This window comes from Xiphophorus hellerii, chromosome 6 (genome assembly GCF_003331165.1).
Source record: "Xiphophorus hellerii strain 12219 chromosome 6, Xiphophorus_hellerii-4.1, whole genome shotgun sequence".
Lineage (NCBI taxonomy): Eukaryota > Metazoa > Chordata > Actinopteri > Cyprinodontiformes > Poeciliidae > Xiphophorus > Xiphophorus hellerii.
In genome coordinates this window covers 21,792,207-21,936,385 of record NC_045677.1, presented here as the reverse complement: position 1 = coordinate 21,936,385, position 144,179 = coordinate 21,792,207, and the positions used below count along the sequence as shown (strand labels likewise).

General features: G+C 37.7%; 1 long non-coding RNA gene across 1 annotated transcript; it reads left to right on the top strand.

Moving 5' to 3' along the window:
* Positions 1–99,527: 99,527 nt before the first annotated feature.
* LOC116722021 (uncharacterized) lies at positions 99,528–143,896 on the top strand. Its single transcript, XR_004339706.1, has 3 exons — positions 99,528–100,337; positions 139,362–139,504; positions 143,573–143,896. It is a non-coding gene; the product is annotated as an uncharacterized LOC116722021 (long non-coding RNA).
* Positions 143,897–144,179: the final 283 nt, after the last annotated feature.

Here is a 144,179-nt window from a genome sequence, read left to right as displayed (position 1 = left end):
AGGAATTTAAGAAAGTGTGGGGAAATTGTTCTTACCTATTTAAAACGTATAAATAACTATGTAACAGTTCTTTTTCTGCCTCCTAAACAGAGTTTTTCAACCATGGAGTTACAGGAGGAAAGAAAGCACAGCTCATGCTTTAAAGACTCCAGCTGAGTCACAGTTTCGGTTGCCTTAATGAGGCCCAAACCAGGTCCATTTCTCTTGTCGCCTTTATCTAGCGAAATGTAAACATTACATCTCTGTTGATCACAACTGCTTTTTCCTCCCCCTTTTAATCTCCCACTAAACAACAACAGACCCTTCGAGGCTTTCCTCTGTTTGGAGGATTCAGATTTTTGTCTTGTCATCTAAAATGGAGATGTATGGGCTTGTGCCGCCAGCCTCGATTGAGGCTTGACGTGTTGCAGGGTCTCAGGTGTCAGAAGCCATTTCCCGGCCAGGGTCCCGACCAGAACAAGATTAGGTCCATTTATCTGATTTCAGATAGCTCTAAACCTATTTCAGCTGTCATTTACTCTGTGAGTGGGTCATTAGTCCTACATCTGTTTTGTTTTGTGCCACGCCTGTGGGCTGTGTGTGAGTGTTGGCCTGTTGTCTGCGATGGTCTGAACAGACTGAAAACGGCAGCACTGCACAAACACGTACAACAGAGCTAATTTGTCTGTCGTACTCTCACCAAGATGACGCAAATAAAAGAGACATTAAATGCAGTAAGGGTTTTCTGTTTAACATCGTCAAACTGTGCTTGAAAAACCTTTCCAAAATATCAGAAGCGTGAATTTACAATAATTTTGAATAGAGTAGTAAAAATGTTAGATTTATAGCCTTAAAGAAGTACTCCTGTTCCTTGAACTTTTTCGCACTTTCTCACATTACGACCACAAACTCTAGCGTAAGTATATAAACCCACATCATGATGCTGCCACCACCAAACTACACAATTTACTTAGAATTTACTTAAACTAAAACTTAATTAACATTATGTGTGTTTATATTTCAATACTGTGTTTGATACAAGTTGAAAATGAACAAGGATTTCAAGTCCAGGCCCCCAGAGCTATGATCCAGCATCTCCAACACACCTGAATCAAATTAATGGTTCGTTAGCAATCCTCTGCAGGCCTGAATCACTTCCTGATGAGGTTATTTAGCTGTTTGATTCAGGTGCACTTTGGGAAGAGATGCATATAAAAGCTGAACAATGGTACTCTTGAGGACTGGATGTTTGCATCCCTGGTCTAAGGTTTAGTATTGAATTAATTCCTGTAATATAAACACCAGCACTAAAAGAAAAAAATATATATATTTGAAGTAAAAATCTAAAGTTGTAGGTCTTGGGAATGAGTTGCACTGGAAAGCCATGAATTAAAGCACCCAAGGCCCTGTCCACAGTACTATAATCCTTGTGGTTAATTATAGCTACATGTAGTCAGTGGTACACATTTTTAAGATTTGTTTGTAAACAAAAGGTTGAAAACCATATATTTTCCTCCCTATTGATAATAGAGAGCTACTTTGTGCTATTGTGTCACTTAAAATCCCAATGAAGTGCACTGAAGTTTGTTGCTGTGATTTGTCGAAATGGGATAAGTTCTAGAGGTATTGAGGCTGTCAGATTTACATTACTTTTCCTAAACAGAGATTAAAGAGTCGTGCACTCTTGGATAACAATGCCCTAATAAAACCTTCCTCCCTTGTTTTTCACTTTTTGGTGATCAAAAACAAAGTGTTGAGGAAAATCTCTTCTAATAGATCTCAGAAGGAACAGAAACCAACAATATTCTACTCACTATTCTACCTCAGACTCTCTCAGAAACACAGCAAACTGAAATGAGACCCCCGCACAACATAACAATATAATGCCTCACTTGCCACCTAAATGAAATGGTCTACGTTGAAAATCACATTGATTCTTTTTTCCTCTCGCTGTACTTGATTGTGCTGCAGTAAAATAAAATTTTCTGAGAAATGAAAGTGACGTGCCGTTAGATTTTCTTGTAAAAGAACAATGACTGAGGCTTCAACAAATGACTTTTTATGGGTTCCTTTTCCCCAAAGTGATATTGAACTCTTTGTTTTGTTTTTGTTGTTGTTTAATTCAGTCGCATTTTGTCAGGCTGGATTAGCCCTAAACTTGACGATGGGTTTCAATCCGGATCTAACTCAAAAGCAGCTGGTTAGCAGCTTTTGTTTTCAGGCTGTTCGCCTCTCATACACCCACAGCTGATGGGCGACGTTTTGATTAATCCGACAAGACTTTCTTGGTAGGATCATAGCAGGGATTCTCTGAGAAGATTATAAAATTATCAGCAAGTACCTTACGTTGTGATTTTCTTTGAAAAATGACCCCTGATAGTCTCAACAGTTGAATATTCTGCCAACAGGAGTCAGAGCAGAAACTAAAATATATCTGAAAAGGTGTTGAGTTGATAAATATGGGCCACAGGCCATACTTATTGAAATGATTAAACATGGCTGCAACTAAAAAAAAGTTGTCAGTTTTACAAGGTAATTAGTCATTTTGGCTTTAACAGCTACACAGGATCCTGTCAGATATAAAGAACTTGCTTTTAATGGAAGAGCTAAAGCATCCACCATGATTATTAGCACTCCTGTCAAAGATGTGTACCAAAGCCTCAAGGTGAATTTTTGTTGTGGAGACTTGACCCCAAGAGGTCACTGATTGCTGCAGTTCTCTTATTTGAGATTTGAATAATTTCTAACCTCTGTACATGGTAGCTGCATAAACTTGTTCAGCCCCAACAGTCACTGTTCCAGCCATTATAAGCATGCAGTTATTGTTCTGTCTGTTGGGTTATTTGCTTTTTTTTCTAGTCAACTAAATTATTAACAGCTTATATCAAAGTAGATTAAACATTCTAGCCCTGAAGCTGTAGTTCTCTTGCAGGGTTTCCCTGTCTTTTGCTACATTCAGTCTTCTACATTTAACGTGCCTCACAGTGGAAATGTTGTGTTTGTGGTGATATGCAGTGTTTGATTTCCATTAAACTTGTCTAATGGCCAAAAATGCTTAATGTCAGCTTCATCAGAACAAATAACTTTTTCTTTCGGTCATAGAGTCTCCCAGTCTCCCCCTTTTGTCAAAATCTAGGCAAGTTTTTTATGATTTTTTTTTCAACAGTGGCTTTCTTAGTCCCACTGTCCAATAAACATAAACTGAAGAATCCGGGCAACAGTTGGTGGCTTCTCTCACTAGTCTCCTTCTTGCTTAGTCATTCAGTTTGTGAGGACGGCCTGATCTGGTCAGATTTACACATTTTTCTATTTCTTCATGATGGATTTAACTGAACTCCAGGGGATGTTCATTGCCTTAGAGATGTTTTTTGTATCCATCCCCTGACATATACATTTCAATAGCCTTTTCTCTGATTTGTCTTCATGCTGTAATGGTAGCAAGGACTACTGAATAACCGGTGAATGAATATCCTCATTCCACTCATTGTGAGAGTATTAGCACCAGTTTGCTGGACCTCTGTTGAATTAGGTCACTCACTTTAAAGGGGTTGAATATTTCTGCACTTATTTTGTGTTACATTTTTATTTGTGCTTTTGTAGAAATCAGTTTTCACTGAGACAATAATTATTTTTAATATGTTGATAAGGATTGATTTGTAACGGCTGCAAAAACAATAAAGCATCCAAGTGGGTGAATACTTTTTATAGGCACCATAAAATTTAAGTTTACTTTGTTGTCTGACTAATTTCCAATATACACATGTAATCAACGTCAAATATCAGATGGTTATCAGCAAATGTCTAATCTCGACTTGGATCAGCTATGAATACACAGAATCCTGATTGGATCCCATGTCTAAACTGGTTTTGATCCATAATAAGGAAATTATGTATGGTTTTTGGACTGTGAGTAGATGGAAAGTTCCATGTTATTATTTTTAACTGACTGGCAATACCGGTTCCTGTCAATTAGTGCCATGGTTGATTGTTTTGTTTGTTGTATTAAATGTAAGATGAAAAGTAATAATTTAGTGAAGTAGTTATCACCCTGATTTAAGTTGAGAAATCAGACTAGACTGTAGTGAAATCCGAACATGTGGCACATGATGCTGAAAAAGTCAGTTTTGGGGGTTTTTTTCACTGTAAACTTGGTCATTTAAAGTCGTGTCTAACTGTCTTTGAGATTCATATTGTTCTCCTCTCCTGTTCATCCCCTAGTTTAGGAATCACTGTGACAGAATAAGAGTTTGTTGTTAGAGAATTGTATGTGTGCCAGTCTGATTTCATGCTGATTCTGCTTACTGTCCTGCTGTGAGTAGATGTCATTTCCTTATATAGAAGCAGCTCATTTGGGGGAGAAGGAAGTCCCTGAGCTTGCCAAAAGCCTTAGGGGTGCATTTCTCATTTTCATTTTTGATGATCCTTCAAAGGACAACTCTGTTATGACTTTTTAAACTAAACTTTTATAGCTGTAAGAAAACTATCTTCTTTGTTCCTTTTCATAGTGCTTTGCAAATATATTTATGAAACTTTACATTTTGTCCACAACCATAAACCTATATGTGTTTTATTGGGAATATGTGATATGCCAACACAAAGTAATGTAAACATTTTTTTTAAATGCCTAGATTTAAGACATTTTTCAGCCACATTTACTCTGTGACCTCTAAATAAACTCTCTTGCAAAAATGTACCTGCAGCGGTCACCCAGTTAGTAAGAGCCAGCCTACCCTTGTGTCATTTAATCTCAGTACAAATTCAGCTGTTCTGTAAAGTTCTCAGAGGTTTGTTGGAGAACATTAGCGAACAAACATGAAGACCAAGAAACTCAACAGTTAGGTCAGGACTAAAGCTGCAGAGAAGCTTAAAGCAGAGTTAGATTAATAAACGGCACCAGAAATGTTGAACCTTCCACATGCTGCTCAGTTTCCAACCAGCTGAACTTGGAGAGCTTGGTGGCTCCCCCAGAGTCAAGTCCCCTCCCTCCATCAGCCTGATGGATTCCTCCACTTCCTGGTGTTGCATCATTAAAAATCCTCTCCCCAAACCAGTTCTTTAAATCTCAGTAAATAAAAAAGACAGTTAATGATTTAAACAAACTGTTTACCAAGTGTGTGCATTCACGTCAGCAAAAATCTTCAACCAATAATTCAGAAAAAGTGAAATTATAAGTAAATGTGCCGGTGTGAATGAAAAGATTTAAATAAATACCAACACTGAGAAATGGCTGGAAGGAACTCCAAAATGCAAAACCCTGTGTGTGGAGGAAACTTACCACTGTGATGATCGAAAGTTGGTAGGAGCAAAACACAGGACAATCTTAAAGGAAAACCTGTTGGATACAAACACTTTGGCAGGGCTGCAACTACCAATTAATTTAGTAATCAATTATTATATTGATTATTCATACATTTTGCAGATTTTCATTTAACCACTTAAGCTTTTTTATACATTATTAAAAATCCTCTAACCATGCAAATAAAACCATCTATTCAATTTTAAAAAGGAAACTACACATTTTATTTCATCATTAGTGCACGCTGGATTATTTCTAACACAGGATGCATCTGCAGCTAAACAAATATCTTTCTAACATCACCATGAATGATATATTGCCTTCTCTGCTCGACTTAACATGAATACAATGTAAAACAGATCTGTTGATGATTTTTTTTAATCAACTGATTAATTGGAAAGCAATTAGTGCTTGATAGATTTTTTTTTTTTTTTTTACAGAATTTGAACCAGGTGAAGTTAAAGCTATGGCACTTGAGATGTTTGGGTAGAACATATTTATAAACTTTTTTTTATCAAAAATGCAAAATGTATGTTTTTTTGTACAGTTTTTACTCAGTTGCTGCTCTGAGTGTGTTATTCATTTAGCAAATGGCCTTTTGTGGGGTCTGTATACTCCAATTAACGATTAATCAATTACTAAATAACTAAATCATCTTGATTTTTTTTGGCAAAGAAGAAAAGACAGAAGTTTCAGAGATGTACCTGAAAACTGTGTACTTTTAAAGATGGTTCCACACTCTTGTCTCATTTTCCTATGTCTTCAATAAGTTGGTGCTTCTTCTTTGAGGACATATTGTGCACAACGTCTCTCCCTCTTTTTTCTCATCTGCATACCGCTCCTTTGTTTCAGTGTCCAGCTCTGTGTACGCCCCCTCCAGGAGCCCTTGATGCTTCCTTGTAATGAGGACATTCTTACTATTGGAAGGTTAATGGTAGACAGAGAGGTACCTGACAAATCCAAAACCTCGTGACTCCTCAGGCAATTTCACATAGAATGGGTCTCTCTTTTTTTCTGCACTGGAAGGAGAGTCCATTCACTGTGTGAATGAGTCAGGTAAATCCAATTCCAAAAGGCAATGGGATTTGAGATGGAGAGCAAATTGCACCAAGGTGATGCCGGACTGGTCAAGAGACCCTTGAGGAAAGAGAAGGGGAAAAAAAGTCAGCTCGTTCTGACACAATAGAGGACATTGGTGTTATCTTTGCTGTTAGTCGTGTTTTTATAATTGATTTCCCCCTCTAGCACAATAGCTGGGCAATAATGAAAAGTCTGTCATTCCTGTTCTTTTGTGTTGTGCGTTGATGAGGTCATTGGCTCAAGGTGGCCAAAGCTGCGAACTGTGTGGTCCGCGCATAGGGTCGTCAAAAGGTTGAGGACCGATAAGGAATCTAAATTCTGTGAATCAAGCCATACAGTAAGTTTAGAAGAGGCAATCACCTTCATTAGATTATAGTCTAATCCACATCCCTGTAGGATAAGATTCTGCTTTGGCTCATCTAAGAGGTCTATCAAGAATCCTTTAAAGGTCCTTGAAGAAAGCAGTTAAATGTGTGTGTAAAAATGAGACTTAAGAGGATCTGTTCACCATAATAGTCAGGATTGTGGTCATGATCTTTGCACATTCATATTTGCTGGACGCCAATATTTGGGTTTATCTGCAAAGTTGGTTTAATTGCGCTCCAATCCACTCAAGCTGACTCGAATAAAAACATCAGCTAAACGTCTGAAGCCTATTAGGTGACACCTGGTGTCATTAGTTAGGTTAAAAATGAAGCCGCTGCATCGCTGCAGTATCATCACTCTAACACCTGAATCAGGGGAATAATGATAAACTGCAGCTTGAGTCAGGAAGCAACGGGTCGTTAAAGATTTCATTGTTAACCGCATCGCAGTTTATCTTAGAGAAAACATTATAAACCGCCTACTTAAAATGTTGATGAATTTAAACAGAATATATTAATAATAAAACATGCTCTTCTATAGACAACAAATAGTGAATGTTTCATTTTCAGCTTCTTAATGGACTTCTGCTGATTTTCATCTGTAATCACTATATAAAGACATATGATCTTAGCAGTCATTTTGACAGTCTGCCATATAAAACACCCAATTTTATCACGTGTCAAAACACTTCAGGTTTTCTATACATTCTATGAATTTGACAAACTAAGCATGAAAATGATTTTGACTATAAAAGGGGGTTTTAAGATGATTTTATGGCTTTTAAGACTTGTTTTATTTGACAGAAAACGTATATGAATATGCTTATTTTGCTTTTAGATTAAAATTATGCATCTGGTGGGAATTTAGGGCTTTGTTTTGACAGTTTTGTGCTGTTTTTCTTGTTAAACCCTTACTTCCTTGGATTATTACGCTGTTGAGGCATCTATTTCTGAGGCAGCTCCAGACTGATAACCTTTTATTATCTTTATTATTATCTTTTACCTGAATGTAAAACATTTTGGATTTTGGTGAAAACCTGTAGTTTTGCTCAGATTTGAAACCATTTTAATCCTTCATGCATTGAAATTTCTGTTCAATAAATGTTTAAAACTAACACATGCATAATTAGCTTTGAAGAGAAAACGTCCTACCCTATCGTACTGTTTATGTGCCTTGCATTTCAAGGGCATAGTAAGCTAACACTGTCTGTCACTGATTTATTTTTCGTACATATGCTGTTATTGCTAAATGTTCTTGAACTTGAGTAAAAAATGTATATACTTACAGATTTCTTCAGTTTTTGCTTTTTTGTCACACTTATGTGTGACATCCCAATATTTTCAAACTAGGATGTCACAGATAACCTGCATAACTACAAAAAGCAGATTTTAGATCATTTTTGTTCAGGGGAAAGCTATCCCAACCAACCTGAGCCAATATTAAAAACTAATTACTCCCTGAACCTAAAACCCAGTTGTCACCTTCAGTGACAACAAGAGTCAATTATGCACTAACCAGCAGTGAGTCTTTGTACAGCATTGAACCAGCGTTTGGTACCTTTTGGGCAATGTCGACAGGAGATAAATCCTCTTGTAAAATGACATTTTGTTTGATTCATATTTTTGGGCTACTGTCCCACACTCTTTATTCTTCTATAATGCTGAAATGTATTTCGCAATTTTGAATATGTTGCCTCATATAACCCGCTTAGCATTACATTGTGCTCATCCACAGATTGTTTTGTGGCAACTTCCAAACTAAGGACAGACAAAAAGTAACTTTAAAACTCTGTTATAAAATGAGGGATTTTTCTGCAACTAAAGTAATGATTTCAAGATCATTTAACTAAACTGGTATTAAAACATATGTGATACTCCAAGCCACCAATTAGTGACCCAAACTTTTTAAAAATGTCAGTGAGATATTTTGTGCTTAAACATACCGAAATATGATACGACCTTACTGATTTGCAATTATATTAGCAAAAACATTTCTCATTCAATTGTGGAAAACAAAATCCTGGCACAACGTCTCCTTTAAAAAGTGCTTGCATCTGCAGTGTTGTAGCAACTACAGTCGATTCCTGGATTTGTGAGTGATTAAAACATCCTGCATAGTTGCAGTTTACAGAGATTTTGTTTAAACCTGGGCGAAAACAATGACTAAGCAACATATTATGCCATTTGTTTTGAGTCAGAGGGAAATATCAATGCCAAAGTTGCTAAAGGCAGAAAAACACAGTGGCATTGCTTTGCACCTGTGTTATCTCACTTCATGTTCACCTCTGCAGCCTCAAATCTGTGACATGTCACTGTGATTATCAGTGGAGCGCAATGATTGTGGCAGAACCAATACAGCATGACACATTTGTGCTGCACACTTTTCCATCAGATGAACTGAGCCAATCTATGAATATCTACAGAACTTGTAGATGAAAAACTTTCCCTTCTGCCTTGCTGGATCCACTCATGACATAAAATCACCACAAGGATAAAAAACGACCGAGTCTAGATTTGATGAAAATGTCTACTGTTGGAGATTTTTAATCAGCAGTCAGGCCTGTGCTTTGTATGAGGAAGCTTAGGATGCAGGGAAAAGACAAGCTTTCCTTGAGGTCTATATCTCTTTCTTGCCCTAATCTCTGCACGTAATCACTCTACCCGCTGCGCAACAGCACATCCAACAACACTGTACATGAAAAACGAGGAGGTAAAATCATCATGACAGCTTGCAGCTCACTTGTGTGCACAGACGCCCTGTACACCCGGGTAGGCATGAACATTCACATATTCATCTCTTTCTCAGTGTGGCTCGCATCCTTCTTTTAAACCAATACAAACTCACAGAGCACAAATGTTGCTGAAGCAAAAGAGCAAATGGCTCTTTGTTGACTGGCTGGTGAAGCTCATTTGAATTCTGTTACACATGTAGCATAATGACACAGTTGAATTTAGCTGACGAGTGCTGTTTTGGCTCAGCGTTCAGGAACACTTCTCTTCCTTCAGCTTTACACCCACTTCCTTAAGGAGGTCAATTCTTTGCTTCTTATTTTTGATTTTAATGGAGGGATTGGATGCAAACTGCTGTGCTGCACTTTTGATTGATTTGTCAAAAGCATTTCATGCTGCAGATCATGATATCTTATGTCAGGTTTTCAGAAATGGGCCTTTCAGACTAAGCAATCCACTGGTTTTCAAATCATCTGTTTGGACGGATGCTTTTTCCTTCCATCATATGACTGTATTTGGACACTGTAGGTCTCCCTCGAGGCTGTGTATTGAGTCCAACAAATTTATAATTTTGGATTAATTATTCCATCTGTTTTGGACACCTATTTAATCCTCTCATTTTAGCTGCCTCCTGTATCCAGGATTCAATAGCCAAAGGAAAGGATACAACCCTCTGATATTTCCAGCATAATTACTACTACACGATTACTAATTTTGAGAGACGGGTTATAGGCCGATGTTTGCATTTGAAACCGATCTTATATAAAATGTAAAGATAGCTTAGATATATAGTTGTTCCTGATTTTAATGTTTTAATATCGACTTCTGCTGCTTTTGTTTAAAACATTTGGTTCATTTTCTATATGTATTTTATTGCCTGCAGTCAGTTTCAGCAGTTGTATCTTGTTTGTTTGTTTGTTTAGAACAGGTTTCTTTTCAAATGTAGTGAAATAAAACAAAATTCTTTGTTTTTAAGCTAATAGGTGGTGGGCTGGTGTTCCTATGCAGCATGTCTTCGTTTATAACTGCCTTGATTAATTGTGGTAGGGTATTAGTCTTGTAGAAACAGAGCTTGTGTAATTAACTATCCACTCAGGCTCTGCCTAGAAATTAATAACTGTGATGTTTAATCAAGATTTACATCAAACAGCATGAATGCTGCATGAATATTTGCTCGTACTGTGCCCTATCGGTTCGATTATAGACTGCCCTATCTACTATTTGTCCTAAGTCCCCACAGTGATGTTACTATAAATTATGGAAATAAGCCAAACTTGATCAGTTATATGTGCTATCAGCACCTGCCTCTGAGGTTACCAGTTCTTAAATTAATTGAACAGTAATTAACAGTAAAGTTGAGATCCTGAGAGAAAGTGAACTTGAAAGGCAAATCTAAACTAATGAGGTTCTGCTTTGAAGTAATGAACTCTCTGGGTTTAGGGTAATCAGAGGCCTCTGGGCTTTATTCACTTTATCTAGGAGAAAGACAGAACTGTAAAGTATGTGGAGGAACGCAATCTAGTTTTTCTCTGTTTCTTGACAACCTTAATTTGAAAGCTCAATCTTTCACCTAGACGTTGTAAGAACACTCAGTACTGCAGAGGGATGTTCTATTCTAAAAGCCCTTTTTAAAAGTAAACAAAAGCTAAGATTTTAAACTTTTTTTCTATTTTTCCCAGGCATCTCTGAGTAGAAACGTGTGAAAAATCATTAGCAGCCTTTATTTTGCCTGTTTACTGCCAATGTTGCAGGCTCAAGATGTTTTTTTGTCCTCATAGCTTGAATAATTTTTAATTTAGGTCCATTTCATTCAGATAACGTCTGAGAACTCTTTTTGTTTTCTTACAGATAAATCTTATCTTTATAAATATAAAGTAATTAGCTAGCAATCCGCCATGGCTTTCTCCTTTTGCCTAATCCTGTTTATGGTTTTCATGGGCAGCATCTCAAAGCATTAGGGTCCTGTAGCTGTAATTCACAAATGAGCAGTTTGAGGTTGAAGCCATGGAAAAAGGTGTATTTTTGTTGACGAGTAATTTCAGAAAATAGGGCAGAAGATGGAATAGCAGATTGGGGCTTCATTTGGATTAATGCTGGTGTTACTCTGGTCTGTCTTGGTGAAGAAAGAAATCCATGTTTTGGCAGCAGGTCTGTAGGGGATGGTAAGGCGCTGCCCTCTCAGATGTGGAGGGGAGGTCAACATCTAAATATTCTATGTACAAATGCTTGCATGCCTCCTAAACAACTGGCTGATGTATACATATAGTTGGAATAGAGAACAATTATTTACCACTTTGGTATTACTTGTCCAGTCATGCACTCCTGTAATCTCCTAGTTCAACACTTGTCTTTCATTTAATTCTTTAATTAAACTATAAGTGAAGGTGAAATTGGAAGCAGTATATAAAACTTAAATGGACAAACAAAACTGTTTTTCAGAGACCTCCCTAAACTCTAATCAAAGGCTTTAAGCAAATGAAACAGCTTTTACCTGTATGTAAAGCAAGATGTTGACTCTTATTAATGAGAAAAGTTGATTTTTTATTTATTTATTTTTTAAAGCTTTTATGCAGGCTGATATCTCAGTTGGTGAGCGACCTCCTGTTATTCCACCTTGGGCAACATCATCTTTCAAACAATTTTAAACAGTCAAATGTGCTTTATATGTCTATTTCACTAAATAGTCTCAGTATTATCCTGTTTTGCAAGAGATAAATACAGCTGCATTAGAATTGCACTTAAAACAATTATATGTAGGTGTGTAGAAAATCAAAAATAAACAATTTAATAAACATCTGTTAATTTGATGTGGCCAGATCCATTGGTAATGCTAAACCAGTGTTAAACTTTTTTTAAGCTATCCCTCCTACTAGAGGTAAAATTTTGAATATAAATAATTGCGTGGCAGAAATGCATGTGTTGTTGCCGGCATACATTTCTACAAATCCTTACTCCCACCAGCAGCCCGTCCAGCTGACTTTTTCTGCACCACAGAGGAGAGTGAGGCAGCCGTGGTTATTATAGCTATGCTGTCATTAATATCAGGTTTACTTTCTCAGCCATCCAGAGCTGCTGCTGCTTAGTCATTGATGGTGGGGGTCATTACATCTAGCTGTCTCTTGTCTACCTGTCTCTGCCTCCACAGGACACTAACAAACCCAGCTGCCTCCTGTGAACCAACCAGCACAGGAGCATCCAAATAGAAAATTGGTGTGTTGCCAGTCAATTCTTTTACTAACACGGGTCCAGAGACCCATGTTAGTAGAAGAAAATAGTTCCCTCACCACTATAGCACATAAATAATAATTAAGACTTTCCCAGTGGGGGTGTAGACATTTTAGGTTATTAGTTCTTGTTACAATAACATAAACAATGTCAGCGTGTTACTGGGATAAATACTGATTCCAGTTTCTAATTACATATTTATTGAAAATTATATATCAAATTTTATACATTTTTCACAAATTGAAAATCAAGTATCTATCATTGCATGTTTAACCAACATCCAGAAGCTTCTGCCTCGTCTGAGTCATAGCTTACTGAAAATGACAGGGATAAAAAACAGTAGAAAAACCAGTAGTCTGATTAATCCAAATTTGAAATTCAAATGGTAAGAGCATTTTCTGAATGAAAAAGGACCTGGAATATCCAGCTTGTTAGCTTGTTTCTACACAGATAAATGTGTAGAAACATAGCGGTAATACCAGTGTATTAGTGCAAATGGCAATGGGATTTTGTACAGTGGTTAAGTCAACATGACTGTTGAATAATTATGTAAAAATGTTAGAATTTTTTTCTGTCAAATGCTCCTGTACTACCTTTTGCGATGATTCATTTTATAATACAGGTCGTTTAGCCAAATTCAGATGTTTCACTTCTAGTGTATTGCTTACTATAAAGTTGCTGAGCAACTTAGTTTCTGCTGCTTGTTATTCCCTCTGCTGTTGCATTCATTCCAATATATATGTGTTTTCTTCTGATCTTACTTTAGCAAACAATCAGTCTTAGTTATTCTTTTGATATGGTGTTTGAAGGAGTCAATTTAAATGCCAAGATAGTGGATGAGTAGTGATGGAAAGAGGGCGGTAGTGTCTCTGGACAAAGAGAAATCTTCAGTGGACTTAATGATGTTTTTGGAACATCACCTGATGATGTCAGGTTTGTCATACATCAGCTTAAAGTTTTGCTTCATCCAGGTTTTTATTACAGTGCGACAGTGGGTGTGTGTGGGGTGATTTGCATGTTGACGGGTTTGGTGGAAATGTAAAGTTGAATGTCATCAGTTTGGCAATGACAATGGAGAATCTGCTGGTGCCTTGGGGGATTCCTTTTGACGAGGCTGGGGGTAGTTATGGAGAAGCACTTATTGATGCAGATGAACTTCAACCAGGCTACAACAGAGTCAGTGTTGTAGAGTGAGTTCTGGAGGCAGGAGATGATGTCGGAGTGGCTGATAGTCTCAAATGCTGCAGTGAGGTCCAGGAAGATGAGGATACTGGATTGGCTAGAGACCGAGGAAAAGAGATCATTGGTGACTTAGAGGAGAGTTTTTGTGCAGTGGTGAGTGTGGACGCTGGATTGAAATGGTTTGAACAAACTGTTAAAGATGGGTTTTGTGTTGGACAGGCACAACACATTCGAGGATGTTGGACAGAAAGGGAAGGGTAGATATGGACCTGAATATGAGATTCTCAAGATCAAGACTGGATTTCTTTAGAATGGGGCTGGTGACAGTCTCCTTGAGAGACTGTGGGACAGAACCAGAGGTGAGTTGGAAGATGGCGTGTAATGAAAGCAGACATACTGGACATACTGTGCCTGTGAAAAGTATTTTTCGCAATCCCCGTTAGAGATTTCTTCTTTGTTGCTTTTTGGACATAGGTAAAAGTTTCAAGTTATCAGACAGGTCAACTGAAGAAGTTGAGGTAAGGGTGGAGTTGGCGAGTGGGCTGAGTAGAGCTAGGGGAAAATTATTCAATTGGGGTTCCTGTTAGGTCTGTGGAGGAAGAGAAAGAGCTGTATTTGGTGTTGACTTTGAAATAAAAAGGTTTCACATTTGTCAAGGTTAAAGGATAATAAAGTATTGTCAGGGGGTTTGAGGAGCTTGTTTATTGCTGGAACCTGCTGTTGTTGAAGGGATTCTGTGTAGGCTTGCAGATGTAAAGCTAAACCAGACTTTTGTGCAGTCTCTCAAACTGAAGTTTTTAGAATTTCATTTACAAAGTTCTGGAGTGTACCAAGGAATTGTGGGAGTGAATAAAACTGTTTTATTTTGAGCAGGCAGTAGTGTGTCAAGAAAGAAGGAAAGAATGTTGTTGTAATGATCATGTTGACATTTTCAACCATAATAATAATAATCATATACACAAACTCCCAGTGGGCTAGGTGAAGCAGCTCCTACAGTAAATCAGTGCAGGTGTAGCATCTTTATGACCTGGAGACAGATTGCATAGACTTGTGGTTTGCTGAGGAAGGCAGGGAGCAATATTAGTCTCTATCCCCTTACGTCACCAGTCATAACATTCGCCATTACTTTCCTTGCAAAATTCAATCAAGAGTACACAAAGCCATGCTTCGCGCGCAAATGAAAGGCAAGTGCTCTTTGCCAGGCATTCTGCAGAGTGAATTGCATATAGAGTGACTCTGAGATAGCGTTGTTTCTGGCTGCCATAAAAAAAATCTATTTAGGGCAAATCTAATCTTCATAATCTTTCCCCTCAGAGGTGGTGAACGGTGATGGGGAAAGATTTCCATCCAGGTCCTGGGTGACTGGTTGGAAACATGAAGGCCTTGAGGATGTAGGAAATTGCCAGGAGCAGAGGATATTAAACTTCAATTTAGGAACACTGACAAGCAACGAACTGTTGACTTATTTAGGCATGCTGTCAACTAAATCATCCTTAACCACTGGACATACTGTGCCTGTGAAAAGTATTTTTCACAATCCCCGTTAGAGATTTCTTCTGTGTTGCTTTTTGGACATAGGTAAAAGTTTCAAGTTATTAAAGAAATGATAACTAAAGTTAATTCAATAAATAGTTTTCAAATTAGGATTTCATTTAATATTGGAAAATAGCTCTCAAAACGCTTGATCCTAAATGAAAAAGTAAGCGCCCTCTCAAACTAATAACTCATTGTGCCATCTGTATGGTGTTGTTACAAACATGAGGAATATGTCTTACTTATCCCTATGGAGGAATTTTGGTCAGCTCTTCTTTGCAGAATTGTTTTCATTCACTTACATTTGAGGATTTTTCAACATGAGCAGCCTCAGTAATTTATGGAGTCTATTCTGACACAGAGTTGCTGGTGTGTTTCAGATCATTGTCCTGCTGCAAAACCAAAGTGTGCTTTAGCTTTTCATCACTATGTGACATTCAGGCCTTCTTTCTCAGGATTTTCGGCAGGAGAGCAGAATCTATGGTTCCATCAGTTTATTGTACAAATACAAAGGTGGAGAAGCAACGCCGCCTCATACTTTGACACTACCACCACCACTGTGGATAAAAAGTTATTTTACTGAAATGCTGTGTTAGTTGGAGCTGGATATAACAGGATACACACTGTCTCATTAGCCCACAAAATATTTTCCCAAAAGTCTTGGGGATAATCACAATGTTTTTGTTTTTAGAAAATCTACGACTTTCTGATCAGCAGTGTTTTTCACTTGGAACTCTCTTTCTTGTTGAACACAGATCATGGACACTGAACCAAGTGTTTTGTTCTTTTGTCACCTGCTTGATGAGTCCTCTATGGACTCTTGGATTAATTTCCAACTGGTCTCTTTTGGGAAGGTTTGCTACTGTTCCTCGTTTTCTCCATTTGTGGATAAAAGTTCTTACCGTGGTTCACTGGAGTTCCAGAACCTTTAGCACTTTCCAGACTCAAATAAAGTCACTGACATTTATGCATTTGCTGCTTGTTGAGAGTTTTTAGCTCACTTTGAGCTGTAAAACAGGTTCTGTTTAAAGGAGACGTATTTGAAAGAGGAATTTTAAACTAATATAGAGTGAAAGAAAATCATACAATATGCTCATAACTTATATATTTTTTAGTATAATAATATATTTTCTCATATTGATTCTTCTTCTTCAATACTCATTACCAAAAAAAAAAAGTCACAGTGCAAGTCATGAACCAAAGGTGATAGAGAACGGTAACTCCGCCCCAAAGAAATCACCTAATTTCACCATTTATTGACAAATGTCCAAAAAACAAGATGTTTAAGTTTTAGGTAAGAGAAACTGGTTTCTGGAATGCTTTGTGGGAGCTTTTCACTAAATAATTTTCATTAAAAATGTTCATATTTTGATATGTGACTTTAGTTCTCCTTTAAGAGATTTCTTCATTCTACAAGTTTAACTATAATTAAATCTGAATGTGGCTTGTGAAACTGAATTGGAAAAATGTGGTAACAGTTAACCACCATTAATTTGTTGCTTAATAGAAGGAGTATTTACATTTCCATATTGAGTCAGGCTGGTTTAGATAGTGTTATTCCCTTTATAAATAAGTGAAATATTTATCTGAAAACTGCTATTTGTATTTACTCAAATATTAAAATGTGTTCGTCGAGCTGACATTTAAATATGAGGGGAACAAAGCAAAAACAGGATGAATCTGTATTTCTAAGTGCAACTGTGCTTGTTTTTTTCAGTAATATCTTTAATTAGAAGGGCAGAATACAGTATGTCCTCACACAGGCTGGAGATATGGTTTTGAATAAGGATGATTTTCTTGGTGATTAGTTGTGGTGTAGCTTAGCAACCGTGTTTAAGAGAGAAACAGAGAATAGAGAGTGAGTAAAAATGGAGCTTTCTGTCACGGTCTTTCTTTTTGTCCTGCCTCTCTTTCAGCATTAATGCAGGGGCCACTAAAGCGGCTCTGCACATTACTCCACCATGCGTCACTTTGGAGCATATAAAAGGGGCCAGCGTGATGCAGTAGGGAGAAACAGGGCCTCCTAAGTCAGCAGCAGAGAATGAATTATTAATGGGTATAAATCTCAAACAGAGGGATGCAGCCGATACTAACGTCCACTGGCATAAGAGGCCACAGAGACCTGCACTGTCTCGATGTAAACTGGTGGCTTCACACAGCTGTCATCTGAGGACGTTAGAGATCACTCCAGAGACAAAAGAGAGCTCAACAGAGATCATCATCACGTCTACGCCATCGCAGTAAACATTAACACTGCAGTGTGTAGCCGTTCCATAGGCGTCTTGTAATAACTGTAAAGAAAGCGAGTTGCATTTAGGAAAGTAGTTCTCAAGCCAAGGAGCGAGCCTACCAATTAGACTTTACAAGTAAACAGGAATGCTCCTGGAAGTGAGTTTTGCTGCATCTGGTGCGTCTCATTTTGTGTTTGCCTAAGCAATGGGGAAAGAATAGTTGGGACAGCTTTTTTGAAATAAGACATTTTGCTACACTTGCTGTTTCAGTTAGAAGGGAAAAAAATCTCTCAATCCCCATGCATTGTTTTAGCACCTCAGGCTGCCAGAATCAACCTTCCTCATGACTCATCATAATAAAAAAAAATCCTCACAGTGGAAAATCTGTGGTATTGAAAAGAGAGAAGTTTTATGAGTAAAACTCCATTTAGAGGACTGACACTCTTCTACAAAATGACTACAAAAGTAAAAGTTGCAGCATACACTAGTTCCCATTAAAGAAGTATTCCTCAGGCTTTGAATGTGAGAACACCACTACCTATAGCTATAATACAGATAATTGTCCTATATTTATGCTCAGATTAAACTTTTAATACTGAATAATGTCATCAAAGGGTAAGGCTAGTAACAGATTGCTCTGAGTTATGACCATAAGTAAAGTATGCAACAGTAAAGTTACAGTAGAGTTGAGAAACTACAGTACAACACAGAAATAAAATTTTGAATCGATTTTGAATTGATGCCCACCTTTAGCTGCAGCAGCAGAAGGCCACTTGTCATTGAAGAACAGAAAACTAATGCTGCAATTTACACAGCTTGCCAAACCGTCTCCTGGTCTGACGAGACACATTCTTAGCGTAGTGTAAACAACCTGAATGCATGAATCCATCCTACCTCATGGTTCAGATTGGCTGTGGGGGAAGATTTTCTTGGAACTCTTAAGCCCCTCAGTACAAATTGAGAATTGTTTCAATACAACGTCATTATGGAATACCTAAATAATTCTGACTGGCAATGTCCATCCCTTTTATGACCGCAGTGTACCCATCTTGCCTATTTTGGTGTCTTAGACACGTAGAAACGTGAAATGCAAGATGTACTGCACATAGGTATCAGCACCACATATTTCATTTACATATGTGGCAGGAATGTCCTATTAACTATGCCACTTAATCTCACTCTGTTCTATGCAGACATTTTGTATGTCCTGCTGAAGATTCTCTCAGCTCAGCATGTCACATCCTTAATAGCACACATAGTTGGAGATTTGGAATGTATTTCTTCTTAACTAACCAAACAATTTCACTAATTGGGTCACCCCACGCATCCATATAGAGCATCGAACTTTCAACCCAAGATGGTTAAATGATTAAAATGACAACAAAAAAATACGGGACAGCGACATCATGGTAGGAGTACCTTACTATTTTCTTATGTAGTGGCACACTTTAGATTCTACACCCTTCGTTTCATTAAATGCACTATGTAAAGTAGTGACACATAAATAATACACACAATATACATACACATGACCGGAATTGATGTGTTATTTCCTTCCTTTATTTCCTTCTACTTAATTGTGATTTTACACATTCCAGCATACATGACAACAAAAGACATGTGATTTCTTCTTTTGAGTTAAATAAGGCAAGCAATGAAAATCACTTACGTTTAGGTGTCTGTATAACAAATATCATCAAAATTGAACACAAATCTCATTTTGAAGTTACATATTTCTCAAGCTCAGGTTTATGGTGAAAGTACTCAATTTGTCTTTTTTTTTTGGAATTTGTGTGAGCCAATTTTTCAGTGAGACGTACAAATGATTGAATTATTCTGAATAAATGCTGAATGAAAAATAATAAGACTAGAAAGTAATAAAATTCTGCATTTTGCAGTTAAGGTCATCTAGTAAAGTACTGTCTTTGTAAATCAAAGTCATCTTTACTGCACATTGTAGGCATATTGTAACATTAATGACGTTTCATAAAACTTAAAATTAGATAATTTTACAGTTTCCTAACATTCAGAAAACTGTACAATTTAATCTCGAAATGAAACTGGATGTTTAACTGTACTTTCAACAAATGCCAGAAATGAGGCCGTTGTCAGTTCTGCCTTATTGAGGGACCTGAAAGCAAATTTAAATGCAACAGGCAACAAAAGAGCAGGTGTGCTGGACTGACGGGAACAAACAAGGATGCAGACTAAGAAAGTGAAGAAGAAGAAAGGCAACAGAGCACCAAAGTGATCTTGTCAACAACAAACTACAAAATACAAAAGAAAAAAAAAAACATAGACAGAAAAATAAACAAAAAGCATGATAGAACCACACCAAACAAAGCACATTCAGTATGAAAAAGTATTCACCAACATCCAGTTTTTTCTGGTAATTATCCTTGTCACATTTGTTTCAAATTATTAAAAAAGGGAATACAATATGTGAATATTATATCACGTATCAAATTTCTTTAAAGAAAAACTTGTTTGACAAAAAGAAGTAGGCTAGAAATTCTTATCAAAAAAAAATTTCAAGACCAGTGTTGCAGAGCCATGTGTAAGGCTTTGGGACTCTAGGGAACCACAGTGAGTCATTATCAAAAAATGGAAAAAATATGGAACAGTGTTGAACTCGAAAGAATGAGCGTGAAGAATTTCCATGATCCTAAACATTGTATTCTCTCTGTACAACTGTTGTCTGTACATAAAAAAAAAGGCAGACCAAAACTCATTGCCAATTAGTATTCGTTGCTGCAAGGGTGGCGTGACGAATTATTAAAATTAGACAAACTGGACTCTATTTGAAAAACCAGCTTGTTTTTCACACAGACTGGACAGGAATTTACGTCCAAATTGACATGATTATATGTCAGTAGGTAGTTTTTCATGTAGAGGCTGCTTGATTTGGAGCATTTCTTTCACTTGCATAAATTGAAATGATTTAAAAACTGCATTTTACTCTGTTAGTTAAACTTGTCTTGAGACATTTATGCACAAAAAAAAACGAAAGAAATGTTTTAGAGAACACAAACTTAGAGAACTGTAAATCTGCTCTCCATCTGAATACATCTTAAGATAAAGTTTGCACAACTCAGTTGGGTGGCACATATGAAATACAGTAAATCAAGAATATTATGTAAGACAAACACTTCATTTTAATTAATTTTCCAGCTCTGGGCCTTTTGTTGTGTTTTTGTTTCTTTTTTTTCCTTACCACAGAGAGCTCATCAGATATGATGTTTTATTTCTTGATTTCCCAGCTTTCGACAACATTACATGCTGAGAGGCTGTTTCTTTATTCCTGTTTCATTTGCACATTTCTTTAACAAAGATAACAGCAAATGCTTGCTGAGGAATTTAACAAGACCCAGAGGTTTAACTGTGCAAGCTGGACACTTTTAAGAACTAACAGACCACAAAAGCAAGAAACTGTGGACACATGAGATAGACGCTGTAGAAACAAAAAGGAAGTTTTTGAAAGAAAAAAAGTTGCTTTCAACTAAAATGCCTGGAGTTACTTTATTCCCTCCTTTTGACACAATTCATTGGATCCCACTGGTAGACAATTTACCACAGCAACCAGAACTGCTACATAATACACATTTTCCCCTTTGTCACAGGCTGACAATTTCTTCAGATCGTAATAACGTTTGATATGTTATTGTCAAAATGCAAGGATACAAGTACAACTGCTGTCTTTACAGCTCAATTCTCCCTCTGTATTTTTCTAACATATTTGGACATGTGAATATTTAATATCAGTGTCAACAGCAGGGAGAAATAAAACACAATTGAAGAAAGTATTTCTTCAATATATTTTCACTGTATTTTCAACATTATGAAATGATGATGAATACAAACAGCAAGTAACTTTGACAGAGAAACAGCAAACATATGAAGATGGTTCAGTTCTGCAACCCTTAAATTGAACACCATTCTTATAAATTAAAATATTTTATCCTATTAACCATTTTCAAACCCTTTCCTTGACAAAAATCAGTTCAGTTTCTACATGAGACCATCCTAAAACATCAGTAAATCCACCAAGGACTGCCTGAAAATTAGAAATACCAGCACTGAGTCAAGGCCCAGATCTTGATTACATTGAGATGCTGTGGGGTGACTGACAGTGACTCAAAGCATACCAGTAGATCCATCCAAACTTACCCGAAAATTAGGAGATGGAAAATACTGGGCAGAGTGAAATCGAGATGCTGAGCATACCTTGAAACGAGGTTTTCATCCAAGAACCTCTCAAACATCTCACAGCTAAAAGGGAAAGTTGGAGCTGGAAAACATAGTTTTTGTCTTTTGTTCAATTAAATCAATATTGGACAGTGAAATGTGAACAATTCTTAAAAAATAACTTGGATATCCTAATTTTTTTCACTACTATAACTAATTTAAGCACTCAATTCACTGCTGCAAAGCATTAACTACTTAAAAAAAATTCTGGTTAAAAAGTCTTGCTTTTTAAGGAATCCAGTGAAGTAAAAACGAGATGCTGCTAAAAAAAACTGCATTAAAAAAACAGCCCCCAAACAGGAAGGAAGGTGAGGATCACAATATCAGAGAAAATCCTCTCACTCAATCCACTGGTTTATCTCACAATGTGTTATGGGTATTTACGTCAACTGACTTGAATGTCCCAATTTCTTAACCATACTGTGAAAAAAATAAATAAATATTACTTTCACCTGAGTTTGAACCTGTACTCCAGGTAGTGAAGGCAACTGGAGATCTAATTCAAAGCATTTGAAGAGGAAGAAGAGCACAGAAGTCAGCAGGCAGGAGTGTGTTGTAGCTCTGCACCATAAATTGAGAACTTTTTTATTTATATTTGGGAACACACACCAGCAGTCCTGAAGGTTAACATTGTTTAATAAACAGCTTCAGCTGAAAGTTGAGCTCATTTCCCCCTTGCTGACAATGACCAATTTTTACTAAAATGTACACAATGTTTTAGTCAAGAAATTCAAATGGAAAGCCTTTCTACTAATGACAGCTTTCGGTGTTACTTGGGATTTACTCTGGCTTTTTGATGTCCTTTTCACGGCTGTTGGAACATTTTCTTGGTTTCATGTCACTGTCAACAAATAAAACTAAAAATAGCTTGATCTAAATGTCACACTTATATTGCCATGTGGTCTAAATCCCATCATCTAAAGGGAAATAAAGTCAATTGACAACTTATTGGTATTGTGAAGACTAAATTTCTCCTGGACTCATTTGTTTTGCATGCGTGTGTGGTGACTTCCATACAGGAGGAAGGAATTCTTTTTTTTTTATTTATAACTGAGCAGCTGCACATTCCTGATAGTGCATAAAATGGACATTTTGCACAGCTGGTATCTTCATACTTAGCAGGAAACTTACAAGGTAGATTAATAATGGCTAACATTTCTTTCAGGGGAGACCCCCGCTGCTATGTAAGTTGATAGCGACCACATTGTCATGGTTTCCTAGCAAAGTCGAAGAGAACTTAACTGTCATGGTTATTAGTTTGGGTAAAAAATGTTGGTACTCAATCAGCTCTTTGGAAGAAATTGCAGAAATTACTCAAGCAGAGATGTAATACAAAGAGATGCTAATGCACTGAAATATGACGCTGTTGCACAAACCTCAAGTTATAATTTAACTGAGGTACACAAATAATGACGAAAATTAATTTGATATCCTTCATAAACAGTGGGGGGTTGTGTGAGTTGCCTTCTCAGTAGACTTGTCATAGCTTCCATAGAAGTTTGATGGATGAATCATTCTGACTTAAGTACTGCATCCATTTTTTATTCTAATGCATTTTACATATATACAGCCAGTTTGTGAAAGTGTTAGGTTCTTAAGCTGAGAGAAAACTACACTGGAACAGAACATTAAAAACTAAGTAAACAAAGGACAGGAACATATATATAAATCAGACTAAAAACACAGATTAGAAATCTTTTGCTTCATAAATGAAGCAAAGAGATATTCATGAAGGTTTAAAATGTTTCGGATTTCACCTAATGAGAGAACATAAATTTTGAGTAAATCTTAGCACGTCTACAGTAGCACTATGTTAGCTGACTACCGTAAGTATTTGGTCAAAGCAAGCATCGCTGTGTTCCTACCTACTGTTGTGGATTTGTGGAAATACAACACAAATCCAAGGAACAACAAACAACCAAAACATTACATTGCAATGGCAATATAGTGCTACGACTGTTTCCACTGTCCTTTTCAATGCACAGTGGAATTTCAAATATAAGAAATGGTATATTTTATGTTAGCGCTATTAAAATTGGCCAATATAAGCATTTGTATTGCAGCTCTCTTTGGTCCACTGTATGTATATGCAAACCCATTCATCAGAATATTGTCCAAATTGTCAGAATTTATTTTAGGGACTTTATTATTACATAAATACACATTGTTTAGATCAATTACACAAAGATGGATGTTTGAAAGTATTTATTTCTGTTAATCATGATATTTTCCGCTTACAGTTAATAAAAACATGCTGTTTATAATTAGAATATTACATCATAAAAATGAAAAACTATTGTCAAAAGCAGAAATCGGGACTTGATGGAAAGTATATTTAATAGCTGCCTTCTGGTTGTTGAAAAGGTACTTTTAGTTTGAGATTAATCATGATGTATATGTCACTTTATTGAATATGACTCTTCATCTATTGGCACACCTTGTAAGAAGGACTGAAAATGTCAAAACAAGGTCAAGTTTTATTGCAAAACCAAAATCTCACAATTTAAAAAAAACAACAAAATACATATTTAATTACTCAGGTGTAAGAAAACTAAGAAAAAAAAAAGTGACCAAAATATCAGATGCCTCAAGTAATTGCACGCCTAATAGTTTCAATAAAAATAAATGTGACTTTTAATTTGTACTTTTTCATGTAATCATTGTCTAGAAACTTTTAATTAACCTGGAGTATAATGTGTGAAACAGAGGTCCTTTTCTATTTGCCAGTCTCTGAAATACATAAGTTTACCTTGTATTAATCTAGCCACTGTGAGGAGGATGGCAGGGGAGGTGTAAAAAATCTCAAAAGCTCACTGTTGGAGAGCGGCAACAAAGAGTGGCATCCTGGGGAGTCCAAGCTTCTATGGCAAGCAGTAGACTTTATCTAGAAGCCAAAAGCCTTTCATGTTTTACATATAGTGTAGAGTACAGAGCCCAAAAGTACTTGTACCACTGGTAGAATTCGATTTTAAATGTTTTTTTTTTTTCATTCAACCTTGCATCTTTAAAGAACAAAAATAATGTAAAAGAACAATTCTGAAATAAAAAAACAAAATTATTGTGCTGAAATAATAAAAAAAAATATTTAGACCCCTCTAAATGACTATTGGACAAGAAAAATCTTTATTAGCTTTACAACAATCAGCCATCCGTCCAGCTGTTTCATATTTCCACTGGTATTATGTCTGTTTATTCCTGGTGATGAGCCATCACCCTAACTTTTGCCTTCCTTCATAGATTTCCTATCAGATCCAAGTCTGGACTCTGGAGAAATATTAATCTCTTAAAGTGACCCAGTCAATCAGAAGAAATGTAAAATGAGTTAATTTCAACTTAAATCTACCAGCTGGATGATTAATTATAACCAATTTTACCCAGTTAGGACCACATTTGACTGTGGCCTGGGTCTGGTAGAAAAAATTATGACTATGCTCTACATAGACTGTCAGAAAAATCTAAATAGGTCACATGGCTGGGCAATATGATCCTAAAATCAATATCACTGTATATTTGGATTTATTGTGATACACATTTAAGTTCTTTTTTCATTACTGTAATGTTGTCTCTTGCATAGTAAAACTCGGACCCTCTTTTGAGCAGGACGAAAACAACATATTTTGCCATTGTATGTATCATCCTACAGTAAAAGCTGATTTTTAAACATTAAACTTGCAGACCGTAGATTGGCTGCTCGGTTTGAAAAAACGGATAGATGAACATTTCTGCTATAACTAGTCATAAATTTTGATTTAAGAGGAATACAAAAAAAGGAAATGGACCATATTATGGCTAAACCAGTTCATAAACCAATTTGCCAAATTCACATAGATTCATTTGATTTTTTGTATTTTTTCAATGCAAGATTATATTCTTGCAATAAAAGGTAATTTATTTTAAGGCTTTTCGTCCATGACCACCACTGGTCTCAATAAATCAATAAATAGAGGATAGTGCATTTCCCAGGTATTGAATGTTTAAGTAGCTCTGTGTTTTTTATCATGGCCGCTGTATTGAATTTAAGATTAATAAGGCAGGCCTTGGCTACAGGGCTAACAGAACAACCAGCTGTGCCTTTAGTGAACTTTGCTTATTAAGAGGCAGGGAGTCAAAACACACACTGAGATGCAGAGACGAGGTGTCCGTCACCAGGGACACTTCTCCTGTCCATGTACTATAAATAATGTTATATTGTAGTCCTTTTCAGTAGTTGGCTTACATATCTCATAAATAGTTTAAAAAGAAATCCACCTGTGTCACCTGTCAACTGGGAACACCAGTTTCTGTTTAAAGGAATAGAAGCATTTATTTTTAAGCCATCTGTTTGTTACACAAAATAACTTGAGCGCAATTGAACTGAATCTCACCTATTTTAAGGTGAATTAAATGTTAGTTTATACAGCTTTAGCAGATTTTTTTTTTATTAGTCTAACCTGAAGAGGGAGAAAAAAGTACTGTGTTTTAAATGCTCCAGCTCTTAACACCTGCTAATTACATTTTATCACTTTTAACTTTAAACATCTTCAAACAGATTGGTACACTCCAAACCAAGACTACTTTGCAGTTTGAAATAAAAACGAGCAAATCGAGATAGGAGTTAATTAGTGTTTTCATCACCTTCTTTGATCTCCTTTCGCAGCACTTCTGAGTCGTCCACGTGACTGAAGTTCATGCAGCACTGAATGTGTTTTATTTTTCGGCAGGCAGTCGTCACACTGGACAAACGCAGCCTCTGCAGGAGGAGAATAATGAAGCACATTGTTTACTCCGAGAGGACTGAGCAGATCTGTCACAGCAGGTGAGACCCTTCCTATCCAGCTGGCGCTAATGAAGCCTGCAAGTGCTCTCTCTGGTTTCTCGTTTCAGCTGTCAGAGCAGGCTTTAGAGATTAAGTCACATAGAGATCCAGTTCTCATTCTGAAGCAAGCTTACGTAAGACAGAGAGAGAAGAAGCACTCATCCAACCGTTCTACTCACAGGCTGTTTCAGGTTTACAGGCTTTTATCGGAAAACCTTCAGAAGTGGACTCTAGCTTGACAAGTCTTGTTCTTGATGAGTTGCAGTAAAGGTAATGAAAGAATTTGAAGTTTGGAAGCTCAGCATATTCCTACTTTTTAAAACATCTAAGCTAAACAAACATTGTTTGACTCAGTAAATATTATCACCTTAAGAAAGCCACCACTGGTTATGTCTTTCTTCCAAAAATGGAGTTCTTCTCGTTATTTTTCAATACATCTTATATTTGTAGTGCCCCTCACTAACAGCTGCTCCATCCAGAAATTCTCCCACCTGAGCAGTAAATCTCTGCAGTTCATCCAGAGTTACCATACGCATCTTGCCTCCTTCTTTGATAAATGCTCTCCTTAACCTGCCTGTCAGATTAGGTGGATAGAAATGTCTTAAGTTTGCAGTTGTGTACTCTTTTTTTTTGTGATGGATTTGAACAGAGCTTTGTGAGATTTTCAAAGCTTAGGATATAATTTTATAATTTAACTCTGTTCCTTGGTTGTCATGGCACTGTCTTTTCTCTGCTTCTTCACCATCTCTGATACAGCGACAACTGCAGAGTATTTCTGCAGATGACAGGAGTTCATTTTGAACTGGAAGTTGCAGACCACCTGGTAAGACCCATGAACCTTAGCTTTAGGTGACTTCTGATGACATGTAATTGTAGTTTTAGTTAGGTTTATTAAAAGAAATGGTACAAATGTGCTCTTTTTAGTTTATTATTTTTAAAATATTTTGAATCATTATCCTTCCACTTCACAATTATGTATTGCTATTTTAAAAATCCCACAGAAATATGATAAAAGATCACAGAATGGGTAGTGAAGGATTTTGCAGCAGAGGACATGCAGTGCCTTGCAAGAGTAGTGGGTAGAGTTTTTTAAAATAATGTTGCATTTGGGTCTCTAGTTTTTCTAAAAATTTAGTAAAATATGAGTTGTTGCTTTCTAACAACCTAGAAATAAAAACTGTGTAAGGCTGTGCAACATTTTGTGACTATATCGTCATAATGTCAGTTTGCTATGAAATTGCCTTTTACATAGTAATGTAATATTTAGTCGAGTGGAGCTGCAGATCTTCACAGCACACACAAATGGCATAACACAAAATGCTAAAGGTTACAGACTGATGGAAGCTCAGATGAGAAAGAGAAAAACATAATATCTGCATACATGAACTTACTAATATTACCACACGATTTGCAAATATCCTGCAGCCCTGAAACTGTTAGATTTTTAATAAATGAAGTACTTTCCTTTATGTTTAGTTTTCCTTCTCAATCTTCTAAATCAAATTCAATTGATCCTGCTTTAATAAATAATATATGACAGTGATTAAATTTATATAGTACCTGAAAAGTAATTTAATTTCACACTGACTGTTTTTAGTGTACTTAGCATCAAATGACATTGTTTCACAAAGTGTTCTGATATGCTGGAAATAACCAAGTTGATTACTCTGGATAACGGTTTTTGTTAATCAGCTTCTTGCTTCAGCTCTGCAGAATGACTGTGTTCTCTCTGAACTCAGCTGCCTAGAATAAGGTCATTGGATCCTGCGTTAATTTGTGTTTTATCAAGAACATTTTCTCACTCGTGGGATCCATGTATTGTATCGACTAATAGAGATGTTAATATGGGGAGCTCGGAATATAATATGACTTTCATCTACTGAAGGTTTAGATTAGTGACATCTCAGCGCCTGGGAAACTGGGATAATGTCTACAAAGGTTAACATATTTATATAGGCTTGGGTTCCAGCCCGAGCAAAATGAGTCCCAGTTTTGTCACTCTCATGGTTTTATCTGCTCCCAGTGAAGCCGAAAGGTGCTGGCTGAAATGAATCTTGGGTAAAGGCTCAATTAAAAAGGCGGGATCCCTCGGCAGGCTGCGGGCGCGCTGCCTCGTCTGAATAGAAAATGTCAGGAGGCGCTAAGGCACTGAGCGGTGACCGTCAACTCAGACTGACAGCATGTCATCTCTCCTCTTTCAGCTTCACCGAGCAGTGGCCTTCTCTCACCCTTCTAATACACAAACACACACACGCCAGCACACACATAACACACAGGCCACAACCATACCCTCATCTCCACATACTGTACATACCAAACACACACAAGCAAAGCCTTCCTCACTTTAGCTGTGAGGCTTTTACTAACTCTGGTGACTCAGTCATTGACTCAGACAAATATTAGCACATTTTCTCTTTTGCTCACTCTCCTTTGCTGCTTTTGCACATGTCCGTGCAGCCAACCAGCATAAAAGCATGCACACAATGAGCTGTGCAGTCAAACATTAACAGGTAGAGGTTTAGTATGTGGATTTGTGGTTTGGTCAGAATTACAAAAAAACCTCCAGTGAACCCCATTAATCTTCTGGACTGTGAACGTCAAGCTGGAAGAAAAGCACCAAAGCAGCATTTAGTGCTCAAACTAATGTCGTTATCCTTGTATTGTAACTATCCTGCATACTAAAGCATTCAAACGGCCTTGGGAGATTTTTTAGAAGGGGGGTTTGGTAAGAAGTTGCACTTACTGCTTCCCTGGATTCAGTGCTGGAACAAACAGATGCTTTGTTAATAAGCTCATTCACAGAGGGGGTGCACTTAAACGGCTGACCCAAATGTGCCTGACTGAAGCATTATTTGAAAGGGAACAAAGTGGATCTTGTGATGGAAAGTGATTTCCAGCACATGAATGCTGAAGGTTGTAGCACTGGACCACTTCTGTTCAAAGAGAATATAACCGACATGTTTCAGGCTGTTTACACTAGACTTTGAATTGGATCATCACTACAGGACCCCCAATTAGAATCCTGTAGCAGATCAGCAGGTGATTTGCTTCATTATAGCTCCAACATTAAGTTTTTGGACCTTTCAAACCAGTGAGCTCAATGCTCAGTACTTTGTCCAAATATGCAAATTTTAAACAACAAAGTTGATATAGCTCAAAATCTTTGAGGAAATGATCCAATAAATCAGTCCTAATGTCCTAATGTGCGTAGAGAGAAGAAATTCAGGGTAAAATATCAGACGGGAACTATTGAATATTGTTAGACATTCCCCGCTCAACTGCCTTTTCTAACTTATAGCATGCTCTTGTTACCGGCCCCAGACCTAGGGGGAATCTGGGCCGGCACAAGCTATGCACAGGCAGGATGCGCTGTGGATCTGTGAATGATGAGGAACAGACACGTTAATACGTAGTGCCTTGCTCTGCTGGCAGCGATTTATTATTGACTCCAACAGTCTTAAACATTCAGTCATTCCATTTAAACACAAATATCAAACTATCCTTGCTTTGACAATATCACAAAACATCATAACATTGGGATAGTATTCATGTCAAAATACACTGTCATAGTCTTTCACTTCAAAACAGCTCAAAATACAATTGACCTCTTGGTTTGCAATATTGTTAATAACCTGAGTAATACAAACAAATACTCTTTCGTAAAATAAAATAAAGTGCAACATAATAACCCATTACGTATGTCTGTCTCTGAGTGTATATGTCATTCATTGCAAAATAAACTTAATGTTCATCAAAATAATAACTTCCCATCACCAAAGACAGTAATAACTCTAATGCCCATTCATACCTTCAGCCATTGGCTCAGATACAAAAAGTAAACGTAAAATGAATACGATGTTCTCTTTCACACGCACATCTGTACATCCCATGTGCTCTCAGTAATCAAGCCGTTAAAGAACTACTAACGGTAGCCATTATTCGACTCGACAAAACAAAACAAATACTTATCAGAACCCGGATCAAGTTCTCTCAAAATGTTACTATAATGTCACAGACAGTTCACATTACTTTCAACATCTTTAAGAATGTTTAGGAATAGTTATAAATAGTACCTGTGAATGATGAGGAACAGACACGTTAATACGTTGTGCCTTGCTCTGCTGGCAGCGATTTATTATTGACTGCGCATGCGCGGCAGAGACTATAGAAGTTTCCTCGTTTGTTCATTCACTCACAGTAGCGCCCTCTACTGACTAGGTAGTCATTGACATGAGTCAATTAATGTTAGACAGTTGTTCTAATCATCTTAAAATAATCTTTTCAAAAATGGGGGTGTCTGTTTTAGTAACACATTAATTTCTAGATCCACTACACTCTCATGCATCTGGATATATCAGTTGACTGTTTCAAATGGGCCTACTTTTGTAGAATGCTCTATTAGGAAAATTATTTCAAATTATACTTAAATGATCACATAATGGTAAATGGCTTGCATTTGTATAGCACTTTATCAAGTCTGAGGGTTCAAAAGCACTTTACAGTACAATCAGTCATTGAACCATTCATACACACGTTCACACACAGAGGGTGGTGAGCTACATTGTTTCTACAGCTGCCGTGGGACAGACGGACAGAAACAAGGTTGCCATACATTTGCCGCCACCAAGCCGTCTGACCAGTAAGCCATGCGGGTTAAGTGTCTGACCCAGGTGGTGGTTGAAAGCAGCAATCCACTGGTTACAGGACTAACCCCTTCCTACTGAGGCTGCATTCTTTCCTGTAATGTTCTTTCCTCATTGTGCCATCTAGTTTGCAAAGTGAAACAACAGTCCCTCCTGTAGTAAAACATCTACACGTTATACCCTCATGCTTCACAATTTGCATAAGATTCTTATGCTTGCAAGCTTCCTCCCTCTCACTGTCAACCAGCTTCTTCTCAAGGTGTGTGTGTTTCTGTCAGAGTCTGTCTCCTGAACATTATGATGGCTGGACATGCCCATACTGTTTGGGCTTGCATTTAATTGTCTGAAGAGATTAACTTAGCAGCATTTTACAACATCTGAAAATTGTTGAAACAGTAACAATTCTCTACATTTCTCTTTTTGATATCTTGGCTGATTTCCTTTGACTGTCTCATGTTGTCACACAAGGGAGCTATGTGTTTGAGATGTTTGCTTAAAATGCATCCACATTTGTTCCTCTATTTAACTCAAATTGAGCTATTAATCTATTGGAAGGACAAAATAGTTTTTATCAAGCATCTGTTTTCCACTGTTTAGTTCATGTCTATGCTTTCATGAACACTGACTTTGTCTAAACTGTACCAATGAGCCAGATAACACTAGGGATGTCTTAAATGATTCAGCCTTTTATTACCAGTAAAAGATACAGCAACCATTATGGACACTAATGGTACATCCTCTGTACTCATTGTGAGACTCTGGAAGTTTTAACAGTGTACAGCCTTAACTTTGCAGCTTTAAATTGTCCTAATTGGCTTTGTGAGTAAACAGTAAAAATGGGTTGTGATTAAATAACATTTATGTACTTGTGCTGACTTTATAAACTTCTCCAGGTTGTATTTTTTTAATTCAAGAAAGAGAGAAAGGTGAAATCCCAGAAGAAACTGTATATTTATAGGGACTAAGAAGATTTTACTGACTCTCTTTATTAGCTTTGGTATCGATTCAGTGTATGCTGAGTTGGCCAAAAGTTCCTTCCAAGGGAAGTACTTAACCGAGGCTGGACTCAATCTAGTTAAGTTTTGCGAGAAAGAAAAAATCAAGAATTTGTATGAAATAATCAACTGAATTTGCAGAGCATCGCTTGAATATAGGTGCAGATCATGGCCTAAATCTTTTTTTTTTTTTTTAGCCCAGTGAGCTGAGAGGCAGTACAAGAAATGTCAAAACTCAGAGCTGTGAAATGTACATCCACTTCTGTTTTGTCAGTCATTTCCAGTTCAGGCCTATAATAACTAGCATTCATTCATGTGATCATGACCCATCCACAAAAGATGGCTCATCAATAATTGATACCTTTAGGCACAGCTAGAATTAAAATACTCACCGACACAGAAGGATGTGCTATCCAAATTTATCTATTTACAGTATTAATTTTTGATTTCCCTCTCTGAAATAGTGCAACATGTGTTAACCAGCTCGCACATGGATCCCTGCCAAGGTTGCTTCAAATCTCAGCTGAATAGTGCTGATTGGAAACTGGTTCACTGCTGCTGTGCTGATGTTTGTAAACTTAAATGAAACACATAATTATTCTAATTTCAGAATCAGAAAGGCCGCTGATTATTTTCTTTTCGTTGGCTATGTAAAACATACAGGTCAATCTCAGTAAATTAGGAGACAGCTAAGAAGCTCTTTTTTTAAATTTAATTAAAGAAAATGATACATGCAATAGAGATTTATTACAAATGAAATGGTACATCCACAGTTTTTTCCAAATAATTGTGATTATACATTCTACAAATAATAAAACACAAAATTCTGTTTTTTAGAATATGAAAGTATTTCCTAAGACCATCAAAAGGGATTTTGAATAAACACGTGAAAAGTTAGCACATGATCTACAATCCTATGGGCAGACAACAATTCTAAACCAGCACAGAAAATCAACATCAGTCGTTCACAACTTCTCTTTCTGCTTGCTGACGGCCCGGTTGAAATTGAACCAGATAGATCTGAATGTGAGAAATCCCAGAAGGAGCACAGAAGAAGATGAAAATTGAGTGTAATGACCAGGTTAAGTAAGACCTTTCTGATGTTATCTCTATGAAGGAGAAGCTTAGGAAAAGGAACGCCTTATCTGTACTTAGGGGTGCACTAATAAATCAGACCCAATTTCCTTAATTTTGGGAGATTGTATGATACTTGCATGAGAAACCGATCTTATCCATCGATCTTATCTCCTTTGCAGAGGTCTGAAAATCAACCACTTTCCGCTTTTCACTCTGCATGTGAGAGGGCTGACTGATAGACCTGCCCACCAGGTCACATCTACTCATGCACATTTAACAGTCTCCCAAATTTAGTAGCATTCTTGCTATCTTTAGCAACTTTTAAGATACAAAAAATAATCAGCAAAACTTTTTCCTTCCACTCGCCTTTCCATTAATACACTTGCTTGCAGCTTTCTGTAAAAACCCAGCTTCTGAAGCAATGTCCACTTGTGTCCCACTGTCCTTGTGAAGAGTATCAGTGAATGTCTTCTGGACATAAAGTGAGCAGTCTTTACTGTGATTTTGTACAGAATTGAACTCTGTGTTTTCAGTAGTTAAGCAATATTGAGCAAACTAAATGCTTGAAATGTATCCATCAACCACACAATGTTTTGTATGACACTCTTCTTTATCAAGATATGTCTATGTTCGTGGTGTTGCTTCGTTCTTTATTTACTCAATAACGTTCAGTTTTGTATCATAGATATAATAGAAAATGTTTTTTTCAGCTGAAAAATAGTCTGGAAATAATTTTTTTTTAAAAAAGAAAACGCAGGTGTATACCAAACTGTGTCATAAGGACTTAAAATTATTTGCTCCAAAGACAGAGGAGGAGTTGTTGATATTCAGCCAATAATTTCGCTGACCCACAATTCTGTTTGGTTACCCAGCAACTGCCTGACTCTGTCCCCCAGGAGGGTGATTTGGTTTAGGAAGGAAAGAAACCAGGGGGAGGCCGACCCATGGGCAGCACACTGAGAGAAAGATGTTATCGCCTATCAAGCATGTCTATATGAGCCAACCAGCTGCTTCTGTTATTCCAACTTTATCAAGCACAGGTGCCGTAGGATGTCTACCGGTCACACAGAAAGGAAATAAAAAAGAAAACACAAGAAGATTTTCTGAGAAAACAGCAGAGATGTTGGCAAGGGGGGCTGCGCATGGCCTTCGGCAACAAGCGCAAACAGCCACAGCTCGATATTCTTTGTTTAAGAATTTTATAATGTTAAGAAAAAAAACAACTTTTTTATCCACAAGAAATTCTTCTTTACTCTCAAGACAATTTTCTAAGTAAATCCAACACCAGAAAATAAATCTGAAAACACAGGAAGGTCGTCTGCTTCCTACATACTTGTGAACAACATGCCACCGCACCGCTAAATTCAGTCCTATGAGAACAGCGCAGCATCAAATCGATTGGAGGAGTTTGTTAGTCTGGCTCTCATTGTGGGTGTCTCAGCAGAAAAAAAAAAGCCTGTCATGTTACGGGGCTACGCACGCAGAGGGACACTCTTTTGTGTTGTGTCTGATTCAGAAAAGCAGCAAGCAGTGATGGAAGATAAGAAATGTCAAGTCTATTATTCACAACTTTTTCCCCAAATCAAATATTGAATATAGTTTAAACTTTGAATGGAGAAATGGAATGGATTCTTTCCTTCATCTAAAATGCTGGTGTTTCCTCAATAATTGTGATGCTGGTCTTGCTGCACTTGCATCTTATTTTAGGAGTATAAAAACAATGTAGAAATCAGATTGCATTGCAGCCTAATGAAGATTAGATGTTTTCAGCAGATTGTCGACTCTTTTGTGATATTGTCATGTTTTTAAGCCTTTATACAAATGAGTATGTAATGACAAACATCACAGGAATGATGCCAGTGTTATATGGCCATTGTATCCCTTTTTTCTTCAGTCACTAATGTTTCCATTTTCTCCACTTGCCAATTGCTTGGTGATGAATCATTGTTTATTTTTAATTATGTCTTTGTTTATTTCTGCGTAGTCCACTGCTGTCAAAAATATTTGCCTCCTTACAGATTTCTTTTTTGTTGTATTTTGTCATTCGTAAATGTTTCATATCATCACACAAACATTGATATCAAATATTAAGGGGAGTAAGTACAAAAAACAATAATGCAAAGACTGCTTCAGCTGTTCATATTAATGCATTTTAAGGTGTCTTTATTGTTTGCACTATTAATATGGGTAATTTGTGGCTTTCTTATTTATTCAGGAGTTCTCACCATTCACTGGCGGCTGGGTTCTGTAAACCCCGTGAATAACAGCAGTCTTTTCTATTCAGAAATACTCAAAGTGTCATAATCTGACCAGTGAGGGGGCTAGGAAAAATTTAAAATAGAATAAATTTTGGGATTTTTTATATGATGAAGTATTTTATGAATTTCTACTGTGATTGTATTTAACCTAAATGCAAAAAGAATCCAAAATCGACATTCAAATATGGATATGGTTATGAATTAATAGATAACAACAACGGGAAATAGAGCTGGACTTCTTGATAATAGCATACAGGTAGAAAGACCAATTCTGCAAAATATCCATCATATTTTTATGAGGCTCAACAGAGAAGTTTCAGAAAAAGTTATTGAAAATAGCATTATGCTTATGTTGCATCACTATGGAGTCAGCGAAGAGAACTAGGAGGGAGATCCAGCAAGTAGGCAAGATGGTGCAAAGCAAATAAGGGCACGGATATACTATTAACGACACTCAGGAGTTCCTATATATTATGCAACATTACAAAGAGGACTGTTTAAGTTGATATCTGTCTTTGACATCAACTTAGAGAACATTTTCAGTTTATCAGTGAGCTGTGAACACAGTTTAACCTGTTTGACATGTTTGAAAAAACTACATGAGGTACAGAAACAGGGACCGTTGAACCACTCACCTTTCTAAAATCTGCAGGACAAGACAGAATATTATAAAACCATCTGACATATGGTCAAGTGAGTTTGAATAGCTTTATAGCTTTATGGTAAAATAAATCATCTTAAAAATTGCACTGTGTGTTGAATTAGGTTATTTTTGTCTGACATTAGTTTGTGGATCTGAAACATTTAAGTGTGACAGGAAACAGAAGAAATATCTAGTTGTTGAATTGTCCCATCTTTTATTGTCTTTAAAAAATCTGATTTACCAATTTAAATAATTGGTAAATCAGCTGTAATCAGTTCTATTTGAAGGGTTGTGTACCATTTAAATTGTATTTAGGCTAAAAACCACATCCGCCTGTTCATATTCACAAAACATTAGCACGGGGCAAAATAGAGCACATTGAAAAAGCTGTAATTGAAATGCAACCTGTAGCCTGGTTTAACTGGTTTTCTGTTTGCCTTTTACAAAATAAGATTGTTAAACTCCTGAACTTTCTGACATATGGATTTGTCTGTAGACTATGGCAGTTGATCCATGATCCATGTCTGTAGGCTTGTTTTTTAGATGTATTATTTTTGTTGGCTTGTGCTGGTTTAGTAAAACTTTGTGACTTTTCTTTGCATTCCCCAACTAAAGTTGAGGACACATAGTAACGCATTCAGTTTTTAATATATTTTCAATTAAGTAACAGGTTTTTGCAGTCATTATGGTAAAGACCTGCTTTATCCCCTCTTGATCTGAACAATTCTGTCACATACAGAATATTCATAATAAATTGCATGTTTGTTTTGGGTTTTTTTTTAAATGAGTTATTTTTTAAATTTAGTGTAATTGATGGAAGACTCCTTATAATTAAGTCTGCTCACATAATACAGCTGTGCAGAGTTAGAACTAATTTTAATAAATGATTTCCTGCAGCTGTTCTTTTCACCAGACTTCTCCTTAGGAGCCTGGATGTCTCCTTTTAGGTTAGGTCATAACCAGTGCAAATATGAACAAATAACATTTGCTTGTATTTTACTTAAAACTGTTTTCAGTTCTCCATGAACAAAAAAGTCATCAAAAGCTTATTTACTTTAGTAATACAATCAAAAAGATGAAACGTTTTGAAAATTATAAGTAATAAATAAAAGAGTTTTTAGATGGATATGTATGGTTATATTGAAATTAACTCCATGTATTGTACTTAGTCTGGAATTGCGCATGGATTGCACCGTTGTATGCAGGATATAAGCCTGTAGTTCCAGTTAGGTGTTGAGTAAGTCCAAATTGCTTAAATATCAGGCTTTAGCTTGTCTAAATTGTGGCTCTAAGGTTCAGGTTAAGTCATAGGGCTCTACATTTTCTTGGTAGACAGCTGTTCACCAAGAAAATGGACTTGAGAAAAACATAATGGGCAAAAACCAGTTGACGAAATGTCTTCTAAATCATCACTAACTGAAATTTCACACTGGACCTTCTGCAATTGCTTCCACCAAACTTATTTCTTTCCACTAAACCTTCTGGTAAGATGACTGGATTTAGTGCTGAACAGCCAACTTCTTTAGTACTGAACTTTTGGGGGTCACTGACTGTCCGCTAAACAACTGTCAACAGTTTCTTCCCCATGACCGCTTAGACTGTAACAGCACTTTATATATATTATTAAGTAGTATTCAGTGTTCTCAAACAGACTAAACTATAATGTTCAACATTTGTAAATTGGATTTGTATTTAATCAGATTGAAATCAGTAAAATAACATGTAGGCTGGATTTTAAAGGCTTTCATTAAATCAGGGTATCACAGAAATGCCCAGAGGAACCTACCTGCTTATATTGCACCTCTACTTGATTGCACATGTTTTAGCTGTGACTTTCAGAGTATCTTTACAGTGTCGACACAGTCCCAATCAATATCAAGTCATTTTTCACACATTAAGACAACTTTAAAAAAATTGATGGGGGCTGAATTCAAAGGAATCCACAAGCAGACATCTTTATTGATGTGCGCAACTTTTCAATTGTTGCATCTGCCCCTGAACAGGCATTGATTGTAAATTCACCCTCCAGACGACTGAGTATTGATCCCTCTTTGTGTCGCCCAGATCTTCTGCCAACTACAAACCTGGCAAATGTCTCCCTTTCAGCTAAGAGAAAACGCCTTTTGTGTCCTGAGATAAAAAAACACAGCAACACTAAGGGGGATGTTTTCACCCTTCAACCCATTCACCTCCCATTCTGCCTATGGTTCAGCACTCTAATTGATTTTCCTAATAACACTCACCAAAGCAAAAGCAAACTCCCCGTAAACTCATCCTGACTTGTAGATTTACAAGGCATTAACATTCTGGAGAGAAATGGCCTGCTCTCCTTTGAGAGGAAGAAAGAAAAACATTGTCAGGAAGCAATTGTCTGTAAATGAATTGCAGGGTCACCCACCACAGTGAAATGTTAATGAGGAACAGTACTCCGGCTCAGAACGCAGGGGGGTTTGAGCGGGAAAGGCTCGGGTGCTGCGCGCACCGCAGTAGTCAGATGCGTACTATCCCTTCCTCTGCAGCTGAAACCAAACTGACAGAAACATGCGTCAGTGTGGTCACAGTTTGCAACTGTTTTCCTTCAGAAGCCGCTTCTATAAGCAAGCTCACATGTCAGTAAAACAAACATTTATAGTTGCAAATTATACTTTCACTCTCATCTGGAGGACATTTCAGAAGGTTTTCACTGAAAAACCTAAAAAGGCATATAGTTTTAGTGTTTTTGTTTTGTTTTTACAACTTAATTTTCAGGCTTGAAAGTTGCAGAAGAATGATGTTACATTCAGAAAGAAGGGAACGTTTAATACCACACTGGCAAACAATAACAATGATTAAAGTAAAAAGCAAAGTTACCAGCTTATTAATGATAATTTATTAGAAGGTTTTGTCTTAAGCACAGTAGCTTTAAAAGAAGAATGGCTAGTAGCTTTAAGAAGTAGTCCAATTTTAGTCTCTACGAAATATTTTTTATTCAAATTTCTGCTGTCTGCCTATGACTTGGCAATTGAGTAGGTTTTGAGTTTGAGTAGGTTAGTAAGATTTCTAGTGTTTGTCTTTAGGCCTTAGTAATTATGTGAGCACATGGCTGAAAAACGTATCGCATTATAAGCGTTTCATATCAATCGATATTGATAATTGTCAATATTGACGATTATTGATTAGTTTTTTTGTTCTAAATTTCTGAAATACTGACAAACTGGTGGCATGACTTTCCTGTTTTTTCCACATTTTTTACTCAATGTCATCGTTTATTTTTAAGCAGTTATGAGGCACAGTGGCAAAACCTGAAACTGCTGCTTTTCCTTACAGGTTGTTGCTAGGTAACCAAAGAGAGAGAGAGTTGCTAAGTAACCAAAGAGTGAGTTTGTTATTTGACACAAACTCACTCACACCCATCTTGCAGGTAAAGCCTTCCCTCTGCCTACATCTCCCAGATTGCTGTGCGTTTCTTGCTTGGTGTTCAGTGAATTTTCTATTTATTGAATATTCTATCAGATTAATCAACTATTGATATTGATTTTGTGGCTATTGCAATATATATTATTAATTTATTGTCCAACCCTATGTGAGCAAATAAGTTTTGATCATTTAGCATGTAATTCAACACAAAAAAACTTATGAACTTCTGTAAAACTATTTGATAAAATCAAATATTTTACAGATATTTAGGCTGTTATAAATACAAATATGCATTTATGTTCAAATAACAATATAAGCAGTTTAAAACCTGCCAATGTCTATTCTCAAGCGTTTAGAGAGCAGTTGTTAATTTACTGTAATTTCACCTCGATAGAATAGAAAAGAAATATAATCATAATTTATAGTTCTAAATTATGGTATTTTCCCTTTAAATGCAAGATGACTTTATGCAACAGGGCTCAAAAGTAAAATGTCCCTGTAAAAGACACAAAATGACATTCTGGGGTATATAGCCACAGCATTCACATGTTGGAGGGATGGGACACTGTGGGGGTAACAATCAGGTGGGAATCCCTCTGTGGAAATAAGACTTAGATTCGATCATTTGATATGTCTTCGGTGAAATTGCACTTGCCAACTCTACACGATATAAAGTTTTCATGCGGCAGTTGTTGATTCTGAAGGACAAATTCACTAAAATGTCATGTCACATCTACCTCAAAGCGCCGTACAGGTAAGAAAGTGTCAGTGCGAGTCGTTTGATCTGCAGTTGACGGACACGTTTTAGGAGCAGCGTGACCTTTCTGCAGGTTTTGCTTCTATCAGCAGTTTGTGGATGTGGTACACAGCAGAGATGCACGAATTCACACAGTCGGTGTTGACGTCATGTAATTCTGAAGCCTTCTTGCCTTTAGATGTTTTACATTTCAGGTTCAATCATTTAGTGTTCTACTTAGTTGCTCTTTTGTGACAGTTGTTAGGAAAAAGGATGTTTAAAGAATCAACATCAGTCATAAAAACGAAGAAAAATAATTGAGCAATTATAATGACACACTTCTGAAAAACCTTTTTCAACTCCTGGTACTCATGTAATTTTCCTTTTAATCCATCAGAGATCACCTGCCAACAAAAAACTTTAACATTAGAGACACATTTTATTGTTCCATGTGAAAGTTTTTTTCCCCCCACATTAGTAAGTTATAAGTATATGTCAGTAAATCACAATGTCAGCAAAACATGCATTTTACCACATGCATTTGTACATCATTTTGTAGCAGACTTGAATCTTAATTTGTTTTTTATATGTCTATTTTGCTGGCAGATAAACAGATGCTTATACCATGCATACAGTTTATATAATAACATTCAAAACATATTTGTAAAAAGTAATTTGGCTTGAAAAGCAATCACTCTTCATGATTATCAACAGTTTTATCGTGTGGCTCTTTGGCTCAATATGCATAAATAATGGCACAGTAATATAACAGTCTTTTTCCCCAGTGTGTTTGGTGTTACTGTAAACGCACATTCATTAATTTTACACCGTCACTAACCGCAGTGTCGAGCCAAAATACAGAAAGTCTCAAATGTTCTGCTTAAGAAGTCACTATTAAAAAAAGAAGAAACGCTTTATTGGAGAGATTTAGTCTGGTAAGAGAATTTCTTAATGAACGATTAAAAGTAATGCTGATCTTTTGAATTTTAAATCACTGGTAACAAAGTCCCTGACTACACTAAACTCTTGATACCATTTGATTGTGTGCTGTCTGTGATTTTATGAGCTGCTCTTTCAGTGAGCTGTTGCAATTTGCCCTGCAAATTATTTTAAATCACTCCCCATTTTTCTGAGGACACATTTCAAAACTACATTATAGGCCATGGACATTATTTTGTTAACCTAACAAATCGACCTTTTTTCTAAAACAAAGTATTAGTAGTTGTATCCTGCAGCTCCCTTTCTGTGTGGAGTAACATGCTCTATGCAGTTCTTAGTGAGGACAAGACAAATTGAAATTCACAATGTTCCAATCAAAGGCCAGGTGTAGCATGAACAGAACTGTTTTTGTTAAGATTAGTCTGCAGACTAGTTATTGGAATGAAATTGAAATGTATCCAGATTATCAACAAGTCCTATCAAAACAAACACATGCTAGCGTCAGCTCCAATAATCTGCTTTCTATTGTGAGGTTATATAATCTTTGCACATTGATTTATGTAAAGAAGATGCGAGCCAACTTATTCTCTACGTAATTTATTAGAAGAATGACAACAGGTCAAAATACGATCACTCAAGGGGAGAAAATGCATTAATTTCACACTGAGGATATGATTTATACCATACAATGATATGTCAACAAGATCACAGTGGTTGGTTAGTCCATCAGATGAAATAAGAGGTTCCTGTCCTAGTTACTACATTGATGCATCACATTATCAATGAGGATTGTCTGGATACATACACTGAGATAATAATACTCTATGTCTGTGTCCACATGAGATGTTTAAGCTTCGGCTGTGTGTGTTATCAGCCAAATGACCTTGCTATCTTACCATCATCTTCCAGTGCATATCCATCCGTCCATTGTCTTACATGCTTATCTCTTGTGAGGTTGTGAGGGGTGCTGGTGCCTATCTCCAGCGGTCAACAGGTGAGAGGCGGGTGACACCCTGCAAAGTCCATCACATGGTAACACAGAGACATACAGGACAAACGACCATGCACGCACGCCAACATCCAAGGAGAATTTAGAGATATAAATCAACCTGACACTCATGTTTTTGGACTGTGGGAGGAAGCCGAGTACCCAGAAAGAACCCAAGCATGCACAGGGAGAACATGTAAACTTTATCTAGAAAGTAGAAAAGTAGAAAGGGCCGGGATTCAACAACAGGACCGTCTTGTTGCAAGGCAATAGTGCTACCACCTGTGCCACTGTGCCCTGTTCTGACCTGTACTGTAGAATCTCCCAGATAAAAGTATTCATGCTGTTTGTCTGGGCCCCTTCTTCTAATGTAGAGTTAATTTTCTAACTCTACGAAAGTACTGTCAAAAAGAGAAAGACACAAATTTATGTTGCTATGTGTTAAAGTATATCTTTTTAACTCCAGATGGGATAAAACAGTTGTCGCCTTCAATAAAAACTAAAACTTAAGCCTTTGGATTGTCAGTGGCAAGTGAGTTAATACAGACACAAATGTACTGCCCTTTTTTACAACCTTTTATAGGTACTGAATTTCCAAGCTTATTTAAGACATGGCAAAGAAATTTTAGAGTCAGACTCTGTAGAAAGGAAAAAAGAAAGAGACAAAGGAGAGTTGCCTCATCGATGTACCGACATTTTTCTTCTTTAGATTTTCAATAGATGATTGATCCAGTAAAAACTTTAACTCACAAAATTGTTGAATTCATCTCCAGATTACTCACACTCACACAAAAGGGCAGTTTAAAGTCACCAGTAAAACTGTAATGCACGCTTTTACACTTTCAGAAGAAAGCATGGCATGAACTTGCCATCACTAAACAGATTCTCTTAGCTGTTTCACTACAAAAGGTATTTGCAAGGATGTAAGAGAAAGTTTTCTGGGTGAAAATAACAGCCTTCAGAAGAGTTTCTAAATGTTTTATAAAAAGCCTTTTGGGTGATCTTTTAGATTGAAATCAAGCTGTTTTAATGGGACTGAGAATGCAACTACTAAATTGTTGAACTACATCACACATTCATTTGATTTACTTGAAAGACAATTAGAAGAATCATTGTTATAGCAATAGTTATTTTTGACTACAACATACAATTTATTGTTTGTGGGTTTATTCCGCACACGTTGCAAATAAATCAAATGAGCTGAATTAGCAACAAATCATATCAAAGCAGAGAGAAATCAAGCTAAATTATGAATTAACCATGACAGATGCAAGATTTTCCATTTCATGTTTTGTCATTTATGGCAAGTTGGATGACTTGCCATCTAGGTCCGGAAGCAGCAGAGTAGCAACAGACCATCCCACTACCGTCAGCATGTTTGACTCAGTATGATGGTTGGAACATTCCACCTTTTGTCATGTCATAGAGTATTTTTCTAAAACTCTTGGGGAACATTATGATGTTTTTTGATCAGATATCAATCTAACCTCTGTGTTATTATTGGACAGAGAGTTTGACCTTGAGACTTATCCTTGGAGGCCGTTTTTGCCTGTTCTCTTTGTGAGCTGAATCATAAACACCCGCCTTTATTGAAGTGAAGTCTGCCGAGCTTTAGGTGTTGTTCTGGGATTTTATGACTTCTTAGATGAGTCGTCCTTGTCTCCCTGAAGTAAATTTGCTTGGCCATCTACTCATGGTAGGATTCACCACTGTTTCACAATTTCTGTTTAGATCTTTTTCCCTACTTCATATTAACACACAGTTTCTTTCCTTGAATCTACAGATCAGACAGTGATCTGGCCTTAGCATGACCTGTGAAATTGAATTCAGTTCTCCAAAAAATGTGGCCATTACCATTATTTTATAATTTTAGAGAGGAGATCATTTCTTAGCAGTGATTTTGATTGAGGGTTTTTTTCTCTCCAATAAATAAAGTGATCTTTTTCTTTTTACAAAGGTTATCTTACAATGTTCTTTAGATTTTATTTATTGAGCTGAAACATTTAATGGTGAAGAAAACCAATAAACAGAAGAAATATATAGAAGGGGTCATTTTTTCTCATTTCTCATATCACCTTTTATTTTCATTGTGTTGCATTCATGTTCAAAAAATGCATCTTCACCATTACATTAACCAGAATGACAATGCATTTCTGCATTCTTCTGTAGACTCCCAGCTTGGCTGATATTCTGTCCGTTTTCTGAAGAGGCTGCTGAACTTCAAACTAAAACCTTGCTGCACTTAACCCACAGGTGGTTGCCTTGGTAACCTGAGGTTAGAGCACCTGAAAAGCTGATGCATTAATGTAACACTATGCAGGCCTGTGAGGTGTGTGGGGAAATAAGCCACTAAAAGAAGCAAAACTACCTTATTAATCCCAAAAAGATGAGTCAAAAGCATCAGGTATTAGGTTTGGCGGAAATTGAATCAGTAAAATAACAAATATGTGTCCTAATGTCAACGTTTTGGCACAATTCCTGTTGGGAAAATTACACTCCGTTTCAAACTTTGCTGGCAAAGTTTCACTGAAAGTCACAATCAATGGTGAAATGTTCCCCAAAATAACACAACATGTTAACAGTAAAACCTTAAGGTGGAGGTTCTCAGAGCAAAATCAATCATTTTCCTAAAGTGAGTTATTCCGACGTGCTTGTTCGTAATGAACGTGATATCTATCATCTGTGGCTCATTAGGTTCCACATAAGCACAGTCCATCATGCACTTGTATTGGGATGATTCACATCCTCCTGAAATGGGGAGTGCATCATTATCTCTGCTGTATAGTTTTTTATACATTGGAGCACAAATGATATTACGAGCCCTAATTATATAAAAGTGTTTGGACGCCCCGCTTAACATCTCAGTATATCCTATTTTCTGCCACAGCAAAAGGACTAAAACATTTATCAAAAAGGAACACAGCGATGATGATAAAACCCCACGAACAATCTTTGTCTTTTTTTTAGAGGAGAAAGCAAATTTAATCACTTGTAGTTGTTATCATGATCTATTGATAAGAAAATACATTTAGTGCTTTTCTAACTATTTTAGCAGAACTTTTCAGCTTTTGCTTTTGTATGTATATTTTGAAAAAGGATACTGTTACAGTGAGAAGTTCATTAAAATGCTCAACTACTTTTGAAAGTAGGAGAATGGGGCACAAGTTTGAATATTTAGCAGATTAGTATCTAAAACTGGTTGAAATGATATATTTAGTCTCCAATAAATACAGAAAAGTCCTTTTTAGAATTTGGAAAAGTACACATGAACACGTTGCATCTCAGAATGTTGTCTTTTGTTGCCATCAACAAGCTTTCAACAGTATTCTGGCTGAATATTTGACTGCTCTCATATTGCTATGCTATCCACTGCTGTGCTTCATCTAAATTGGTTGACTTTCCTGCACAAACCTGGGACTTCAGCATAATCCATGCATTTTCAGTAGGGCTGAGGTAAGACTTAAGGTCAGACTACTTTCTTTTAGTCCCTATCTAGTTTTAGTGTTTGATGCTCTGTCTTCCACGTTGACCACCATTGTTAGGGTTCTAGAAAATCGTCCACCAGTGGGAACAAAAGTTTTCCACTTAACTCTCAACGAATCTTGGGATAATCTTCACGATAAACATTCTTCACATCTAAAAAAACAGACATATTTGTTGGCCGCATCTAGAGGATCCTTTGAATACAGACAGCTTTTGTTGCATCACTGTGACATAATCGACCTTCAAATGCACCCTACAAAGGATGCAGCCCCTGAATTTGGACCTACCCATTGTCTTGTTGAAACACGCAATAATATCCAAGTTTTAACAATCAAGCTGTTGATTTTGGGTGAAGTAGGAAAGAATTTGGAGCTACACTATGCACATTGTGAACTCTACAGTCCTACTGACTTTAAAACAGACACTACAAAAAGTGGGCTAACATTATGCTTAAACTGCATTCCCCTTAAAAGCTAGATTCATACCAGGAAATCAAACTATTCAAATGACATGAGATAAGCAGTAAAATATCCAGCATCCTTTATAACAAAGGTTTTTGATAGCAAAGTAAAGTGGGTGGTTGAGGCACTGTTTGCTAAGAAATACTGACCCCAATATTATATGGAGTGTATGAATGCATTTGCCTCTGGTACAGTACAATTTTTTGAAAATTTGGGATTTTACTTGTCCATTTAGTTTTTGTAGTTATAATTCTTTGAAGTTATTTATTGTAAAACAATTTCAAGGTCTAACAATGTTGTAAATATATGTCCATAATGATGTGATGTAAACATGTAACTAATATGCTCCAACTTTGCAAGTTATCAAACTTTTTTCAATTTACATTTTTAGTTGTGCACTGCATAATTCCTCTCCGGTTATTAACTTCACATTATTTTTGTGTTTTCTTTGAAGCCTTCATGCTCTGATAAACTCACCACCTGTTCAACAGCTGTAAGCCTCGTTGCTAACTTTGCTAAGCAACTATTTCTAACATCTACACAGCAGAACCATTTGATAAGGATGGTTTTTCCTGAGGGGGGGAAGCAAGGCAAATAAACTGTTTCTATTGATAAATCATGTTTTATCAACTTCAAGAGGTTCATAAACTTTATTTTGTAGTTTTAAAGGTGGGTCAGACAACCATTCTCTAGGTTCACGTCCCCATTACAACAGCATTCCTCCTGCTGTGTGACACAGTGTGTATTGGAGGAGACACCGGAAAGGCAGTCGGGTTGTAAGTGCTTTGGTGTGCGCGTCGCGCCATGACCCCTGGCAGGGCCTATTAGAAGAAATGTCTCAGTGGTCTACATGCCTTCAACCTCACTGGCAGCCACCAAACAACATCAATTACACCCACTGCAGCTCCAGCCTATAGCTACTCTAGTATATTGCCATCACCGCAGGGGTAATTGGGCCACTATATACTTCCAATTCCGAGCAAGTCCCAGCCTGTTTTTTCAGTCAGTCGACATTGGTCATGTTAAAATCGCTGTAATGGCCTGTAGCTTCTCTGTGGGATCCTGAGATTGGACAAGAAGGTCGGGAGGGGTAAAATAAGATGGCAGCAGTGACAGCACTAATAAGCCATTAGTAATATATGCATTCAGGTTTTGGCACACCTACCACCTTTCATTGGCAGTGTCACAGCAGAGGACTGAGAAGGTTTCTCAGAATATTTCTCAGAAACAGCCACCCATGCATGATGCTCCCTGCGCCCCTGCAGCGAGAATGACTTAAATGTCCTCCTCTCCAGTGAGGCACACGTAAACTGTTGTTAGAATTGGACCTGTGACCTTTTCATTTAGTTTTCCCTCACCACCAGCTCATGGTTCCCTCTTAAGGTCACCGACCAGTTTTGGGACAGTGAGGATGACAACAATAATTAACTCCATTTGTGAGCGTCCAAGATAATGTAAATGTCTCAAGTCGCTTCCGTTTATTGTCTTGTAGGTCATGACAACAATGGGTCATGAAAGCATCGTTTACAATGCAGCCAACTGTGTTTTTTCAAAACCTTAATCCAGTCGAACTTTACTCGTATGACAAGCATTAGATAAAAATGTGATGAAGATGGGCTAATACAACCACATGCCTTGTATTATTTACCAAGTTACTGCTTTCAGTGAAGCCTCAATGGGATATAAACACAAACTTACAGTGAAAGTGTTACTTAGGAAACCAACATGAAGTGTTGCATGACTGTAATGTGAAAGAAAAAGAAAAAAATCTGAAAACAAATCTAAAAAAATGAAAGTATGTTTGCTTTATTCTCCTTTGCTCAAGTGCTCCATAATAAAATTCAGTGCAACAGATTTTCTTTGATTAACTAGTAACAAGAGTCCACTTATGTGTAATTTAATCTCAGTATTAATGCAATTGTTCTATGAAGATTTTTTTATATAAAACAGACAGACAGGGGTGATTCAATAAGACAATGAAGAAAACTTGAAAGCAAGTGAGAAACATAATAGTAACAAAATACATTTTTGCAAGTTTCTTCGGAGTCGTTGTAGATGATGATGGCTATGGGCAGACGCTGTTGCAGTGTTTCTGGAACTCTGAACAAACCTCTGAAGACAAAAGCCTCTGTTGTTTATATTCATATGTTAGAATGACCCAGTCAAAGTATAGATCTAACCACTATTGAGAATGTGTGGCAAGATTTTGACCACTAAGTGGACTGAACTGGGCTGTTTAGAAAGTAATACTTTGTCAAATAAATAAATAAATAGTGTCTCTATATAAAATGCTGTTAGAGACATAATCTAAAAGACTGAAAGTTGTAATTGCAACTTTAGGTGATTTTAAAAAGCATCGACTCAGGGAGGTAAACATAAATGTGCATCATGTATATTTTTCAGTCTATTTCTTTATTATATGTGAATTTGTGATGTTTTGTAGTAAAATTTAAAAAATATCTAAGTATTTATACTTTACCAAGCTACTACTTTCAGTGAAGCCTCAATGGGATATAAACACAATTGATAGTAAATGAAGATAGCAAAGCAGTTCCTGCACAACTACTTGCTTTTACAGAAAAACACAACCGGGTCCTCAACACAAAGACTTCACCATTGCTGCGGATGTGAATTTGATTCCAATGTGGGAGATAAAAGGTCACTGGAAAGTTCATCCGAGTCTGTATGTGGTTTACATTCGAAAAGGAAGACCACACACACACACGCACAGACGTCTTCATAAACAAAACAGTTATTGGATGTGGATGTGCACAAGAGAGGTTCTGGAGAATATAATCAGCGCTGTATGCTGGATGCCACATAGGGACAGGCAGGCACATGCAGAAAGCACACATGGAGCAGACACACTGAGAAACACCACATCCCCCTGGCTGAGGCACTAGGGCCAATTAGGATGCCAAGGCCAATGCATCATCTGAGGGAGCCAGCTGTCTGTGGGCTGCCCTGATGTGGCTGTCCTCACCGCGCTCTGAACGCCCTCTGCTCCTGAGGGCCTGGACCAGATCAAACACACGGACTCGGGCTCTCCTTCACCTCTGTACACCGTGGGGGAAAAAGGAGTATGTGTAACGAGCAACAGGTTGCTGTTGAGCCTATGCAACAATTTAATTTCCCTGCTCGGATTGTCGATGAGCGAATAAAGGTCGCCCTCCCCGCCGCAGACGCTGGTGTTGTCAGCTCTGATATTTCCCAGAACCCTAATTTGCGATGAATGATGCTGCTGTTTCTTCAAGAAAAATCTATTTGTGTGTGTGGATGGAAAATGATAAGTACGTTGACGAGTTAGGGTTTTTTTCTTCTTGTTTTTCGCTGCTTTTCTTTCTCCACACTTTACTTTTTGTCTGATCCCACCATCTGCTGTTGGGAAATCTTGAAAGTTTTAGATTTTGTTTGTGGTGAATAAACATGAGCAGCAAAACAAAAAACAAGAAAGACAGAAATAAAAGTAAGTAGAACCCGAGTTTCCTTGTTTTTAATAATATGCTGCCTTACAATATTGTTTGTCAGAAAATGTTAAAGAAAAATAAATTCATACTTACCCCAAAGCATTGCAAACAAGCAGCGATAAAGATTAAAATACAAGTTTAGAGCACCAGACAGGAAATCTTGAAGGAGATCTATATTTTAGAGTGTTTCATGTTTAAAAAACATGGAGAGTTTTATGTGCAGCTGAATCTTGTTAAGTTCTCAACCCTGACCATCTGCTAGGTGGGAGAGCGGGTGAAGTGTCCCTGAGGAGAGACATGGAGCTGCTGAGGGTGAAGGAGAAATTGACACTGATCTGACTGACAAGGAGAACGAAAAAAGTCATTGATTTTTTTCCCTTCATGTTTTATGAAATGTAATGTCATCTGAAATGTGTCATCTTCTGTAGGCTTTTTTATGCTTTTTTTTTTTTTTTGTTTATTGGGTTCAGACACCCCATATTTCCATTAGTTTTTCATCCATTGTGGAGAGACGGTCCTATGGGAGGTCTACACTAACAAAGGAGTTTTGGAAAATATGTTTCCTATGTTGAATGTGCTCCTGTCATTTACACACACGTGGTGTTCATTGGGGAAAAAGGAAAATGCTAACATCTCTCCAAAGGGAGCATTTATGAAATCTCAGTTTTTAGTGCATTTATCTTAGTTTGACAAAAGGGGGATTTAGTGCTGCTGCAGCCTACTTGGCACAAGGTGTTTCTGTGTTGAATATGTTCCAGAAAAATAACAAAAATAGCTGGGTTTCTACACAGTATGGGCAAGTGTAGAACTTGATGGTTTTTCAAACTGATACATAGAAAAAAATTAAGATTTCAAGAGATTACTACTCCATTGTCTAAATGGAATAGGAAATGTTTGTCCATTTATCTATACTTTTATCTTCAATGCAGTCTTTGGGTTTTGAAGATTCCATACTGTATTTAAAGTCAGAAATATTCTCATTTTGAATTATGTGTTTCTGTTATCGACATTGGCCAATGAGGACTGAAAATTTGAGTGTGGAGAAGTAAACAGAATTTTGACATAATAGAGTGGAGAGACTCTACAACAGTGACACTGTTTTTACAATCTTCTTTTGTCCAACAATCTTTATCCAGATTATCAGCATTTATCTTCTATGAAATGGTATAGAAATTAATATCTGGAAATGGTTATACTCTCAGTCTTATACCATTCTTTTAGGAGAATCAAGCTTACTTTACAATCTGACATTTTATCCTGCACTATTGCCACCTGCTGAACTGGCAAGGGTATATTATTTATTTTTGTCAGTTTCGCATCGTAGTCTTAAGTTAAGACATTTTTAAACGTAAATTTTTTAAAAATTAATTTGTGAAAAAACAGCAATATTGGCCATAGTATGTATCATTTTTTTTATCTGTCCACTTTTCTCTTATTTGAGAAGGTTGTTGGTCTACAGATCCAAAGAGTAGAGTTAACCATAACAAATGCTAAAATTTGTGTGTTGTGATTCTCCACTGACATTTTGTAATCTTTATTTCCATAACAGAAACTACTCCACTTGGAAGCTTTATTGTCTCCACAAAGCTGTTGGACACTGAAAGTATGGAATAGTTCTTGGTTTCAGACCTCATGAATGCGGTGTTGTAAAAAATAAAAAATGTACACATTTACGAACTTGACAGAGAGATTCATAAGGTGGGAGCAGTTCCAGCACTGCTGTCACCACAAGTAATAAAGTGCAAATGAAATGTGTGCAGCATTTGGAACCAAACAGCTAGCACGCATCTTAATAAACATCCTTATATATACAGGCTGACATTTAGAGTTGTTTTATGATTTTAGAGAAACTGTAAAATCTCTAACCATTAATGGCACCATGGGGAGCTATTTAATGTCAAAAGACATTTCTGTTCTTTATTTTGTTGTTTAGATGCTGAGGCTGGCAGTAATGCCTCACATTTGACGAGCCCATAAATACATTACTGAGGGTACTACAGAAGATCGGGATGAACTGAGCCAACTTGTGTTTTGGTTAACTGCTTCATATCAATTAGCATCATCATAAGGCCTATTAAAGTTATGCTACTCATATCAATCACAAGTGAGTGTTTCAATAATGGAGTTACAATATTGGCATGTCTGATAGAGCTGATATTTGCTTTTAAATTGGGAAAAAAGTGAAAATATACAGTTTGTTCCACATTGGATCTGTATTGGATCCTTATCAAAGATGTGGAAAAGCCCTTCAAATAAATAAATCTTCTATTGCAATTAAGTAACCCAGCACAGAACACTATACAAGTAGATATATTTTAAAATATATAATTTATTATAAAAATAATTAAAACATCCATCTAAACTCCATAAAACCCTTTAGTTATAAGTTAAAACTGATGGTTTAAAAAATGTTTAGCATTCTGAACAAAGTTGTAATGCTGTATATCCCAACCCAGGTATGAAAGTGTTGCAGAACTGGAGAACTGCTTCAGTGATGACTTATGCATATCAAATACACATATATCATCTATATATGTGTATGCAATTATTGTCTCCATTGATTAGTCTATTATTTATTCTGCTGATTAATCATATATAAAACTGGCAGTTTTTTGAGCTGTTACCTTAAGATACCACTCAGGTTTGTCTCCATCTAATTCAAATGTTGAGATTGAACCTATTATCGTCTGCTTTGTTACTTTCTGCAGAAACAACAAACTTTTCTCTCATTCTGGCATTTAGCCGACAAAAAACAATTTAACTTTAGTGCACTTATCTTCATTTGATAAAACGTGATTTAGTGCTGCTAAAGCAAGAACTATTTGTCGAGATTTAATATTTCAAACAAGCAGGCAGAATGTATTGATGAGAAAGAGAGAGGGTTTCTAACATTGTTACTGTGTTTAAAAATGAATGGAAATTGGTTAGGAAAGGTGTTCAAATAGGAACTATAGGTGTAGCATAAGATCCTCTTGAGGGCAAACAACACAGGAGCCTGTTTCAGGAGATAATAATTGAATGAAATAGAGATTGGATGGGAAGCTCCTGTCAGTGCCAGACATGGCGGCAGGTTGATGATTCGACGCCCCGGGGTCTCAGGTACTGGCTGGTGAAAAGGAGACGGCCCGTTTGGATGACTTGCTGATGTGATTCTTCCTTCAAAGTGCCCGGCTCACATCAAGTGGTTTATAAAAGACGACCACAGTTCCACTCTGTGCATTCCTGCCTTCTCAGTGCAAAACATGCTAATATTCAAAACATGATTTTGAGCTAAATACATGTACATACACAATCAAACCTCCACACTGAGCAAGAACAAAGCAGGGAGAGAGAACCTTTCAGTTTTAATTAGTCACCACTGCTCCGTTTGGAGGCGGTGCAGGGGTCATCAGTAATTGGGTTGTTGTTGTTGTTTTGTTGTTATTGAAACGTTCAGAGCAGAATGGAGGGATGTGGGTCACAGTGAATTTATCCCAGAATCCAGCGCTTACTTTCCACTCTTTCTTCCTTTTCCCTGTCCTACAGTCCTCCGGCCTGGCACCGGTGTGTTCACTGGAAGGACTTGTAGATCCTGGCAGGCCCGGCGACTGGAGACAGGCCACAGCGCCGCCTTCTCAAGCGCAGCTCCAAGTTTGTTCTCACTAAGACCAAATGGAGGAATGTGGGAAGCCTCAGCTGTGCCATGAAAGGAACAGGCTTCTGGGAAAATGGAAAGGGGGGCAAGGACTCTGAGTGAGGCGGAGAAATTGCAGGAGTGATGCCAGGACTTTCTTCACCACGAGAACCAGGAGCGCCGAAGTGCAGGATGCCAAGCTCAACTCCGGGACACGGAGAAGAAGCTGATGGTGACGGTAGGACGACTGAAATAATTCAGTGAAAGAGCCAGGGAAGAGGATAGAGACCATCCAGATGGTCAGCGCAGAGTTTCTCACTAAATTATTCATACATTTGTTTTTATCTCATGATAAGTGAAGCGTGAAATTCTTTTCTTTATTTGGTGTTTGTTCCATCAAATTTGAGGAATGAGTATTCAAATGAACACTTGTTTAGTCACAAATGCAGCTCATTAACACACAGAGTTAGCATAAATTAGAGGTAACTACATAATGAATCCACATATGCTCTGAAAGCAGAGGGATTGTGTACTGTAATGCAGGTTGACAATGACAGTGGGCTTCTCTGTGCTGATTGGAGTGCTGCTGGAAGATAATTATGTGATGGATGCATATGACTAGCAAATGGCCTTGAATATTGCAAGGGTTGTCATGAGAAGTTGGAAAGTTGACGTTCTGCATAACGACTTCAATTTAGGCCACAGAAGTTTCTTTCAATAATTATTAACTAGTTACTGTAGGTTTGCTTTTCATCATCTGTGTGCTTTTTCTTATTGCAAACTTATCGCAAACTTTTTTTCTTTTTCTTTGTTTTCTTGTAAAAAGGCTTTTTTCAAACAATTCAATTTTCTATTCTCAACCAAGAGGGCATATTCATTATATTTCCAGGAAGAACCGATTTCAGATAAAAATGGATTAGTAAATAGCATCCAAAGTTCACTTCTAAAACTAGTTATGTTTGTTTCTTACACTAAACATACAGCTTCTGACAGCACTGTTTGAAGCTAAAAAAATGTTGGGGGTAAATATCAGGAACCTTTGAACGTTACAAAATTGCAGCAAATTTGGAGACCCTAATTTCAGGGTAAAGCTTAGCATTGGTTTACTGCACTTTTAATACTTGCCTCCCCACTGCTTTCTGCTGGCGCTTGTCAAAATCAAACAGAAACAGATATCCCATCTACATTAGGATGTTTCTTCAGTCCATAAAATTTGCCATTAAATTTGGGAGGTTTCTGCACCTCTTCAGGGACCAACATCAATAGTGTAAATGGAAGGAATCATTCACACAAAATAAAAAAGTAGATCTAACCACCTTCTAAATACAAAGGTCATGATGCGCTTTTTTTAAAACGTTTTTTTTAAAAAAGTGTGATTCTTTTCGTTTTGGTTTGTTGTGTGATCTTCATCAAAGTCATGCAGGGAGCTTTTTTCTTTTTTTTACTAGAAATGCTGGAGGACTACTCTGAACATGCATAAACATGAAATATTCTTGAGTGGAGAATATTGTTAGGGTGGCCATGGAGATTCTTTCTCAAAACTGATAAAAATAAGAAAGACTTTAACACTTGGCTGACATGGTTCATTTAGCTGAATAGCATTCTTTCTGGTTGCCCCCATTGGCAGAAGGTGTTGTTTTTTTTTGGCTCTTCCTACTAGGACTACACCTTGGAGTAGAACCAGAATGTACTGGAGGGATTATGCATCGCTCTCTGGAAAGAAAACCCTAGAGAATCCCCATGGGAGGCTTGAATGTGGCACAGATCAGCACCAATCTTGTGAAGAAAAAGGGTCAATAGAATAATGATCTGCACCTACATTATACATCATTTCTTCATTTTTCACATAGATGTTTTTGTGCTGAAATACTTTTTAGCAATCACCAGGTGTGGGCATGAATTGTTTGTTGCTTTGGAATAAAGCCAGTACAGCCGCTCCTCCAAATTTTCTGAAAAATCCACACTGATTCATAAGCTGCTAATAGAGCTACAACGCTCCTCCATGCTGCCACCACCAACTCAGTACCTTCTGCTCCAAACATCTGGGGATCTTTGACATTTCATCACACACTGTGGTACAGCAAAGTGTGGGCAGATGTTTTGGGGTGGTTCGCCTTAATATTTGATTCTTGAACAGTAGCATCACTGCCTTCTTGTATTAAGCTACTGGGGTGGTGGTTGTTGCAAAAGGGGCTTCAGAAGCAGTTCTGCCCGATCAATATTTTTCAGTTGCCACTTTTCATCTGTTAATATTCTTCTGGCACCAAAAAGTAATTACCCATTTCAGACTTAGCGATGCACAACACTCAACACATGCTCCATCTAGTTCCAGAGGCATGAAAACATGCTTTGCCACAGCACAGCAGTCGTCCTTGCTGCTTTGCAGCTGGAAGACACGCATCAGTCAATGCCAGGAATTTAACATCTTAACATCCCTTTGCTTTCCGGTTTTTCTCTCTAATTCAAAGCCAGACGACTACCACAATGCTCTAACTGCTGGCATCCCCTCGTCTGCCGGCTGTATTTCTCTTTTGGATGATTCTGCCTGCAAAGAGCCACTTGAAGAAAAAAAAGAAGAAAACCCTGTTGCTCTGCCAGTTTTCAGTTTGAAGGGGGAGAACCGAAGAACTGCGGGAGCGGAATCAACTTTCAGATTCTGCCCAAGCCCATTGTTTGAATCGTCATTAGTGATTAATTCCCCCTCCAGTAATACAACCTCGTTTGTGATTCCCCTCCGAGCCTTTGGCCGTGCTCCGGAGAAGTGACAAATGTGTTCCCATGGAAACAGACCTGTCATGCCACTCTCACCACTGGCCTGTAAAATGAAATCCAGCTTTGCCAGAGAGGAACCAGCTGGTGACCTGACTGATCTTACATCAGAACAACAGTGGGACTTTTGACAACCTAGTTGCCATCAGAAATGCTCTCGTTGTCATTGTCAGAGACCTGATCCCTGCGCCTTTTTGTCTCTCAGGCTTTTTACCGTCTCTTTATGAACACTCATGTCCTTTTCTCTCCCCCCTGTGGCTTCTCTTGAACAAAGACTCAGATCATCTCAGTTTGATGGCACTGGGCACTAAAAAGAAAGTTTTCTCCTATGCTGCAGATATAAAAGGTGAGAAAATTAAGGTTTTTTATATCGCTTAAAAGCTCAGAACATTTTAGATGGTCATGTAATGAGAGAATGTTTTTTCCAATCACCATAGCAAAAGACGCAGACAGTGATGCATATAGCACCAAAAGCGCACTGGAAGATGATGAAAAGTCTTTCTACTCAAGTGCCAGTTTAACATCACAGAGAACCTTGAAATCTGTTAAAAAGCAGGTGAAGAAAACTAAAAAATCATCAGGATTGATAATCTATGAGCTAATATTCAGCTAAAACCTGGCTTTGTAAGCTTTGGATAAGATTATCCACAACTTTTGAGTTGAGTTTGGCTGTATTTTAAGGCAACACCTCAAACACATAGCTCCCTTTTGTTACATCATGGGAAAATTAAAAAAAAACATAGCAAAGTCATCAGGAAGTGGACCCCACAAATCAGGCACCACACTGCTGTAACCCAATTTTATAATTAATGCAATCATCGATTCAGTTACTACAAGCCATGCTGTAAAGATTAACAAACTCATTGGTAAGTCACTAGAGTTTTTTTTATTTTAAAAACCAGTGTGATTTGTTAAGTTAAAGGGAGTAAAAGTGGCAAATTATTCATTACAAAGCTTGCCTAATGATAACTGTGCCACGTTTTATAACTACTTACATGTGGGCCACAGTCTTTCAAACACCTCTGCCTAAAAGAGTTGAGGATGCTCTAATGGAAAAAATTAAATCAAAATTATAAAAAAATATACAGTACAGACCAAAAGTTTGGACACACTTTCTCATTGAATTCAAACTTTTGGTACAGACCAAAAGTTTGGACACACTTTCTCATTGAATTCAATGAGAAAGTGTGTCCAAACTTTTGGTCTGTACTGTATATATATTTTTTAATTTTATTCTCAAGTCACTGAGTGTGTATTGACACCTACCCTGTTGAGTCCACTTTAGTCAAACTCTAGTTTGCTTTCCTAGATTGTCCAGTTCATTTGGGAGGGTGTGAATGTCCAGTATAAGGCTGCATTCTCACTACAGCCTGAAGTGACCCAAATCCATCTTTTTTTGCTCTTTTGAAACCTACATATAATCTTTTCATGACAGTCTGAACAACAGGTCAGAGTTTTGCAAATGCGACCCAGGCCTTTCGAATATGTGGCCCTTAATCTGATATGTATCTGATCTTTTCAAATGTGACCTGCGTCTGTACCGCCAGGTCACATTTGTCTGACCGGTACATCATTTATACTCAACAAACGGCAGTATTCTGTGTCCAGAAACACGGAAGAAGGAAGAAAAACAACAACCATGGCAGACGATTACTCGGATTAATTTGCTAATGTGCTGGCTCCAGTTGGATATCAACTTTAAAATCATAATATATGCTCCACTGTTACCATTCATGGTTACTACCGCAAACACTGACGACTCCCGCTACATGTGACATTATTGCATCTTCTGCTGCACATGCAGGAGACTTTTAGGTTGTTTGCGGTTCACACAGGAGATCAGTGTGAACATAGCTCAACTCTCAAGCTTAACTGCTCTTAAACCAGGAAGCAGCCTTTATTGCAGGGCATTCTGGGTAAATAGAACCAAAGCAAACATCTGAGCAGGAGAAATGGCTTGTCGTCTTTTACCAAAGACAAAAATAAATAATTGTTTACATTTTACATATTATTTTATTGTTTATGGTATCTTTAGAGGTTTTTGACTTTGAACTTGGAACAATTCAAATCAACATGTTCTGACTGTTGGTCCTGGATTGTGTTGTTACAACACCACCTGTATGCTCAACCAAAAACTGGGCTCAAGACCCTCTAACATTTTCATTTTGGGAGCTGGAAAGTTTGGGAAGCATTGCTTTAAATGTTTTTTTCTCACTTTTACATGCCTCCTCCAACTGGATTTTCACATTTCACATTATTGTAATCAACTGTTTCTGTACCACAGGCATATATGTGGTACAAGGTTATACCCCACAGATAAATCTTCCATTTTGCACGAGAAGTACTACTGAAGTGGGACAAATTATGTAATTCGCTTGCAAATGAGTCACTGATGTAGCTAAAAATATTAATGTTTAAAGTAGGTGTAATTCAAAAACGTATATTCTGTAGCTTGCTCCTTGCCCCCCTACTAAGTAACTGAATAATGTAAGTGATAATACACTATAAAGCATGTCAGAAACCTTGTAAAGAGAAAATCTCACTTTCTACACATTAAAATGCTGCTTGCTGGAGGAGAAAATATAAAAATGAAAGTTTTATAAGTGAGAACAAAAAGTCAGAGTGTCTCAGTTCATTACAACAAAAATGACTGTAGTAACTGTAATACAGGTCTAGCAGTTAAAGAAATATTGCTGCATTTAACTTAAAATGACATGTCATTTTGAATGTTAGAGACACAGTTCAGTCACTTATACTGTACCATTAAGAGTAATAGCACACTCAAGTTAAAATTACTAAAGCGAATTGGTGCTTTAACGTTTAGTTTTTCTACATTAGCTGACATTCAATAATAAGCATTTACAAATACAGTATATGCATGAAATGAATTAAATGCCTTACAATGTAATATACCACACCCATACATGCTCTACAGGAACAGAGACATTTGTTCTTCTACTCAAAGCTGTAAGAACAACGATTAGAATTTTTCTGGTCAGAACAGTTTGTACATTACAAAAATTCAAGTCCGAAACTCCTAGGACGTTTTCATAGGTCCCTCCGACAGCAGCACACCCACTTTGGTTGTTGGCTGCCAATCAAAAACGAATGTGTTTCAAGAACTCCCGAACAGGAGAAGCAGGAATAGAAGGATGCCAATTTGTTCTTACAGCTGTAGGAGACAGATGTTTTGAAATAGGGGAGCACCAATTGCAGTTTTTTAGCCGATCTCTGATTACCGATCTTTGAAAAGCCTGACCTGCCGATTCCAATTTTGGCCGAAACCAAATTTTTGAGTCTGAAATGTCGCTAAATATAGCAAGAAAGTCACAGAGTTGGCAACAGTGGAGTGACTATTGTTAACTGCAAACGTGCAGACAACCTGGCAGCAGGGTCTGTCAGTCAATCCTCTCTGACAGCAGGGCAGTAGAGGTCAGTGGCTGATTCTTATGTTTAATGTATTGGTATTTAAATGTCAGTTTTATATAAATAATTATGCCTAAGTATGTTTTGGATTTTGCAGTTTGATTTTAATCTCCTTGAGAAGTTATGAACCTTAGCTGTTTAAACAATGACTCTGACCTGTGAGAATGTCATGGACTTTGTTTTTTGTCTGCATTTAATACAAACATCAGTTGTGTTGAGTAGAACAGACCAACAAAAGCTGACTGCATAAATTCAAGGATTTGAACCTTTAATGAAAGTGAAAAATTTGATCATCATAAAAATTCAATGCAGCAAAAACAAACAAAAAAATTGTCACAAAGATTAAGAGCAGGGTGCTCAATATGGAACCCTGAGGAATTTCTTTTGAATATTTAAAAAGAAAGAAGATATTTGTGGATCTACCTACAAAACCTGCAGAAAACATGGTGCAGTTTTAAAATAAAAAAAACATGTTCAGCTATGTAAGAATCTGTTGACTAAAACCTTTATGAAGTAAGCATGTGAAATAAAATTCTGAGTATCCCTTATAATTTTATTAGAAACGAATGGGCGCACAACACAGGGCACGTGATTTACATAATGCTTTTTCTGACTAATATCTCAGTTCTAGGCTATATTTTAAACTGAGCAAAAATGCCTGTTGAGCTCTGAACACCTCTCCATCTGCTGCAGCCTTAACTGTGCAGCGTCTGTGGGCTGGATCTCTGTGGCTATCTGAATCAACCCACAGCTCAGCTCGGTGAAGTGCATCCAACTTCTTGACCTCTCTTCTTCCCTCTCATCTTTTATGCATCCCTCAGCTAATGTTCCCCTGATTAGAAATGCCTCTAAAACGCATATCTTACACAAAGTAGGAGGAGACGATCAATAGTCAAAAACTGTCTCTGGATTCTTCAAGCTAAAGAAGTGGTGAATATTTCAGTTGCCCTTTTGTGCGCCATTAATGTTATCTATTTAATCATTGTAGTAATAATGTGAGAAGTCATCTTCTTTTGTGTTTTCCTTGGAACAAAAACTGGGAGAATTGGCAAACCTTTGCTTCCTCTTCCCAACCCTGTACTATTCTTTACTCTTTTCCCAAAACAGATCATTAAAAAGTACAAAAGAGGTAGCAACCAAAAGAAATAGTTTGACTTTTCCACAATATGTCTTTTTTTTTTCAGTTTTAATGCATGCACTTACTCACATCTGCAGGATGCTGTGGTGTGTAATCCTATGCATTGATTAGACATATACTGTATGTTATGAATTATTAATGAGGTGTATTTAAAGCGGTGTTCATACTTGCTACAGGAATGGCTTGAAAAATGATTATATGAAAAAAATTTAAATATCTCAACTGAATATCTCAAGAGAAATTCATCCAATTAAAAGGAGACAGATGCAAGTTATACAACATGATTTTTCATCTGGGCTGCTTGGTCCTGTGGCTGTTTGAGGTCATATTTTACACACTATTTTACTGCCACGATATGACTGGGGAAAGATAGATGTGTGATGAGTGAGCTGGACATGGGCTATAAGGGTCCTGCCTGCAAACTGCGACAGACTTGGCTGAGGAGAGAGGAACCGGGACATATTGCTTCGGTTAATGACTGGTGACACTTGCAAGATTTGTGATCTTTGAAGGTCACGGCCCCTGCTGAATCCACGCGAGGAGGGATATAAGTCGTGGGCCGATCCTAGCTGAAAGCTGTAGGAATGGACGTTGGTGTGATTCATCTCTGTCTCATCACTCCTGCTGCCGGCTGATTCCATGGACGGCTGCTCTCTGCTGCACTTTCTTCACTGGCCAGCTCCCAGCTGGTGACAGGAGCTGGACAAGAGTGTGGCTAAAAGTGCTCAAGCGTGCACATGGCGAACTTTAATGAACTGCTGCAAAACTACTGTGGATTTACAACAGTGCCTTGCTGCATGGCGTAATAATTGCAAACGACAGTTTAATGTGCATCCCTCTCGTGTAATTTAAAAGTTAATGCAGTCTTTAAACCAATAACAGCAGATACCCGTAATTTATCAACATTAACACAGTGTTTTCTGTCAAACAGTCCCCCTTCCATGCACATTTAGGTACTTCTCAGAAACTCGGTCCACAATGAAAAAAAAAACAGCCGATATTTGTCAGCTCTTGTAGTAAACTAAAATTTCAGGAATCAATTTTTTTTAAGATACTTCTCTGATTAAAGAATCATTCATCATGACATTAAATAGAGCTAAATCATCATTTGTCCGACAGACGACGATGGTCAAAACAATGCAATGTTTATGAACCAGAACTGTTGTGATCAAGAATCTGTGTATTTAAATTAATGTGAGACACAGTTAAACCCAAACTTATTCATATCCCTGGCAGATTTAGATCTTAACAGACCGAGTTACTGTACATGTTAACATCGGACCCCTTCTTTGATATCACCTGCACAATTCTTGCATCCATTAAACTTGTGAGTTTGTGGAGTTTCTGCTTGAATTTCTTTGCAGGATGTCAGAATACCTTCCCAGAGCTGCTGTTTTGATATGAACTGCATTCCAACCTCAGATCTTCTGCTTGAGGAAACTCCAAAGGTTCTCAATAGGGTTGAGGTCAGAGGTCAGAGGAGGATGGTGACCACACCATGAAATTCTCCCTTTTATGCCCATAGTAGCCAATTACACAGTGGTATTCCTTGCATCATGAGATGGTGCATTGTCATGCATGAAGATAATTTTGCTACTGATTTGCTTGGTACGTCTCTTCTTTTTGAACCATGAAAGAAAGTGATCCGTCAGAAAGTCCATATACTTTGTTGAGGTCATTTTCACACCTACGGGGACTCTGAAGGGGCCGACCAGTTCTCTCTCTCCACATGATTTTGGCCCAAAAAATGACTCCACCACCTCCTTGCTGACGTCACAGCCATGTTGGGACGTGGCTGTGACGTCCCAACATGTCACAGCCACATGACATGTTGGCTGTGACATGACTTGGTGGTAGTGGATCCACCACCAATCCACTACTGCATCCATCTGGACCATCCAGGGTTACACAGCAGTCATCAGTGAACAAGTCTGTTTGAAAATTAATCTTCATGTACGCCTGAGCCCACTGCTACCGTTTCTGCTTGTGAGCTCTGGTTAGTGGTGGCCCAATAGTAGGTTCATGCACCGCAAGCCTCTGGAAGATCCTCCACCTTGAGGTTCCAGAGGCACCAGCAGCTTCAAATAACTGTTTGCTGCTTTGTAAGGGCATTTTAACAGCTGCTCTCTTAATCCTATGAATTGTCTAACAGAAACCTTCCTCATTATGCCTTTATCTGTACAAACCCATCTTTGTTCTAAATCAGCCACAAATCACTTCACAGTACGATGATAACTACACTATCTGGTGATTTTTGTCAGCAGAGAGATCCTTTCTCTTTCCCATATTGCTTGAAACCTGTGGCCTGTTTAATAATGTGGAACATCCTTCTTAAGTAGATTTCCTTTAATTGAGCTCACCAGACAAACTAATCAACCCAGCTCTCCGAAATTAATAATAGTGATTCAAAGAGCCCTGACACACAATACCATTTATAAATTTAATAGCACAACAAAAAATGTAATCTTTATGACACTTAAATCCAATTTGCATAATAATTTGGAACACGGTGTATTTCAAAAGTCAAATTTGTGGAGATGCCAACAAAGCTTTCAGTTTTGCTTTTATTTGGTTTGTGGATGTCAAAAGTTTCACCAGATCCCATGCAGTCTCCTGCAGGTTTATAGGAGTCCCGAGCAGCACACTGACATTAACAAAATATTCTGATGGACCATTATGAAGCACTTCCATTAGAGTGTCTGTAAAATCCAGCGATTGTCCTGATTCACTGACTCCCTTTCTGTTCTGTCTGCTGATCCCCTGCTTCTGTTGTTCTTTTGGAGGGTTTTTTTTGTGTGTGTGTGCGTGTGTGTGTGTGTGTGTTTGTTTTTTATTTCAACATGGAATTTGCTTTGCCATTATCAAGTGTTCTTGTGATTCAGCATTTCTAATTTTAGCTTTAAACCTAAACACCACCAAATATATACTTTATACATTTATGAGTACGGCTGAGGATGAGGAACACGATACTACTTCCACACTACCTTGATCTAGTTGAGGCCAAACACACCCAAACCAAACTGCTAGATTACGAACTCAGCATGTCTTAAAGTTCTACAGAACCCAACTAATTACCTAATTTGATTCCACTGTGTTGGTGCAGGACACATGTAAAGATTACAACACTGAAAAACTTGGGTTTGAGACCCCTGGTTTAAAACAATGCATATTCATGTGTTAAAGTGGCCTATTTAAAGTCAAATTGAGAATCTGTGTGCAAGACTTAAAAAAATTTTGTTTACATATTCCCTCCATTTGATCTGAAAGAGCCTTAGCTATGCTGCAATAAATAGGATGAAGTGTCACTAGTCTGTTGTTTTTTCATTCGTTATCACACAAAAACACACTAAAGTTTATTGTTATGTGACAAAATGAAAAACTTACAGGTGTATGAATAATTTTGAAAGCTACTGAATGTTAATTCAATTGATCTAACTTTGTGGTTTGTTTACAACCAAAATAAATTTCAAGCTGTTCCTTATTTCCTCACAGCCTCCTCTGAGTGCTCCATGGTTTTCATTTCTTTCTGCAATCTAGCTTGAAGCAGCGTAACAACCCTTCCAGGTCTCGTTGATAACCTCCTTCCTGTCAAGTGTGGTGTTACTGTTTATGCCGATAATAAAAGAAGCCAAAATTACAAAGAAATAAGTGGAGCAGAAGCAGCAAATGATATTCATTCGTTAAGTTCAACTCCACTTGTGGGTGAGATCGTGATCACCCATTTGTGTGCCAGCTGCTTCTCATTTGCAGTCTTTTCCTCCTCAGACAGAAATGTATTTTTCCGCTTCTCGTTCATCCGTTTGATTAAGATTCATGTTAGCATTCTGAAGAATTAACCATGGAGGAATTAAGACCCCCATTTCTCGTGTGCTTTATCTTCATTAACCCAAAGATCAATATGTCATCGGCTCAATTAAGACAGACACTGATGACATTGAGCCCACCATCCTGTCTGTCCTGGGCCTCTCCATCCCACCCTTAACCTTATTGCTGCACTGGATATTTATTTACTAATTCCTGCGTCCACAGCTGTTTTAGGCATTGTCTCCTGCAAGAAGATCTGTATTATAATGTTTGCAGAGTAAACAGTATTTACCATAATTATGTGTGCAAATCTTATGCACTCCTGTGACAGTAGTTGGCTAATTGAGATAAAGAGATGCTACAATGTCAACTTGAACATTTAAAACTGCCAGAAATTATGAAGTGAATTTAAAACCTTTGCAACTGGTAAAATAATCTTATTTTCTAGGTTCATGACAATTACAAAGATCTTATGAGAAAAGGACATGGAACTTTACTCCTACAGATGTTTGTGTGATGGAAAAGCATAACAAATTCTCATTTATAAAAGCAATACAACCTAAACATCATATACTTAACGGGTTTTTTTACATTTTGATCATCATTTTCTTTATACAAAAGCATAAACAAAACATATAAATTCAACCTAAAGTGCTTGAAGACACTGTAACATCAAAGTAGCTGACCTGAAACTTGATAATGAACTTTATTTAAAAAGGGACAATATAAAACTTAAACATAAATGTCACCATGTGATGCTCTGTAACCGATTATAGCAAAAACTAATTAGCACATTCAGTCTTTTAATCAGCTACAAAAATGTATTTACAATATAATAATAAAATAAGACAGAAAATATATAAGATGCTTTCTAATCACAATACACAATGCACAAATGTACAGACTTAATCATTAGCACACCCACACACACTTGGATACCCAGAGACAGAATACATAGCAATCTAGTGTGAAATGTCATGTAATTTTTTTTAGATTCAGCTTATTGTGTTATTATTTATGAGAATTCAATGTCATATAAATTCAGATATTTCATTTATCTGAACAAAGTATCCAATCTTATGAATATATGGATTTTTTAGGAGTGTATTTGGATTTTTGACCGGTCTTCCAGGAGCACATTTGTGAGGTCAAATAGACATTGAATGAGAAAGTCTGAGTCAGGGTCTTATTCTTTTATAAACGTGTTCGAAAATAAATCTAGAAAAATGTTCTCTAGCAAACCATTGAAACTGAATCAAAAAGTTATTGGCTGGGTCCACTTGACCCAGCTCCAAGTTCTCTGTCTGGAGCTTTATCAGAGTTGAAAAGCGTTGAACTTCTGATGTAAAACCTTCCATTAATTGGTTGTGTGTGCATTACTATCTGTATTTCTTAGTGAGTGAGAGGCAGGGTACCGCCCTGAGCAGTCTCCACCACAGGGGGACAAACAAATCATATATTCATTCATGGACATAGTCACACCTAAAGGCAATGTAGAATCTCCAATTAACCTAATATTAATCTATTTGGCCTGTTGAAGGAAAACACACAAGGATGTGGAGTACATGAAAAATCCACTGAAAAAGCCCCCAGCTGGGAGTTGAACCCAGGAACCTTCTTTCTGCGAGGCAAAAGGCCGTGCAGCCCTAAACTCTGTCACATGCTGCTTCAACTGCTTTCATTTCATGCTAATTCATAACCCAGAAAAAAACCTTTGTACTGAAGCAAAACTAAATACTGTCATTCGTTTACTTGTTAAAGGTGGCTTTAACAGAACTGTTGCATAAGAGTCTAAGATGACTTCTTATTGTGGTTTAAGGTAAAAATCACAATAACAGGCTGATCTTTCTGTCAAAGCGTTTGGACAGTTTCAAAGGTTTTCCTTTTTTTTGCCTTTTGCTTTTCTCACAGCGTAGCCGTTTCAGGCCAGTTATATAAAGAACCATTTCAAAAGGGCTTTACATTACCCCATTATATTTTTCAATTTCATCATTTAGAGGGAGAGACAGAAAGGGCTCTGATGTTGGATCACAAAAGTGCCCCTTATAAAACGCTGCTTTCACCCTCCTCTCTGTTCTCTTCTTGCAACAGCGCTCCAGTTTTTCCTTCGTCTGATGCAAAGCGAGGCGATTCCGGTTCTTGCTATGATCAAGATGCAGGTCAGCAGAGCCGAGAGGAGCAGGTGTCACGAAGCCGTGTTTAATAGGATCTCGCCAAGCCTCTTAGATGTGTTCCACGACTCCAGAGCTTTGTCCCACTTTCCTGGTTCATATTATTCCTCATATCTTTAGCCCGTCTGCTGTGTTGCTAGGTGGTAAATGAGCCAGGCAGCCACAGCGAACTGTCATGTCTGTCGCTTTTAATTTCCTCTAATGGCATTGCACTTACTATTACCTGTGGAGAGCACATTTGCTGTAGAGAAATATTAGGCTCTGAAGCTCTGCTTCTGTGGGGAAAAAAAAGAAGAGAAGGATTTCCCTACATACTGTTTTAGATGAGATCAGATTTAAGTAAAGATCTAGTATATTAAAGGACATAAAGGCTGCTACGTCTGCTTTAGGATTTTTTTTTTTTAATAAAGCAAAACAAAAAGCATGCAGCTCACATATGCAAGGTTCAAAATCGAGCACCTCCTGGTCGAGTTCCTGACCTGCTCAGACTCCCTGGCACACTGAACCGTCTGCCCAATGTATGGTCAGCTGCTCAACTCAAAGCCTCTTCACAGCTTTGCCTTTATTTAGGTCTCTCACCTAACTGGATGCGGGTCAGCTCTTACTTGCAAAAGGGCTTATTTCTCTGCTCCGGTTACCGCGGCTCACACCTGCAGTGAGAAAAGGTCTATCTTAGTCTTAAGGGCTTCATCTGCAGACTGCTTGCTGCGGCTCAATTTAAACAAATGTTTTTGTTTGTTTAGGTAGATGGCTGAGACTTGGCAGGTTTGCAATTTCCATTTCCAGATGATGGATTGAGCTGAGCTCTGCTGGATGTCTAAAACCTGAGATTTTGAAAAAAATATAACTTAACTTTGCTGTTTCCAGAATCAATTATTGCTTTTTTTATATACTTTTTTCTTAAAATCCAGAAAAATAAATTTTTGGAGTAAAGTAATATATAAGACTCAAAACTAATGTATTTTATAGGGTCTAACTGATTTTATATCTAGTTTTCATGAGAAATGATAGCTTTTCACTACTAACCTGACTTCTGAAGGTAGATTGTTGCTTGTTTACTATAATATTTAAGGGATATTATAGTAAAGGAGCTGAATAAAAATGTGTAGCATGCAATATTGTTCTTCCACTTTGCAGCTATGCACTTCTCTGTGTTTGTATATCATATACAATTTCCATAACCCGCATTAAGGTCTGTAGTAGTTCGACAAAATGTGACAAGGGTGTGTGAGAAGCCCTTTAAGGATCATAAGAAAATGATTTTGTAGAGATTCACACTCTGCCTTGGTTTTCAGTTTGATTTTAATAGCTACAGAACACTGAAATAAACATATAAAGTGCCTAAAGGAATGTTTGCAGCAGTTGGTAACTTGCTATTTGCACAGTCCTGAGCAGCTCCATACAGCACTTACTGTAGAGGCGCCTGACCCCTGCATTAACCCCTGCTCTTGCACCACTTCTGCCTGCAGCAAGATAGACATTTCCAACCCAAACACAATTAAAGCTGTGGGTTGAAGTACATCAATAGAGGGGATGTGAGGGAGATGCAGGCATCTGGATCCTGACATGTTGTGCCGCTTCCTGCCTCCTCTCACATAATGCTGCACATTTGTCACCCCCACTTTCTCGCTCTCTCTGTTCCTCTCTCTCTGGTTTCCGCCTACACCGCCCGATGCTTCTGCTGTGCAGGAGAGTTCACGCTCTTTGGAGTGGTATCCCATATAGCAGCAAGGTGATGCTTCGCCAACTGCCTCAGCGATGGATGTATTCATTATTTAATAAACACTTCTGCATACATCTCGTTATGAAAGCGGGGTTATGTATTGATGTGATTATCTTATGTGGGTGTCTGCCCCGGGCTAGAAGAAGAGATAAACTTGGCATACTAATGATCAGTGATCAATGTTGTTCCTTTCTAGTTCATAGCACGGGTGGGTGGTTGATAGTTTTGTAGGACCGGACCAAATAGTTGTAGCACGAGTAGGAAATACTCGTTGCTATCTCATGAAACTGTAACCTGGGTGAGGTCACATGTGCAACTTTCTGAATCAAATCAAGTCTACTGTAGTCGACACATGGAGGAGATGCTCTCTGTACTCAGCTTCTTGCCCACCGCTAAAACTGTGGTCTGCTTGTTAGATGTTCACTGATGCAGTCAATTGTTGAGTTTCTGACAGAGTGTTTAAGTGCTCTGGACAAATCAAAGGACATGAGCCTCACAACTCAGGCTCCTTTGTCCAAATCATAGTGGGTTTTTTTGAAGTGGGTCTATGACAGTGTCTTCACAATTCCAACTCCACGGTGAGAAGCAAACTGTGGAGGGTCCTGAATTCAAATTAAAATTCAAAACTACTTTATTGATCCCAAAGGGAAATTGAATGTTGTTGTGATTCTAATTCAAGGCTCTTCAAAGAGTTGTTGCAATCTTGCTGCAAACACAGAAGGACCTGAACTTCCACAAGAAGTACAGTCTGCTCTGTCCCTTCTTTACTTGAGAGTCACTAGTCCAGTTTGTTGTCAGGATGAACACTGAAGTATTTTTATTCCTATCCCACCTCCACTTCCTCTCCCATGGTGGAAGTAGGGTTTGACCTGACCTGGTTTCTTTTGAAATCTACAATCAACTCCTTTGTTTTGTTCACATTCAAGAAGAAATGATTGTTCCCACACCATGTCACTAGGCTCTCTGTACTCAGCTTCTTGTCCATCTCTGATACACCCAACAACTGCAGAATCATTTGAGTATTTCTGTAGATGACAGAGGTTGCACTTGTGCTGGAAGTCTCAAGTGTACAGGGTGAAAATGAATGGTGAGAGTACACTCCCCTGTGGTGCTCCGGTGCTGCTGACCATCTGGTCAGACACACAGTCCTTCATTCTCACAAACTGAGGTCTGTGAAGTAGACATAGATCCAGGCAATTGTTGCGGCCTCCAGCTGTGTCTTCTTGAGTTTTTGACAATGCAGATCAGGCTGAATTGTGCTGAATCCACTGGAGAAATCAAAGAACATAATCCTCACAGTGCTGCCTGCTTTGCGGGTTTGTTGAAACAGGTGCATGATGACCACTTCAACTCCAACTTCACAGTGATAAGCAAACTGCAGGAGGCTCTGATATGAGCTTGTTTACTTACTCGGGTGGGCCAGCAAGAGTTTCTCCAGGATCTTCATTATATGAGATGTCAGGGCAACATGTCTATTGTCATTGATGACTGAAAGGTGAGTTTTGTTTGGCACTGGAACCAGTCAAGATGTTTTCGCTGACACGGGAACCTTCATCTGGGTGCAGAAGCACACAGAGTCTTAGATACAGAAAGGTAGGAGGGGAAGGCAAGCGGAACAGGAGAAGAACCCATAACTAAGGTGGAAGAAAAGAACATCTGAGGTTTGACAAGAAAGTGGTGGGTCAAAGCGGGGTGGGATGTCGGTTTGACTGGGAGCAGGAAAGCAGGATGCTGAGCTTGTTTCTAAAGTTGAACCTATTGAAGAATTTATTCCGTTCAATTGCTCTGTCCAGACTTCCATCGAGTGGATCCTGGAAGCCTGTGATCTTCATCACTGACCACAGATCTTATATTGATCTGTTTAAGTTTGCTCTTCTGACCTTTTTGTTGCCCCTAATATTGACTTTAAACTTAAGTTAGAGACTACTTTGTATGATATATAACATTGCATTCCTATAAAATACCTTGAAATTTGTGTCTTTATGTATGAAATAGTTCAAGGGGTATATAATACTTTTGTAGGGCACAGCAAACTAAATTACTTTAGATGGAGGGGTTAAGGTTAGGCTTCAAACTGCTCACGCTGGGGGTCAAGGAATGCCAATACAGCATAGCGGGTGAGTGTGTGGCTTTGCTTCTGTGTGTGTGAAGAGCTGTGTCTCTTTCTGAGCTGCATTGAAGAGATAATCGGCATTTTTGTGCCATTTCTGACAAAAACAGCAAACTGATAACCTGATTTTCTGCTAACCTTATACTTTGGGGGACACTGATGACAAATACCTTCCTGGGAGGCCTTGGCAGCAGCAGCACATATATTACCGACGGGTCACCTTGGCCCGTTCCCCATCTCATCACAAATAAAAAGAATTGTTTGGTACCATCTAACTGTGGACAAGGCTATACTTCATGTTGCCATATATCTTTACCTGCAGGAGCATCTCCAGGTGTATCAATATAAATAGTAGAAACCTGATAAACTCTTTGTGGTTCTTTTCAGTGCTCTGCAGAAAACAATAATATTTTCTGCAGATTAAAACCGCCTGCTTTCTCTTTCACATGAGGGATTGGACATTGTCTTTGTACACACACATACACACAGCCAGGCATGCAAACAGACACAAAAACAGCAATACTGAGCATCAGCTAAAACAATGCAAGATAAGGCCTTGATGTGTCACAGTACCATGGCCTGAGGAACAGGGTTGCGTCTGGAGTCTTGCAGAAGTTACAAAAACCATTTTCTAAATGTGGAACAAGCCTCACAGCAACCGTGAGACGTAACAAGCCTAAGACACGCAGTAAGTGTTGAAAAAGTACGAGACAAAAACAGTGAAGGGGACTTGATGGTTGTCTGTAACCCAGCAACAAGCGCTAGTACAATGGTTCTCAATCTGTGGGAAACTGTCAGACTATTCTTCATGATTAAGCTCAGGGAGGCAAGTCAAATACAGAGACAAACAATCACCGTGGTGTTAATGGCTTGACTACTGCTAGCAAATCATTAGCTGACTAAAACTTTGAGCTATTGTTTCTGGGGGGCACCTTTTTAAGTCTGAAAATGTGATGAATTGTTGCTTTGGATGGAGTGTCTTTCCAAAACTCTAGCAGTAGGGAATGGAACTCATTTTGAGTGTTGGAAAAGACTTTGTTGAAAATCAGAATCTGCTGTAATTGCCAAGTTAATGTATGTAAATTAGGAATCTGACTGTCATTTTACATGCTCAGCATAGACATTAAACATAAATACCTAAGGGGAGATTTAAAAAAACTAAAGAATACTTTGTACATATATAAACCAATATAATTTTTTTAGAATAGTGCAATTATACTTATCTTGCTTTACAGCAGAGTATCTGACCATTCTGGCTATAAGGTGTACATTGTGGTCATAATAGAGACAGCCTGGGGGTAGAAAGTGTTTCTGTGGCAGCTGGTTTTTGCAAATACCTCTGTATCGCCAACCTGAAGGTAAAAGTTTAAATAGTTTGACCTGTACAAGTCCAGGGTGGAGGGAAGGTCAGCCTTGTTGATCCTCTCTGCAGACCTAATTGTTGGTTGCATTCTGGACCTGTCCTGTTTTGTGGATGAGTCAAACCACACAGCGATGGACGGACTCCTCCTGAAGTCAGCTGTCATCTCCACAGACTTGGGAGGGTTAAGATTTCTGCTGTGCTAATTATTGCAGCATTTCCGCAGGTTTCAATAGGTTAATTCAGATTTATCATTTAAGATCTACGGTAGAATACCCTTCAGATGTTTAGTTCAGTAATTGAATTTAAACCGTGGGACTTTTATATAGATTAATCCCATAAGATTTATATATATACAGTACAGACCAAAAGTTTGGACACACCTTCTCATTGAATTCAATTAGAAAGTGTGTCCAAACTTTTGGTCTGTATTGAGTACAGACCAAAAGTTTGGACACATAGTTGTGTCCAAACTTTTGGTCTGTACTGTATATATATATACTGTATATACATATATACAGTATATATATATATATATATATATATATATATATATATATAGAGAGAGAGAGAGAGAGAGAGAGAGAGATAGATATAAAGGATTATGGCTTTAACCAATCTAATGAAAAACACAAGTCTAATAAAATTTGAATATGGGAAGAAAAAAAACATTTATAACACTGAAATGTCTACAGCCCATTGAAAAACATATCCATGTACTGTAGAGTATTATAGAATTAAAAGTTTTAGATCACCCCATTTCTTTGAAGTTTATTGAAAATTATGCAGTTTAATGTTTCACTGCACTTTTAAATTAGAGCATTGTACAAATAAGATATTGGAGTTTAAAAAAAATCAGAATCAATTGGTAGATCAAAATTAATTGTAACATTTTGACTCATGAAAGTAGTATCCTTAGACAGATAAACCAACTTGTAAAACAACAAGCTTAATGGGGATTAAATCTGGAGACTGTGTTTGCCTCTTCATGTTTTCAATCTTACCACCTTCTTCATTTTTTCTGAGGTCATTCTTGGTATTGTGTTTTGGGTCAATATCTTGCTGTAAGATGAACCCCTGAACAATTAGGCACATGCCAGAGGGCGCTGTGCATGGTCCTGAAGGATGCTGTGGTCACCATTTTGGTTCAGGGTCCCTCTCACTCTCTACGAGTCGCCAATCCTGGATCCAGCAAAACAGGATCAGACTATCACTCTGCCTCCTCCATGTTTGACAGTTAATACCACACACTGTGGCACCATCTCTTTTGCCCACCTGACGGTGTACAACACAGGTGTCAAACTCCAGTCCTCAAGGGCCACTGTCCTGCAGTTTTTAGATGTGCCACAGGTACAAAACACTGGAATAAAATGGTTTAATTACCTCCTCCTTGTGTAGATAAGTTCTCCAGAGCCTTGCTAATGACTTAATTATTCTATTCAGGTGTGGTGCAGCAGAGGCACATCTAAACGTTGCAGGACACCGGCCCTTTAGGACTGGAGTTTGACACCCCTGGTGTACAAAAATCCTCCATGATGAGCTGAAGATTTCAAATTTTGCTCCATCAGACAATAATATCTTCTTCCAGTCTTCAGAAGTTCAATGGCAATGTTTTATGTCCCAGGCACGCCTCTTTGTCTTATTCTGATGTCTTAGCAGTGGCTTTCTTACTGCAACTCGTCCTGACAAACCTGCAGCTCAAAGTCTTCTCTCCACAGTTCAAACTGAGTTTCACTTACAACGACCACTATTAAGCTGTGCTTGAAGTTGTTGTCCTGTGACCCACCTATCACACAAGCTCTTAACTGTCTTGTCTTCTGCTTCATTTGTGGCGTCGGATCTGCCAGACCTCTTCCCGTCAGAGTGTGCCCCAGTTTCTGAGTGCCTTTTGATAGTGAAGGAAACAGTGACACCTTGACTTTCTTTACAATTTTTCTGCAGGAAGGACCTACATTTTTAAATGTTATGGTCTGCATCTCTTCCGTTATTAAATGTTCACGAGGGCATGGTGCCACAGTGTTCTCTAACACTGCTCTTATTTAGACAGAGGGGCTTGTAGGTAACCCAGAAAATTTGTAGCACCTTTAGGAATTAGCAGTATCAACTTTCAAAGCTGGATCAACATCCATTGCTGCCGAATAGCTTTAAAATGGCAGAGGGAGCAGGGGGGAATGTTTTTAAATAATTATGTATATTATTTTTTAGTTTGGAGTAACTTTACATTTTTTTATCTGCTGACAACTCACCTCTTACCTTTGTAACATTTTAAGGTATTCATTGGTCTTGAATGACTTGTATTGTTATAAAAACATGAAAAATTGAGTTCTAAACAGTTTTGTGTACATTCAGCATTTGGTTGGGACTCCTTTGCCATTAATTACCTATGGTTCTGCTGAGTTATTGAGGGATGCCCAGCTTGCTTTAAGAGTGACCTTTAGCTCCTCTGCGTTGTCATCTTCCTTTTGACAGTATTGCACATAGAAATAATATGATTTTTGTTCTGGTTAGAGTGCTGGCCTGTCAGTCACTGACTTGTACAAGTCCTGGGTGGAGGGAAGGTGATTGAAGCAGGTAGTGGTATTTCGGCAGTGGGGAAAGGTACCAAGTCCTGCTGGAAAATAAAATCAGAATCTCTGTAAAGTTTGTCAGCAGAAAGAAGCAGGAAGTGCTGGAAAATTTCCTTTAGATGACTGCTGACTTTGGACGAGAAAAGACAGTGGCTGACAAGGCTTCTGTTCCACTCCACTTTTCCTCCTGACTCTGAGACTTTGATTTTCAAATGACATCCAAAACATGCCTTCACAACACAATGAAAAGGGCAATAGTTGTACTCTAGTAGCTCTTGCAGCATCGACTCAAGCCACAGTCGGCCACTTGTGAATCTCTCAAACTGTTGAATGAAATTTGCTTCTCTGTCTTACATTGCAGCTATTCCTGATGCTTGTGCACCTTTTTCTATCAAACTTGTTCCTTCCACTCAACTTTCAATTAAATTTCTAAAAATTTACATTTTTAAATTCATCATTAGTGTTGTAGTGTATATTTATTGTCTGGATATATTTGTGGGGCTGAGCGACAAGGTGTTAAATAAAACGCTGGTGTGTAAAGTTTTTATAAGTAAACTTTGTGCCTGTGTGCTTCTGCTGTGTGTTTGTGCGTGAGTAGGTAGAATTTGATCAGTGCTCCCCTTTTTCTCAGCATTTCACCGCCGATCAATGCCCTCCCACAGGAGACTCGATGACTTCACTCTCCTAGAGATCCTGTTACATTCTCCCCCTTGTTTTGGGAAACAGGAGCCTCTTTAGAGGAAAAAACTCACTTTTCTCACCATTTTCCCACTTAGGAGACCCCACTTCATTATTCACTCTACTGCAATGCCCAGATATATGAATAGTCATGGGACTTTCATATTTGCATGCACAAACAGTCAAAATTAGATTTATACAGAATAAGAATTAATTCAGTTAATTACATTTTTAAAATTACATTATAAATTCTAAATCTTTTGTTTTTTTGTCAAGAGTTAAGCCTGAATTTGAACTGACATGGAGTTATACTGTTACTATTATTATTGTGTATGAAAGCATGCCATGATGATACAATGAAATTTTAATTTTAGATGGTTCAAGTTCAGTTCATATGAGTCAAACAGTCAGAATCAGGTCCAACTACATACAGACTAATTAGATATTTTAAATATTTAACCCTAACTGGTTAAAAGTCATCACTCTAAGGAAACTGATTGCATCGCCTTATTGTCTTTACAACTATTGCTTATCCTGAGCAAGCATGTGCTAACAGTGGTAAGTAATGACTCTCTAACTGACAGAAACTTTCAGCAGAACCAGGTGAATTGACGGTGGAACGACAGGAAGGAGACACTGAAAAAGCAGATTCACTTTGTCAGGAGTGCTTTCTGTGGGGAAAAAAAAGCAACAAAACAAATTTAATGACAATAGGTTCGCCAGTTGCTTCTTTCAAGATAGATTTATAATAAAATCCGGAGGTAAGTCAGGTGTACTTTCTCGGAGGACTAAAACTGTATGCAAAGTTGGCAGCAGAGAAAACTCCATTAATTAACCCGTCCAGGAAAGACACACAGTTTAAAACAGAAACATTGTTTCAGAAGTTCAGAAATTGGAGGCAGCAATGTCTCTGCATTCTGAGAAAGAGAAGAGAAAACAGAGTTAATGGCAGTGATTTTTCTGTCTAAGCTTTTTTTTTTTTTTCTTTTACAAAAGTATGACGTCAATAACAGAACAAAGAGGGAACATTTTCTCTATATTTTAATGTGTTTCATTTCTTGCTTCTTTTAACTGAGTTGACCTGAAGGTTTTAAGACATGTTCTCATTCTGAATCTTTATTTTTTATGTGTGGAGTTTGTCTGTACTCTGAGTGCTTGAAAGGGTTTTCTCCAAGTACTCTGGCTTCCATCCTCGGTCCAAAAACGTTAAATTAAACTGCTGATCCTTTTGTGCCGTACCCTGTCTCTCACCTCCAGCAACAAGTGGGATCAGCTGACAAAAGGATTTTGAAAACTAATGATAAAATTTCAGAGGAATCTAGTGGAAAAAATATATTATTTCCCTCTGAAATTAGGGATCTGCATAAAACAAATTACTCAAAATTTGAGATCTGTGAAAAATCCACCCAAGAGAAACTTTCACTTCTGAAAAAGAGTGCCAACACATAATTATTGTAAAGGTGAGTGGGCAGACAAAGAGAAAAAGAAAACAGAAAAAGATATTTAAAGTATTGTATTTCAGCAGAACAGAGGAGCAGGTTAGGCCTTTGTTTCACCCCCGTCAGTAAAATATTCAAGCTGACTCTAAAAAACTATGGTTCAACAAGTTTGTGCTTACGCTGGCGTTTTTAGGGATGCCTGAAAGTGGCTGCCAACTCATGCAGAAGGAGCAGGTTGACAGAATGATGATCCTCAGCCTCCCGTTGCTTTGCAAATACAGATGGTACAGTGTGTAAATGGAGATTTAAAGACGGAGACGCACAGGGGAAGATGCAATGAGACGTGTTCATCCGAATTGAGCCTGCAAGCCGGAGCGAATGAAAACAAAACGAGTGCCTGAATTAGAGGGGGACGATAATGGGAGCGAGGGAGGAAATGAGATGAAGAGCAACAATTGAGGTGGAGCGGGAAAACTGGAAGACGGTGCAGCCACTGGGAAAGCGGAGAAAAAGAAGCTGTTTACTGGAGAGAGGAGAGTCAGTGGATGAGAAAGACTGCAACAGAACAGAGATAGATAATCGACGTGGGTGAAAGGGGATGGGAGGAGGAGAGCGGGGGGTGGGGTGGACTGAGAATGAAACAGACAGTGACGGAGTGCACAACGGCCAGAGAATGAGATAAAGGTGAGCAGGGGGCGGGCAGGTTGTGAGGGGACAGATATCCAACAAATGGGTGACAAATGCAAAGAAAAACTGAAAAGGAAAGGCGAGTTCCCGTCTCCCTTCCTTGGCGCAGTCCTTGAGCCAAAGCAGAGGGCAGCCAGGACAGATGCAGGCCTGGCTGGGGCCGCTCAGGGCATCAGGCAGGACGAGCACTCGCAATAGGAACATTAACAAAGCGTGAAATTAAAGCTGCCAGGCTGCAGGGACCACGGGCCATGCCTTAACCCACCATCGTCATCACCCCTCTGAGGTCTGCTCACAGGCTGGAGGGGTGGGGGGCATCGACTAGATGCTGGGGGGTAATAGAGCCTGGCGTATTACTGTAATGATGTGTGGAGAAAGGACAGAGGGAGAGAGATTATAAAGGGAGTTTCTAATCACTCCTGCGTGGCAGCTCAGCTCTATCTGGTGCCACAGACAACCGTTCCGCCTCATTATGGTGTAGCCTGGTCCAGCCTTCAATTTTGACCCATCAACACCAGAGACTTTTTGCCTTCCTGCCAACTTCAGCAAACTAGCTAAATTGTTATTACTGTACTATAAATATCTAAAATCTTAAAGGGGGACTATTTTGTAAAATTCACAGTTTGCACATTTTTGTTCTTCTACAAACAACCCAACTGCTTAAAAACTAACACCCAGCAGGTTTTGGCAATAAGTTAATATTTTGGTACTTTGCGTTACTTTGCAACCCCAGGCAAGCCCGGCCCATCACCTTGGAACCAAGTGAGCTCTAGTACTTTTGGTCAGCTGTTTTAACAGCTGTACAATGGCTGCTGGAAAAGACAAGTGTTCTGCTGTTAACTTACAATCCAGAAACGACTTGCTGAATTCTTGTTGATTGTGAAGGAAGCTCTACTTCAGCTTTTCAAAGATGTACGATTCTACAATTGTGCCTCTATTTGCCACCATTTTTTACAATAGAGGCTATAAAACTGGTTCAAAGGCAGAACTGGTCAGACTGAAATTTCATTATCTCAGAAAGGATTTTGTGCAAAAAGAAAATTAAATGAACATATTTTGTAAAGCCAATATACCTATCCTAACCTGTTAAAGGAAGCATAATAGTTCAATTTTAAGCAAAAATTAATGGTTATAAGCCTGACCAGCAGAAGACATGACCTTTGTCCAGCTCTGTTAATGAAAAATTGGACCAGTTTGGTAGACGGTGATTTTTAAAACACAATTTTATTTTCTCTTACTCCTTTAAACAGCACCAGGCCACAAAACTCTTGATTAGTCAAAGAAAATAATCTCACTCTTGAAGAGCATTTGTTCTGTTCATCCTTTCAGTCAACAAGTAATGTGCAATTTAAAATAAGCTGCTTTTTTATCTGTTGTTTGCCTTGTTTCTACCTGTTGCATTTTAATGGAACAGGTAGAGATTGTTGCGTTAATATTAGATGCAATTTCTCTTCAATCTTTTGTATTTGCTGCTGCAATTTTTGAAGAACTTGATGGGAAATTAAATTAAGCTCGAAATTAAATTATACTTTGACTTTGATAACCAAGGAGATTGTTTTGCATAGGAAATTAAAGTAAATTGCAGTCGCAGATATTTGCTACCCAGGTGTTCCCGGAGCGATGCCCCGCCCCCCACCAAGCAAGCAACTCATAAAAATGCTCAGGGAGGATTTGTTGTGCATGCATGTTCTCTAGTTTCGAACAACTTTGCCCCTTTTGTCAGTCACCCCGCTGCACCTTCATGTCTGCTTCCAGGAGAGGTGCTCTGTTGACAGGATGAGGTGACACTGTGGTAAACATTCAATTTCAAACATCCATTTCTAACAGAAGAACCTGAAACCAGAGATAAAATGGCAGCAGATGTAACCGTGAACTTTCACGCTCTTGTCACCCCGGTTTATACCTTTTCGGTTGAAACCGAACTGAGTGGCAACCCCTTAAAAAAATAACTCCAAACTCCTATTGTCTGTTGCATTTTGTATTTGAAAAACTGAGAAAAAAGTCTCTTAAATCTGAACTGCTTTCTTTCTTTTTTTTACAATGCTATAAATTGAAGGTGTGTGACTTCTGGACAAAACAAGCATTTTCTCCACGGCCCTTTGACAGGCATTTTTTCGTAATTATCATCTTAAGAAATAATTGTTAGCTGCCGAAAAGTCTGAGGCAATTTTTCCTTATCCTTCCATTACCACATAACACCGCATTATATAATTACAACATAATTTCTTCAAGGAAAATGCACACTTAATTAGATGTTTCCAAGCCTGTTGTGTCACTAAATAACATAATGTATCACACTGAACTCTGGCAATGAAAATAAATAGGTTAGAGCAACGCGAGGTGTGTTTAAGACTGCAGAGTTTAGGTGTGTAAATGTTAAGATTTGTTAATGCACTTTTGAAGCTAATTTCCAGCTTTAAGCAACCCTGCAAGGTTGCATTAAGCTGATAAATATGAAATGTGATGAAAGTGGAAATGGTAAAATTAATTAATCACAAAATTCTATCAATTATATGCACTTCATTACCAAAAGCGAATCAATGAATCTGGATGTTCCAGCCACATCCATGGAAACAAGAGTAAAAAAATTTTTAAAAGGCATGCAGACTGCTGTTACGAATGTTTGTGAAAGAATGAATGGATCTCAGGGGATACTATATATGTGGTAAACTCATTCATGGAATTTTCCTCGCAACTAATTGTTTCACAGGCAACTGGTTTATTAATAAAGTGGAAGTGATTGGAAATGGCAGTAACTCAGCAGTGAAGTGAGAGGCGAGGTTTAACCAGATGAGGGCCAACAATGACGTGGTCTACAGAGGAGCTCAACAGTGTTACATAGAGAGAGAGAGCTTCATGGAATGGGTCAAGATGCTAACATCACCAAGTAGGGTGATTATTTTTACTAAAATAAAAAAAATTAAGCAATTACCTTATTGTAGTTTATTTTTAATGTAGAGTAGGTGTAATGTGATAAAAGTGCATGACTCATCAGTAAACCAAAACAAAGTTATAACGTTTTTAGCTTATCCTCTTTTAATTATGTTGGAGTTAAATTTAAATCTTAGTGATGTTTAAAAAAGTCTTAAGACGTCTTAAATTTAACTCTCTCAAACTTTCAGAAACCCTGGGTTTTAGTGTGAGATTACACGACTGCAATAAAACCTTTACGTCTTTCCACACATTTGTAACAGGGATGCCAACAATCTAGAGTCTGAACCATCCCCAAAAGTCACAGGATGAATTGGTCTCTGATACAACTTGAAAACATTTACCACTCATCACTGTGTGCTCTAGTTCTATGACAAACTGTAATAACTCTGTGTCTTACCTATCAGGTACCCGCCTCTTCTTCACCCGCGTCTTATCTGTCTGACACCCTGCTCTTCTTCACCTGTCCAGATCTTATGTTGTCCCATCTGTCTGTCAGACTTCATCTCCTTTGCTCCTGAGTCTTCCCCATAAAAACAAGGGATTTCTTTTCTGTACGCTGGTGATCAGACAACATCTTATATTTGTAATCCTTTATTCGCCATGTTAACAGAAGCTCTGCGATGCCTCGGGGTAAAGTCTTACATCTACAGGTTTTAATGTCTTCTTGTTTTCATTTGTAAAGACGTGCCTTAGTAAGTACATGTGATAAATCATCTGTAATTTGCATGAGCTGAACAACGATGGCTCTCCTTCACCAACCAGATTCTACACATGTACCGGCGTCACTGTCCACTAACAAGAGGCGGCAAATTCCTCACTTCATCAAAGTCTCATTTGTATGTTTTTGCCTTCAAAAAACGACCAAAACAAATAAAGAAAAAACTCAGGGAAAGGATTATTTGACTTGTGCTTGCTCTGTCTTTATCTGGTGAGGTACAGAAATTAGAGCTTAGCGCAGACTGTGTACAGTGCTGTGAATTGGCATTCACAGTACAGATGCTCTGTGTACAGGCAGAGCCATAAAAATACAAAAACAACCTTAAAAATTAAGTGAAAATGTAAAATGTACCCATAATCAAATTGGCTACTTCAGCACATCACTAACATAAAGTAATGTTGTCTCCTGGTATTTGTTAGAGTTACAGTTACTCTAACACTCCCTCTAAAAAATTTTATAGCTGCCTATTTTAATAATTTAAACACCGAATACACAGTGGAACCCATCTTGGCATTTCTGCAGAAACTAATACATACAGTTTTCTTTATTTCTGCTCTTAGGCATACAGCCAATCAGTGCCATGGAAAACTAAAGGTACTCCCAGATTGGCAGCTCCACAAGCTCCAGCCATTAGCATGCTGCCAGAAGAAATGCAGCAGTATTGTCACAAGATCATAACAAGATGAAAGAAGTTAAGTTAGGATGTCGACACTGTTTGCTTCAAACATTGCTTTTGTCCAGATTTACAGCATCGGGGCTTCTTCTGGTGCTGAATTATGATGAATGTCTCATGTCAAAGATGTAAATATTGGATCAAATACAACATGACCATTCTGACTGCAAACACATTGAAAACTATTTGATTTGATTTAGTACCACATATGGAGGTGGCACAAACTGGGGGTTTTTTCGGCATGAAAATTTTATTAACATTTAATACCTCAATCACTTAGATTTTGACTCACCACATGCCTGTTCTAGCTACAAAACTAAGACACAATCATCCCCCCATCTCTGTTCACCAGCTCTCCTCTGCAGGCTGTTTGAGGAAACTGAAGATGGTAGAATATTTTGTCCATGTATGCATCACTGTCAGAGGAGCGCTGGCTCTTCTGCTGCATCGGCGTCCAGTTAATAACCCTAGTGTGAGGTCTAGTGACGGGTCATCATCAGCTGGCTCTGTGCTGCTGTCATGAGCCATTTAGCCCAAGCAGCTCCTCTCCTAATGGAACATCTGAGTCAATAAAAACAATCATCACTGCCAATCCGCCTGAAAGTAAGGAAATTATTCCAGAGCATCAAGAAAACATGGCTGAGGTTTTTGATTCTATTTGTCCCGAGAGTGGATTGACGTGCACTTAGCCCGGCAGCCAGATCTTCTGTATTAGTCTGGTGCGAATGCATTGACGCTATCAGCAGGGTTTTCAGAGAGAAGTTACCGCTCCCTCAGAGCCAGCTGTCGTTTGTTTGAGCCTGCAGTGTGTGCATTTTGATCTCTCTCGGTGGTTTTTCTGTGGGAAACAGAAATCTATGTCTGAATGTGTCAGACTGGCTACAGACCTTATCAGAAGCCATGTTAAACTCCCACTCTGGCTTAATGAACCGCGCCAGCATCTACTCAATATCTTTTCGGTGGACCTCCTTCGCGCTGCCAAAAGGTCAATAGTTGGACATTTTTGGAGAGGCTTTCTGGCTGGCTTGCAATGCAGAGACCCACTCGACATTCCCTGGGGGGGTATTCCCAGATATCCGCTCGTGATACCTAATCCACACCCATTAGCTCTCGCTTCATGCTGCCCCAAAAGAGCATGGCTCTCTTGCATCCCAGGAATTAAAAATTAACCAGCTAATATCCACTTGTCTGATGGATACCCTGTGCACAGTTGAAACATCAGAATCCCCCTGCGATGATCTGTGAGGAACGGCTCGAGGAACCCAATCTGCTTGAGGGAAAACGCTGACCGAGATGACAGGAAGAAATAGAGGACATTCTGTCTGTCCATCACATCCGTCATGGCTGACTTTAAGTCTGCAACAGCTGGCTGCAGACAGAAGCAGCAGCCAGTTCCTGCGGCACACATTACAGCATTCCTACAGTGTTAAAAGTCACGACATTCAGATTTGTTTGGTATTTTTCAGGTCTGCATATGAGTAGGGAAAATATATCAAAAAAACAAATAGTTGCATTTTCAGTCATTATGTCCAATCATGATGTTTCCACATGAATTTCAACCCTTGTGTCCTTTCAATGTCACTCCTTTGTTTTCTCATCTGCCTGTCTTTTTTACTCACGTGTTTCTTGTTTCCTCTTTTTCCTTTTTATATCTTTCCGAATTTACCCTTTGCTGTTTTATTTTACATCCATGCCTTTTTGTTTGTGTCCTGTCATTCTTGTATTGTTCACCTCCTTTCTTACTTCCTTCATTGTGACTTCCCTCCTTTCTCTTCTCCATCCGTTCCTCTTTTCTCTTTTTTCTTTTTGTCTGTTTTCCTTTCTCTTTTTATTCCTTTGCTTCCTTCTTTCCATCTTTCTTTCTTTCTTCCCCTCTCTCAACTCTCTTCCTTTCTAAAATATTTCCTTACTTCCTCATGTCTCTCTACATCTGTAAATCCTGTTTCTATGTATGCATCCTCCCTTTTGTCCTTGTTTTTCCTCCTTTCTTCACATAGCTGTTTCCTCCCATTATTCTTCACTCAGTTCCTTTCTTACCCCTTTCTTTGTCATCTTTCCTTCAATTTTCCACTTGTCTGTCCTTCCTTTTTTTTATTCTGTCCTTCCATCTTTATGTGACCATTCTTTATTTTCTGCCGCTCCTGTCTTTCCTATCTTCCATGTACCCTTCTTTCCTTTACCCTTCTTTCCTTCTTTCTTTTTTGTCCTGTTTCTTTCTCATGTCCTTCCTTCTTTATTTTCTTGCTAACTTCTTTTTCCTGTTCCTTCCTTCTTTTTTATTTGTGTTTATGTATCCTTTCATCTTTCCTGTGTCCCTTCTTCTCAGTTTAATATCCAGGCATCTATCCTCCCTCATTTCCTTCCAACTTTCCTTTTTTCTTTATTCCTTGTGTCTTTATTCTCCTTTGTCCCATTTTCCCAACTTTACTTCCTTAATTTCTTCGTGGTTTCCTTCCTTCCTTTTTTTGTTCCTTTCTTTCTATGTAGTAACCGTGACGACACTGCACACCATATCCTGCACTACATTGTGACCTTGCTGCCAGTGTCCTTTCGTCCGCAACATCTGCAGCGCTCGCTCTGTTACACACTCTGTATGAAATATTGACATTTCTGTCATGCACCGTTGTAGGTTTTTAACATTTCATGTTTAATTAGTTTGTCATCATGCGTTCTGGCACGCTTGTTCTTCTGTATTGTAAAAGAAAAGTGCTGTACTGTTTTCATTCTTGGAGAAGCACCTCTAAACACTGAGCACAATCCAGCACATTGAAGAACAGAAAACAATTTATGCTTTGTCGCCTCCTATTCGCTCTCAGATCCTCATGCTTACGGCCTTCGTCAACCTGCTGGCTGCTATGCATCTTTCCTCTAACGCTGAGTGGCCAACTACTCCAACCACAGTGGAGGGAGAAAAACAATGAAGAGGAGGACAAGCTTGTTTCTCTGCCCCCATCCCTCTGCAGGAATTTTCTGCCTTTGATTTTTTCCTTTTTTTCAATAACCAAGGACTCTTTTCACTGTTGCCAGCTCAATGAGAGCTTATGCATCCTTCATCCAATTCCAACCCACCACTCTGTCTTTTCTCTGTCTCTTGCTGGGGATGTCTCTTCCTCTTCATTTTTTTCCCCCTTTGCATTCTGCCTTTTAAATATAGCTTCTGTGGAAATGGTGTTTATGTGTTTCTTGTGGTTCCAGCCTTTGAAGAAGGGAAGCATTTCAGATCATTCATGTCTCTCTCTTGTGGCTTAAGTGGTCTGTCTGTGATAGTGAAAAATTGCGTTTAGTTGTTCACATAAAAAATACAATTATATTCTTTAAAGCAACTCAAGCGTCCTTGAAATGTTATTAATATTTGTAGGTGTTCATAGAGTGACTGGCAGATGCATTCATACCCATTGAACCATATAATAACAGATTCAGTGTATCGTGGGGGATTTTATATGATAGACGACAAAGAGCGATGCATAATTGTGTTGTAAGTTGTAAGAGGATTCATGGTTTTGTAAGTTTTCACAAATGAAAATCTGAAAAGTGTGGCATTCATTTGTATTCAACCACTTGACTAACAACAATTGAAGTACTAAGAAACATCTTTATATGCAGTCCAAAGAGTTTGGCCATGTGGCCTTCATCAGAATCCAGAGGGGTAAATTATGATGTCACCTCATTTATTTTCATTGAAAATGTCTAAAAGCATGCTTAATATTAAATTCACCCTGAAGGCAGACTGAAAGATGCTAAAGCAAGTCTCTAAAAACCCTAAAATTTCATCTCTCTTGCTGCTGTTGATATTTAAGTACTGGGAGAAAGACGATACAGCAGAAGATCAGAAGCTCTCTGTGGTAGTATTTACCACAGAGAACAAGAACAAAGACCATTGTCTACTGGAGTAATGTTCTTTGGACTGATTAGTCTAAAATTTAAGCATTTGGATATTAGAACAGATTAAATGTTTGGCGTAAACCAAATACATCATTACAGGAAAAGAACCTTCTACCAACTGTGAGGCATAAAGGTAGAAGTGTCATGCTCTGGGAATGCTAAGGTCCTATTCGTCATCATAGACGAGGTAGCAGTGGACACTTGAGAAAAATGTGAGGACATCTGTAAAAACATTGAAGCTTGACCCTGCAACATGACAATGATACAAAACACATCACTAAATCCAACAAATTCTGACTCAGAGTTATTTTTGCAATGAAGACCTGAAGTTTCAGTCTCTAGATAGGTGGTGCTAGTAGAAAATTTGGTTGTAATTGGATCCAACTGTGGTAATGTTAGTGACTGTGGGAGGCTGAATTCAAATAAATTCCACACTTTAGCTTGAAACTGCACAATACATTTTGTCTTACACTTTTGAATTCTATATATTAGTTTCGCACATAATACCTTAATACGTCAGTCTAGTTCGAAGTTGTAGTGTGACTAATGTGAAACACTTCAATGAGTTCTGTGAATGCTATTCTTGAAGCACTGCATGCGTTACTCAGACACATGACTGTACCGATAATTGCTTTACAAAGAATTATGATTTTCCTGTCTGTTAGATAAGCATTTGCAGTTTGAATTAGACCACAGTGAGTTTGTATCCAAGCGAAAACCTGACTCAATTTGGAGCCTGACTCTGACCCACTGCAGAGACGATAACCGCAATCATTAGCATGTTTGACTGCATGTTGGTTAATGATACAAGTGCTCTGTGTGTTCTCGTCATTAACTTTCATTAACTGTTTTTCCTGCCTCATTGAGTCCCTGCACTAATTGTGTGACAGACACAAGACGAGAGCATCCTGCAACCGAATGAGCTCAAGATGTCCTGGTCACTGCATGCGTCAAGTCCACTTTGTCTTCCTGTGGCTGACCTTTTCAACACTTACAAGCTTTTTAATACATTGTATTACATTGAACTATCACAGAAAAAACTGCTGACATATCAAGATGTCTTGTACACAGTGAAGGCTGACTTCATTAGTAAAATAAGTACTCTGCATGTTAAAAAAAAATTAAATGTCCAGATGTAAAATCTTTTGATCAGATGCACATGCGCTCTGCTGCAGTAATGACACTTATAAGTCTAATGAGCAACGTTTTCTTGGTTAAAAAAAAAAAAAATCAAATTTGAAGTCAAATTATCGGCAGAATCTATCTGGTTTTACAGCCCTAATTAAAGCTAAAAATCACAACGAGGAGGAGAAAGAAAAAGTAAACCCACAAAGTGGCATGAATTAAATAACTTTCAAAGAGCAGAGGAAGAAATGTGTTTCTGCCTTTGGATGGAAATAAAATGTATGTCGATAACTTTGTATACATGCCAACACAGCGGGGCCAGCGGCTTCAAAGACACTGAGGCTCCTTCATCTTTCTCATTACAAGTGGCTGTAGATTGATAGGGTCCAACTCTACTTGTAATCTGAGGTTCCAGTCTGGTTTTCAACATGCAAAACATTTTTTAAAAAACAGACTCATTCATGGCAGCTTATAGCTGAGGATCAATGGTGACAGAGGCAGCTAAATGTTTTAAGTCAGATAGAATAAATGCCATGTTGGCGGTTATCACCTTCCTTCGTTAAGGCACGCTTGTCTCCTCAGGCTTTATCTGCAATCCCAATAGGCCATTGGCTCACTTGCCATCAGATGTCATTTGATGCTTCCTTAGCATGCACACCATGCCTGCCACTTAATGCAGTCGTGATGAACGGCTTGTTTAAACTGAAAACTTCAAATAATATAGCGGTATCACGGCAGAAAGCAACACCTTATTTGCAAGTCTGCAAATACAGCATAAAGAGTGTATTTTGTTGTTGCTGGCAGAACTCTGCAGGTGTAAATTAGTGGATAATTACACTGGTGGGTTTTTGTTTTAACAACCAATGCACTCGAAATCCCCTGCCATGTGTTCATAACAGACTCCGTGCTTGATATTTAAACCCAATGCTCAAGACGTGCATGCAGGCTTGGTTCAAATTTGTAATTAGGGATGAGAGTAAAACTAATTTACCTGATAGAAAAATGTCAACAGATTCTGTCATTTAATTAATTCTCTCATTTACATTTAAACACAAAACAAAATGCACATGAATATTTCTGGATTTCGACATGACTGCCTTACTGCTGCGAGTTGTACATCTTACTTGTTCACCAGTAACTGCAGGGAGCTATTACAATTTAAAGCAAAGCACATGAAAATAAAGAGAAATGTGTTTAAAGAGGAAGGTTTTCTGGACAATAAAATTCTCCCCTTTTCAAATTAATCACATTGCATAGATGTTATCCAATCTGACAATAAAATATTATTTTAATCAGTGTTGGTACAATCTGATGGTTGTATCAGTATTTAATCATGTTTGGTTAACCTCATTAGGACACTCTAAATAGGTTTTTGGACATTATGGAGTAAATAAGCGGAATGAAGAACCATAAAGACACCACATACCAGATTTCAGGGGACGATAAAAGTCATCCCTACGCTGTTTTGGTGCTGCTTTGCAAAATCATTAAATTAATTCTAATAAATCTAGGTTATAGGTCTCTTTTGTAAAAGTTAAATTATGTGTTTCATTTGTTAATCATTGATTTTGAAAAGATAAAAGCAAAACTGAGTAAAACTATTTATAAATTTTATTGGGGGGGGGATGCAGCTCGCTGAAGGAAGACGACATTTTCACTGAACATTTGTGAAAATATATGTACAAATGAGCATTAAAATAGCAAATTAAACTAATTTTAAAAAACCTTATCCTCTCACCCCCAAGCACCAATGCTCCTTTCTCCAATTTACAAAGGCTGATATCTCCCCTTGCTTCAAAACCCTGCAGCAGTCTTTGCCAAAGAATATTCATCAGAGATTTTCTAATGGATTTTTCTTTTCCAAATAAGAAAGCAATTATTTTAGAAATGATACCAGGTGCTTATGATGATTTATGGCAGCAGTTTACACTTTTCACATTTTGATCTCTCTCTATTACTTCCAGTGGACCTGTCAGATATGAACTCACAAAACACACAAATGATGACACAATTCTGGAGAAGTGTCTATGTATTTATGAAAGTGAAACATGAACATTCACACAGCTCACTGCACGAACATATCATTCTCTGTTTGAGCGGCAAATCCATGAATTGACAGCACTTAAATAACACATCCTTTGTTAAAGACACAATGACAACTGAAATGTAACAACCAATCCCAGTTGATAGTAAAGGGGAGAAAAGTTTTTAAATGACACTAATTAAAATAGTTAAAAACCTAAACAGTATTTTATATAAATAAGTTTGTTTCCAGAAGCAGAAAGGAAAAGAGGGAACAAAGACATACAGGGCAAAGTATCATTCACACCAAGATGTTAACAGTCACACAGTGATGCAAGCACAGATAAGACAGAGAGGAAAAGACAATAGAGGCGTATCGCAACTGACATCGCAAGATTTTCTGCACTCATTCAGCTCTAATTTAGACGGACCAATTAACCTGACAGTCATGATTTTGGATTGTGGGAGAAAGCCAACGTGGGAGGAAGCATCTTTTATCCTTAAGGCAAAAATGGTTCATGACCTTTGTCATGCGATCAAGATTACTGGTGAGACCTGACATCTGACAAGTAAAATAGATACATGAGAAGTAAAATAGATGACAGAAAATCAAAATTTCCTCCTGGCTTTTATATAAATTACATTTTTATTGGTGATATCAACATTATTTTGGTCAAAGTCACAATTTGCCATTTACCTGTTCAAATACATGAAAGAAGTCTGAGGCGAGTGAGTGCATTGCTGTGCCTCACCTGTGGTGGCGCTGTGACACGTTGTCAATGAAGCAGGCAATTGGTGCATGCCTGTTGCTGTTATCTTTATCCTCCTAGTATATTTGTTTAATTGCACATGTTCTATATAGACTGATGTTCAACAGTTTGAACATTGAGTGGCATATTTATCATTTCTGATCTCCCATAAATGCGCAGTGAAATGTGCAGGGTGAGAGAAAGCACTGTGTCTCACTAACAGGGGGCAGTGTTGAGTCCCATGGGCTCAACAGGCAAAACGTGCTGTGCTTCTACTTATTGAAAAGATTGAAGACAGTCTGAAAAATAAGAAAAAATAATACAAAATAAAATCTTTACAGGTCACTCAACTCCTTGGCGATCATCTTTATTAAAGTTGCCTGATTTTTTATTTTATTTTTTTCAAATGAGAGGAAATGAGATAACAAGGACGTCTTCTTACAGAGTGACAGAGATATTCATGGAGAAGAATACTTCATATAAAAATAAGATCCTACATGATTTAGTCAAAGAAAACATTCAAATAAAAAAAAGACCTTGTATTAACTTTTATTTTTCTTGCTATTATATTGTTGAATTAATTTAAGCACAATTTAAAGTTTTAATCAGTTATGGTTAAATTTGAAATATAAGCTTCTGTATTGGATGTTAGATTTGTACATGTGACTTTTAGAGCAGTGTCTGCTTGGCATTCATATTTTGAACAGTTGAGCTTTTGAACATTTTTCACTTCAACCGAAATGAGAACTAGTTTTCTAGGTAGACAATAGTTCTCTTTTTTGATCCACTTATAACCTAGAAGCGAAAACTTCCTCTTTTTCCTCTCCTTTTAGTCACATCAATGGACTTGCACTCTTTTATTTTGAAAAAAAAAAAAGAAAAGAAGAAGTGTAATAATAATTCTTTATTTCCGGTTTGAAAAGGAAGTGTGCATTTTATTTTATTCTTTACTACAAAATAACAACCATTTGTTGTTCATTTCCTGCCACCAGATCAGCCAAGTCACCTTAGTTCATATTGTAATCCCATCAAATGAGGGAACTGGTCTATAATTTCTGATAATCTGAAACCAAATGACACAACCCTTCTCCGTTTCATTTTCTGCCACAGATACTATTTTCTCGACATCAGTGTAGCAGGGGAACCACAACTTCCTTTTCTGTGTGTGTTTGATGCCTTTAATTTATTTAGCAAAGCCTTTTATACAGAGCAACTTACCAATAAGAAAAATAAAGGAGTCTATAATGGTTATTGCAAAGAATGACTTGATGACAGGCTTTTAGCTCAGAAGAGTTTGAATACTGGAGGGAAGTGACCATTATGTCTGAGTGCTACAGAGCTAAATTGCAGGCAACAAAGGCAACAGAGGCTAAAATTTATACTCAGCGTTAATAAACACGCCTAGAATGGTGCCTACGCACAGTTTGCAGCCTCTTCACACAAACAAGCCCAGTGCTTCACTTTTAGGTGGCTTTGTCGGACAAGAAAATGTAGATCAGTTACAAAGTGATGCTTCTTCATCGCTAAGGAGTGCTTACTGATTCCAGCATGCTTTGCTTACATTGCTTTTCCTGAAACAGAACCAAAAGAGTACCTGAATCAGTCATTTAATACTAAAGTTAAAAAAACAAAAGAAGTGGTTTTATTGACCCATATAGGACCATGATAAATCATTCTTTCAATGGTTTTGCTAGTCTAGTAGCAAAACGCAATAGTGAGTCATGTTAGCATGTTAGCATTCCTCACTAGCTCATCTGCTGGTTCGGTTCTGAACATCCAAACTACTATCGCCATTTATTTAAACTGTTTACTACCTGAAAATTTGTGTCTCTTCCTTCTTGAGCTGCTTTCCAGCTCACTTTTACCCTAACTCGTCTTGTTTATATTGTGTCTGACCTAATCAATTTAATACTTGTTATTTATTTAGCTCTTTCCTGCTTCTCCTGCCTCTGGCTTTCCATGTTTGTGCACAGAGGAGCAGGGAGGTCGGTGAATCAACCCACAGCATATAAAATGGTATTAATTACTGCTATTATTGCACATGGTTATGATTATTATTCTAGCAAAAGTGGTCCTGACTGAATTGCATCAATTAATTTTGTTTATTTTAGGATTTGTTGAATTATTTTATCACTGAATTACGGTGGCCGACAGGTGCAAATGCGCAGCAAAAGAGAAAACATGCAAACAAAAAAGAAGACACCCCCGAATGAAATGCAGCAAACAAAAAGAGAGACGCAAACACCCCCGAATGAAATGCAGCAAACAAAAAGAGAGACGCAAACACCCCCGAATGAAATGCAGCAAACAAAAAGAGAGACGCAAACACCCCCGAATGAAATGCAGCAAACAAAAAGAGAGACGCAAACACCCCCGAATGAAATGCAGCAAATAAAAAGAGAGACGCAAACACCCCCGAATGAAATGCAGCAAACAAAAAGAGAGACGCAAACACCCCCGAATGAAATGCAGCAAACAAAAAGTGTTGAAAACGGAAGTGCTCCAGACCACTAGGGGGAGTCAAAGAAAATAGTATTCATTTCTATGGGACCAGATGCAAGATTCTTCTTCTTCTTCTTCTTGGTATTTATTGGCGGTTGGCAACAAACTTACAGTAGCATTACCGCCACTTACCAGTATGGAGTGTGGTTCGAGATGGTCTATAAACTTTCACTTTCTACCTTTTCCCTCCATTAACTCCTGATTAAACATACCCCCACACATACACACCTGCTTATATTATCCAACTTGCTTATAGCTTTATATACCCCTCTTTGATATTCTTTACACATTCACACCCAACTTGCTCTACTCATATCCTATGAAATAGCTTTGTTTTTTTAAGATACCGAATAATTATTTGAATATGTCTACTCCCGAAATCTCTCCTCAAAAATTCTATTAAATTAAACCTTTCTTTAATACCTACACACTCTCTCAGCATGCATCTTCTCTCTTCTTCATACTTACAACACTCTAAAATAACATGCTCTATTGTTTCAGACTTCTCACAATAATCACACTTTCCAGATGCAAGATTCAGAGAGATACCTTTACTTTCTTTCAAATTTCTTTCTCTGAATCTTGCATCTGGTCCCATAGAAATGAATACTATTTTCTTTGACTCCCCCTAGTGGTCTGGAGCACTTCCGTTTTCAACACTTTTTGTTTGCTGCATTTCATTCGGGGGTGTTTGCGTCTCTCTTTTTATTTGCTGCATTTCATTCGGGGGTGTTTGCGTCTCTCTTTTTGTTTGCTGCATTTCATTCGGGGGTGTTTGCGTCTCTCTTTTTGTTTGCTGCATTTCATTCGGGGGTGTTTGCGTCTCTCTTTTTGTTTGCTGCATTTCATTCGGGGGTGTTTGCGTCTCTCTTTTTGTTTGCTGCATTTCATTCGGGGGTGTCTTCTTTTTTGTTTGCATGTTTTCTCTTTTGCTGCGCATTTGCACCTGTCGGCCACCGTACTGAATGAAATGGCACCCACAGGATTAAACACATCTAATGTTAACAAGGGGAACAAAAGCCCCCCTCATGTTAGAAAACAACACAAAGTAGTGTACAATGTTAAAGTGAAAATGAATCATCTTTATCAATTTTTTATTTGAGTAAAAAAAATAAAGCATGGTAACCGTGAAGATCAAAGAACAGACAAGTAAGGGATTGTGTAGAAGATACAGGTTATAAACCAACAACCCAAGCTTTTAACGTTGCAGGGCTCTGATCAATTAATAATTTGAAATTGGAAAGATTGTGGCATAACTCCAATCCTATCAAGACATGGACATCCACCTGTACTTACAAGGTGGGAATAAAATAAAGAAGATAAACTCAGGTAAAGATGCTGCCAGAGGATCTGCAGGGGGATCTTTGTGAAAATAGTTCATCTGGATAGATGAGATAAATACTAAGCATTTTGAGCTACAAGCAAAACACTATATGTGGCAGAAAAATAATATTGCACCAGTAGTGGCATCACAGTGTGGCAAGGTTTAGAAAATACACTGACTGATTTCCTGTATGGAAATTCCAGTATGCTACTAGCTTTGCTTACATTGCTTTGCTGAAATACAACCAGAAGACCTCAGTCAGTTATTTAATGCTAAAGTTAATACTAAAGGAAATGACTGATTTCCTGTACGGAAATCAGTCAGCAGTTGCAAAAACGTTGTAACTGAGGTTAGAGATTCATCTTCCAGCAAAACAACATTGTTGCAATACTGATACATTTGCAGTGTATTGTGCAATACTACTATCTTGTGCAGGTTTTGACACTATCTTGTGTCACATAAAATCCCAATTAAATTAAAAAAACCAAAACATTTGTTAGTATGACAAAATGTATAAATTTTCAAGCTGGGCTAAATACTTCTGCACTGCAGTATATGTATTGTCAATCCTTCCTTTAATAAATACTATTAATTGCGAAGCGGAGACTCTTTTAGATCTGAAGCTTACGGATCTTCTTCACAGATCACTCTGAATAAAGGCATCTGGCCAATTGGAGTGTGAAAATTACATCTGAATGTTACTAAAGTTTTTCAGATGCTTAATGGATTCCCAACATTATAATTACACTTCCAGGTAGGGAATAATGGGGGCTACAAGCGTGACTGTCGTGGCCTTGGAAGTCACAAAAATCAAATTCATGAAAAATAGTTCAGATTCAGTAGGATAGATCTAATCTGGTTTGGTTCGTTTTTTGTTCTCACCATTCATCCTGAAAATTCACTGCATTAAGGAATGGAGCTGCTAAAAAAGTGTGTATGCAATTAATTATTACTGGTTATTTAGACTTTTGAATTTATTTGTCTGTCAGGGACAGTGCACATTAATTACATCATATGATGGAAATGTGCTTGAGTTGGCTAAGATAAGGTAATTTTCATTGGTAGTCAGTCTATAAATGTAAACAATCTATAATATATATTTAAGAATTCCTATGCAATATAAAGTTTAATCAACTTTATATTGCATAGAATCTGCCTTCACACCATCAAGTACCATGCAAAGAGCCTGCCAATTAGAGGGATCTGCTTTACAAGTCATTTCTTCTACCTAATTTCCCCACAGAGTTCAGTTTAAAAAGTGAACAGGGAGGAGTAGCTGATAAAGGGATCCATGTATGAAGTTTAATCCTAACAGTGTTTTGGTTTGAGGCTGATATGGAACCTCAGACACTTTTCCATTTGCACTAATTTAGTCAGTCATGCATTATGAACAAGAAGCAGTCTTGAGTGGAATTCGTACTTAACTCCTCTATTAGATGTAAATTCCCTAACAAAAAACGTTAACGGTATAAGAGTATGTACAGTGATCTGGCATAGCAATAAGATGATTGACAGGTCGTTTTTCCATCTAGGCACCTGTTACTGGGTGTTGTATACACAGTGGCGGTTCCTGATATGGGGGCAGCTTGTGGGGAAGCAGCAGGAGATGCAACAGGAGTAGGAGTGAAGGAGTTCTGAAAACTCCTACAACCCTTTGTTTAAAAAAACAAGAACCCATTTTGAATTTTTTCTGTCTAACTTGTTGCATCGCTTAAGTTAACCAAAGCCCTCTTCTGATTGGCTGATCAGTCCCACTTGACGATTCCTATTCCCTGAAATTTGCATTACCAAGAATGAACCTAACTTCAGGAATACTCCGTGAAGAGAGAACCAAGGAACTCCACAAAAGCCTTACTGAGCAACAGGATACAAGCAGGAGCTTATCGCTCTCTAACTTAATTGTGGCAAATTGTCTTCTTTGAATTTCACACAACACATTGTCTGATATTCTCAGGTTCTTGCAAAGTTTTGTTTTGTTTTCCCTTCATTTCTGAAGAGTTTACTTCAGGTCATCTTTTTAAAATTCTTTAAGAGGGCTGCTTATTCCCAATGAGAAACCAACAGACATCCAAAAGCTTGTGCAAAGACAGACAAGCATTGTCTGTTGTTTTAAACTGACATGTTGCAGACTGAATTCTTCTTGGTACAAATGTTTTTTTGTTTTTTTTGTCAAAATAGAAATGAAGTTAGAGCAGCCCCATACTGAGACTCTTTCTTTCTAATTCTCTCGGGTGGTTTGAAGTTGGAAGGTGTAGGTTCAAAGTTGGTTCAAAGCTTTGTTTTAATGCTTTTTTTTTTGTTTAATCTTTCCTTTTTAAGGTTAATATTAGAAATTAGAATGTAATATGAGGCTTAAAAACCCTTTCGCTTAGGGTCTTGAGAGACAAGTAAATGTTTGAAAAAAGTGGGATTTCTAATCAGTTTTAATTAGTATTCTCAATTCTGAATTCCCCATCCATGTACTTAACCTTGTAGCTTTTATGAAGTAGTTTGTGGAGTAGTTAGAGTTGGCATCTTTCATCTTTGTTTGTTTCTTTTTACTCAATCATTAGTCCATGCAATTGTATTGAAAATTATTCAACCACCACTACAGATTAGATTTACAGGTAGAATTTAAATTTTTTTCTGATGTTTGCCATAAACAATGTACATCAGAATGAAGAGTTTTTGGAAAGATTTCATCCAAATGGATGTGTTCAATGACTACCTCAGTCTCAGAATGATTCAGCCTCTGATCAGATTCACATGTTTGCAAATCCAGTGTGGTTTCAGACACACCTGATGCATCCATGATGTTTGACATGGAATGGCTCAGATACCAAAACAGTTAATGGTAATGTTTCATTGCAAGATCATTGTTTTACACACAAACAAGGGAAAGAAAGTTATCAAATGAACTGAATGTTCGCTGAGATAAAGCTGGAAGCATAGTGCACAAGTAAAAGCAGCTTGGGTGTAGCAGGAAAAGGAAATTATGATCAGCTTCCACCAGACTTCTGAGGAGGAAACATGGTCAAAATGCTCCACTGGCTAAAAAAGACCAACAGCAAGATTTAGTGGTAGAAACCACTGATGTTTCAATCTCCATAGTAAAGCAAATAGAAAATGTTGAAGGGTGCCATGCTATAACTTTTTCTTTTTTTTTTTACCCCTCCAGGGGGTCTTTTGTGGGCTCTAGTGTCCCTTATATGACAGTAGGCTGACAGGAAACGGGGAAGGAGAGGGGGAAGACATGCGGCAAATATCATCGGGTCCGGGAGTCGAACCCACGATGGCCACGTCGAGAACTCAAGGTCTCCAAATATGGGTCGCGCTAACCGCTACGCCACCACGGCACGCCGCTATAACTTTAAAACATGCATCACAACTAACCCAAAAACAATAGAAAAGTTAGCTCCAGTTTGTTCATGGCTGAATAAAAACACAAAATGCTTTTAGAATTCTGATCTTTGGACTTTTTAGGGTTTTGGATCAGCAATATGTTTGGAAGAGGACGGCCGAAGCACATGCTGAAAGAACACCATGCCTACCATAAAACATGGATGGTGGCTCAGTAATGTCCTGGGGCTGCTTTACCTCCTCTGGCTTTGGAAACCTGCAAGAGGAATTTAATTAATTATCAGTAAATCTCTCATTCTGTCTGTAAAGATGCTGAAACTAAAATGTCACTGGGGCTTGAAAAAAGACAACAACTCCAGGCATAACTCAAATTCCAACAAGGCTTAGTTTCAGAAGAATTCCTGGATGATAGTAGAGTTGCCTGAATTGAACTTAGGTTCTCTGGTGAGATTTCAAAAAGCCAAATTTTAGAATATTAATGAATTGATGGCCTTTGGCCGTGAAGAGTGGGCTGAGATTCGTCAGGAACGCAGCCAGAATCTTGTGCCTGGCAATAACTCCAATTTGCACCAGATTGTACCAGCTAAAAGGTGCTTCACTAAGGACTGAAAATGCTTTTCATGAAAGAATTGAATACATTTGAGACTGTAGTAGCAATTAAAAGTGCCACTTCATATTGAATATGAAGGAAAATCATGTTAGTTGAGCTATTTCAATTGTTTTATTTGTTGTAAAAAGTTGTTGGCTCCACATCAAAACTTACAAGACAGAAAGGATCTACTGCTAACTTCTTGATGCAAGATTCTAAAGCAAATATTTAAGTGTCGAAAGGGGGTTACCTTCACTCTATTAGGTAGGTGGTCATAATGTTATGCCTTATCTGTGTATATCAAGCCTTGTTGTTGCAAATCGTTTGTTCGTAAATACTAAGATTTTCTACATCGCAGTAGATAAAATGCTTTTTATCTGGTTTTATATTGACTAAATCTGTGGTGGTGTCTGGTGTTCAGTTTAGAAAATCTGGCAATGAAAAAGCATAGTTGCCCTCGGAGGAGTTTTTAGCAACTTCTGTAGGAAAAAAAAGCCTACACTAAACATTGTCTCTGACCTTCAGACAGAAAGGTTGTTTATGAGTCTCCACACTGTCCACAGGAGAGGTCTTTAGCTGAAAAGCAGGCCTGTTGTCGGCCACCAGAGATTCGCTGCAGCAGTATTGAGCACATGTACCAATTTCTCTGTCTGGCACCTACATATTGATGGTTGCTGTATCAAAACAATGGCCTCCCTCTGAGTGTAATAATGCTGGCTTGGTCTCTTATTTGTCTGACAAGATCCTGCTCCAGGAACATTGTGCTTTGACTAGGGTTATCATTTGTACGCCAAAAGGAACAGAAATCCTTTTCAATCACGTTGAGGTCGCATAGCAACTCATTATTGCTAAATGAAGTACAAATACACAGGTCCATGTGTGTGTCTGTGTGTCTCTGTGTTTGTGTGGGGTGAACAGAGGATGGCCCAATTGCAGGGACATTTATTGCAGGGTGAAACCTTGTGTAAACATAATTTGCACCGGTTATTAGATAAGGTGAGGAGGTAGCCAGGCTGCAGTTCGGTAGGGGGTTCTGCCAAACTAACGATTGATCACACTAAGGTTAGGAAGCGAGGGAGCAGAGTGTCAAAATCCTGAAGATATTCAGGTCCTCATTACTGGGGGTCATATCATCCTTGCCCTGCGCATTCAGCCGAATCACTCGAGTGCCCAAGCATTAACAACCAGACTGCACTGTAAGCACAGCCCGTTCCCTGTCTCTATTACTAAACTTCATGTTTAAATATGCTAGTTTAAAAACTAGCAAACACATGCTATCTAGCATGCGTTTTTTCCCCTTATGATAATTAAAGATGCATGATAATCTACCTCTGTGTCATCAAACCTTGGGGAATATGTCCCATCTCCCTCTCAGTCTCCTGCCTTAAGAGAAACTATATTACCTCCTGGTGAAAGAGCCAGAGAGCTGGCAAACACCTATGAATTATGAATTATAATCTTGTCCTGAGTCTACACAAAGAGAGCAGAGGTGGTGAGAAGGCTACCAGATGAAATTTATTTGGTGAAGAAGAAAATAAGGATAATAGGGCAATATTTATAAATGTTCTCTTCCCAGTGATGATTCATGATTCTGCTCCTTTCAGAAGCTCCCTGAGTGAGATCTGAGGGCCAATAGCCAGAGGGGTTCCTTAGGAAGAACAGAAAGTGCAGTTTAACTTAACTGCTACCAAGAACAAGGTCGTTAGGAAATGTTTGTCTTAGCCCTCAGTTTTCTCTTTGACCTAAAACAATAGAGAGATTAATGAATGAGCCTAAAGGACACTTATGTTTAAAAGCAAGTGGGTCATATCCAAGCTCTGGACCCTAACTGGACAAGTTTATTTTTACCTAACCCAGCTGATTTTACTTGTTTAAGCAGTCTTTTGTACTGAATATCATTCATATAAGTTAAGCAAGGCAAGTTTACTTGAATAAATTAATCAAAGGCAGCTCTTAACGGGTGGGCATAGTCTTGATTTAAAGAAACTCAGAGTTTCAGCATTTTTGCAGGTTTTTGGAAGTTTATTCCAGATTAGAGGAGCATAAAAACTGGATCCTGCTTCTTCATGTTTGGTTCTGATTCTGGGAGTGCAAAGTAGACCAGAACCAGAAGACCTGAGTGACCTGGAAGGTTGATATAATAATAACAGGCCCTTCAGTGATTTACAGGAGCATTTAAAGACCTAGACAATATTCAACCCAAAATATTTTTTTAAACTTAGCTTGTTTCATTAAAAAAAAAAAAAGTAGTTTACTGCTAAGGAGGTAAGAATAATGAAAATCACAATATTATTATTATTTATTTATTTATTTAAAATAAAAAATAATTTATGCAGCGATATAGCGATTGCTATATGGAGCTTAAGACGCACCCACACCAACATATTATTTTGTGGGGTTTTATGTGTGGTTGCCACAAGTGCTTTTTTAACTGTAGTGTGGTTAGGGGGAGCTTTTCGGTCTGTGCCCAGCTGGGAGTCCATTGTTTCGCGATCCGTCCCTGGCATAATCTCCTCAGAAATTCACCTTGTTTGTTTTTAAGTTTATGCTCTGTGGTAAACAGGGAAGGATTTTATTTCCGTGAGATTTTCACGTTTGGTGCACGTTTTAGGAGGAGAGCGGCAATGAATGGACACTCAGAGGCGAGTAAAGCCGAGTGAAACCGAAATAATTTTTTTAAAATCCTACTGACCAACCGACCTGTATGTGTGTTTTCACCACGGAGGCAGAAAGAAGCGTGACTGCGAAGGGGGGAGAGACGCAACAACTCCATGCCTGCCACGGCTCCTTCTCCTTCTTATGCTCGCAAATTAACTTAAAAGCGGCGCATTTTACAGACAAGGAGGGAAACAACATTTCTTCTCTCCGTCATTTTTCCTCTCTCTCTTTTATTTTGTTGGCAGCGACGCCGAACACTTGAGCGAGGCGGACGTTAACCCGTTAGCGGCAGCAGCGAACCGGAGCTGCCACGAATAGATCCACAGTAGATCTACGACCCCCCACCCCGGTGTCGGCTGACCGGGATAGGACCTCGTGCTTCTCCGGAGGTGGACTCCTCTATCTTTCCCACCTGTGTTTTTTTTTTCTTTTCAATTTCTGTCTTTTCACACGCTCGGTTCTAACTCCTCTGTTTGGTGGTTGTTAATTACATGAAGTGGATTGGTTCAAACTAGTGAAGACGGGACTAAACGCGGCGCTTCTTCAGATAAGGAGAGAAATGCAAACGGCGGCGACAAAGAGGAGATTCAGTAAGTGCATATGAATATTCTCCATTGAACTTGAGTCGGGTAAGATTCCTGTTAAGTTACCTAACTTGCACAGATTTCTACTGACAGCGTGCATGTCTCCACTTTAAATTTAAGCTGGAACTTCCTTTTAAAAATAAATATTGCAAATTATCTCATGGGTTTGCAGACAGCCACGCATTCAGTTTGTTGCGCCTCTGTTTATTCAGACCCAATGTATAGCCAGCAGCAACTTTTATGACTAGACCAGATGCATATTATATTGGTCTGCTGCCAGTTCTTCTAATTATAAGAGCGTTACTGTGATAAAGATGGGGCACAGAATTATTCCTCATTCACTTCACAAGTCATTCCCCCCCCAATGCAAATAACACCTGCATGGCTGGCCGCATGCACCTCTCCGTGGACAGCTTGGCGTCGCAGTTGTCTTTGCAGGGATGAAATTTTCAGTCAAGCAGAAAATCTGCCGAGAATCACTAACAAAATAAGGAGGGCGATAAAAGGGGGGAAGAGAGGCGGGGAGTGAAGTGGTGGTCTCTAGGGATTGAGCATGTCGTCACCCTGTGCTTTAATATGCAATTGCATTGTAATCATTTGACCCGTCACATTAATGTTGATTCGTCAAAGAAACCTGAAAGAATCTGGCTGGTTCACTTGCATCATCGCTTTGCTTCATCGTCATCTGACAGAGGTCTTTGAGCTTTCCTGTGGCCATCAAGTGCAAAAGCACCTGCCACGCTCTATTGTTGCTTTTTTTCTTTCTCCCCCAGACTGTTTTCCATCACTATGTGTGCAGACAGATTTCATTCTGATGCAGGACCAATCCCAGATTTTTTGGGGGCCCTGGGCAGGATTTGAATTGGGGCCCACATGTTAGTGGGTGTTGGTCAAAGCAAAATGAACACTCTCCCTGGCTTTGCATTAGGCACGGAGACTGGAGGGGCATTAGCCAGTATTGGTCAGGAACCCTTTCAAATGCAGCAACCATGGTGAACCATTTATAATGTTAAATATTTCAGATGGCAGTCATTGTCACAATTATAAAATAATAACCAGTTCTTCTGATTTGGTGAAACAGTTATAACAGAATAGTTTGAATGAGCATTTAAAAGAAAAGAAGAAATTGTTGGAGTCTAACTTTTACAATAACGGCAACAAGAAAGTACACCCTTTAAATTTCTATGCTTCCACATACTTTGCATGCATCTTAGGAGTTTGCTTTTCTTTTAAAACTTGTTCATTTTGGCTTTATTTTTTTAAATAAATGATGAAGTGGTGGAAAACTGGTGGGGTTTCAAACACTTGAGGTTAGACAAATAATTTTAATTATTAAAGACCATATCATTTATGCATCAAGACACTAGATGTAACAGTGAGTATACTTTCTCTTTATGATGTCTATCGTCTTGATGAAAGCATATCTGGTAGACAAGAAAATCATGTCATTGTCGTCCAAATGTGATTAGTTTTAAAATATAGGTTTCAATATATTTTATGGGCAATAAAATACTGATACTGTTTAGTACAAATACTTTCCATGCTCATTGTGCTGGACACTGGCCAGTTAAAACAATATCTTAAAAAATATATAATGACTGACATATTTATTCACAAATCTTGGCTGAACACAGGTTTTATAAAATTCTTATCTGGTAAATGTTGACATTAATTTTCGTTGGGATGTTCTATATTGACTTCAATAATTGAGAATTTCCTGTAATCTGCTATGCTAACTCTATTGTAAGTAAATGTTTATTGTTCGGCTTCTGTAAATAATATCAAAGGTTGCTTGGACTTCTTATAATTTGATCAACTGTTATTATACCCAACTGTCCTATTTGATAAGTCAGTAGGAAATAATGCTTAGAACTGGTAAAAATGACAATTTCATACTTGTAATTCAATTAAATACTTCATTATGTAGACAAATAAAGTGATACACAATAGTTGAAGTACCTTGGCATGAAATAGTTTTACTATGAAAATGAAGCAGGAACTGACAAACTGGGAAAAGGAACAACTTACCTGGAGCTTTTCCAGTTTAGCCAGTCACCGACCGTAGCAATGCTAATATCTCTTTTAAATTACTCAGCCTTGATGTTTGTGCGTTGGACATTTAACAATCCCAGGTTCAGAAGCCTTCAATCTGAATTCAAAAGTAATTCTTGATAAACACAATTACAGGTTTTAAATTTCAAGATCTCATTTCTGTCAGTAGCGCCCCCTAATGGTTGCAGTTTGCTTGTTCCTTGAGTTGACTCTGATCTGCTTTATGTGGGTGTGGCCAAAAAAGTGAACAATCATCTGTGATAGAATTGCATATTTAATATCTATTACCCTTAATATCTATTAGGTGTACCATCTGATTAATAACATACAGCCCATTTTCCTATTTTTATTTATTTATTTACTTTACACTTATAATTACGCCAGTCTTCTCTAAATCACTTTTGAAAGGTGATTGGCAGGTCAAATACTGAAAAAGGGGTTTTTCCTGTTGATTAAATCAATCAAAACTAAGAACTCTTCCTATAAATAGTATGTAAACACTTCAGACAATATGTGCTTTAATTCACTTTTAAAGGTGAAAGACACAAACTGGAAATTTTGTATTCCTTCGTTGTCATCTGGACTCAGAGCTACTGCCTCTATCGAAGAACCTCTAGCATGTTTTTTCTTTTCTTACATAATCCTCTGAACAAGTATCTGTCAAAGCTAGAATCGAGGTCAGTCAGAATGCAAACAAAACTGGAAATCATCCTTGGCCAAAAAGAACCTTATCGGTACAATTCCACTCTCTTTTATTCATAAATGTATTCTTTGTTGGTTTTTTTTGGAAAGGCTAGGAAGCAATTTTGCTTGCAGAGCATCACTATGAAATTGCCTTATTGCTGTCCTTAATCAAAATATAACTCTGTTTTAATTAAAACTGTCAGAGACACAATGAAGAGGCTTAGCCATTAGCCGGAGCGTATCAAGATGGCGCAGGGTGAGTTAGTTTCTCTCTGTTGCATCAGTAGATCTCTGAAAAGGAAACCATGGCCTTAGTGCATGTTTGGGTTTTTCACCCTCAGGTCATGACAACTGAGTAGACAGTAGCAAGGTGCATGTTTATTTGAAGTTTTGGGGTAACCAGGCTGCATTTTCTTAGCATACTCATTATTGTTAGTGTAAATTATAATTGATTTCAAAAAGTGAACTGGTGTTTGCAACAATTTGGATCAGGGAGTGAGGAATTACATTCGTTATCTTAAGGATAGATGAGTTATCATTCAAACTTGTGTGGACAGGTCTGCTAGGTGAACATGCTGCTAAAGCATTAAGGTTTTCCTCCATCATGTTGACTAGATAGGGACAGCAGGGGAGCTGTTAGGTTTTCTTGCAGTGTCTAACCTGGCTCCGTATTTGTTGGCTGTGACTGATTCTGTCTCCTTTTCACAGTTTCTCTAAGTCAGGACATCATTTCATACAGCATGTATATCTTGAATGGAAATGGCAACAAATTCCCCAGGGTATTTGACTTAATTTACTCTAAACCAAAGGTGAGTCAAAGGAAGACATGTGACTTAGATGACCGTTATTCCCGAGGGATTATCGAGTGGCCCGCTCTGTTATGCTACATTGCTTTCTGCTTTTGTTCCCTTTTCAGAACAGCATTTCTTCTGGGAGTTTCTAAACAAGGCAAGGCACCACAGCTGATGACATAATCGGTTAGACATATATCATAAAATGCATACCATCAAAAGAAAAAGTAAACCCTAGGGAGACGTTATGTTTAATGTAATGGTAAATGGATTTACTGATCTTTTTCTCTTTTGATTTCTAATTTAGTTGATTGAAATTATTTTAAGAGGGGTTCTCTTCAGAGGTTTACAGATCAGAACAATATTTTTTAAATCCTTTAATTAATTAAAAACATTTGGTTTCTAAAAGTAATAAAACTGTCTCTTAATGGAATCCTTGATTTTTTTTTTTTTTTTTATCTTTTAAAAAGTGAGTCTTCGAGCAAGATGGGTCCTGTGGGACCTCTAACATTTGTTTGAAGACTGAAATTTTAACATGAAAACAAAGTCAATTTCAATATGAATCAATAAAAATGTATTTAAGTAGCTCATTAAAAAATAAACCTCTGTTAACTAGAGTGTTGATTAATAAACTTATTGGTAAAAAAAAATAAAACACCATTTCAAATCACCAAAATAAAATTAATAAACTAGCCCAATAAATTTCAAGACGTGCAGTAAACTAACATTGTTGCTCGCAATGTTAGTTTACTGGTTTAATGTTAATGTTGTCATAATATTGTCATACAGAAAAATTATGGTAATATCTTTCCCATACCATAATTTTTGGGTGGGATTTTATTCAAAATCTGACAATAGCAGGTCGGATTTGGGTTCTAGCACCTTTACCCTTCTGTTTTGAAATGGAGCTACATGCTGCTGTTATTTGCCCTTCATGTTGTCATCTGTTACAAGTTATAGGGTGCCTATTCTGGCAGGTCTGAAGATTATTCACCCTCCTGGGAGTATCTCTCATTCTGCCAGGAATCTTAGACTCCACAGAAGGCACCAATTGTTGTCAGATATCTCACCAGTAGCAACCCATGTGGTGCCCTAGTTCTGTTTTGCTATGTTGAGAAGTTGGTGTAGCAGCCCAGGAAAGAGTTGTGTACCTGCTGTGATCTAGATGAAGTGGCCCTTCAGCTTGCAATAGGCCTCTTGAAGAGTACTGTCACCCACTGTAGTCCAAAAGGGTGGAATTGGGGGATAAAAACCAGCTAAATGTCATCCAGACTTCCCTGCACATAGAACATTGGGAGATTTTGGTTGGTTTTATTGGTTAGCTCAGGGGTTGGCAACCAATGGCTCCGGAGCCACGTGTGGCTCTTTCATCCTTCTGTTGTGGCTCCCAGTGACTTTGGGAAATATAATATTTTATTAAAATTAAATCATTAAAAAATTATAAATTAAAATCATTTTAAAATAAATTTCTAAATCTGAAGATTATGGTAAACTTGTAACATTAAAACAAAAGTTTTGAACATTTTTAGCACCCAAAATGTACGTCATGTCCGCCGATGTGCGACAGGCATTCCTGGCGAACCCCACATGTCTGGCAGACAGCATTTTTTTAGCGCACTGATTTATTGACTTTTTGATCCTTGCCTGGAAGATAAATCATGAATAAATCCAAGAAAAGGAAACATTCTGAAGATGGCAGAACATTTAATGCTACGTGGACAGATCATTTTGCTTTCACCGCTGATGAAACTGGTTCACCAGTCTGCTTAATATGTGGCGAAAGACTGGCAAACAACAAGAAGTCAAATGTTGAAAGACATTTCAAGAGCAAACACTCTGTCTTTGCTAAAAAATATCCCGAGGGAGAGGAGAGAAAAAAGGCCGTTTCGGAGCTGATGCGAAAGGCTGAAGCGTACAGAGCCCCCTAGGGGACATGGGGGATTTTTTTTCTTTTGCGTTCCCTCGCAAAACTTTTGCGTTCCCTCGCAAAACTTTTGCGTTACCTCGCAATACTGTACTGGTCAGTTATGCAGCATAATTGAACACTATAAGCCTTTCTTACGGTGGGCGCCGTACTTTCTGCTTTAATATAAGGTTATGTGAGGTTTTTCCATGAATGTTAGTATCTTTTTGTGAAATATCTGAAGTTTTATATCTTTCTTTAGGATAGAAAGGCACCACAAGCCTACGATATAAACAGAAACCTTCCGTAAGTAGGAAAGAAATAAAAACACATTATAATTTGGACTATTTCTGAGTTAGTATCGCGGGTAATAAGTCATCTGACAGTTTTGATTGTGTCTCTGTTGTGTTTGTAGTCTGAATGGTTTAAAGAGCTGCTTTCAGTTCCATCTCAACCTTAACAGACATAAACATGCAGGAAAAAATAAATCGATTTTCAATCAGTGTTTTGCACCAAACAGTTAATAATAATAAACAAGTTTTCACTGAGGCTCTGTAAGAGCCATATGAATGAAATAAGTAATTATTGATATGACAGGAGCAGGAGGCTTTGACACTTAGGTGTGTCGACGTGGGAGTGACGTCACCAGGTATGAATGGGAAGGATACTGGCTTTGTGTGTATGAGGAAGCGGTGAGCGGGGCGGTCAGTCCTTGCAAAGTTTGGAGCATGATCATCAAAATGGAATAAATCGATAATTGTGACAGAACAAAGAAAAGGTTTGGAGTTGATTGATACACGGACAGATGAGATTCCAGAGTTAACCCAGTGCGATCCTTTACCATCATTAGTTTGTATTTTTAATAATAAAAACTTGTTAATAGTAAAAACTGTTTGGTGCAAAAAACAGATTGAAAATCGATTTATTTTTTCCTACATGTTTATATCTGTTAAGGCTAAGATGGAGCGGCACTGAAAGCAGCTCTTTAAACCATTCAGACTACGAACACAACAGAAACACAATCAAAACTGTCAGATGACTTATTACCCGCGATAATAACTCAGAAATAGTCCAAATTATAACGTATTTTTATTTCTTTCCTACTTACGGAAAGTTTCTGTTTATATCGTAGGTTTGTGGTGCCTTTCTATCCTAAAGAAAGATATAAAACTTCAGATATTTCACAAAAAGATAGGCTACTAACATTTATGGAAAAACCTCACATAACCATTAAAGCAGAAAATACGGCGCCCACCGTAAGAAAGGCTTACAGTATTCAATTATGCTGCATAACTGACCAGTACAGTATTGCGAGCTAACGCAAAAGTTTTGCGAGGTAACGCAAAAGAAAAAAATTCCCCATGTCCCCTAGAGGGCTCCGTACTGTACTACGGGACACAGAAGCAGACTGCGCATTTTTTGGTTTGCTTGGTTCGTTCAGTGCCGGTGGATAATATTTGGATAAGTTTTGATTTTTATCTCCTGAATAAGAGGAGGACAGGTGACTGCATTCTGTTTCTATTTTTCCTTCAGTGTGGGTTGGGTAAGTTTCGATTTTTATTTCTTAAATACAAATACCCAAATAGACAGAGGGTATTTTGTTTGAAATTGAGCATCAACAAAGTGTAAAATGCGTTTTGTAACATGCAGAAATAAAATTTTGTGTTCTCTGCAGCAGTTCGTTGATTTCATAAACGCAACATAGTATCGATTTTTGTACATAGCATATAGGTTTTATATATATGACGTCAAAATGGGTTGTGGCTCCAAGTGCTTTCTTTTTATTGGGAGGCGGTCCCAAATGGCTCTTTGAATAGAAAAGGTTGCCGACCCCTGGGTTAGCTGAAACAGCTCTTCTAAAGGTGGCCTATTATACTTCCTTGAACAAGTTAGGATAGGTCTATGGCCTGTACAAAACAAGTTAAATACACTTTTTGCACAAAATTGTTCCTAAATAATAAGATTTTAGTCTTCTCAGTTCTGCCTATGTTGAGTTTCCTTTCAGAATGAGCTGTTTTAGGGCCTGTCAAAATAGGCCTAATCAAAATAAGCTGCTGCTACTGGCCACACTCCCCAGTTCAACGTCTACACTCTCATGTTAAAATGACTGCAAACAGATTACTCAGTTATACAGCTGAGTAATCTGTTGTATAATTGAAGTCGAAAACAACAGAAGTTGAATACAACAAGAAAGCAACAAGTGGTTTCTGGATGGTAAGTCAACAACAAAACTCTTGTCATCCAGTAGCCATTGCACAGCACATACTGTGGTACAACCAGCTGAACATACATGCTGGAGCTCAGCCGGGGTTGCTAGGAATCGGGCTGGTCTATGCTGGGGTTTCTATGTGCGATCAGTTGCTGCTTATTTGTAACATTACATTTTGAAGGTCTTTAAAATGATTTATTTTCAAGACACCAAAAAAAATTTACTAACTAGCAAAAAATAGACGGATGTTTTTTTTTTAAGTGCGCTAGCGGTTTTTAGAAGCAGGAGAGACCCAAATGGGAGTAGAAACACATGCAAAACATATCTGTGAAAAAATATTAAGACTTTACAGATCTTGGATTACAGTTTTTGGATTTTTGTCTTACTTAAATATTTCAGAGAACCAAAAACAGTTATCCAAAAAGAAACTAGGGAAATACAAAATGAAAATTTTGAATGATGATTTAATTAATTACAGTAGAAAAGTTGTTCAAAGGAGACTGGTCCTTTGTGAAAATATTACCCTCAACACACCATTGCAAGTTCAAAAATAAGCTGATTAAATAGATTATTATGAATCTTAACACCTTTGCTACCTACTTACAAGCCTCATTATTACCAGATGTACTGCTTAAATTGAAAAGAGAAATAAAGCCACTATCATTTATGAATTACAGAGTCGTTTGAAAACTTTGGGACTCCAGTGGACTAAAGTTTCAGCAATTGTCCACAAAATGGAGGAAATAATAAAGTATTCAGCAGGATAATGATCATAAACATATTGGCACAACCACCTCTGAATAATAAATAAGTAGAAGTTCTGGAGTAGCCTAGTCAAAGACTGGTCTCATTTCTGATCGACATACTGTGGCATGTTGTGTTAAACAGGCCAGTCATGCTTCAAAGAGCCTATGAACAAAATTCTGCTGGAGGAGTAGTTCAAAATGTATCGTCAGCAAAAGGGAAACTGTTAAGGGTGGAAATGTATTTTCACGGCACTTTCCATGGATAGCACAGTCTTTCCAGTTCTTGAGGTAAATGGTTTAAATATTGTTGTAAAATCTTCTGTGATTTGATTGACAGATTGCCCTGTCATAAATGTGGCGTTTGTTGGCTTGGATACCTTTCTGTCCTGTGAGAGTATTTGTAAGATCTTGCGTTGAGTATTTCCTCACAGACAGAGCAGCTGCCCCATTTCCCTCATATATTGGTATTTTTTGACACTGGCCGCACTGATTGGCATCCGCTCCAGCTTGTCTGCGGTCGTATGCTGAAGAAACCACGCGGCGCAATTCTACGCCCGTTGGGATTTCTCATACTCTCCATGTGGGTAAAAACTTAGTAATTTCAGGGCTCTTGAGCTTTAATGAGAGGTTTTACCCATAGTGTGTTGGTCTGTGGTGGGTGGGTTCAGCGTTTCTCGCGTTTATAGTAGTTTATAAGTACTCTGAGGTGCCTTGCTGGCCCACTGTCAGGGCATTGGCACAAAAAAAGCAATCCAGCAAGCTGGCTCCAACTGGTTCTGATGGATCTTGCACATGGGGTAATCAGCAAATGTTTCCGTTCTAGGATACAGATTTTCTTTTGTCTGTGTGATAAGAATATTGTACTCCAGCATCCATTGGGGTGCTGCAGTCAGCTGATATTGCCCTGTTCAGAAACCCAAACCTACATAAAGATACGGTGCTCTTGGTAGCATGCGTGGTGAATTTTGAAACAATGTCTTTTGTTGAACAGCAGCGGAGAGGCAAAAAGTGATTTACTACTCTTGTCTTCGAGGGTAATGTAGGAGCAATTTGACTGCTGATTGAAACCAGGTCTCCCATTTCAGAGTCCACTGGTGACATTATAAACCATTTACACCAATGTGTTACAGAGCACCCCTGCATTTGGTAAAGTGGAAACAGACGCAGGGCCTAAAAATGGCCTGTGCTTACCGCAGGAGCCCTATTTTTACCCTCTCCTTGTGTGATTTGTTTTTTCTTTTTCTTTTTGCTTCAAAGAGTGCAAGGGCTGCTGAGTGTGGTGGTGAACATGAATGATATTGAAAGGCCAAATGTTAGGTTAATTAGCTCAGTCTGTTTTTCATTTAGGTCGAAGGACCTCCAACATTTTAGATCTGTGTCTGGTTTTGATTATTCAGCTTTTTCTGGAAGTGGTTTCACTTTTTTCTTTAGCCATCAGCTTTGCATATGAGTGAAACCATCTATCTACATTAGTGTATCTAGGACTAGACATTGACCGGTATAATTTATATCCTTGAGAAAATATATATTTAACATAAGAATGTACAGTAGAGTATTTGAAGAACAAATGCAACAACAATATAAAAAGGTCTGTTTAATAATTCATTTATCCCAAAGGGAAATAAAATATTGTCATAATTCATGCCATCAATGTATTTTTTTAAGTTGTTGTGGATGGTGATGCTGTGGGCAGGATGGATCTCGGTAGCAGTCAGTCTTACAATGATTCAGAAGAGGCCTCTGACTGAAGACAATGTTGCCATATGACAATTTCAATATCCGGGCAGCAGAGACAATAATTCACAGTAACGTGTTCTGGATGACAGCATCAGTTGCTGGCTAGCACTGCTAATCCCCATCATTTGCTGTTACTACTCATGGTTAGAAATGTGGGTGGAGATGTCAGTTGACATTTCTCCATCCACTACGCAACAATGTAGATCTAAACCAGTGTTACTGTAGCTTCCATATCATGACTGTACTTGTTTTGTGCAAAGTATTTCTAAACTGTAGACATTTACTTTTTTTTTATACGTCAGAGAAAGTTGTGATAGTTGTAACCTACCTTATGTATTCCTGGAAAACAGCCCCGTACTTGTTCACACCAATCGCTGTTTTGGTTTTTTTTCGGACGAATCAGCCTCAATTCAGTTTTCTTTTTCTAAGCATAACAAATTAAAGACTGGATATGCTTCTCAAGATGAAAAAGAAAGCATTTCTCTAAATAAAAAGTAAAAGACTAACTAGGGCATGAAGTCTAAACCTTTAGGGGTCTGCGTATTCTACTGTTGATGATCAAAGCTCAACTGGTGCAGCTGATTCTCTCTGTTGGATAAGTTGACTGATTTCAGATTTAATGGAAGAAAAAAACATTAAAATCCCCAGTCACAGTTAAGCTGAATGAAGGGATGCATGAATAACTTTTCGGAGGTTTTGTATCAAAGAATTCAACTTTTTGTCCAGAAGTTATGTAAGTGGTAAAATACAAGCATGACTAGAGCAGTTATTTTTTGCTGAATATTTAATTCATCTTTGCCTAATTGAATTAGGTTTTGATGCAAATTTCAAAATCCTAATCATCAAGGGCTGAAGATTTGAAGCCCCAAACTTGCTGCTCTGCCAACAGCCCTAGAAAAAAAATACTGCTCCGTTTTGTTAAGAGATTTTTCTGAAGTGAGGAAATGCAACTCGCAGACAACTGTGAAATATCGTAGACACAATGTGCAGTGAGCTGCCAATTGGTATGCATAACAAAGTCTGCAGTGAAACGTAGAAACTGTTGCGATTCATCTGCTGTCCCTGTGATCTCAGATGGTCCCAGATGGCTTTGGAATTTCACCACACATCTAATTAAAACCTGTAACGACCAAACGCATAAAAGTGGCTTATTTTTTCCCCAAAGTTTTAACTGTTAAAGAGTTTGTGATTGTTTCCCAGATTAGGAAGCTGACATTACTGTTTGCTGTTTGTCTGTAATAGTTATTTTTCATGGATTATGTGAATGAGATTAGAAAGGGTTAGGTATCAAAAGATCTACAGAGATGTGTGTTTAAACCCACACACATCTTTGATGTGTGTTGGTGAAAATATTGCATTGTTTGTGTCTAAATAAAGTAATAATAGGGTTATTCATATTTGAGGATCTAAGTTTTTACTCAGCTTCTGCTAAAAGTGTATGAGAACATATTCCATTTAGAAGGATAAAGAATTAGCTGTAATGGTTGTATGGAGAAATGTTAATTAGAAAACATGTTATAAATCAAAAGCTGACCCAGTGTTCTCACGTTCTGGTTTGATCTTGTTACCTGCCAATACTGATATTTTCCGATCCATAATGTAATTACATAAATGTTTCTAACTTCTTAAATACTTAATGAGTCAGAATATTTTTTTCATTTATATGTTGACAGTTTGTATGCTGCCAAATAGAAACTACATATTGCTGAGAGGGATGGTATGGGAGGGACAGTACAATTTACCAGTATGCAACGTTAATTTAGAGGAAAAACACTGCTATTTTTTTTTACCGTTTCAGTTCGACAATGTTGGTTTACTTTTATGCAACGCAATATTGAGCCTTTATAAATACCGTTTTGTTGTTAATCGTCAATAATTACTCATGGACAGAAGCAAAGTTATGCATTGTGTGTTTAAGGAAGACTGAGAAAAAACGGCTTACAATTTGTTTGTATCAAAACATCTGTCAATATATATTTTTGTCTTATTAATGACCCAAAATACTGTCACAGTATTGTACACAGTGTTGTAAAAGAAAGTGATCAATGATTATGTAACTTAGTTGAATAACTTAATGTTGTTTAAATACCATGAATCTGTGAAATGTAGTATCTTTACACTATTATTTTGAGAAACCCACATCAACTTAATGCCCAATCATAATCATATTTTACAAGATCTTGTAAGATCCCAAGCCTCGAATGTAGGTCAAATCAATAAACTATTGTGAGCACAAGTTTAAAGATGAAATTAATCATTGAAGCTGATTATATTTGGATGGATAACAATTACTCCTCATGTTTATCACTGAACTGAAATGATGTATGCAATCTGTACAGTTCATTTTATTCCAATATAATGGTTTGACATTAAATATGGGTTTTTTGTATTGTACAGTTGGTTTTGTGTCATCAAACCCAAAATTGGAAAAAACAACTAAATTGTTTCACGTGGCTCTGAAATAGTCTCTGAAATGTTAGACTTTTATGGTTTCATAAAGTTGAGTGCCATTGTAAATCAAAAATGAGCGCATGAGTCACACCATCAGGCAGTCCTTAGCTTTGAAAGTATATGAAATTATATCATATGAAATTGTACCACTATAATGCATCAAATCCTGCAGTGAATTTCATGATATGTTAGAAGTCTTAATAGCTGTACACCACCTACTGTTTAAAGTTGATGGTTATTGCTTCTTATATTTGAGATACTTGTGCAGAATGTGGGTAGGGTGTGGCACAGTGGACGTGTTATCGTACCTGGTCCTTTGGTAAATGTACAAACGAGTTGACAGAAATGCATAACATGACTGTAAGACTTCATTGCCTTGGCTGTTCATCTGCAGAGTCAGCAGAATTACTTGGATGATGCTCTGTTTCATTTTGAACAAATGCTGGACGTTGTACAAATAAGCCAATGGCTCACCAGCTGGTGTCATTCATCTCAACCTGCCACCATCTTCCAATTCTTTTCACTTTCTTATCTAATTGGAGCACCACAGACACCGGCATATTCACACAAACACACAGGTCGCTGCCTCAATTGATGCAGAACATTACATGAAGGTCAAACAGTCAGCTGTCTTATCTAGCTGCGAGAAATGTCACATACATAGATTAAGGAGTGACTGCAGTTAACTGTGACTCAGTTTCTCACCCTGAGCATGGCCTGGATTTTAATTTTCATAAATAGCCGTTTAGTTTGCAGCACATTGCAGTGTTGTCCTCTTTGAAATAGAAAACAGGCCACACTGTTAGTTTTTTATGCCCTGTTTCAAGGGAACATGCTTCAACACAGTTACACAAGTGTTGACAGAAAACATTTTGACAGGCATAATGCAATTTTCTGTTTTTGTTCAAAATCATGACTTTGCAGGTTTCATCTTGCATGTTCGTCTTTCTCCAGGAGGACGTCAGCACGCTGTAACTTTTTCACTCTGCTCTTTTCTCTAAAAGCTCCCTTTGCTCAGGGGAATTTCTGTCTAAGCCATTACCAGTTTTGGCGAGAATACAGTTACGCAAGCATACAGACTTTCTGTGCACTTTTAAGGTGCAAAAATCACGCTGACTGTTTAGAAATCAGCACTGAGATAGTCTGTCAGTACAATTCGCCAAACTGCTTTTTTTCCTTATAGATGTCGTAAAAATAGTGTTAGTCAGTTGGATGTGAGACAATTATAACAGGGAAAAAGTATTTCATTTGCTCCACAAATGCAGTGTGCCAGTTGAGTGAAGAAGGAGAATGTGAGGCAGAATATGTTTATTGAGGAGTACAGACCGACCACCTGTACTCAAGCCTTTTAGTAGTTTTATAATCAGCAAACCAGCATGAAAGATGAAAGCAGAAAAACAGCTTGTAAACAAAGATCAGGAGTTTAAATCTATTGACAAAAAGCAAAGCAATCCATAATACAAGCTGTAAAAACAGCAGCTTATATGCAACCATTAGCTAAATGTATATTAGCTGTTAGCCTGCTAGCTAATAGGAATCCCATCCACCTCAAAGAAGAAATTTTCTTGCTTTTGATGAATATAGTTAAAATTCTTTAGGATACAGTTGTGTAAAAAAAGATCTCAATATGATTTGTTAATATATTGTTAAAAGGCGTAGCTGATGAAAGAGTTTATTTTAAAAAAGTTGATTGTAAGATGTTGGACTTGCGGTGGAATGAGTGACATCATAGTCTGTTGGAGCGAAAATTAGTATTTGCTGATAACTTGAAGGGTGATTTTTTTTAACTAAAGGTTAGAAAATGTAAGAAAATTATATTGGGAAAAGTATAGATGTCATGAACATTGTATCATATTTGAAAAGTTAAAATTGTGCAAAAATAGTTTCAAAAATTCTTATTACATGCTGAAACATATTCAGTAACTTGTACCTCTGTGAAACTGTTGCATGTCTGTCATTATTTTCTATGGTGTGAAAATACATGATGCAATAAGAATAGCCTGACTATGCATTTAAGACTGAAGCATGCACAGTTGGATAAGCCAGTTTTCACCCTCTATGTATACATGTGCTTTACTTCTTAAGAGCTGATGGACCTGAACTAATATATCACAGCAACAAGTGGTGATACCATTGTTTAGTCTTACTATGTGACATGTAGTCGCCTGTTGGTGTTGTAAAATAAAAGTCAATTTAACGGCTTGACCTACTTTTGGCTTAATTCAGCAAACAATTACCCGACCAGTTGGACAGCTCTTACATAGCATTGCGATTTAATTCAGTTGAGCCTCAAATATATTTTTTAAAAGGATGGTGACAGGGCAAAGGAAATATAATTCCTTTTGATTAGGGATTCCACACCTTTCATTCCAATGAACGCACACTATTCTGAACAGGAGCACTTACAAAGTGACACAAACACACACTTCAATTAGGAGTGTGTGTGTGTCTCTTAATGGACTTAATGTTTCACAAAATACCCTTAATTTCCTCACACTTAACCCATCAAGCTATTTTTTTCAATAATCCCACTTAATAAGATAGCATGTGAAACGGCTTTAGATTGTGGTGAGGTGACACACTCATTGCTACCAGCTTGGTCGCTAAATCACATCTTTTTGTTAAAAAAGTTCATGCCCTGCACTCCATCTAGCCCACTGATATAGGAAATGGATAGGATTGTAAGGAGCGAAGGCGGAGCTTTTTGGCAGTGAGGGGCAGACATGACAGCTTTTCATCTGCAGAAGGCTACTAGGGGCCTTGGCTCTGAGCGCCTACTGTGTCCCCTTGACAGCCTCGATGCCATCAGAGACCATTAGCGCTGACAGTATGTCATTGTGTCAGATGGGAGCTGGTGGTGATGCAGGGTATACAAGTAAGAGGAGTAAATAAAGATGGCAAATTTGGAAATAAATAGCATTTTGCTAATGTCAGCCTGAAGATTTTTACATTACTGTTCATCAGAGCTAAGCGGCACAGATGATGCCTCATTTGCAGCAGTTAATTAAATAGGATGCAGAATTAACGCCACTTCACATGAATTTGAAAACACACAAAACAATGAGCAAGGTACAAAATGCTATTAGGCGTGAGTTATACGCTGTCCAATTTTTTTCCGTGACTCCTGGCCTTTGCTTGGAGCAGAGACTGCCTAGAAAGCCTCCACTGCCACTGTTGTGACACAAGTGAAGACAAGTGACTCTAATAAAACCATGTAATGCAATAATTCAGCCAGTGAATTACAGACTGAGAATCGCTTAAAAGACACTGCTCCCACTGCTAGGCTTTAATTGCACGAAAACTTTAAATTCTAAAATGTGAGTCTACGTTGTGTAAATAATTTAACCCTGGGCCTCTGCTTGGTGCTTGAGAAATGCTGGAATGTGTGAAGAGTGTTTTTTTTATTCGATCAGACTGAAAGAAACATCGTTTGCATTTCTGATGTTTATGTTGTCAGGAAAATAAACTGTGAACTGGATTAGATTTTGACTGCCAACGCTGAGGTCGTGATAATAAGAATTGCAGACTAAGGCCAGCAGGATTAATACGTTTTTAGGCACTCTGGATGATAAAGATGTGGAAAAAGCAATAAAATAAAATAATGTTTTATTGAGGTAATATAATCTTACAGATATTTTTTTTTTTTTGCATGAAAAATTCAAACCTTTAATTTAAGTGTATTAATTCACTTGTGATGATAAGAAATCCCATGTGAAGAAAAAATATCAAATCACACAATTGTTATTTCACAGATGCTATATTTTGTGGCTGGTGAATAATTTCATGATATATAGTATATATTTTTTTCTGTTGAAAGGCCAGAGAATTTCACAATTTCAGTTCAGAATTACAAGTTCTTAAATGTGCTAGACATATTCATTCTTTTTTTATTTCCATGTTAATGTTTGTTCCCAGAAAAATCAAAGATTGTCCCATATATGCATAAAAAAGTCTTCATATTTCTTAAGGTAGGACAGAAAAAAATCAGGGATTAGCCCCAAACAAGAAGATATGTAGATAAAATGGTATCTACAATGACATTTCTCTGCCTCCCTTTTTATCCTGCTCACTGCACACAGTGGCAAGATAAACCTAGTTCCTTGTTCAGCTCAGTGGCCTAGAGAGATAATATATTTGTATCCCCACAGAGACCAAAAAAATCATGCATTACTGCATTTAATGAGAACTTGTTTCACCTACATGAAGTCTAAAGCGCTTGTTTAAGACATCAGTAATCATACCCAGTGATCAGTGGGGGTTCTTGCATGACGTCTCAATTTGAGGTCGTCTTACCGTCAAAAATGCGTTGGGCTCAATTAAAATTAAGGTCTCATAAATTTGAAGTGTATGGGGGAAAAAATCCCTGCTCAGTGTCGAATAAACCAGGTTAGATTTGTTCTGCTTAAGCATTTTAGAGCTTAAACAAGACCTGAAGAAAGGGAATCTGTACTGCAATTAATTTAGTAATTGCCAAATAAATCAGAAACCAACTTCAGCATCAGTAGCCAGACATGAACAGTTTCAAGATTATTTTTGCTTCCCCATCTGAAAATAAGGAGTAGGAAACTGTTTCAAGGCACAACGGACATGTGCTTCTGCTGCCCCGAACAGAGTGATACCCTGGGCAATGACCCATATCGCTGCTGTGGACGGTTTAGTCCTAGATGGAGTTTTTTACCTTCTAACCAATTGTACCCAAATTATAGGTGTGAATTTTGGGAAAAACCTTTCTCAGATTATTATGCTTCCCCGATAAAATATTAAAGGCTTTTTACATATCTTTACCACATGTTTCAATAAATGTTCTCAGCTCTTTTAATAACGTATGCCTTCTTTGATAGAGTTTTGCCTCACAGTGCCTCTCTTTTGTATGTTATTAGAAATAATCACCTTCTGTTAGTGGGTTGAAAATTACCATCAGATAACGCCAGACTACATAGTTTTTCATCAGGGACGTGTCGTTTTGTCCCGTTTCCATTTTTCTGCTATAAAGTCACAGCGAATGAGGGGAGGCAATGGGACTTTTGAACTGGCTTTTAATGAAATGTCTCCACAGTGACCAACATGATAAGTTGCTTCCTGTGTCCTGTTTATATATAAATATGGGCTGTGATCATATAAATGACCCAGTAGCTAGATGCACATTACCAACATTCATCAGACTCGCTATAAGTGCATTTCAAGGTTACACGCTGCAGCGCAGAGCTAAAATCATGTCAAATTTCCTAACTGCTGGGAGGAAGCAATAGAATATCACAGCATGAGGCTGCAGAGCAGTTTAGGTGGTGGAGGAAGAGAGACTCATTTGACTCTATTTGTGCTAAATGGTATTTATTATATATTTAATGACTGAGGACATGGGGATAAAAGGCTGTTTTCAATTTCAACAGAGTTTGAAGGTTATTTTCTATGGCAACACATTTAGGGATGCGCTTTATCCTCCCTAATATTGCAATACTTTTATATTTATCTGCACATTCCAACGCAATGCTTCACAATAACCAATATACAAAATAAAAGAACATTTCTGCATGAAGTAGAAATGCCTTTTGTAGCCTTTGCTGTGCTTATTGGAAAAAGAATGAAACATTTTTTTTAAAAAGCTCTTGTAGGTTTCATGCAGATTCCAATATAAAATAAACAACATAAATATAAATTAGACATTAAAATAAATGTGCTATAACAGGCGCTGAGAATTCATGAGGATGAAACCAGATCAAGCAGAAGTCAAATGTCATGGGAGGCACAAACGGATGAGAAAAATTCTTGAAAACAATCAATGCAAAGGAAATTCAGCAACACCTTTCCTCTCCAAAACAACAGCCTAAAAAGCCTTTATGTTCTTTCTGTGATAGCTGCACCATTAACTGGGGTTCACTGCGATGTAAAATAGGGCGATAGGGTGCATGCAGATTTCTATGTAACAGACATGGCTTCAAATATTCATGAAAGACACGCTGTCAAGTAAATATAAGTTTTAATGTTAAAGAAGATCAGTGAATTTTTAAAACCAACTTTGACTGTTTTCCAGGCCTCAGTTTGACTGTAAATCACTGTTTTTGTCAGAGAGCAACACTGAGATGGAAACAGAGCTTTATTTTATTTTATTTTTTAAAGATCACATATGTTGGATGTTATGTAAGGCGATAAATTGAAGTTGTCAACCTCCGCTACCGGCTGTAACATAACACACTTTGGTGGAACAATGTACATAAGATGCACCAATTAGGGTTTTCCATGCCAATATAATTTCTTGGTTTCCTTTGATATTTACCTGCTGACTCTAATCCATTTTATCTGTTCCACTCAAAGGATTATAACATGGGGAAGATGTTCTACAAAAAAATTATTGTGCCTTAGAGTATTTGGTAGTGACAGCATATAACAGTCAAACAGGAAAATTACAAGGTTACTCTTCTGTCAATGATTTTTATCTGGTTTTTATTAGACTTTAAAAATGGCATCAAAAGCTGTTAGTTGATGTGTTCACAATCTCTTAGTTTTGACTTAATGACAAGGAAAAACATTTAAATTTGCTTTGTTTGACCGAATTTAAAAAGAATTAGCTCATTGCAGGTCCATTTTTGGGTGCATTTCTGCTATCCACATTTACTGGTCACCTGGTAAAGATGCACAAAGCCTTAAAACTCATGAATATTTTGTAAAAAGAAACTTTTTTTTTTTTTTACTTTGGTTTGCCCCTGACCTACCATCTTCTTCCCTTTGCTTGGTGGAAACATAAACTTGGACCCAGCCTTGTTTCTTCCAGTAACAGTTGTTTTAAGCCTTTAATTATTACTCTACAGTAAATATGGGAAAGTATACACAAGAAGCCATTGTCTTGCTTGAATGGCATGTTCTCTTTTTTTTCATTTTGAGTAGTTCTCTCTGTTCACTATATTTATCAGTACTAAGTGGTCCAAATATTTTGGAAGATCAAAGAATCAGTTAACAGTAGATAACATTAACTTCGGTGCACTCAGTTTGAGTTAGCTAAAGTAAAAATAAGGTTAAGGGCAAATGGTTTGAGGCACAAATTTCAATAATCTTGTTTTTTCTTTATTTTCTGTTAGATTCAAAACCACTGGCTTTGTCAAAGAAGCAGCACCCAAGTTTGTTTTTTGTCTTTTATGTGTTGGTCAGGGTCAGAACAGGCAGTTTAATTGAAGGAAATCAGAGATCAGCATCAACCAGACAAAAACCTCATCAGTGCAGCATTGGATTTAACCTATTTACTAAATTTACTCAAATTTAAAGGTTGTAATTTTAAAAAATATTCTTCTGTAACAAATAATGCATTTATTTTGGGGCATTAAATATTTTACATGTGGGGAAGTGAATGTTGATGTTTATTCTAGACTAATAATGTCATAAAATCCTATAGTCACAAACTTAGCATAAATAAAAATAAGGTTATGGGTTTTAAATTGGATTTCTGTCTCTAAGCTCAACTTATTTTACTGGTGTTTCTAAAAGTAGACACCAAAACCAGAATTAGTTTGTCCTCTGACATTAATGCCACTTCTATATGCAGTACACAACATATCATATGCTAAAATGCAGCACCAAGCGGTAGTGACTCAATCAACCAGCGGGAGCTCTTGGCACCCTGCATTGTAATGAGAAGATGGAAATCTACCACAACTCACAGTGCAGACGAAAGGTAGTTTGTTAAATTATGTCCCCATGAGTTCGCCTGTCTCCAGTTTAAAAGCGCCACCAAGCTGCACCTGTGTGCGTGGCTCAGTCTTTTGAAATGTCTTGTGGGATCTCTACTAGTGTGTGACTGCACAAAGACGTGTCTCCCTTTAACATTCGTCTTGCCACCTTTTGTCAATCATGGTGTCTGAGCTCAGGTTACACCAGTGACTGAGATAAAAGCTAAGCAAACTCTGCTTGCATCCAAGAGAGTGAGAAGGTGCGTCATCAACCCCCTTGTCAAACTAAATGGCTGCTTTGTTTCCTATTTTGCTGGTAACCAATGAAAGAAGAAGCTTGCTTGAGTTGAAGGGATGACTATTAAATTTCCCAAATAATTACAGCGTGTAGATGGCTTTCAGCATCCAGTGGCAACACCTTCGTAAAGGTCTAATGGGGATTTATGGGACAGATGTGCAAATTTTGTTGTGTGAAATGCATATCTCCGCCACATTGTTTAAAGAAAAATGTCGTACACATCGGATCGGTTTCAGAAAATTTAATCCACCTGAACCCACACAAATTCAACTTTGAGTGTCGTTTTAAACATGTCACACACATAGGGGGCAGCATAGTGCAAAGCCAAAAAGGGTAAGCCAATCAGATTGCTTCAAAACAACCACAACTTCCTCTTAGAATTTAAGCATGGCACCAGGAGGTTCATTGGTTTTGAACTACTTTTAAACAGCACATTAGAAGATACAAGATGATGATGACTGGGAACCATGTCAAAGCAAGTATGTGGATATATTGATACATTATTTCCAAGACTGTATTGCACTAGACCCTAAATCTCAGTTTTCTCATGTAGACACGCAAACACAAATACTGAGATTTTTAAAAATCTCCACTTTGGTTGAGATTTTTGTAAATGAGCATTTTTAGTGATATTAAACAGAGTTTGATGTGGATGAAAAGCCAAAACGCAAAAAAAGTATATTAATTTTCTCAGATATTGTGCTACGTGTGAACTAAGCCTTCGTACATTAAAACTAAAAACTTTTTTTGTTTTTTTCCTGGTCTATGTATGACATATTAAGGTATGTTGATTCTGGCTGCAATAAAGTGCGAGAGAGCAAGGCTTTCGGAATGCATCAAACAGCAAAGATGATCTTTGATGCACTTTTTTAAGTTCAGCGAAAATCTAATTTCCCACGGGAGACACTAGCGATTTTTAACTGTAAAACCGACATCATCACTATGCCTTTATGTTTTCATAACTTGGTTTTTGAATGTTTTTGGCCACAGTTGAGATTTTTTTCCCCCCTTCTTTGCTATCCGTTGTTTTTGCCTGGGGGGGAGAGTGGGGAGGACCCTATGGAAACAGCACGATGTGAGCCATGCTGCAGCTCCTTTAAAAGGGCAATGATTCATGAGGCTGGCTCTCCTGTCCCTGGGGCTGGGGAGGAATAGCTGGCATTATCTTCTGCAAATGGGTCTGAAAATGCTCTTGGCCAGGTTGACCAGGCCCTGATTTATAGCTCAAGATGAGCTGAATGGTTAGACTCTCTTTCCCAACATATTGGTATGAGGTCCTTTCACTCCTTCAGGTTTCCTTCATGCCTCAACATGCATGAAAACTCACAAGTCTTCCTGCTGTAATTTATGCTGTCGTGTGTTTTGTATTTATGTCAGAGTAATGGATGCATTTAGAAGAGTCAACATGAGGGAGGTAAATGTGTGACACAAACATTGTAGTGCTGAAGAAGTAGCCGCAGGTAGTAATATGTCAGCAGGGAGATGAGCAGTTTTTCACCTTTATCTGTCTTTGTCTAGTCCTCTATACAGATATGAACCTTATTCAAGCTTTAGAGTAGAAAGTGTTATCCAAGAAATAAAGTGGCTTCCTACAATTTTATATTCTTAGACATGTTTTCTGGAGGCTCCCAGCAGTTGAGAATTTCTGTCAGCAAAGTAATAAAACTGACAGGATTTCAGATCATCAAATGACATAGAACAAGGAAAATATTTGAAATTGAAAACCTTCGACTTTCAGCTAACGAAATCAAAAAATTGTCTCAGGAAATTAAAATGTTCTCATTTTTTTCTGTTTGACAAACTTGAGTTTGATTCCCACATTAAATTAAAAGATGAACTTATCCTTCACCCGCATATGGGCACCAATCTCAATGTTAAGTCAGCAGTAGTTGCGTACAGACAGACAGTACGGGATAGTTATGACACCACAACCGTTGTGTTTTCACATCAAGCACGTCCTTTCCTGTGACTGTTTTGCCTTTTTTCTATCAGAATTGCAGTGTCTGGAAAAACCTTGAGGCCAGGAAAGTCAGATTGCAAACTAGGGTTGCACAAAGTATATTTGACTTACTTTGTGAAGCGTCCAGAATGCAAACTGACAGGGAAGACTTTAGCAAACATCACCTGCTTCCAGTTTTTTAAAGGTTCCCCCCCTACTAAGAGACTTTCCAGCTCTGTCTCAACATTGTGGTGTACAATCTTAAGGAGTACATGCCTAGACACTCCGATGAGCCTTAGGAACTCCATAGAGGATCAGCAGTAGGTTTTAATGAGAGATGTTTAATGACTGTATGCTATAGGGATCTTCACATGATCCAAACCTCTTTTGCCATATCAGAAAAAGACCCCTTTACCTGATAGTTAATTACTTTAAATAGGATGTTTCCAAGTGGATTATTTAAAAGACCCCGTGTCAGACAGATCCTTATTTGGTGGCTTGGCAGCTTGACTTAGACTCACTCTGCTTCCTGTCGTGCATTGATTAGCTTATTCACCCCCCTTTTTTCTTTGCTTTGTTGTGCAGTCTTCTGCACTAACTCACCTCATGTGATATTGGTCAAGTTGGAGATCTCAGGGACTTGTTAATCCTTTTATTTACTTTGTTGTGAGGAAGTAGATCAAGATGGGCAAAGGTTAGCTTTTCTCAAAGAAAATGTTGGTGGTGTTTTCAGTCAATAGGAGGGGGATTGACTGGTCAATTTCTGATTATGATTGGTCATTTTTGCCAAGCCATAAGAATTTTCTGTGCATTTTGTTATGTTGCCACAAACTTCAATGCATTTAATTTTAATTTTGTGCAGTAGAGAAAAAAAAGGATAGATGGTTTTCAAAACTTTCTAAGTGTAAAAATATGGAAGGTGTTTAGCATTCAGTTATGTTCACACCAAACGTCTTTGCAGTGCAAATTTTATCAGCATTCAATACTTTGGAGATGTATGTCTCTACTAGCTTTCTACATATACACACTCATACTTTGAAAGTGGATCGAGATCAGTCTGATTTGATAAAGAACATCAGTGAAAAGCAATTTTTAAGGCTTTAAAAATATTCTGAATTAGGTTTAGTTCTGGACTTTGACTAGGCCATCCTAACTGAAGTTCTGGTTGTAAGGTTGTTGTCCTGCTTGAAGTTCCTGGTCTAAAGTTTTTTGCAAGTTCCAACAAGTTTTCTTCTAGGACTGCATTTCTTTAGATTCAGTTTCCCAGGAACTCTGACCATCTTCCCTCAACTCTGCTGAGGAAAAATCTCCCTACAGCATGATACTGCCATTACCATAATTTCACAGCACATATGGTGTTTTCTTGGGTGATATGATATTTTGTTTCATTGCCACAATGGTATTTTACATTTAGACTATGAAATTAAAATTTGCTCTCATTTGACCAGAGCCTCTTCCTGTAGATCTTTCTTTGTCCCCCGTATGACTTCCAACAGTGACTTTCGTCTTTTCCATGAAGGCCAGATTTGTGGATTGCTTTGTACCTCATCCAGCTGGAGCTCTGTTCATTCCCTTATTGCTGCTGGGGTTTTTCTACACATACCACTAATTAGGACTTGCAAAGTTGTGACGCTGCTTGAATATAAAAACAAAATCAATTGCAAACAGGTTTCAGATTCAAACATTTTCCCTTGAGAGCACTCGCTGTTGACAGTCTTTTTCCAAATATTTTTTGACTTGCTCATTTTCACTTGTAGAAACTGTTGGCAGCTTCACCCTCAAGTGAAGTCTACTAGAGAAAAATCGATGTAGGGGTAGTAACTAGAAGGAAAGGGTCCAGTTGATTCATTATTTTGTAATCAAATGCCTGAAAAATATCATGTAATTTTGCTAAACATGTAATTGGGTTAAATAGTTTAATAATTGTACTTTAGATTACTTGTTATGAAATAGATGGAAGAGCTAACACGTAGCCATCCATACAAAGCCTTTTGGATGGGGTTTGAAGGGAAAAGCAGGACCTGCTGGGAGTCTGATCCAGTGATAATGAAGGGAGCTGTCTAAGTTTTCGCTCTTTTCTTTTTTTTACAGGCTTAAAAAGATCATCCATCTTTGATTCAAGAAAGCCTAATGCAATATTTCAGCAGCCTCTACAGCTCTTTTAAGCACTTTAGGATTTTCTTTTCACTGTGGTGTTGTTTCATACTATGCTTTATGTATAAAATAGAGTTAGACAGTAGCAATGACTTTATTACTAGGCAGAAAATGAAATGAAATTTCATTTTTTAGGTCATATATTTGAGCTTTTTTATGCTTGCACAGAACTGATTCACTTTGATCTGAAAGTAATGTTCTGGCATAATTTATCTGCCAAAGCAGCAAAACTAAACGTATATCAAAGACACGTTCAGCCTGTGGGAAAATAGTTGCAATGATTTTAGTTGAAACAATAATTGACATTCTGATTGTTTAATCTTGAGGTGTACCTTTGGATGATAGCCAATAATCGCAAATATCGAATGTAAATGTGTAAAGAAAGTGGATGCAGATGTTGATGTTCCCATAATGCATAACTGAAATGCTCTTTTACACAGTAAGTTGGTGGAAAAGTGTATCATGAATAGATTTGAAAGACTTGATGGTGGGCAATTTTCGGAGATTCTCTGATCTAGTGCAGGTCATTTTGATCTTGGACTGGTTCCTTGATGTTGAGTTGAATTGAATCTGTTAAGAAAATCTAATCTAATACAGCTCTACAGTACACTCATGACTTTAAGTAAGTCTGATTTAAAGTTAACAGTGCATGTTTTTGTGACTTGTCGAGCCCTGTTATTTATTTTCAGTGTCTGTGTCTCTTTTTATCTCCTCCTCCTACAGATAGTAGATGTCTGTTGGGATCTCCCAGTATTCTGCTGCGTAAATACCGGGTATGTTACTTATGTTGTAATGTCACTGAATCATTTTTATATTTTTAAAAATCCACTAATAATCTGGGGCTCAACCATGATGTTTCTTTCTTCTGACTAGAAGTAATTTTACCATGTAGAATGTGAAGTGAGTAAATCTTCATCAATGCAGACAGAGAGTCTGCATAGTATAGAATGAGATTAAATTTTGTCATTATCAAGTCACTGCTACATCGTCATCAGCAAAGTATTTGTCACTAAAATTTAAGGTAGATATCCAGTAGTGTGACACCCTCGATTTGAAAAGTATTGATTGTAATGTTACTGTAGCAGTTAATACAACACAAATGTATAACCCTTCTTTTCTGTTGGATTAAATTGGCTGAGGATTTATGTCTAATGCTATGCTTAAATACTTGTTTTGAAAAATAAACTCTCATCGTTGGTGCATTGCAGACCAATTGGGCTGGGTGGAAACAAACACACTGAACTGGATTGTTTATTGTACTGATATCAGTCTATTGATCTTTATAATTATTATTGTTTATAAGGCTTCAAGTTAGGTGGTAGAATTTGCTGTCCATCATAAGGATGTAGGTCGGTTTTCTGATTCTGTGAGCCCTAGAGGTGGATCAGACCTGAATCTGGCAGAAACAGATGTTTTTTGTTACCTTACAGCAGCTGGGAACAGGTGCTCAAAAAGCTCCAGTACTTAGCCAACAAGTCCTTCATCTGGACAGATGTCTCTGTTGTGAGGTTGTTAAAGCTGGACTGATTTGATATTTAAGCATTTCAAAGGAGTCCAGCTCTGCATTATCTTGCAAATAAACTCCGCTTCGAGTTGTGTTTTTAAAATTTGAGCAAAGGAAATAATCTTGTAGCCATTAGAAGGCTCTGTAAATGTGCAGACTAGTTCATGTTACCTTTGAAAAATGTACTTATCTCTCCAAACAAGAAATAAATACTCTGTTGCATTTGTGTTTAATTTGCCCAAGCAAAATTCAAGCCCCAATTTAAACGAAACACCCTAATTGATAAATTTTCTCGGCAGTGGAGCAAAAAGCTTTAAAGTGATTTTAGTTCAGAATAAACAATAGGAGCTTTTCTGAAATGCCAGCAAACAGAGGATGATTTATAAGATAAGCAAAAATAATTTGTGGTCGTCTGCATATTCATTGCTGACTTGTGCCATTATTCAGAGGCTCATTTACATTTTAAGCAGCATATCATGGTCAAGGACTGTGTGTACTTCCTCCTGCGAACCTCTGGAGCATTGCAATGAGTTTGTCTTTAAGCGGAGAGATGTGCCTATTGATTAGAGACGGCTTGACCTGTGTTGGTAGCAGATGAGCAGTCCCTCAATTTGAAATCTGCGAGGGATCACACCATTGATTGACCTTGATCAGACTAAATTAGGCGAACAAACCTCTTGCGTTTATTTTGTAATCATGCTGTAATATGCATTCCTATCTTAATTGGGTTTGTCAGATCAATGGATTTGTTTTTTTACTGTGAAGCTTTAAGGAAAGGCAAGCCTTTCAACTTCTCATTTGTGGGGTTCTAATTATCTCCCTTCCCTCAGGCTTTTCATCTGTAAGAATTTTTATTACGCACAGAGATGTGCGTAAGTGCAAGTAAATGTTTGTCAATAATATGTCAGTCCATCTGGGCTGATAAATAGCAGCTATCTGGCTATAGATGTGTGACAACCTAAATATCAACAACAAGTGTGACTGGTTTGAATTGCAAAATGTCTCGGCTGGGTGATGATGCTGCGTCATCTTTGGCATTTAGCCAGTTCAAAATCTGGGGCTGAATTTCAAGGATACAGAGAAGCGAATCTGTTCTGTGTTTGCATCCCGGAGAGGAAATTTAGTCATTGGATTGATGTTTTTGGCTGATAAGGACAAACCAGAGCAGAAAGGAGATTGTTTTTCTGGCAGCTGAATTCAAGGCATAATATTATGATGCCTGACAGGTGAAATGAACGATAATTTTTCTTTAAGCCTCTTTGTAAAAAACTTTACAGTATACGTAGTGTTGTCCATTTAGAGGAGCTATTTGTACCCAAGCTTTAACTTCCTGGCTGATATCTTGGGATTGAGCTTCAGTATTTCCACATATTGTTCTACCCTCATAATCCTATCTGTACATCAGATTCCAGTCTCCAAAAAGAAAGGTTTTTGTCCACAAGTTCATTTGCACATAATTTGGCTTTCTATGATGCTTCAAGCACCTGTCTACACATGTCTTGTGTTGTTTTTTTGTCTTTAGGATGGGCTGTACTAAAACAAATTTTCTTGTGATTCTGTGCAATGACAATAGAGGCTGATTCTCTGATTCTGGTATTTAGCAAACAGAAATAATTACCTGATTTAGATAACTTATAGATGATCTATAAATGGCTTTAGGAGCACAGCAGTGAGTTTGAGTTGTTGACTTGACCGCCAAATACCCAAGATCTCAAACCATCGAGCATCCGTGAGATGTGCTTTACAAACATGTTCGATCCATGGATATCACACCTCGCCTTACTGAATCTAAAGCAGAAGGAGCCTGAGGTGTGGCTCAGAAGCCAGTTGTGACTGTTTCTTTAAACATTGCTTAATACAGCAAGCATGTTTGACCAAATAGTGACCTGTATCTGGTTCTTGTTGCTGAGAATACACACAAAAAAATTCTTAACCAAAAAAATCCAGAATAATTGACCCAAAATAATATATGAAAATTGTATGCTGTTCTGTTAATAGCTCAAATACATTTATGATTCGCCGACTCATTTTTTATTTCAAATCTATAAAAAAAATTATTTAAATTATTTTATGCATATACATTATTTACATATATGTTTAGCGGGGGGAAAATCCATTTTTTGTATGTTTAATTTTATATAGCTAAAACCTGGGCACCACCAATGTAAAGGATTTGCTGCTAACATCTCCGGAGGTCTAACAGCACCCAAGTCTTGACAGGCCAGAGCTGTTTTGGCAGCAAAGAGGAACCAAAATAGTGCTAGGGTAGTATTTCTTATGTTATCCATGACTGGTTTAGCTTGCAACTGGCAAACAAAAGAACAGGTTGGAGGTGTTATAGGTAAATCGGGGCAAGAGGATTATGCAAGTCTAAAAATGTTCTACATGCCAAAAATAAAAAAGATATAAAATACACAGAAGAAACAGTATCTAGGAGAAGCAGTGGACAGTCAGTGGGGGGAAAAAAACAAGTTTTATTCTTTTCCTATTAGATTACATTTATTATCATCTTCAGTACTCCCTTTTTGTGTTTTTTTGTGTTTTTTTTTAAGAACACATCAAGATTTTTGCCAACATTAAGCAAAGGCGCCAACTGACTCTTCAGGGTTCGTGTTGAATCCTAAAGAGCGGCGCGGCAGCCGCAGGACCGGAGCTCTGCAGGGGAGCCTATCCTAAGGCTCCGCTTCCCTCTGGTGCACCACTCTAATGTGGGAACGTGCTGCCTCGCATTATCAAGAGCAACAGTACGTCTGCCATTTGACTGTGCTGTTTAACAGGCCTACGAGATGTTTGTGTCTGAGGCTGACACACAGTAGGGGCAGTGAGCGTGTATGCACAAGATTGGATCCTCTAGCAAATGTCAATAAACAGCCAGGGAAGATGGGGAGTTATATTGCCACTGCCAGTCTAGGAAGCCAGGAAAGGTACAGTAAATGGCAGTTTTGCCTGAGGAGTCGGGCAAATAATATAGTGTCCCAGCCTCTGTAGATGTTATTAATCTTCATTATAAGAATAAGACCCACCGGCAGGGTATGACAATAACTATTGTCCTTTCACCTGAGGCCAGTTGGCCAGATAAACTTTATGGTCTTAATATTTTCTCAGTGTTCTGGGCTTTCTTTTGCTTGCTTTAAATCACCTATTTAGTCCTTTTCTTTCTAAATATTGACAGCTAGTTACAGACATTATTGTTGTTACACTTAGAGCTCCTTGAAACTGCTTTATATCTCCTGAAAAGTCATTCAGATAAAAGCAGTGGTATACATGAAGGCCTTTACTAAGTCAAAGAGTTAACAAGTAAAATGGTGGAAATAAATGAATTATTTTGCAAAAATGTGCTGAAATAGTATTGATTGAGTTGTTGATACCCTATTAAGAGACTTTTAATTAGGGATTCTGATGAGAACAGCATTAAAGCAAATCTTTCCTAGCCTCCCTGCCTTGGGCGGTGACTCTCTAACATTAATAATAGAGGCAACGTCACAATGTATGCCGCAGGGAGCAGGTACTCTAAAACACAGTTTAACTTATTTCAAACAAAGACAAAGTGATTACAGAGTTTACATTTTGAACAGTTTTTTTCCCACCTGAAATTAGCATAATTAGCATGGCTAGCATTACTAAAACAGCAGTTTCGGGGTGTATTCCCTCTGTTTAACTCTGAGATTTCTATACCCAGCATGTTCCAGAATATTCTAAGGATGAAATCTCAAAAAGGTAAAACCGTTTTCTGCACAGCCTTCCTGTTTTCATTTGAAATTGTTGCTCTCTTTCTCACTGCCTCCATGTTAGAAAATAGTTTGCTATTTTGGTAATGTCTTATCCTTTTTTGTCCGTAATCTAACTTCATTTTCAAAACTTAGTCAATGTGTCCACACCGAAGAGTGTTGTCAGTGTGACATGGTAACTAAGGTGTACTGCAAATGAAAAATGATTGGATTTTTGTTTCCAATGGGCTTATTGCCTGTCAGGGTTGATAAAGCAAAAAACTTGCTTATTTCTGGTCACCAGCTGATTGCCCTGTACAGTGATTGCCCTAAGAGATATTTCTGAACAAGATGACCGTCATATTTTGTGCCATGATTATTTGCTTGGTTATATCAATAAAGATTCTGATTTGTGTTCAACATTAAAGGATGTCATTATGCTCATCAAACAATGGGCCAGAGTCTATCTCAGAATACTTACAGCTGCTTATATTAGTAAGTCAAACACCAAAAATGCCTTAGTATGTATTAATTTGCACAGTGGGAAAACATCTTTGCACGCAAAAGCTAACATTTTCAGGCTTCCTTAAATCTGTGTCTGGATTGGCTGCTTTGCAAACCAACGAGTAGCATTTCAAGAACCATTTTTTTTGTTGTTGTTGAATTTCAAGAACCATTGCACCTAGGTATTTGAGCTTTTGAAGCTGCATTTACTTTCTTTGCATTGTTTTAGATATACTACTGAACTACGGGTTAAAGTAATTTCAGAGATGGTTGTCTCCTGGAAGAGTACCAACAAATTCTATATGTAGGTTCTCATAAAACTCAATAAGACTGTAGAGCAAATTTAGCCTTTTTGTTTCTAAATTAATGTGATTAGAGCATTATCTCAAATTACACAAATACTGTCTGATGGAAGCTCACTTTGTTGTTGGAACACATGCATTGCCAAAGCAAATGCTTTGGCTGTCATTTATAACTTACCTCCATCCTGATCAAAAGAGCTGCTTGGCATGATGCTTGTTGCTGCTGCTGCCTGAAAATCGTCTCTCAGACTTAACCTCCATTTTCTCTCAAGCCTGAAGCAACAGTGAGTTCAAGGAGAAGGGAATCTTTTGTTCAAACTGCTCATAAAATTGCATCAAGCATTGTATCAATCACTGTTTGTCAGCCATTGAGGCAGTAATTGAATTTATGCAGAAATTTAATAAGCTTAATTACTGAAACATAGGACCTTATAGGAAGGCAAATGAAAAAGGAAGATGGGATCTTAAACTGCACTGTACAGGTATTTTATCATATTCTGTTCATAAATGTTTTGCTAATGAAGTTTATGCCATAATTTGCACTTCTTGTAGATGATACGTCCTTGGAACAAGTTGTTGATTATGTTAGATTTTACATGTTCAGGGTCTCCTTTTGAATTTTGTATTTTCCTGGACTGGATGAGTATAAATAAATTTAAATGAGTATAAAGAAAGTACTCACATTCCAGACTTTTTTCTTCCTCCTGTCCTTCAGTATGTCTTTCCTTTCTCTTTTACTTTCTTGTCCTTCATATCCTTTCTTCTTTGTGTCCTTTTTTTCTTTTTCTCCATAATTGTTTTTCACCTTTGTTCTGTCTTTCACTTCTTTTTCTTCTTCTTCCGGTTTTCATTTGTTTCTTTTTCTCTATTGTGTTCATCTATTCTTCTTTCTTTGTCCTTAATTTCTCCCCCCCCCCCCCCCCCCACCTGCTCTGCTTTGTTTTCTTCTTTGCATCATTTCCTCTTTTGTTCCTCCCTTTTCTTATCCTTGTTTTGCTTTTATTTTTCCACTGTTTGTCTTTCCTCCCTTCCTGGTCTCATATTTTTCCACCTTTCCTGTTTTTGTTGCCTTTCTTCCATCATTTTGTTGTTTCTTTATGTTCTTGTGTCCAACAATTTTTCTTCTTTATGTTCCCCTTCTTTTTTGTCTTTCTTTCTTCCTTTCCCTCCATCCTTGCAGTTTCTAACGGTCCAGGTTTCAAACATAAAGCCTACTATAAATTATGATTAACAGTTGAATCTTCAGTTGAATCTTATTTTATATCGTAAAAATTTATGTAAAGAAAGCAAACTCAGGGAATTTGATTGTGGAATACCTTAAAGTTTTTACATAAATATACATAGGAATTCTGCTGGAAGACTCACTGTTTAGTCTTTTCCTAATGGACACCATTTTATAAACTTGCCTTTCAGTGTTCATTTTCTTCAAGGGTTTGAGTTTTTACTTCTAATCTTTGCCTGTCACACATGGGAATTGAAGTTCCCCATCACTTGTCAGAAATGGCTGCCAGATCGCGGTAGAGCGGATTGGGACTCTCGTGTTCACGAAAAAACACAAGCGATCTAATGGGTTTCGTGAGATGGTTTAATTTCGAAGACATTTTTCGCAGTAGGCTCAAATTTGAATATTGAAATTTGTTCTGACAGCCTCACCGTGTGCCACCTCAGAATTTTGTCAGAGCGTTGGTATGAGCAGATTTAACATCATACCGTTAATCAAATTTGACACGAAGAAAACTGTGTGGCTTTTGTTTCACTTCGTAATCAAAAGCGAAATTAAAGCCAGAGATTGCTGCACCTTGTGCCAGCAATTAGTGTGTGCAGCAGATGTATCTGGTTGAAATTTTGAAGGAAAATGACAGCAAACACAGACTGTATACTGTACGCTGAGCCAGCAGCACCTCGTATATTTGTCTGCTTAGCAGCTTTCTCGCACTCCCACATTAGGACTCATTAATGCACTGGCAACATGAATGTGTAAGAATAGCCATTCTCTGTATTTTCCCATCTTGCTGATGATTAGACTTACAGAAATGCTTTTGGTTAAGTTATGTGGCCGAGTCATAACTACAAAATTTGCAGCAAGGCGCAATTAAAATCTTGGTGTTAAAAATAGTGCATTTTAAATAATTCAGGGCCTGTTAGAGTAACACTTTGGGATTTTCCTGAGGACTTTCCCCTATGGGCTCCATCTTGCTCAGTAAAACAGCCAATGTAACCAATCTGATTAATTCATGAAAGTATCAATCTGGCAAGTCAAAAATGATTTGGTCTGATAGTTTGTCTAAGCTGAAACATTACTTCAGCTTCTGTCGTGAGAATTTTATTCATTAAGACATCTGTTCATCATAATTAGTCTTAAAGAAATGTTTTTTTTTTAAATTACCTCATCATACTAAAGCATATCATCAGGCACTACACTGTTCAATTTGGATGTTGCTATTGAGGGAAGAAAACTTGATCCATTCACAATGCTATTTAAGGAACGTGCAAGACCCAAACAAATAACAGTCGAGATGAATTACAACAAAGTTTCTAAGATTAAATTTTTCAAATCTGCACACCTTTGTCTGTCTTGGAATGTGCTGATTGGCAAATGTTCTCTGGCGATGCATCTCAGACACTTATGTTTACAGTTAGAAATGCTAAACATGTGAATTTCCAAGTAGATGTCAAAATTAGGGTTTTCCTGGTCAATACTAATTGCCATTTTTTATGGTCTGATCTCATGGTACTAAGACAGATTCTGTTGTTTTACTTCTTAGGACTATAACACAAACATAAGAAAAACATACTCAAAAAAATACACTCATTTTAAACCTTTGCTTATCTTTTAACAAATTGTTCCTAGACTTTTTCACTTGTCTTTCTTTTTTAAAGGCACATTTAAAATTGTTTGGGTGTTAGAGAACATTCTGGATTTGATGTTTTATCACTAGGAAACACTCAGGTTGGTGTTAAGCACTGGGGAGAAGCAAAACATAAAATAGTTGATGCATTTCGATAAGCTTCTTATGGTTAAACTGTTGAAATACTTTGTTTGCAAAGCATAAGCAGCGAGGTAAGGGCAGAAGCCTGTTTTTTATGTTTTTATCAGTATGTTTGCCTTGATATGGAATGCCTCATGAACTGCCCCAAGATTTGTCCCATCAATCTGCTGTGAGAGTGGGCTTCTTCACAGGCTGTCTGCCGTTCTTTCATTGTGGCGCTGTTGGGAATGGTGATTGGATCTCAGTCAACCAGCAATAGATGGATTGGCCCTCAACTGGGATGATTGAGTGGCGCTCCTGTGTATGCACGTGTATATGGCTTTGTGTGTGCCGCGGTGTGTGTGTTGCGTGTGCTTACCGTGTGCACCATGCTACCCTCTCCGAAACAACAGCACATCTGTTTCGCTCCATCTCCTCTCGCTCTCTCATTTGAATTTCGAGTTCTCTCAATCATTGCCAGCACTGCTTTGCACTGCCTCTGGCTTACTGGTACAGAGCGGCATGGTTTTCCTTTGAACAAAGTTTCTTGATTTAGACATCAAATTATCATCAAGATGCAACCAAATGTAGCCCCGATGGAAATTTAAATTCAAGTTGACACTATTAGAGCATCTGTGATGTAAAATGAAGGTGATACAGGATGAGGAAATGACTGTACTTTTCTTCCCCATACATGAGAAACAGAATAACTTTAAATCGGATGCCTAATGTGAGAATATATTTAAGCTAAATCTAAATCTACCTTAATGTGACCCTGGATGGGAACACAAAGATATGGTTTTTATGTTAGGAAAACTGTCACACACCCTGATCTGGAGGCATGTCACTCATAATAGTGTGCACTGTGTTGTATTAGTCTATTCCCTTTTTAATGACTTGGTAATTGCTTTGTCCCCAGTTATTGAGATGACTGCCATGCACTATTACAAAAGTTTAATGATGTGTAACTATTCCTCTTAACAAAGCCATCAATCACAGGTGTTGCTAAGGCAACGGCATTAGTCATTGCACAGATGTTGTAATCAATTGTGACGCCAAATAAGATCGCACGCGCGGCGCGTGGAAGTTCCTCTACCTGCTGAAGTCGGCCTTTATGAGTTTTGTAAAGAAAATGGGGGTTATGCAAACCTAGTACATGTTCTGTTGGTTCTATTTATAGTCTTATGGAAATTAGTTTTTTTTTTCTACCTCCCTCTCTCCATTCTTCATTTTATGAAAATTTACTCAGGCCGTGGAGCAATCAGGGAAAGTTCAATCATCTGTTTTTCTGTAGAGTGGGCAAGTTATTATAATCAGAGCTGCTTAAACCTTGGACTTATTTTTGGTCTTCATGAGTTGCTTGAAAAGTACTAGATTTGAATGTTTTCCTCCGGTCTTGAAGATTAATTAAATCAAACATTGCAATGCAGAACACATCCATGAGTGCATCCGTGTTGCATAGTAGGTGATAAAATGAGTCACATCTTTAGTAAAGAACTCCCACAGTGGTGAAAATCAGAGATGCACCGAGAAGTGCAAGTGTCTTCGGTTGATTTTTAGCTTGACAAGACGGAAACTCATAAATCCTCGTTTTTTAAATGTATAAACCTGTAGGTCACACTTATAAGTTGAGAGCAGATAATAGGAAGGCTGAATGAATTATACTTTGTGTTTTTGGAGGACTTTTAAGGTCTAATTGTTGTGAAAAATACTGCATTGAGAATTTTAATTTTGCTGACTTTTGTGTGCAAGTTGTTACTGTGGAAATAAGAATCAAATTTTGCTATTTTCATTTTACAAATGCAGTCATAGGAACGTATGTTTTCATAGAGTTCCTAATTTTCTATTTAATTCCGAACAGCTGTGTCTATAAGCAGGCCTGCAGCACATCTTGTTATTTTGTATGTCTTAGAGTCTTTGTAGTATAATATCAGAACCTTGAGGACATTTGAAGACAAATATGGATTGGCTCAAATCATAAATGGTGCCCAAATCTGAGAATGAATGACAAATAGCTGAAGGTTCCAGTTCTGTGCATCCAGAGGTATAACTTACAGTATACCAATGCAAGCTGAGAATGCCAGTCATTTTTAGAGGCTCAGTAACTGTGATCTCTGAATTTCTACCGTCATGCAACCATCATATTTCTGAATCCAGCTATGTTCTGAACTAAGAGCTTTTGAGTGCAGATATTTTTTTTTACTTTCACTATGCTGTAGTTGCTTTCCAACCAAAGAAATGTCTTTCAAAGAAACGATCATTGTCTTCAATCTTTCTCAAAAATGTTTTTTTTCAATACACCCTTTAAACATTACAAGATTTTTTCACAAAGTATAGTCAAGAGAGGATCTGATTAAACTGGTTTAGGAAAACCAAATGGTAATTGTCATACTTGAATCATTCAATTTCCTCTTTATTGAAACTTCCTGAAATCTCAAGCAATTTCAGAGTCTCATACTTTTGAGTAACTTCTGCCTTTTACTATAAGGCCAGTCATCTGATTCACTTCAACCACTTAGCCTTCAATTACCCAGCATCTCTTCAGTGATAGAAGCCGAGGCGCCAGCGGTGGCTGAACCAGACTGCGGGACTTTCCCCCAGTGGACTTGAGTTTAGTTTTGACTGCTGGAATTTTACCCTTTGTTTAATTTGGTTTACCCAGAAACACCTACTTATCTAGTTAGAATTACTTCACTAGATTTATGTAAAAAAAAAAAAGAAGTTTTGTGTCAGAATACAAAGATGTTGACTCCACATCATGCATTTACACAATTACAGAAAGCGACACAAGCCACTTTCTTTTTCCCAAAGCCATTTTCACACATGGACAGCATTCTGTTTATCCACTGGCAGCTGAATATTTTGGTGTCATATGTGAATTACCCCCCAGATGCTTTCTACAACATTTTATGACAGAAATCTGACACGGTCGCTTCAAGTAACATATACGTTTTACCAGAGTAAATGGCTGCAGCCACTATAAACAGAGAGCAGTGGCAGGATGATCTGGTTTCATCTGCTGAAATCAACGTGGCAGATTTTTTCTATGAAGGTTATGGCTCTCCAAAATGCATGGTTTTACTGCTGTGATTTACAGCTGCAAGTCTATTTTTCATCAGCAGGAAGATGTTGGAAAGAATTTACTCTGCTGTTTATTATTCAAATGTGATTGCCTTGCAAACCTGGGGAGGAGCTTCAGAGATTCACAGCTCAGGTTGAGAGGATAATGTTTACATGAACACTATTTGCTGTGATTCCACAAATTTAGGTTTTATGAATGGCAAGAAATCAGAAGTCATTTGAACTACTGCCAGTTTTTAACAAAAACTGTTAAAAACTGTTCTTGTTTTTAACAAAACAATGCACAGTGGGAAAAGGTTTTCTGGTCTGATATCAGTAGAAGTTAAAGGGACGTATCCAAAATTCAAATTTTTTTCACTACACTGAATTACATGACTCTCTGTGTCCTCACTCCATTCCCCATATCACTTTACCAAAAATGAGCAAAGTTTTTTTTTTCACTTTTTACCTAGAGAAATATTTTAATTGACACACAAAGCAACAAAATCTACAGTAACTTATCACCTTCTTTCTTACAATTTTCAGCGCTGAAAAACTTGACCTTTTCCTGCCTCCTTTGTAATCCCTTGTAATCTATTTATTTTTCAAAGAAATTTGGACGTAAGAAAATCAATCTGAAAAGCGGACTGAAACAGATTTCATAAACCTCTTTTGACTTATTTTTCTGCCAATTTTGCCCAACCACAGTCTATTTTTTTTGACAAGTCTTTATTTTTGTCCTCAATTAAAGTTGAACTAGTCAAGCTTTTCTGTCTATGCATTTAAGAGCAGTCTCTTAGTGAGCTGTTGCAAGTAAAAGTAATATTCTACATGAATAATTTATAATCCTCTGGCAATTAATATAAAAAGACCCTAAGTAGTGGCAAATGCCTGTAATACCTTCCAATAAAACACAAGAAATGTAAAAAAAAAAAAGCTTGGTGGGTCTTCACTTTATTTCACATATAAAATATATCGTCCTAGTCTTCTTTGTTGCATTAAAGTCACCAATAACTTAAAATTATCACAAAAACAACTTTTGCCGTAAGTTGAAATGATGCTCGTCTTGTTAAATAATGATTTAACTCTGATTCATGAACGTTGACTTCTGTTTAGCTACAGTCACACCCAAACCTAATTGCTAGAAAGAAAGAAATTACTTATATAGAACCAGTCTGACAACTAGAAGTACATTGAGAAAACTAAAAAGCAACACCTTATGCACCAGTTTAAAGAACTTGCAGGACAAGTGAACGTAGTCAGTCTGGAAATGGCTTGCCTATTCTTTCCAAGGATTGAGGAATCCTGTCAGTCACAGTGAGAGCCATTATCCACAAATGGGGGTGGAAACAACATACAACAGTAATGAACCATCCCAGCAGTGACTGGCCGACCAAAATTACTCCAAGAGTGCACTCACAACTCATCTAGGAGATCTTAATGCACCAAAGGCCTCACATGTTAGGGGTCATAATTCAATTATAAAAAAGAAAACTAGGAGAAAAAAAGGCATTCACATTTAGCTCAAATATGCCCAAAGTAATTTTTGCAAACACTTGATAGTAGCAACACCGGTTATTTGGTCAGATACAGACAGGTTGGTTTGGACAGGCTTTCCCTCCCAATAAATAAAAAAAATTACTTGAAAACCGTTTTGTATTTACTCAATTCATTTTTAAGAATAAACTTTATTTGATCTGACATATGGAAGTGTGACCCAAAAAAACAAAAAGCAAGAACAAACGACATCTGTGCGATGTTTGTAACCATAGTTAGGATTGCAGGTAAAGCGGTTATACTCAGCCGTCTCCACTAAGCTGATTTCTTCACTGTGTCGGAAAAGAGAAACATTGTTTCTGTAATTTGATGTGGTGGATTAGAGAACCTTGATTTCCCCAGGTACAACACTCCAGGGGAACATAAATTTCTCTGCCTTTGTCTGCCTTTCTAATCGCTTACAAGTGCACATATGCATGACAAAAGGCAGCAATCAGGCAAAGTAATGGCAATGAGTGGCCAGATGAAAGCACAGATCATTACATGAAAGCGGGTGTCACTATGTGTAATCAAAATAATTCTTCGCTCAGCTTAAATTAAAACATTATATGGTCCCTTTGGTGGTCCCTCATGGCAGTCTGAGCAATGCTCTGCTTTGCTTATCCCCCCCTGTACTTCCACCTCCCACCCTTTGACCTTTTCATTAGACAAATAGGCCAGCCCATTCTCTAGGCTTCACTTTTGATTGACGGCATCTGACTGTTTCCGATGCCAACCGTGAGAAATGCAGGGACAAAAGCCTCCGTCTCCTCCCCTCTCTCACGACTTCCTCTCTTTTTTTGCCTGCCTTGTTTGTGTCTCTCAGAAACGGAGCGCGTGTGATATCATATGTCCTCCGAGTGGTCCACACATATAACAAAAGGGTGGGATACAGCAGATGCTAATTCTCTCCACTCCAGTCTTGTTTTTCAAGAGGAAGTTGAATGGATTGGTCACACTTTGCACAAGGTTGGTGGTAATATTTTCTTTCTCAGACATATGTTCATGCATTCCTTTGTGGATTTAAGGACATTACAGAAAATGTCTAGAAGGTCAAGTTTGCCGCCAAATTCACAGCTGATATTTCCACTACAGCTTATGTTTTTGTAACATGTTTTAGTGGAGGTGTTTCTGCTAAAAGAGAATAGGACAAGATAAACTTAAATTTCCATATTGATAAAAGCATACATAACAATGTATCTCATGAGACGAGATGGCACTATTTTGAAAATCAAAATCTTTTTCACCAATAAAGCAAAGATTTGACAGATCACAAACTTTATTTTGAAGATTCTATAATAAATGTAGAATCATTTTGCTCAAGTTTGACTAGACTGTTGTGGTTTCTATGCTCATTTATTTCTAACGTGGTCCCAACACTGAAAAATAACTGAAAATTTTCCCTTTTTGTGACTTCACAAAAAACCCAAAGTGTATTTTATAGATTCTCTGCTCAGTATTTATTAGACATAAGCAGGTCAGTTGTATAAAGGTATACAAAAAAAGATGCATGATATTGTGCTGGTACCCGAAGAACTACTTCCCATCTAACTTCAAAATACGCCCTAAAGCGCTTGAATTTATTTGGATTTTTTAGACTCATAACACTTCCACAAGAAATAGTTTGGCATTTTAATATTCCAAGACCTTATGCCACACATTCTTCTCGCATTTTCTTGTTTAGCTTAGATTTTGAAATAGAGATGATCAAATGAAGTCTTGATAAATATGATGTAATAGACCTTTTGTTAGAATTACTTCCTTTTCTTCTTCAAAATAAGACTACCCAAGTTCAGTTTCAATATAACTTTGGTGCATGTAACATTGTGTTCACACTTGTTTGGACTGTTGATGGGTTCATCATGAAAAACAGAAAACTTTTAAAGCACTGTTGAAACCATTTGTCCATACCATGAATGGCTAACTATTAGCTGCTGAAGATGGTAATGTTTACAAAACTTAAATATATTAAAATTTCAGAGCTGAACTGACTTATTCTCACTGATTATAGATTATTCAAAATACAATTTGTGAAACCCAAAAATTACTTCGAAAATCTGTTATTGTTTTTATGAGCCAAATATCGTGTATAGTATCTCGTCTGATTTACTGAATGTGTCATTGGACAAGTCTTTCTGTGTGAGCACGCCCCTTTATGCCTAAAATGCAGAGGAATGCATTGTCTGGTTTTATTGCTAGTAACAGGTAATCCCACTGTTTGTCCAATTTGGTTGAAGATGTTCTCTACTCAGGTTTGACATCATTCCTAGAGCTGAGCTTTGACCTCTAAGATATGCTGAATGCAGCATAATTCTTATTAGTCACAACATGAGTTAATTTAATATTGCTAGTGTGCCCGTGAGCACAAATTTTGGTAATACTAAAGCCAGGTTTATTTATATGCATGTAGCGTTATAATTTTATAATATTGCACATCATTACATAAGCAGCAGAATGCTTTCTTATTCCCCGTCTCATTCACTTTTGTGTCTTTGTCAGCTGTCAGACTGCTGCACCTCCTTAACATACTGCAGTTAGGGCTGTTGCAATTTCTACCAAGTAAAAGCCTTTATATTTTGAGCAGTCATGTAATTATCTTTACGTCATGCAGTAGGCCTCATTTTCCCCTTCCCTGCAGCAGAATTGGTGCAATATCCCAAAGTTGCTCTTTTTCATAAAATGACTCTTTTGGACAAAAATTTTCCTGAAGGGTTTGTAATAGAGTGAAATTTTGCAACAATTTTTACGAGTTGGCAGAAGATTGCCGAACAAGATGTTCTTTTACCTAAGATGAGTATTTTGGGAAAACTCCACAAAAGAAAATAAAAAATGTGGACAAAGAATGTCAACATCATTCCAGTTTTAAAAGTAAAGCAATAATAAAAAGGGCCAAATAAGAATTTGCTCTTTTTGAATACTGTCTTAAACTATTGAAATTTACTATAAGTTGTCCATCTTATTTTGAAAAACTATATGTTTACTGAGATATAAAGGCACTTCACACTCCTGCTATCCTTTGCACTAGTTTCCATATTAATCTGTCTTACATATTATTGACTGGCCAAAAAAAGTGTCACCACTTTGATTTAACTAAGTAAATGGGATTGAGCCTCCTACTAGATAATTACTGCAGTGCAGTAACCTTCAGCTGGCAACAAATTATTTAACCCAGCCGATGCAATGAGGAGATTCTCATTTCTTAAACAACCATGTCAAAACACACATCCTGTGATTGTGGAAACGATGCTAGCCTATTTAAGAAAGGTCAGATCATTGGCATCGAGCAGAGAAAACCTCTGTGGAGACTGCTGAAATTACTAAACTCACCTTTAAACCTTCTACCACATGATTAAAAACTGGAAATAAAGTGGAAAACCATCGACTTTGAGGAAGAAATATAGTTGGAAAAATCCTTAAGTTATTGTAATACTTGCTTAATTTTATGTATTTGTTCTATCTTACTTTTGTGTAGTGTTTAAATCAAACTTAACATTTTTATTTACAAAACACTGCTAGGTAATCTACCAAACACTGTCCTCAGTGCAAGGTGGCATTCAGAAAAATTAAAAACCTCAGCCTTGATTGGCTGCTACAGTTTTTTTTCCTATTAGTATTTGCCCTGTTTTTGAGAAGCCCCTTTCTGAATGAGACAAGCTACATTTGTAATAACATAGCTAAGCATACTTTTACACCTAGATTTGACTACGACCGTATAATGCTTTCAACAAATGAAAAATATGAAAAATGATAAATACAAAAGCAATAAAGACCATGAGATATTATCACTTGTTCAACTGCTATAGCTGTTAAATCTGCCCTGCTTCAAGAATGACAAACCATTTGTGCTTAGGGCACCAAAATGGCTAATAACGGTGCTGGTTGTAGCCAGTTGGAAAGTCTGACTGCAGTAGCAACCATTCAACTCAAAGAGAGCAACACATAAATGGTTTTAGGCCAGATGTCACAATTTGGACAGAAACATAAACATAGCACCCGTAAAGACCAATTTATACAGTTCATCTTCAAAAAAAAAGTTGATTTGGGGTTGAGTTACACTTTAAGCTCTTCACTGCCTAGAATTTTTGGATAAAGGAGTCTCTTTCAAAATATAACACGCAAAGGTTTAATGGTGCAGTATGTAACTTTGACAAAGAATGTTTTTCCCATATTTGTTAAAACTGTCAGTAATATTTGTATTATGTCATGACAATGTAATATGAAACAGATAATTTGTGAAAATATTGATATTGTCTACCCTCTCCCTGAGCTGCTATTGCCGTTTGAAGAACGTCACTGCTTCTGACCAAAAACAGCGAACCAGAAGGAAGGTCTTAGCGCTGTCAGTAAATCTCATGTATGCGCTGCTAAATGTGCTAATGGCAGGAAAACAATTTACTATTAAAGGAAAAACATTTATCCACCTTCGTCGGTGGTCATGCTAACTAATCTTAGCATTTGTGGCAGGATATGTTGTGGTGAAGCAGCTGCAGCGTAGCAGAGAGCAAGGGGGAGTGTGAGACCAGCATGTACACAGGAGTGACTGACAGCGCGAAGACCCTCCTTCTGACTCTGATAGTTGTTTCTGACCGAGCTATATGGTTTTGTTTTTAGTTGTAGAAGGCAAGAGGAATTGTATTTTTGAGACAGATAATTTGTCTTAAATTATACTGTCATGACAATTGTCATGATAATTTTAGCAAATATGTAAAAACACGTTTTTTATAATAAAAGTTACATACTGTAGCTTTAATGCGGGGTTTTTAGTGAAACTGCTGTTTAACATTTTTAAATAGGTTTGTGATTTTAGTAACGCATATATATTTTTGATAAAAGTGACAGTAACTGCTAGTCTTATGTAGGAGTCTTAATTTGCATATAACATGCAACATTTTTCACACTAAGCAGAAAATGTGCAGACTAAATGAACAGATCAGCCAGCCACTGTAAGACCACGCAACATTACCGGATTGGGTTTCTCCTCATTGTTCGATTAAAACCGCTCTCCTAAGGAATGTTTGCGCCTTCCTCTCCTTGCAGCTCGTTTGGTGCAGACACGGCTGACGGTTTTGAAAGAACAGGCCTAAGGGAATGCAGCTCTCACGTCTGATGTCATATCTTCCTGGTCCAGCACTTGTTCTTTTGGAGCTCTGTCGAACCAATCCCGCTCCCCACACTTACCAAACCCTCAGGCCCCACTTTGATCTCCCTTAACAACCAGGACAGCAGTTCAAGCATCTTGTTATATTTGACTGTTTAATCCATCAAATGTGTTTGTCTCAGCACTGGGCTAATGAAACATCTCTATTTAGGCCTTTGCCACTGATGAATGAGTCTTGTGATGGTGGGGTGATGTAAAAAAGAAAAAAAAAAAACAGAAGCAGGGCATAAAATAATAAAATATTAAAAGAATGCTTGTTTCTGCACATTTCTCTTGTCCGTATGTTGTTAAATTAACACCGATTTTCCTCACCTTGCCTAAAATAGCGTGACATTAAATTCACATTTCGCCTAGATTTCTGATATGTTGCGGATTGTTAGGCGATGCTTTACACAGTTTCAGTCGGGCAAAGGATGTGGACTCCTGACTCAGCCTTTTAGGTTGTGCCCTCCTGCTTGCATGTCCAATACAATCTACTGTTTCAGC